This window comes from Eulemur rufifrons, chromosome 2, assembly GCF_041146395.1.
Source record: "Eulemur rufifrons isolate Redbay chromosome 2, OSU_ERuf_1, whole genome shotgun sequence".
NCBI lineage: Eukaryota > Metazoa > Chordata > Mammalia > Primates > Lemuridae > Eulemur > Eulemur rufifrons.
Genome location: NC_090984.1, coordinates 46,977,680 through 47,095,113, shown reverse-complemented (window position 1 = coordinate 47,095,113; position 117,434 = coordinate 46,977,680). Strand labels below are relative to the sequence as shown.

The following is a 117,434-nucleotide window of genomic DNA, read 5'->3' as shown; positions in this document are numbered from 1 at the left end:
AGAAAGACATTATATGGACAACTAAAAAAATCTATATAGAAAAAATTAGCCGGGCATAGTGGCGCATGCCTGTAGTCCCAGCTACTCGGGAGGCTGAGGCAGTAGGATCGCTTAAGCCGAGGAGTCTGAGGTTGCTGTGAGCTAAGCTGACGCCACGGCACTCACTCTAGCCTGGGCAACAAAGTGAGACTCTGTCTCAACAACAACAAAAAAAAATTGAACTTGACAGCAGTCACCACAATAACACATCAACTTTGGATTTTTCTGTGATGGCCTCCAATCCTTGTACATGTATAATTATTACTATAATTATATATAATATAATCTCTACTTGTAGGCTTGGTGCAGTAGCTCACACCTATCATCTCAGCACTTTGCGGAGCCAAGATGGGAGGATCACCTGAGACCAGGAGTTCGAGACCAGCCTGGGCAACATAGCAAAAAACAGAAAAATTAGGCTGGCATGATGGCAAATGCCTGTAGTCCCAGCTACTCAGGAGTCTGAGGCAGGAGTTTCACTTGAGCCCAGGAGTTCAAGACCAGCCTGGGCAACATAGGGAGACACCATCTCTACAAAAAAAAAAAAAAAATTAACCAGGTGTGGTGGCAAGAGCCTGTAGTCCTGTAGTCTCAGCTACTCAGGAAGCTGGGGGAGGCAGGAGGACCACTTGAGTCCATGAGTTTGAGGCTGCAGTGAGCTATGATGATGCCTGGCACCGTACTAGGCAGCAGAGAAATGGATCCCGTATGATCTGTGTTCACAGCGGTTGTTCAATAAATACCATCAGAACAATCAACAATGGGAAATAAATTATAAAAATGCCTGATTGCTTCTTATTCTCCTTCCTTTTTTATACCTTCATGGGCATCAGAATGGAAAGAGCAGGGACTCAGAGATACCATAAGACCTGAGTTCAAACCCTGATTTTGCCTGTTACTAGCTGGTTGCCTGTGAGCCATTCACTCTCAGTCTCATGTGCCTCCTCTATAAAATGGAGGAAATATCTGCTCCAAAGGGTTGTGAGGATTAAACAAGGCAATTTATGTAAATGCGTTGTAGGACCTAATACGAAGGAAACCTGTAAGTGTTAGTTCCCTTTCCCCAGACCATTTAACCTTGGATAAAAGGTCAAGGAAACTGTTTTCCAAATATAGGACTTCCACCCATTTGAGATAATGAGTGCAGAAGGGAACTGTGAGATTTCAGGTCTGGAAGGGGTATTAGCCCAGAAAACTCTGGTGACTTTCCTCAGGACACACAGTGATTTTATTAGTAGGGCTGGAAACAGAACCCAAGTGCCCTGATTCCAGCATCCAGTGCATTTTTGGGCAGCTGTTCCAAGAACCTCACTCCCGGACTTTCACTCTCAAAAAGGGAGGACCCTCATGTTACAGTTCATCTGCGGTCACTGTCCAGGGAAGACAGGATTCTTGTGAAGTCAACTGGAGAGATTCCCAAGCCCTTTCCAGCTTCCTTTAGACTAGATGGGGAGTTGGTCAGCTCATCTTATCACAGCCCATTCCAGGCAAGGCTGGGATGGGTTGACTTCCAGAAGACTGTGGTGGTTGGGGGCGGGGGTTTCTCTGGGGGGTAGGGCAGGCCTCATCCCTGAGAAGATTGTGGTGAGGAGTCAGACAGGGGACAGGCCTGGACTAGTAACAAGTCACTTACTATCTGTCAAGCCCTACATACCCCAAACTCCTCAGAATATGGAGCTCTGCCTTCATAGCCTCAACTTCTCTTACTAACAGTAACACTAATAACAATATTACTAGGTGCCAGGTGCGGTTTAAGGCTCTCCATACGTTAACTTTGCCTGAACCCTTGCAACTTGCTTTTGAGAGCAGGATAAAATGGTAGTTAAGGGCATGGTCTCTGGTTAAACTTTCTGCATTCAAATCTAGTCTCACTTAAAATCTAGGTAACTTTGAGCATGTTGTTTAAGCTCTTTGTGCTTCAGTTTCCTTATCTGTAAAAAGGGGATAGTGGTTATTCTCAGGATTAGGTGAGTTAATACATTTTGAACGCAAGAGCACTGGGTACACAGCAAGTTCTGTGTGTGTTAGTTGTTATAATCTTGTTGTCATCTTCTTAGGGGCCTTCCCTTAATCATCGTATCTAAAAAGTTCCCTTTAGTCACTCACTATTATTTTATTGTTCATTATCTTCAAAACACTTACGATCTGAGGCCTCCCTCTCCTCCTCCTCCTCTTTTTCCTTCTAACTTGTTGATTGTCTGTTTGCTTCCACTAACATGCAGTTTCCATAGAAACTGTGCCTGTGCCTGGGACATAATAGATGCTCAGCACATAGTTGTTGAATTGAATTGAATTACATCACTGGATCTTCCCAAACCCTATGAAGCATCCTCACCCCTCTCCCTATGCAGCAGGGCTTGTGTTGGGCTTTGTCCCAAGGCCTAAGACCAACATCCCTGTGACCCAGAGTAGAGAAGGTTTGCTTTCTTTTACACTGTTCACATAAAAATTTTCATGAATTTTCTCTGAGTCATCTTCCCCCAGTCTTCTTTCTCTGGAATGTTTTTGTAGCCTCCCTTGTTTACATGTTTTGCAGAGTCTAATCTGTCACCAGCACAGACTTATGCACTTGATGATCTCACTTTCTCAACCCAAGGGCATATTGCTCGATGGCTGCATGATCCTGCCTTCCAGCCCACTTTTCCCTGAGAGGGTTGGTCACAAGGCCACAGGAAGGGTGGGACCAGTATAGGGTCCTGGCAAATGCCCATGTTAAAAACAATTTTGCCCTCTCTGCAAGTCCTTGACTTTTATCCCACTCATTCAGTGGCTTTCTGGTAATCTGTACAGGGTTGAACAAAGCAACCAGATCACATGAATACGTGCCTAGGGCTGACACCTTGAGCCTGGCTGGGGTGTGGAGTCAGGGCTGAGGCCAGGCAGACTGAGTGCTACCTGAGGCTACTCAAGATCATGATGGCATGTTCCTCTGTCCAGCGTGGCATTGCCTGGGGTCCGGGCAAGAGTTAGCTGGAGATAGATCTTCAGTGATCACACGGTCTTCAGGAGACCCTCACTTGGGCCCTACTGGGGCAGAGAGATCAGGGTTGAGGAGGGAGTGCCATGGATAATCATGACAGCAATGTGAATGCCATTCTCCAGTCTAGCAAGGATAGGTAGATTATGATGGGACAGATAAATATTTTGAGCAGTTTTTAGAAAGGAATAGGAAGGCACTGATGGGTCAGATTTGGGAATAAACCTAAGGCTAAGACTGAAGGGGGCTGGAATTCAGGATTAATCACTGGTTGTGTACTTGGTGAGGGGCAGGAGGGCTGGAAGCCTGGAGGCCTGATGCTATTGGTAAATAAGTGGACTAATACTCACTGCACACTGCAATTGTATAATGCATTCTCATACCTTTTTTCTTTATTTTTTTTTTACTAAGCATTTCAAGCAAACTTTATTGCTCCCTCAGCAAACAAAGATTACAATTGTTCAGTTCTTAAGGTGCTCCTCCAAGTCCCCTGAACAGAAAGTGGGTTGCTAATGCTGTAGAAACCCCACTGGAAGAAGTCTTCCGACCATCCTTAAGCATGGTGGCAGTCAAAGGACAAGGGAGAGCCTCCCAGCAGAAAGGCTCTGGAGCATCCAGATAGGCTGACTAAGGAACCTATTCCACAGCAAGAGAAGGGAGCCAACAGAGGTCTCACTGTTCCTGTTTATCAGCCTAGAGGATGATGCTTTCTCCTCCATAACCCATTTCTTTTATGTATTTATTTATTTATTTCAGCATATTATGGGAGTAAAAATGTTAGGTTACATATATTTCCCTTGCCCCACCCGAGTCAGAGCTTCAAGCATGTCCATACCCCAGACTGTGCACACTGCACCCATTAGGTGTGAATATACCCATCCCCTCTCCCCCATCCTCCCGACACCTGATGAATGTTATTACTATATGTGCAGTTAAGTGTTGTTGATCAGTTAATACCAATTTGATGGTGAGTACATGTGGTGCTTGTTTTTCCATTCTTGGGATACTTCACTTAGTAGGATGGGCTCCAGCTCTACCCAGGATAATACAAGGGGTGCTAGATCACCACTGTTTTTTGTGGCTGAGTAGAACTCCATTCTCATACCTTTTTTCATCTGTACAATTGTCTAGGCCCATATCACTATCTCACTTCTCAATACCTTCACAGACATTTGAATAAGGCTCAGAGAAGTTAAGGGATTTTCCTCTGTGGCTATTTACGGTAAAATTGTCACTAGAATCCAGGTCTCTTAGCTCCTGATTTGGTGCTCTTCCAACTTTGTCAGAGAGATACCTTCCACATAGAGGGTTGGGACCCAGAGGCATTTGGCCTGCTGAAGAGGTAGGGTAGAGCCAATGTGGAGAGGAGCCTGGTGCAGGGATATGGAGATGGCCTGAAACTCTCCCTCCACAGGTTCTAACAGCGAAAGAACTCTATGACCTAGCACAGCGGTCCCCAACCTTTTTGGCACCAGAGACAGGTTTCATGGAAGACAATTTTTCCACAGATTGGGGGGGGGGTGGTTTGGGATGATTCAAGCGCATTACATTTAATGTGCACTTTATTCTATTATTCTGTTATCACTTGCCACTCACTGATAGGGTTTTGATATGAGTCTGCAAGCAATTGATTAATTATGGTCTCTGTGCAGTCAAACCTCTCTGCTAATGATAATCTATATCTGCAGCCGCTCCCCAGCACTGGCATCACCACCTCAGCTCCACCTCAGATCATCAGGTGCTAGATTCTCATAAGCAGTGCGCAACCTAGATCACTCACATAGGCAATTTACAGTAGGGTTTGTGTTCCTATGAGAATCTAATGCCACCGCTGATTTGACAGGAGGTGGAGCTCAGGCAGTGATGTGAGCAATGGGGAGTGGCTGTAAATACAGATGAAGCTTTGCTCACTTGCCCACTGCTCACCTCCTATTGTACCCCAGGGTACTGGTCCACGGCCTAGGGCTTGGGGACTGCAGACCTAGCGATTCCACTCTTAGATAAATGCCCAAGAGAAATGAGTGCATTATGGCCATCAAAAGATAGGCACAAGAATGTTCATAGTATTTTTATTCATATTCACCCCAAATTAGAAACACCCCAAATGTCCATCAACGGAAGAAATGATACACTATGGTACATCCCTACAGTGAATACTACTCAGCAGTAACAAGGAACTACTGCCACACACAGCAGCATGGATGAATCACAAAGGCATTATGGTGAATGAAAAAGGCCAGTCTCAAAAGAGCACATTCAGTGTGACCAAAACAGGACAGACAGACATCACATCAGTGGTTGCTTCTAGGAGTTGGGGAAGACTGGCTGGAAAGGGGTACAAGGGAAGTCTTTGGGGTGATGGAAATGTTAAAATGTTCTATATCTCGACCTGGGTGGTGGTAAAACATATACATGGTGACAGCCCAGCTTGGCTCCTGTGTAAGGTGACCAGTTGTCCTGATCTGCCTGGAACTGAGGGGTTTCCTGGGACCAGAGCCTTCAGTGCCAAAACTGGGAGAGTGCTGGCCAAACAGGGGCAGCTGGTCGGTCACCCATCCCCTGAGGAAGTGGGGAACTGAGAGGGAGCTTTGACTGTTTGGCAGAGGGGCTGGACTGCCTTAGCCCCAGAGCCCGGGAACTGCTCCAGTGGGGTCAGACAGGGGCCTGCCAAGGGGTCAGGGCATTGCTGACCTCAGGAACATCAGGTCCCTGGTGCCCTCCTCAAGGTTCCTGACCCTCTAGGGACAGGAAGGGGTAGGAGTGGTGCTGCTCCTCCTTGGAGCTGGAGGGAAGAGGCCCAGAGACTCAGTTGAGGCAGTTGGGACATTGAGGTTCTAAGCGTCACAGCTTCCGTGCTGGGCTCTGAGGACATTCTCACTCAGAGGTATCCCCACCCCCTCCTTCCTCAAATGCCTGATCCAAGAAAATACCAAAGTAATACATGGATTTTGTGGAAGTCAAACAGAGACATGAGGACCTACTGAGGACAAACATTAGTGTATCTCTCCACCCTTACAGTGGTCACAAGCAGGCACTGTCCCCTCCCCACTGTGCTTGCCACAGCTGCCATGGCTTGAGGGGGTGGGGGATGGCCCTCTCTATCTTCTCAGAGCAGGGACAGATGGGGCAACGAGGGAGGGGCTCTCCAGCCCTCTAGCTAAGGCCCTAGGGGGATTCCCCTAGGTGGACAGGGAAATTGCCAGCAGGGCGACTCAGGGTCACGGGGGACAAGGCAGGAGGCTGCAAGCAGGAGCCAAGCAGGGCAGGCTCAGAAGTTCTCGTAGTGGTGTATGAAGTGGGCTTGGTCCTGCTTGTTGATGAGCTGACAGGCCTTCTCTACATTCTTGGTCATTCCTGGAGGGCCGCAGCTGAACACCCCGATCTTGCGTACCTGTCAGGGGATTGGAGTGAGGAGAGGACTGCCGCCTTGGGATGCTCACTCCCTGGGTGAAAGCTGCTTCTGGAGCCTGGCTGGAATGACCAGGGCTTCGAGCCCAGGCCCTGAGAAGGAGGCTTGAGCTGAGATGGGGGATGTTGATGTCCACCTCCAGTACTTGACCCCAACCTGGGCCAGTGTGGGGGTGGGGGCTCTCTGCCCAGGGTGCAGGGTGCTTGTGGGCTAGGATGTCCTGGTGGGGGAAGGCGAGAGTCCCGGGGTGGCAGGGGCGGGACTGACCTGTGGGTGGACCTCCCGCAGGGAGTTGAAGAAGGGCTCGAAGGGGGGGCGGCCAAAGTGGGTGACAGAGCGCAGGCCCGTGAACAGACTCCGGTTCAGCACCTTCTGGAAGTGCCGCTCGCAGATATACTGAGGGCACAGGACAGGTCAGGACCAGGACCACCAGGAGCAGTGCCCAGCCCGAGCCAGCCCAACCGCAGCCCAGGAGACAGAGACTAGGAGGGGCTTGGAGCTGGAGGCTGAGTGTCGGGGCCACCAGCTCTGTGCCTCCTGCCACTGAGCCTAGCTGTCCACCCACCTGTCCTGGCCATCTGGCCTTACCCTGTCAACCCACCTACATGCCAACCTGCCCTGCCTGGCCAGCCCTGACATACCAGCATGGTGGTCCTGAGGTCGAACTTCTCGGCCAGCTGGGTGATGTAGATGTGCACAGACACCAGGTCCTGGCAGTCATTCTCCTCCACCTCCCGGATGATGTCGGCCAGCCACTCGAACTGCCGCTGAGTCCGAGTCACCCAGATGAAGTAGATCTGGGGACACACAGCTGGAGCTCAAGACCCAGCTCAGCTCACGCTCCCTACATCCCAGGTGCCTGCACCTGAGAGGCTGGGAAGCCCCAGACCACCCATAGACACCAAAGCTCTGGCAGGACCCACCAGCCTGATCCCAGGCTGCCAACTGGCAGGTCCCAAAGCAGAGGCTCTTATGGCTACACCTCCAACCTTCCCTCAAAGTTTGGCCTCTCAACCACTGCATATGAATGGCCCCTTCAGACCCAGGCCTGGAGCCAGGAGCTTCCTCTCATCCTCCTCTGCTGTGATGTGGGAACACAGCCAGCCTGCCTGTCCCCCATTTGAAGAATAGAGGAGGGACACTCACCTTTTTACAGAGCATTTGGCTGCCTAAGGATGACTTGAAGACCAGGTCTTTGAGGATAGAGGCAAAGGGGGTGACCCCAATGCCCCCTCCCACCAGCACTGACACTTCAAACTTATGCCACTCCTGGTGGCCCTCTCCAAATGGTCCATCGAGGTACAGCTGCCAAGAGAGCAGGAGATGAGATGAGCCCAACCCTGCCCCAGCTCTGAGGCCAGAAATGGGGGGACAGACAGAGGGAGGATACAGAGCAGTTTAGCCTCTTCTGAGCACCCCGACCCTTTCCCAGCCTGCCCTGGGGTGCCTGGAGCTTCTAGTCTCAGGATGGAGGAAGGCTGGGACCCTCTGCCAATGTCAGAGGCCCCAAAGTGGGCTCCCAACGATGGGCACCTTTGGGTACGTGGCACAGCCGTTGCCCTGCGGGTTTGAGTAGATCTCCCTGAGGCGAATGGTCCAGGGCCCCACTGCCCGGATGTGCAGGCTGAGCGTGTCCTCGTGGGGCGCGGAGGTCAGCGTGAAGGGGTGGTACTCCGTGGTCCCCAGAGCCAGGCAGGCGATCCGCACCCACTGCCCCGACTTGTATTCAAAGCCCTGGGGCCGCTGGAACTGCAAGTGGGTCACTCCTGGGGGTCACAGGCAGGGAACCGCACAGATCAGAAGGCCTGCTCCTGGGACCTGAGGACTCTCCACACTCCTGAGGCCCAGGAATGGTCACATGGTCTGACCAAGTGGGGCTCCTGGGGCTGGGAGTAGGAGGGTCCCTTTCCCTGTTTCCCGGGTAACGCAGGAGCTGGGCTTCTCTGCTCCCCTGTTCCAGCCCCTTTCCTCATCTCTCCTTCCTCTTCCCACCAAAGGTCCAGGCTTCATTCCACTGCCCTGAATACCAACCACCTGGATGAAGGGGCCTTGGGCTCCCCAGGGACCATCTCAGGGCTCACCAACCGCCACCGCTTGAGGGTTACGCTTGTGATGGGTCCTACCTGCACACCTCCTGCACTATCACTTAATCTCACGTTTTTCTCTAAATTGACTTACTCTTTAAATTCAATTTATCTTGACAGAAGGCTTTATCACTAAAGTAGGTAGAAATCCAGTTTTCATGTGCTCTAAGTGGAAAGCAACATGTTTTGTCACCAGATTCTAGCTGGATCCTGTTTATTGCCTGGCCACAGCTTGGCCTCAGACCTGCTTTCTTTTTGTTGAAAAAGATTAGCAAATGCTGGAGCGTAGAAAGGCATCCTAACACCACTCTGAGGCCTTGTTCTTAAGTAATCTTGACTGAAATAAAACTGACATGAGATGAGTTTTCTTACAATGTGAGTCATGTGATACCTCAAATCATCTTTGCCACCCTCCACGGTGACACCAATCCCCATTTTGGCCACCACTGTCTCTCAACCACAGACTGGCAGTGTAGGCCATTTGCCTGTCCTGAGAGAAGGGATGGGAGAGGGATACGTGGCCTCCTGCCCTGCACTTCCCCTGCCCCCAGGCCACACATGTGGGGGTCTTTCTCATCCTCAACCCCTCCGCATGCACTTTCAGCTGCATCTTCTTAGTGTCTGCAAGTCTCCTGGCAGCCAAGCACAACCCTTCCTGGGTCTGCATTTCCATCAGGAAAGCTCCGGGAGTCCCCGAGGGGGTGTCAGAGGCAGTGAGGGGCTCAGGAGGCCTGGTGAGCTATCTCCCCCATCTGAGGGGTCCACCTCTGGTGCTCCCCACCTGGGTCAGGCTGGTACCTGACGGCAGCAGCTCCGCCTTCACCACACTGATCTCCACCTTCTTCCGGCTCAGGCTCACCAGCTTGTCCCCTCCATAGATGAGTGCCGGGATCAGGAAGTAGATGTGGAAACGTGGCAGCTGGATCAGGGCGTAGCTGCCATGGATGATGAGCTAGAGACGTGGTCAGTTGGTACCGCTCAGGCCCAGCCAGGCCTCCACCCTGCACCCCATTAGGCCTGGCCGGGGCGGATTTGGCTGGCATAGGCTCCAGGATCTGGGTATCAGATCTCAGGGTCTTAGTCTGAGTTCTTGGGTCCAATTGTCCCTGCTCCTTCCTTCACCGCCCCCACCCCTGCCCCCATCCTGAGTGCCCTGCTCCACAGGCTGGCCCGGCCCAGAGAAGCCCTCACCAGGACGTAGAGCAGGATGTAGAGGTGGTGGGTCAGCCAGAAGCCCCGGAAGCTGCGGCGGCGGAAGTGGTGGGAGGCGAAGACGTACATGATGGCCAGGACCAGGAGCAGCAGCACCCCTGTCATACCTGGGGGCAGGAGGACAGGGCCAGCGAGTAGTCTCAGGACTTCAGCCCAGGCTGAAACTATAACAGAGCATCCCCCTATTCTGTCCACCTTTCTCTCTCATCCCTCTGGGGCTCCCAGAACAGCTTTCCTAGAACTATGGCTTGTCCTGCAGGCAGAAAGGAACCCCATGGCCACTATAGACAATCGTGTACTCATGGGGAGATGGAGAGAAAAGCAGAAGTCCTCAGACAGAACCCCCAGATCCCGCACACAGCCCCACTCCCTACCTGGGACGGTCTGGAAGAACCACACATAGAACTTCCAGGGAAGCTTAGACCTGTGAGGCAAAGGCACACTGAGCCTCTGGCTGCAGCAGGAGGGGCTCCGCCTCTGTCTTCCACAGTATGGCACCATTCCTGCTGGCCCTGAGTGCTGAGGTTACCGGGCCTCCACCCAGCTGGCCAGAAACCCTTCCCAGGAACACAGCACACAGCCTCCCGCAGTTCCACCCCCTGCACTCTCAGCAATTTTTCCTCCTGTGTTACCCTGAACTCTGTCTCTACAGTTGGCCCTTGCTTCCCTGAGTGCTCGGCTCCTTATTCTGTAAGCTCCATGAGGACAGGGATTTTGTTTTGTTCACTGTTCTGCCCTAGGATTAGAACAATACCAGGCGCATAGTAAAGGCTCAGTAAGCAGTTGTTCAATGACTGCATGTATCTCGGCATCTCCACTCTCTGGCGTCTGGATGGACACATGGGACATGCTCCGTAAGTGCCCCGTGAATGGATGAAAGGTGGAGACGGCCAGCTGTTTAAAGGAGTCTCTGACTTCATTTCCCAAACACCTGTTCTGGCAAATCACAGCCAGCTTCCTTCCTAAGGGCAAGGAGGTCACCTTTCAGCTTCCCCGAGGGGACTAGCTTTGCGCCTTCAATCGGTGAGGAGCTGAATGTCTGTGGCCGTCTATTTCTTTCCTATTATACCCTTAGGCCCACCCTAGGAGTCCCAGGAGAGACCTTCCCCAGAACTAACCCATCATTCACAAAGACGTTGGGGAATAAGCAGGCCAGCAGGCTGAGCGGGCTGATGGAGAAGATGTAGACATTGACTGCGTGACCAGCACTGTGCAAAACTGCAAGAGACAGACCTTGTTGGAGATGCCAACCAGAGGCCACTCTACCTCCAGCCCAAGGGAAAGAGGAGGCATGGGGAGGTGAGATGGAAGTGTGAGGAAGCGTAAGAGCCTAAGGAGCTAGACCCAGGGGAGGATGCCCAGGAGCCACGTACTGGCCAGGACAACAGCAGCCATGGCGATCCAGCGGTGGAAGTCCACGGCGGCGTCGAAGGGTATGTAGTGGTTGAGGAAGGTCTCTCGCAGGAAGGTGATGAGGTTGCGACACATGGTGAGCAGGATGTAGGAGAACATGAAGGAGACGCTGGCCGCCGTGCCCCGAGACAGGATGATGCCCACATAGGTGGTCTCTGCAATGCCCGTGGGTGGCGAGGCAAAGGCGTAGTCTGGGGCCGGAGTGGGGATCGATCAGCATGGCACAACAGGCTGGGGTGCTGAGCCCATGTCATGTGCCAAGGACGGGAAGAGCAATCAGAGGGCTCTCCACTCCTCCCTGAGGGTCGGGGCCTGCTCCCTGCCTGCTGCCCGCGACCTGGAACTCTTACAGTAAGCACGCTCTGCAAACAGGCCAACACAGATGGCTGAGAACACGGCCACACACACGATATGCCTCCGGTAGTTCTCCACGAAGCGCTTGAACTGCTGTAGCTTACGGGCCAGGAGGCCTCCCTGCATCTTCTCCCGCAGCGCCTCCGTGTACAGCCGGGAAGGGGGCCCCACCGCCCTGCAGCAAGGGAAGGGCTTCCCTAAATGCCAGCCCCTGAAAGGCAACCTGGTGATCTGGGGTGAGGTGGGGCCAGGATAGGCCATAACTGACGAAAGAAAAAAAAGCATTTTGGGGGGCCTTGCATCCCTTCAACCCTTCACCTCCATCTTTACTTGCTCTGCCCATCTCCTCCTCTCTCTCCCACTACTCCACCTCCTCCTGGTTGTTCCGTCCTTCCCTCTTTTTGCTCCCTGCACAGACAGGCCTCACTGCTGTGGCCAAAGCAGCAGGAGCCAGGGGACCCCTTACTACCATCCTGATGTTGCTTCTGAGCCAGGTCCCTTGCTTGGAGAATGGGATGCAGAGGTTGGGAGAGGATGAAAATCATTCGCTATTATAGTCCCCTACTCTGCTGAAGGACAAATAGAATGATGGTTCTTTATAAGACGGTTCCTTATACGTCAAGGAGGTATGGGCGGGGCCTAGAGACCCTGAGGCTTCTCTCCATGTCTCCTTGGGCCCAGGGACCTGGGAAACACTCACTTTTTGCCAAACCTCTTCTTCAGTGCAGGGGCTTCTGAGGCAGAGAACCCCAGTGCCTCAGGACAGGAGCTGAGAAGAAGAAAATGGGGCCTGTTCTCCCCCTTGTCTTTGGAGCCAGGAGAACTGCCAGGTCAGAACTTAGGGTAGGGGTAGGGGGTGGGGGCTTGCAACCAGGCAGGGGGCAAGGCAGAATGAATGAATATGATCTGGTCATCTGTTTTGCAGAATGATTCTGTCCTGGAGTGGCAGGGAGACAGCCAGGCTCTGGAGTAGCATGGGCTGAAATTTGGGGTAGGACTGAACACGGGCTAAGAGTTCATTTCAGAGGGCAAATATCTTCCTTCATTTCTCTGCAGGGGACCTAGCAAAGGAGACCTCACAATTCCCCATTCCTGTCTGCTCACCGTTCCCCAGGAGTCCGAGTGATGAATGAGACTCGACAGCTGATGTTTTGTTTAAAGATGTCTCCAGCACCTGCAGAGGAGAACAAACGGCTGCACTGGCGTTCCCACTAGGGCAGTGGGGTGGGGTGGGAGGCTGCCCCCTCCCTGACCTGTGGGAAGGCTGCAGGGCACTTGGCAGTGACTTGGTCGTGTCCAGATTTTTGGTTCCAGCCTTATTCCCCACCCTCCCCACGCTAAGCACCCACTGTACACAGGGCAGACAATGTGGCAACTTTGTGCAATTAGAAAAGGGGGGCCCTCTGGGTAGATTCAACCCTGCAGGTCCTTTGTGTAAAGAAAATAGTGCCTCTTCCTCTGGCCAGATACAACCCAGACCAATGCCTATGGCTCTGAGCAGTGGGGAGGCTGAATTTCAGCCTGCTCCTTAACCTCAGTGGTCATCTTTGTGCAGTACACAACTTGCATACCTGTACGTGCTGCCCCGATTACACATGCCTGGCTCTGTACTCAGCACCAAGGACTCAGAAGAATAAGACCTGGGTCTTGTCCACTAGGAACTCTCATTTTGAAGACACACCCCTCCCTGACTCCAACCTTCCTTACACACTCACGCACCTCCACGTCCACTTTTGACATGCAGCTGTGTGCTTCGGAGCTCGCTGTCGTGGTCCCGCAGCATGAAGTGGAAGTCCTCCCACGTCAGCTCCTCTTTGTCCTGGAAGCCCGACTCCCGGAACAGGGACTCCACCACCTCAGCCAGCTGGGCCTTGGACAGGCAGTTGTTGGAGATCTCGATGAAGGACCTGGGAGAGGACCAGAGGCAAAGCAGCCTGTCACCCAGTGAGGTCAGGCTCGGGCAGATGCAGGGTGGGGCAGGCCCCAGATTATCTAATGTGGTTACCAGTGACCTGGAAAATGTCACTGAGAAGGCATTCATTCAGCCTGCAGCTGACACTAAGCTGGGTGGGGTGGCCATAGGCTCAAAAGGCAGAACACAACTGAAAGTGACCTTGACAATTAGAGAAAGCAGCCCTCAAACGGGGCATCTACAACTGGGACGAATGTCTACTGAGTGCAGGGATACGTCCTCGGTATGCCATGGCTCTCTCTTGTGTCAGGCTCTCTGCCTACTCTCTTGTGTTGATGCCTGCCAGATCACCCCTCGGGTCCCACTTGCAGTCTGGTGGGGGCACCAGACAGCAGGGCGGTGGGGAGGGGGTGTAGCTGCACTGCTGTTGCTTCCTTGTGCCAACACCCTGGGGCATGGGCAGGAGTGTCTCCACGCCCAATCTGATGGCACCCACAGTGGCGGCTACAGTGGCCAAACTCTTTTCTTAGGCTGTGCTTTGGGACAAACACAAACAGACCATGCAAATCTTTGTGAGGCCAGCAGAAAAAAACCTGGGCTCACACGGCACATCAAGCATAGCCATCACATTAAAAACATCTCCCACCAAGACTAAGCAAGATCCACAGAGATATAGGATGGGAAGGAGGGAGCTCAACCCTCGGTGGCATGGACCCTCTCCTAGATCCCATACAGCACCCCCAGGGCTGGGCCTGCAGTGACACCCTCAGTCAGGTACAGACTGCAATCCGCTTTGCCCATTTAGAAGCCCATGTCCAGTTGGGGTATCTGGACTATAAGAGGGATGTGGCAGTTAAGGGGCACACTTAATGCAATGGAAAGGCTTACAGGGACAGATAAGTTAAAACAATCTGGGCTGTTTTATTCACTCTGTGTATTCATTTGCTCGTTTATTTCATTTTGTCTTATTCAGTTAGCTATGTATTGAATGCCCACCATGTGCCAATCACAGTGCAGAGGAGGTAGATTCAACAGGGAACAAAGAGAGACATGAGCCCTGCCTTATGGCATGAAAGGGGGCTGTGTTAGCATCGTCTTCAGGAATGAGAAGTCTGTGATGCTCAAAGCTGGTCTTTATTGGCACACCAAAACCAGTAGTGGCTTAGGAAGCGAGATAATAGAAGGATTGGAATATAGAGAAACTTTCCATGTTTCTCCTCCTGACTGTCATGGTGATTAATATTGAAAGAGCAACCAAGGTCCTCCATCCCTTGTTTCTTTGTGGAAGCACAGTGTTAGGCTACGCGCTGTGAGAAAGTTTATAAAGGTCTAGAGGCATCCAAAAAGGGTTAGTGGACTTTTCTGTCAGTCACATTGGTGTTGGGGTTTCTCTGTTTATTTATTATATATATATATATATATATATATTTTTTTTTTTTTTTTAACTTGGGAGACTTTTCTGGCTGGTGCTGACAGTGCAGATATAGACCTTCCTTGAGGCCGGGGCCTGGGCAGGTAAACTTTTGAAACTGGATGCTCTAAGGTCTACGATTCAGTGTCTAGCCCTTCTCTCAACACAGATGGCCACACCAACCCTCCTCTGACCTGACCTTTTTCTTGTTTAAAACATCAGGACATCTCAGGATTGGAAGGGCCCACCCCATACCGCATCATGGTGAAGAATTCATCCTTGGAGAGGAAGCCATTTTCATCCAGGTCATACATGGTAAACATTAGGCGGGACTTATCCTCTGAGGAGCCTGGGAATAGGAAAGGGATGCAGATCACCTTCCCGTTGAAAGACCCCTGGCTCCTTGATGGCCCACCACTTTCCAGCCTCCTACCTTTCATGAAGACCACCAGGATGTCCAGGAACTCCCGGAAGGACAGGTAGCCATTGCCATCCTTGTCAGCCAGAGAGAACATGGACTCCACAAACATGTCCTGGGGCTTGAGGCCCAGGGACTCAGCAAACTCAGCTCTGCTCAGCTCGCACGTCAGGGCCTCCCGCACCTTTTGGGACGAGTCCAGGGCCAGGGTCCCTGCATCTGCCTGGTTGATGTCCAGCACCTGCACTTGGGCAGCAGCAGAGGGAGACAAGGAAGTGAGGCCTGGGATAGAACCAGTTCAGTGACCGTTCATACCCCCCCAAAATCCAAATTGGAAAGGTTGAGGCCTGGTGGCTACTTCTGATCCTTAGATACATTGATGGGGGCCTGTGCTCTCCTATAGAGGAGGTGAATGGAGTCTCTAGCAGCTGGTCCATTTCTCCCTGGACCCAAAGAACCAAGAGTTTTATGCATAGGAATGGTGCTGGGATGGGGAAGAGGAGAGCAAGGAGAGGGGCAAAGCTGGGAAGTGCAAAGTGAGAGAACTTATACTGGGGACAGATGTAGTAGACACAGTGGACAGGCAGGAAGGGGCTAGGGCTATGCTCTCTTGCCAATTCAGATAGGGTTGCCATGAGCCTATGATTTGGTCTCTGCCCTTTGTGCAAAGAGTTTAAAAGTCACATGGAACTACCATTTGTTAAATGCCTACGATGTACTGAGCACTTGGGCCAATCACTGTACATAAAACAGTATTTTTCAAATGTTAGAGTGCATCAGAATCAGGGCTTGTTAGAACACAGACGGCTGGGCCCCAGCCCCAGAGTTCCTGATTTAGTCTGTCTGGGGAGGCTCCTAGAATTTATATTTCTAGCCTGGGCACGGTGGCTCATGCCTGTAATCCTAGTACTCTGGGAGGCCAAGGTGGGAGGGATCGCTTGAGGTCAGGAGTTTGAGACCAGCCTGAGCAAGAGCGAGACCCCATCTCTACTAAAAATAGAAAAATTAGCTGGGTGTTGTGGTGTGCACCTGTAGTCCTAGCTACTTGAGAGGCTGAGGCAGGAGGATCGATTGAGCCCAGGAGTTTGAGGTTGGTGTGAGCTAGGCTGATGCCACAGCACTCTAGCCCAGGCGACAGAGAGAGACTCCATCTCAAAAAAGAAAAAGAAGAATTTATATTTCTAACAAGTTCCCAGGTGAGGCCAATGCTCTGGGTCCAGGGGCCAACCTTTGAGAACCACCCATGTAGACTATCTCACTGAACACCCAGGACAATGCAATGGGATGGGTACAATTTTAATCACTGTTTTATAGATGAGGAAATGGAGATACAAAGCAGAGATGATGTGACTTGCATAAGTGCACACAGCTAAGTAAGTGGCAAAGCCAGGATTCAAACAAGGCTGTGTGTCTCCAGGCCACAGAGTGGAAGCTTAAGTTCACCAACATGGCGTTCTATCCAGCCCAGGTTTCCTCTATCCCCCAGGCCGGGCCCATCTCCAAAAGGCGCAGGTTATGGCACCTGAGCAAAAAGGTGTCTGAAGAAGATCTCCAGGATGCGTCCCCGCTGCTGCTTGGTCACAGCCTTCCTGAATAGCTCCTTCTCACCCATCTCAGCCACATGGAGGCCTGGAGCCCAGCCCTTCAGTTGCTGCACAAAGGTGCCTCGCTCCTCTTCAGAGTTAAACAGCAGCACCTGGGTGGGAGGAAGGCTGCTGTTCAGCCTCCCCTCAAAGGGCCTTGGGTTGAGGGAAGGAGAAAAGATCTCCCCCCACCTCTGTCCATCCTGGCTGGGGCCAGTGGGTGGCCTGAGGGGTTCAGGGTGAGTCTGGGGGCCTCTGAAAGGAGTTCCTTCCCCCAGCAGCAGCCTTCACAGGTAAGCTATGCAGCTGAGGGCAGGGTGGCTTGAAAGCGCTCACTTGTGAGAGGGGAGGTGCAATGGGGCAGCCCAGGCAGGGGGGGCAGGATGAACCGCACCAGGTCATACTCCTTGGGGATCTTGAGCAGCAGCGTGCGGCAGCCTCGGTTGCTGGACAGGATGAGGCTGACCTGCTGCGAGGGCCGCAGCTGGACCACGCGGAGCACAGTGAGACGCCTGTCCAGGACCTGCATCCTGTCTGGGAGCAGCTGGATGGTGACAGGGTAATTCCTCTCCTTGGGGCCTGGCCACTCCATCGCTGGGGAAGAAAAGATTGGGCACAGTGGTTCAGCAGAAGTCCCCAGACCCTCGCCCTCCGGCCAGTTCCACTCAGTCTGAGCAGGCTCCCTGAAGCCTGGCTTTCTCCCAGAGTCCCCATCATCCCTCTCCTCCCACCAGCCCCATCTCACCTGGCACTCCATCTTTGGCTGCTTCCTTCTTCATACTCTCTTTGCCTTTCTTTTGTAGTTTCTTGCGCTCTTGCCCCCGGAGATGGGCCACCACCCCAGAGAAAAGCAGACTCACTGAAGGGGATCAGAAGGGGCTGGTGGGCAGGAAGCCCCTCACCTGCAGCTTCCCTGAGGCCTGGGCTGCCACCCCTTCCCTGCACAAGGCTCCATGCACCTAGCCTCAAACTGCACTGGGGAGCTAGCCCTGCAGGCCAGCAGGTAACACCAGGCAGGGCCAGTCTGTGGGAGACTGAAGAGAGATGGGGGGGGGGAAGAGCTCACCTAACGGAAGGCAGCAGAGGGCCACGATGGTGATGCCAAAGCCAGGACCGCTGCCCTCAAAGAAGTCGAGCACAGTAAGGGGCACACAGTGAGGCAAGCCTTCAGTTGTGAGCTGCTGGGGCTGGGGGCAGGGTGCACCTGCAGGAGAGCACACAGAAGACCTCAGAGTCTGAAGATCCCACTCCTTGGCCAGGCCTCCTTCCTCTCTGTCCTGTAAAGGACCAAGGTGTCCTCCATCCTTCCCAGGCCCACTTCCCTGGAACTTGTTCCCCTCGAAAAGTCTCCTTCCATATCCCATCTCTTAGCATCCCCTGGCTTGACCAGAGGGTGCAGCCTGTGTGCCAGTTCAGTTCCTGTTGTGGGAGCCAGCCTAACGCGGGTCTCCCTGCCTGACACAGAAGGTGCCTGGCTCCCTGGACAGCACCAAGTTATTCCCTCCCAACCCTCAGCCTTGGTCCTTCTCTGGCCACTGTCACTTATGTTCTTCCAGACCACTCACCTTCATGCCAAACAAAGACATTGGGCTGCAGGACACTGGGGTCGATGTCGGTGACAGCTACCAGCACATCCCGCAGGGTGGTATTTCTGATTTCTGCAATCTCCTCCTTGGAGAACAGCCTAAGATGGGGAAAGGTAGGAGGTGCTGGGATGGGAAGGGGATGCAGGCCTCCAGCAATCCTAGGCCCAGGGACCCAGATGAGAAAAGAGACCCAGAGGGGTCGGAAAGAGTAGTGAAGATGGGGAGAGAATCAAGAGCCTGGGGTCTGTCTAAGGCCAGGCTGAGGGTCTGGGCCCAGCCTAAGGTGGACTCTGAAGCAGGGGCCCAGGCAGGCCTCACCTATTCCTGGTGTTCTCAAACCAGTAACGGTCACCATCCCGTAGCCGCACAAACTGATCGAGGACAATCGTGCTGAACAGGGGTCCAGGGTCCCCATGGCTCTCCAGGAGCCCCCCCAGGAGCAGCTCTAGCTGAGACAGGTCCTGGTTATACAAGGCGGCTGTGGCCTCCAGCACCTGGGGCGCCACAGGAAGTAAGGAGTGACTCTGTGTGTGTGTGTGTATTGGCATTAGCGAAGGCAGCCCCTGTTGCCCCATCCCTCAGTCACAGGACGCCAGCAGCTATTGCTCCAGCCTGGTCTCTTCTTCCTAGGCAGCCCCCCTCAGGGAGTGACAAATCTGGTGGAAGGACCACTGTGTCCCTACCCATGGTGAGACCACTGTCAAGTACCTGAGGACTATATCCTGTGACCATCGCTACCCAGACTGCCTGGCTTCAATGACTAGCAGCTTCAGGGGTACCCAACCCGTGGGGTGGGACCCTGCAGGAATAGGACAGTGGCACCCAACCCAGGGGCCACCCTGCAGGAATGGTACAATGTAGTGGTTAGGAACATACTCTGGAGTCAGATGGCTGAATTTAAATCCTGCCTCTACAATTTACCAACTGTGTCATCAGTAAAATGGGGACAATTATAGTATCTACCTTATAACATTATGCAGATTAAGTCAACATATGTAAAGGATTTGGAACAGTATTACCTAAGAAAAGCTTTAGCTGCTATTATTATCATTACTTTTCCTGACCTGGGGGTCCACATTAGGGTTGAGGTCACTCCAGTTCTTTGGGGTCTCTAGCCCCAATGCCAGCAGGGCCTGGCTGTAGCTGGGCAGCCCCATATCTCGGCCACGTTGGATGCTGCTGGCTATGTAGTCTGTGCGGGAGAACTTGCCAGGACCAGGCCAGTAATCTGAGGAGGAGAGAAGACCAGACTATGGGCTCCGTCCTCCCAGCCCTGTTTGCCCTGCAGCCTTGCATCCAGCTGTTGGCACTGTAGCCCTTCCCTATTCTGGCCCCCAGCACTCTTCTACATGAGACCTGCACCTATATTGACCTTGTCTTGGTGTGGGGCCAATGTCACTCTGTGTGATCAGGGACAGTGTTTTTGATAAGATACTTCTTCTAAGACTCACAGTTGTTCTAGTCACGAAGCAGTAAATTCCTGTCATGCCTCCCTAACTTCAAGTCAGGGCTGGACAAGAACCTATAGAGATCTAACAAAGCACCAAAGAGATTGTGGTGCCATCCCCTGCCCCAAAACACACACCATACTCAGACATAGTTAATTTAAAATAAAAGTAGCACAAAACTGTAAATTAAGCAAAAAGAAAAAAAATCATTTTCTTCTAATGGCTACTTTAAATCTGTGTGTGTATCTGTGTTCCTGCATCTTGAGTACCCCAGGTCTGCCTGTTAATTAACCTGGAAGGATCCCTGGGTTCCCTGGCCTCTGGCCCCCAGGACTTCTGGCTCTGAACTCACCCCTCAGATCTTCAACCACTATCCTGTCTTCCAGCTCCGAAATCTGGGAGGCCATTCCCAGTAGCAGCTGATTCACCTCCTGGGTGCTGTTCAGATTTGGGTTCTAGAAGTAAACAATACACTCAGTATAGGTTTTAGGGCCCCCACCTAGAAGTCAGTCCCTTTCAGCCTGGACCACTGCAGCACCTCAGGACAGAGGGCCCTTGGCCAGGGCCAGACTCTCTTCAGCTATTGTCCCCAGATAATTTTCTCAATGCTTCATCTCCCACCAACCTGGAGCAGCAAAACCCCCAAACCAGAATGGTTGCTTTTCCCAGTCTGTGTGAAGAGCCTGACCTTGCCTATCATCCCCTGATGCTGACCCCAGTCTGACCTCCCGAATCCAGTAGCTGTTGCAGACCCTGAGAGCTGGGGAGCTGCCAAAACTCCTGTTCAGGACCTTCCGGAAATGACAGCTGGCATTTCTGAAATGAGGAATCAGGGATGTGATAAGGGAATTCAGGGAAGAAGCTAAGACAAGGTTGAGTACAGTAAAGGACTCAGTGGGGGATGCCTAGCATTAGTCTACATAGGGTGGGGAAGGAAGGAGGGAGAAGGATGACCCAACTGCTGGACAAATCCTGCACTCAGCAACCAAAGTTCAGCTATTAGGAAAGAGGGAGAGATTTCCCTACTAAGACCACACCTCTTACCCCAGGGTCACAGTTTCAAGCAAATTCTGCTTCCCTTCCCCAGTGAAACTGTGGAGGTGTGTAAAAGGCCCCAGGCCCCCAATGGGGCTCACTCTGCACTTCTGCCAGTGTGCTGTGCCCCTCCCACCATCAGCCCCTCCCGCACCTCATGTAGACGCCAGGGGGCACCATGGTGGAGAGGAACTGCTCAGAGGCCACCACGAACTCCGGGGAGATGCTGGGGTCCAGAAATGGCCGGTATCCTGGGGGAAGGGGAGAAGACAGGACAGAATTTAGCCTTTAAACCACCCAACCTACTCCCCACTGCATCCCCCAAAAACCCTCCCGCAAGCCCTCCGGTCCTCCCTGCGCATCCCCGCACCTGCGTACGCCGGGGGCGTTTTCGTTTTCGGCAGGAAGCTGGGCAGCCACTCATACAAAGCGATGTTCTGAGGGTCAGAGACAGGGGATGGGGAGGCGCACGTTGGAGCCCGCGGGGCCTCCATGGATCTGAGCCCAAGGAAGACGCAGGGGCAGAGATGAGGACCAGGCGAGGGCGGGGGGCGGGTCACCGGAGAAGCACCTTAAACAGGTGCGGGAAGGCCTGTCCCCACTAGGAACCAGGGGATTTCGGGGGGCGGGGGAGGGAAGCTAAATAATAATCACAAGCGAAATCTCCCGTGGAAACAGCGCTTGCCTCCTTACCCTTTACAGGGGCTTTTCCTAGACCTTAGCTCTCTGGGGAGGAGTTTCTGGGTGGAGGTTGTCCGAGGAGGGGGAGCTCTGCGGGGCGACCGAGTCTCCTGTGGAGCTGCAGGTGTGTGTGTGTGGGGGGGGGACATGGGTGCGGGGGCTGGCTGACCTGGTAGGTGGCGATGACCCTCTTGCGCGCGTGCTGGAACAGCTCCTCGTCCCCCCAGTCAGGGTGCTCGCGGGCCAGCCTCTGAGCGCACAGGTTGTGGTAGCGGAACCAGAGCAGGCCCAGCGCCTGCAGGAAGGGCTCCCGGTTCCCCCTCTCGGCCCCGAACGCTGCACCGGCGTGGGGACACAGGGTAGGAGATGAGCGGCGGCGTGACCAAGGGAAGCCTAATGTCGCAGAGCCCCAGCCACCAAAGTCGTAGAGCCTTAGCCAGTCCCCCGCGCCCCCGCCCCGTCTCGGTGGCCTCACCGTACAGCCCCTGGGGCCCGCGCTGCCCGGTGGCGGGGTCAGGCGCGGCCCACATGAGCAGGGGGTTCTGCGAGTGTTGAGGGAAGGCGGGGTCGGGCCCCGACGCCAGCTGTCCCCCGGAGAAGCTCCGCAGCGCGTCGCTCCACGAGTGTGAGGAGCCATAGATGGAGCTGCCGTCCAGCCAGCCCGTCACCTCGTTGGTCTGTGGGGACACGCGGCGGGTGAGGCGGGGGTCAGGGGGAGCGGAGGCAGGTAAGTGAAGGCCGGGGCCAGGCGGGTGTCTGCGGGTGGGGAGTGGGCGCTGCCAGGCGGGGAGCCCAGGGCCGCACCCGCCTCGGGTCCCGCCCCCTTGCCGCCGCCTGCCCCGCCTCACCAGGTCCCGCGGGTTGCTGGGGCTGCGTCCGGTCTCGGGGTGCCAGCGGCTCCTCTGGAAGGGCAGCACCACGTCCCCGCGCTGGTCGGGGTCGAACACGGGGTCTCCGGGCGGGATGCGGATGTTGAGGAACTCGGCAGGGCAGCCGGGCGTTTCCACGCTCACCAGGTCCGAGAGCACGTGGTAGCCTGCGGGCGTAGGGCACAAAAAAGGTGAGCAAACTGTCCGCAACGCGCCCTCGTCACAGTCAGGGTAGCCTGCAAGTGTTCTCAGGAACCAAAAGATAGATTGCATTGCAAGCTCAGCCACTAGCTCTGCGGCTTAGCCTCAGTAAGCCTCAATTTTCTAATCTGCAAAGTGAGAATGTAGTACCTTTCCCATCCAATTCAAAATGTTGGTGTGAGAATAAAAATAATATAATTAATGTAAGGGCTCCCCAAGCCAGTGCTCCTCCCTCTGCAGCGGAGGATGGTTATAATCATATGGTGAGAGCGTGGCTGGGGGCAGTCAGTGTCCAAGAGCTATAATAGAAATCCAATGGTACTCCTGGGTTTGGAGTGAGGTGTAAGAGGTGTAAGAGAAAGATTAGGGGAGCAAATATCCCTGTATAGACACCCCAAATCCCTCCGAGATGAAAGCAGTCTTGAAGAGCTGCTTAGAGGGGAGGAAGTGGTCGAGAGTCTCGGAAAGATCTCCTGTGGACTTGCAGGGGGGGCCTCAGGGTCCCTCTCTCCAGGCGCTGAGCCTAGCGCCAGGTCAACCCCACTCGTCTCCCCTTTTGCCCTCACCGAAGAAGACCCCCAGCACAGTGCGGTTGCGGAGCGATGCCAGCCCGGCTACACCCTGCGTGGCGGCGTTGCTGAGACGGCGCGGGTTGGGGAGCAGCGGCTCCTCCAGAGCCTCATACACTCCGTCGGCATAGTTGGCTGGAACAAGGCGCTGCAGCCGGCAGCCTGCAGGAGGCAGGAAGCCCGGCTCTGTTGGAACACTACATCTCCAAGATGTCCCCAAACCTCGCCTTGCACCTCCCTCAAACCTCCCACCTGTGTCCCCACCCCGACAGAACCCTTTCTCCCGAGGGTCTCTTGGCCCCAGGAGTGTGTAAGATTTTGCTGCTTAGGCGGCCGGCCTGCTGACTTCGGTTCTCAGCCCCAGCTCCCTTCGCGAGCCGCCGCCTCCTCCCGCCCGGGCCCCAGAACGCACCAGCAGCGCCACGCTCGTGGTGCCTCAGGTTGTTGAACCAGCCGTCATAGCGCTGCACTTCCCAGGGCAGTGAGAGTGCGTCCTGACCACCTGTGGGCACAGAGAACCACCCCAATCAGCACTAGCCTCCCAGCGACCCTCCCGCACGGGACGGCCACGGCAGGCCCTTTGCCAGCTCGCCCCATCGGACCCAAGGGGTGATACCTGCGCCAAGTGGAGGCGGCGCAGGGAAGTTTCCCAATCCACTGAGCTGCGCGGTGATCTGATAGGATCTTCCAACCTCTGGGAGCCGCTTGCCTACACCTCTCCCTTCCCCGACTCCCTGGAATATTGGGTGACACCCCGCAGCTGGGGGAACCTGATACTTACGTGCTGGATCCAGGGATCCAGTCAGCAGAGCTCCCAGGAGCACCAGTGCCTCTGGTCTTGCGCCGAACATGCCGACCCTACAGCCTGGGCAGCGGTAGGTGGCATGTGAGGGACACAGAACGTAAGTCCCCTTCCCCATATACATCCTTACAGCAGGCACTAGAGGAAGAGCGCCAACTATTTCCACTTCTGGAGCGGAGCTGTTAGAAGCACCACCGAGGATCCGCATCGCACGCCATTCTTTCCCGGACTAGTGGCAGCTCTGGAGGCATTGACACTGTTCCCAATCCTCCACCCCATCGGAGAGCTTACCCCGACCACAGGAACCCAATGAGCACGAATCCTCTGGGGCATGTCAGTTCCTAGCAGGACCGGTCCAGCCTCCCAGAGCTAGCCGAATGCCTCAAATCCCTCACCCCCCTCCCAAATCCCTCAGGCACTGCTTCTCCTAGAGGAGGTAGGGAAGGGAAAGAGGCTACTGAGCTGGGAGCCTGGGGCCCTCAGGCCTCCCCTGAAAACCCCCCACCTCCTTCCCCCGTAATGAACGCCCATGCCTGATGGGCGAGGACTAGGAAGGTCAGGCCCCAAACTCCGGTCCAACCCTCTGGTTTAGGGCTCCCGTCGGGCTCAGACGTATTCTTTCCTCTTGCTTCTCTGCTCTGCTTCCTGCTTCCTCCTCACTGCCCACCCCCCCCCCGCCCCGCTCCACCGGTCCTCAGTCTCCCCGGCTGCACTCTCACCTCTCACCCTCCTCTCTGGGTTCTCTGTCTCGCCGCTGCGCGGGTGTCCGCTCTGCAGACTCGTGTCTGGTGTGAGCATCTGGACCCGGTGCTCACCCTCCTGCTGTGAAGGCTGGGCTTCATTTGCATAACATCCTCCGCCCCTCATTTGCATGATCTCTTGCAGCTCCTACCCCGCTGCTGGGCTGGGACACCAGCTCCGCGAACTGCCTACACTCCTATAAAAGCGGTCTGCGTCCCGCGCAACTTCCAAACGCAGCACGAACCCGCAGAACTGAGAAACTGGCCACAGCCAGTGAGAAATAATTCCGCTTGCTGGCTAACTCAACTCTGTCCGGCCCAACCCGCTACGCTTCCTTAGCGGGGAGCCGCGGGGCTCAGACTTGACCAGCCCACTCGGTCCTAGTCTCGACCCGAAAAGACTCCAAAGACGCTCTCTCTCGTCTCCAGGCAGCCCCAGCTTACCTGCTCGCCCACCTGCGTGCTGCGCTCGGCGGGCTTGCGGCATGACCCTGTGGAACGGCGTGCTGCCTTTTTACCCCCAGCCCCGGCATGCCGCGGGCTTCTGCGTCCCGCTGCTTATCGTCATTCTGGTGTTCTTGGCCTTGGCCGCCAGCTTTCTGCTCATCTTGCCTGGGATCCGTGGCCACTCGGTAAGGAGGTCCTAGTAGCTGGGTTGGGGGATGAGAGTCACATGGGCAGTTTCTCAGGCGACCAGGACAGGTAAGACTGCTCAAGGGTCTCCATGAATAGTCAAACTGAGGCTCAGGTAGAGCAAATTCAGGAGTATGGTGCAGCAAGCACCCCTTCCCAAGGACAGGGAGAGCTCCCCGTCCAAGACATCCTGGAGAGAGGCCTTAGCTGGGTCATTTGGAAGGCTGCTGCAGAGAGTGGATGCCCAGTCTAGTAATCCTAGGACTGATTCTAAGCTTCAGGTGTTGCCAGGGCCTCCCACCTCTCCCAGTACCACAGCTGCACTCTCATCCTGTTACCTGAGTGATGACCTTCAGGCCAAGAGGACAGATGTCAGAAGATGAGACTGCTGTGTTTCCCTTTTGTGCTGAGTGAGACACATGTGTATGGTGTCCCATCCTAAGGACTCAGAGAATCTCACACAGGATTTGAAGTTGTAGCAGACTGGGTGCAGTTCCTTAGACTTTCTCCCTCTCCCAGAATCTGTGTTGTGCATTTTTCAAGTCTGGGAGGACCCAGCCTTTCCACCTCTTGATCTGTGTTGGTTTCCCTGGTAACTGGTGCACCTAGAAGTATCTGCATTCCCACCTCCTCTACTTGGAGACCAGGGCCTGGGGCCTCCCTCTTCTGAGGGAGGTGATCCCTGCCTGCCTAGCACTTCTGGACTCACTGAGCCTCACCAAGCAGTGACTGGACCAGGAGGTGGGACCAGAACCAGGCGTCAGACAACTAGGGGAGTGAAGGTGGCTGGAGAGTGCCAGGCAGAGGCACCACGGGCCGTAGGGTGGACAGGGAAATAGGGCTGGGGAGACGGAATCACATGGCCAGAAAACATCAGAAATGCCAGTAGCCCAGAAGGACTGCAAGAGAGGCATCTCTGACAACAACCTCAAAGGTCAGGAATGTAACTAAAGGTCAAGGTGGAGTGGTGTCAAGGAAGGTGTTGGGGACGCTGGTTGGGCAGTGCCCAGGCCTGACCCAGGTGCCTGTTTCTGCAGCGCTGGTTCTGGTTGGTGAGAGTTCTTCTCAGTCTGTTCATAGGCGCAGAAATTGTGGGTGAGTGTGGTGTGCAGCCTATGGGGAGAGGACCTGGGGTGAGAAAGGAGGTGGGTAGAGGGCACCTGGGAAAATGGGGAACTGGGGTTGATTTCCTCTTCCCACTCTCCAGCTCTTTCTAGTGTCCATTCTTTGGCCCTTACCATGCAACCACATTGGACCTCTAGATCCCCATGTCTCTGCAAAGTGTCCTACCGCCCCCATCACTAATCTCCTAATTCCATCTTTCCACCCCCACTGTGCTCCTTTCCCACAGCGGTGCACTTCAGCGCAGAATGGTTCGTGGGTACAGTGAGCACCAGCACATCCTACAAAGCCTTCAGTGCTGAGCGCATTAGAGCCCGTGTGGGTCTGCAAGTGGGCCTGGTGGGCGTTAATATTACACTCACAGGTGAGGGGGCTAGGGTGAAGTGAGTTTCTGGGTTAAGGGAGTGTGGCAAGGGTAGCTGGAGGACCTCTCACACCCTACAGGCCCAAATAGCTTTTGGTCCTCACGGATTTGCGTTTTCCCCAACCACCACCAAACCCATTTCTCCGGCCGTGGGCGCCGCACCCCCTTTTTTATCTGAATCCGCTTACTTTTGAGGTCCCTGGCCAGATGCAGCCCCATGACCCAGCTGCTTTCCGCAGGGACCCCAGTGCATCAGCTCAACGAGACCATTGATTACAATGAGCAGTTCACCTGGCGCCTGGACGAGGACTACGCCGCGGAGTACGCGGACGCACTGGAGAAGGGGTTGCCGGACCCAGTGCTCTACCTGGCGGAAAAGTTCACACCGAGCAGCCCTTGCGGGCTGTACCACCAGTACCACCTGGCGGGACACTATGCCTCGGCCACGCTGTGGTAAGCGCTGGAGGGAAGGCTGTGTGTGTGTGTGTGTGTGTGTGTGCGCGCGCGCGCGCGCGCCAGGGGTGTGGAAAAGGGAGGATGGAGTCCTCCGAGGTGATCTGCAACTACAGCGCGATCCGCTCGGGTGGGAATTACAGCCTCGCGGGGCAGAAGGTCACGAGATCTGCACAGACAGTCGGAATCCGGAGACACCCAGCAACCGCCCTCCCCTTCTCCCTCGGAGGAGTCCCCGGTGCCTCCGCCATCCCAGCTTTCGCGCTGGGGTAGGGACTTAGGGGATCGAGGCTCTGGGAACCCCGACGGACTGGGAGAATACAGCTCACTACCGGCGGGTCCCCCTCCCACGCCCGCAGGGTGGCGTTCTGCTTCTGGCTCCTCTCCAACGTGCTGCTCTCCATGCCAGCCCCGCTGTACGGAGGCTTGGCGCTCCTGACCACCGGCGCCTTCGCGCTCTTCGCTGTCTTTGCCTTCGCCTCCATCTCCAGCGTGCCGCTCTGCCCGCTCCGCCTCGGCGCCTCTGCGCTCACCGCTCATTACGGCGCCGCTTTTTGGGTCACGCTGGCAACCGGTGAGGACCGAGGGGATGGGCCCGGGGCGGCTGGGAGTGGGGCAGGATTTGTAACGGGTGTGCGCTTTCCAGTTTACAAAATGAATTCATATCTATTATCTAATTTGCCCCTCTCAAGAGTTCGTAGAGGCAGACAGGCGTTGTTATGCCCATTTTAGAGATGAGAAGAGGGGGGTTAGAAGCGTTTGGTATCTTGCTCTAGTTAGCACGGGAACCTGTGTATCATGTACTCTAGATTAGAGGTCTTTCCGCGAGGGGTGTGTGTCTGGGGAGCAGACGCGAGGGGCAGGCATAAAAAGACGGAGGAGGGCAGGCGGGGTCCTGGCCTGGCGCCCTGACTCCCTCCTCCCTTGCTTCTTTCCGTCCGCGCTGCCACAGGCATCTTGTGCCTCCTCCTCGGAGGGGCCGTGATGAGTCTCCACTACGCTCGGCCCAGCGCTCTTCGAGCCTTTCTGGACCACAGCCTGAAGGACAGCAGTAGCCAGGGCAGAGAGGGCTCGCTTCTCGTCCTGAAGAACCCGCTGCACAAGCAGTCCGGGCTCCCCGACTTGGACATCACCACTAATCTGTGATGAAGACCCAACTCCGGACTCCTTCCCCGCCTGGCCTGCTCTGGGAGGGCACTGTGCTGCTGACCGGGAAAGAAAGGTGCGGCGGCCTCTGACCTGCAGTAGGCACCAGGGAAAGTCTCCTGGGGCGAGATGCAAATAAAGTTTTTTTTCTTTTTTTAAAATTTTCATGGCTTCTCTGAGCTCTTGGGGATACACGGCCTCAAGAGAGGCTTCCTAGGGCTGGAGACAGCCTAGAACACTGTATCCTGCTGCCAAACCGGATTTTCTCAGTTTGGAGAAACCAGAGTAACCCAGGAAAGGTTCCGGGAGAGGGACGCCCTCTAGTGAGGCCTGAGGGAAACCGACCGAGCCAGCATCTTCCTGAGCCGCCCCAGGTGGATGGTTTGTCGCAGTGACCTGGCAGGTCACCCTCCCACCCAGATCCCAATCTACTGGCCCCGCTGAGTGAGCTGGCAAGGAACAGCGTTTTGGACCAAGGAATTGATTCACTAATTTCTCCCACCTGGCTTCTTTTGGGGTGGTGTCCGAGTGCCAAGGTAGATGTCAGTAAGATGTAAAAATATAAATCCTGAGATTCTTTTCTTAGGTCCTTGGCAAGTCCTACAATCTTATTTAGTAAATTTGGGAACAGAAGCCCAAAGAGAATGTGGAATATCTGTTTAATATTTGACCGGGGATGAGAAGTTTGATCTCTTCTCCCTTCCAGTTTTGTCTTTCATTGTCCCAATAGGTCACAAAAGCTGGGGAAGTAAAGGAAGAACGAAAGGGACCCAGGAAAAAGGAAAGCAAGAGCTCCTGAGGGATGAGAGGGACCTTATGAGAATCACACTGTAGTCCCTCCCCGCCACATCCGTTTTGTGGGTGAGGTTGGGTTTCAGTGAATGGCACACTGAAGAGGCCAAGCACCAAGAAGAGGCAGGGTTGCTGTGCAGAAATAGGACAGCCCTGCTTGGTCTTACCATGGCAGCAGGCTTTATGGGCAGGTGCAACATCTCTTTAGCACCATAGGGCTTTCTGTTTTGTTTTGTTTTTTAACATCAGTAGGTAGAGCCTCTTTTTTCTACTCCTCCCCTACTGATTGGTGCTGGGGATCTGACACAACCCACCCTGAGGGCAGTTCTGATGGTTTTATGGGGCTCCAATGAGGTCTGGAGCCAGACTGGAAGTGCAGGTGGCTGCTGGAGAGGAACGTTATAGAGCACAGTCAGGTTCTCCGGGATGCTCCTCCTTACAGCATGGCTGGGAGGAGGCGGCCTCTGATAGAGGAATGTCCTTGGGCTCGGGACTCTCAGCCATGGACCGGTAGCGGGGGCTTGGGAGTCCCTCTTCCTCAGGACTCCACTCCAGCGTGTGGTCCTCCTCCACATTCTGGTTGAAGAAAGCCTTCACCCTGTGGGGCTGCATCCTGTGGGCCACTACCATAGCCAGGCCCAGCAGCACACACATCAGTCCTGGGGACAAGGGCAACAGATGTCCCGCGTTAGTGCTAGTAACACCCTCCCAAGGACGTCTTTGCTCAGGAGCATCGGAACAATGCTAAGGGAGGCCTGGACTCCCTGCTTCAGGGCAACTTGGGCTCAGAGAAGTGGCTGGCTTAGAGTCATACGGCTGGTGTGGCTCTGCTGCCCTGAGTTTCCAGACTCCAAGCTCAGTGCTCTTTCAGTTATAGCTCAAAAGAGAGAGAGAGAGAACACACACTCTGAAACTGGAGAAAAGAGAAGCCCTGGGTGGAGGGCAAGGCACAGAGGAGAAGGCATGAGAGGCAGGCACAGTGGGATAGGAGAGGAGAATAAAACCGCAGGATAATTTAAGGCTGTGTGAGGCAGGGACAGGGAAGGAGTCTAGGATTGGGGACACAGAGAAGGGTGCTCGGGGGAAGTGGAAGGAGGGGACAGGGGCATGGAAGATTTAGGAAGGAGCTGGGTGAAGAGAGTTAGGGGAAGAGGGAACATGTCAGTGACCAAGAAAAGATGCAGGGCAGTGGGCATCTATGAAGAGGGAGGGGAAGTGGCACTGAAAGAGTCAGTGCCAGGAGATAAGGGATACAAGAGGGATGGGGCTTTAAAGAGGGCAAAGGCCTTTTGACCCCCAGAAGCAGACTCTCGACCCCACCAACACGATGGCCCCTGGCCCACCCTCCCTGGCCCTGAGGCTTCTCTGGTGTCTGTCTTTGGGGCTGGGTCTCACCTATGATCAGTGTGGTCCAGAAGGCAGGCCCATGGTGAGTATGCAGCACAGCAGTGCCCAGACGCAGGGGACAGGGTGGGGTGAGCGATGTGCCCACAGAGTAGAAGAGCAGTGCCAACAGTTGGAAGATGCCCGTGGCCAGCAGCATGTGGCCACCGTAGACCAGTACAGGCATGCAGAACATCACGTTGGCCAGCAGCCAGCAGAGGAATGCCACCCTGAAGAGCCAGGACCCAGTGAGGACTGGCCCAGGCACCTCTTCCCAACCCAGCACTGTGATGATTGGTGCCAGCCATCCCACCCCAGGATATCCACATGAGTGGAGGAGAGATGAATAGAAACCCTGTTCCTGAGTCTAAGTCACCAGGGCCTCCCTGCATCCCCTTCCCCCCCTCACCACAACGTAGCTGAGGCATAGTGTCCTGCCAGACGGTACTGGCGGTGCAGGCTGCATGGGCTTCTCGGGGTGAACTTCTCAGCCAGGTAGAGCACAGGGTCTGGAAGCCCCTTCTCCAGTGCCTTGGCATACTCCGCAGCATAGTTCTTGCCCAGGCGCCAGGTGAACTCCTCATTGTAATTGATGGTCTCATTTAGCTGCTTCACGGGGGTCCCTGGGGAACAGGGCATCTGCACTCAGCAGGCCAGAGTGGAGTATTTGCTTGGGTAGAAACTCAGTCACTCACACTGGGCAGAGGGACCAGAGCTGGTCTCAGTTGTGAGAAGGCAGCTTCCAAGGCCCTTAACCTCCCCTCCTACCATCCCTCCAACACCTACACATCCTCCTAGCCCCAGCGCCAGGCATCCCGTAGCTCCTTGGATCACACCAAATATATATCCTAAAGACAGCAGAGCCTTCCCCTCCCTCCCAGGTAAGAGCCCTCCCTCACCTGTGATCGTGATGTTGACTCCTCCCAGTCCAACCTGCAACCCAATATCAGCGCTGATCCACGCAGAACTGAAGGCCTTGTATGATGTGTTGGTGCTGACTTGGCCCACAGACCACTCAGAACTGAAATTCACAGCTAGGGTTGGGGTGTTGGACATATGGGAACTTAGAGAGGTCTGGGCATTAGTGGGTCAGAGTCAGAAAGAGAACTACGAGGGATCCATGCCTGTTCTGGTTATAATTGTGTACTCATAACTAGCCCAGGGTCTGGCTCATGGGAAGTCCGCCAACCACATGTGTAGGATGAGTAGATGGGTTAGAGTCCAGGATTTCCCGTGGTCACACTCTATTTACCCTTCTCTCCCTTTCTCCTCATTTTAGGGTGAGTCACTCAGCGACTTGGGGGAGAAAGCATTAACATAAACCATGATGGGCAAACGCAGATAGCTCTACACAGAGACCTTCTCTCTCTCCTGTTTGCCTAATCACCCAAGCAAAGCAAGCAGCCCTCCCCCATTCTCTCTGCTTCTCTCTCCAGAGGACTTCTGTCCACAGACATTCATTTTGACCTGCTTTCCCCTGAATAATGTTAGGAAGGTTGAGGAGATGTTTCCTGAGGCCACACCCCTCTGGGCAAATAAGAGTGAGGGGCTAAGGCCACAGTATGGGGGCTAAGGTGGTCTTGAAGCCACCTGAAGCTGAGGGGTGGGAAACAAGAAGAGGAGAGGTAGGTTGCTAAGGGGAGTTGATGGGATAGAGGCAGCTGCCCAAGCCAGCCACACTTCACACTCACCCAGGATCACAGCCCCGATGAACAAGCTGGTCACCACCCGCAGCAGCCAGAACAGCCTCTGAGTCATAGGGTGGGTGGGTTCAGTAAGGAGCACCCTCCTTCCAAGTCCACCCTTCCTCTTTCCAGACTTAGGGGAGGGACAGGGACTCTAAAACTGAGATCACTTGAGTGTCTGGCACATAATACATGCTCAATACTATCTGTTGAATCAGAGAGCAGGGAGCTCTCTGCCTGCCGTGGTGGTGATGCTTTCTCAGCACCAGAGTCTCTTTTCTGAATCTGGACCCCTCATGCTGAGGCTGAGGTCTCTCTGGGGCTGGGGTCTCCAAGGCTGGATTTGTTTCTCACCATCTTGCCCCGAATGCCAGGCAGGATGATGATGAAGGTGACCAGTGCAGTCAAAAAGATGACGATGATGACGGCCAAGGTGGTGTCCATTGGGAAGGTTGTCTTGGGGCCAGCATAGAAGGGGAACGTGTGTTCGAAAGCAGCCATTTTGGTGGGAGGGTGCCGGGGGAGGCAATGCTGTACAAGAACAATAGATATTGAGTGCCCTCTAAGTACCTGGCACTGTACTTGGTGCTAGAGAAATGACAAAGGATAAACCACACCAGGCCCCTCTTCTCTGGACCTCACATTTTGTGCCTCTCCAGACTCCACTGTTGCTGCCATCCCAGAGCCCCTCAGCCGTCCCTCTCCACACCTGCCGGCTGTGGCAGAGGAGGGTCTTGGCAACAGTCTCTGTTGCCCCATGCTCCCTTCCTAACCCCAGGTTCCCTAAATCAGTGCCACCACCCTTGATGCTTCTCTGTTTCTTCTGGGACTGGCTCAATAAATATGATTCTCTTTTATCTCCTTCAGGCCTCTATCTGCACAAGCAGATAGATGACAGAACATAAGAAGAGCTATATTTACTGTCAAGTGAAGGCATAAGGGTGAAAGATGGTACAGATTATTAAAAAAACTGGTTTTCTTCCTCTGTCCCCAAAGGAACTAAGGCCAGACAGCTCTGCTAAATGTATAATTCAACTACCTCATCAGGGGACTGGTTTCCAGGCCTGGCAGTGTCCACATTGGTCTGTCCAGCTTTCTCAAGCACTCTGGCTCCTGTTCTGCAACTGCAGAACAGTGGAGCTTAAGTGAGTTCACCTGAATGAAAAAGCACTGAAGGGGCCCTGCCCTCTGCCAGGCCCAGTGCTGGGGGCAGATGTCTTGCTATTCCACACATCATCAACATTGGCCCTTCTCTTTGTTTCAAATTCCCAGGCCACATTTCAGCTCAAATCCTGGCTGTGGTCTTTTCTGCCCATCCCCTGATCTTAGAGCTTGTTTGACTCTAGTTTGTCTCTTTGTCAATATCCTCTAATTAGGATATTGGGAAAATGGTATCTGAATTCATTGCGTTTAGCTATATCTCAGACAGAATGGGGTGCAAGACACACTATTATTTTTGGTACCACAAAGAAAGAAAAATAAAGGTACTGCCAATTAACTGGTAAGACATACCCATTGCTGGTAAGACACACCCAATATCAGAAATATCAAAATGTGAAAAAGAAAATGCATCTTAGGATCAATGATCCAGTCTTGCTTATTTCCCTAAGAATGATCTGCACTGGGGTATTGGTTTGTCCAGGAGGCTCCATGATTTAGCCTGATCACGCATTGTCTTATTAAGCAATACAGTGAAAGAGTAAGCATTGGAGTCAAGGAACTCCAAAGGGTTTTAATTTTGTCTCTGCCTCTTGCAAGTGACTTGAGCTCTACAGAGACCTGGTTTTATTGGAAAATGGAGATAATAACATCTACCTTATAGCGTCATTGAGAGGATGAAATGAGATTGTGTATATACAGTGCTAAGAACAGTGCTGGGAACAAATAAGCTACCAGGTTGGGAAGGAGGGGACATTCATTACTCCATCTATCTCTTCTCCAGTCTTTCTTGGAGAGAACCTGGGCTGGAATCAATTCTAGATCTAGCTTCAGTTCTTCCCTTTATAACATTGGACAGGTAAGTGATAATCTCAGTGGCCCTTGGTTTCCTCATCTGTAACTGGATATGATGATCAGGTCCCTTCTAGTTCTAATGCTGGGATTCTCCTATTACATCCTAGCTCCCAGCCTTCTCCCCTGCATCTAAGCTGACCACCTCCTTTTGCTGTTTCTGGAGTAGCATGGTGTCAGGCAAAGAAACAGAGAGACAGACAGTTTTAACTTTTAATCCTTTCCTTTGGGCAGGTCACATAATCTCTGAGTGTCAGTTTTAAGACGAATTTTTTGCCTTTTTCTAACTTTTCAACTCTCCCATCCCAGAGGAATAGGTGTCTCTCTTCTCTCCAATTCTGCAAATTCATCCTCCTGGCTCTATCTCAGTCCTACCTGCCTTCTTCACCACTTTGTCATTGTTGTTTTTGAGGCAGAGTCTTGCTCTGTCACACTTGCTAGAGAGTAGTGGCATCATCATAGCTCACTGCAACCTCAGACTCCTGGGCTCAAGCAATCTGCCTTAGCCTCCAAAGTAGCTGGGACTATATAGGCTTGTGCCACCATGCCCAGCTAATTTTTCTATTTTTTGTAGAGATGGGTCTCACTCTTGCTCAGGCTGGTCTCGAACTCCTGACCTTAAGCAATCCTCCTGGCTTGGCCTCCCAGAGTGCTAGGATTACAGGCATGAGCCACCAGGCCCACCTTCTTCACCACTTTTATCATCAGTTGTCCCTTTCCCCTTCATAGCTTTTCAGCTTCTCTTTCTCTGCCGGCTCCTTCTCCCAAGAATATGCTTAAATTTCTCCCATCCTAAAAACACAGTGAAAAGGAACCTTCCCCCTTGATCTTTTGGGTCCTCTCCAGCTACCATCCTGTCCTAATGTCTCCCCTTCCCAGCCAGGCTCTTTGAAAGAATAGCCTATATTGGCATTTCCACTGCCTATCTCTTCGTCCTATTGCAATCTGACTTTTCCTCATGCCTGCTTTCTTCATTAGGTCACTAAAAGTTAAATCCAAAGAGAAGTTTTCACTTTTCACCCATCTTGACCTTCCTGTGGTATCGATACTGTGGACCATGCCCTCTTTCTTCAAACTTTTTCTCCTTGGACTTCCAAAACACCATGTTCTCCTGGGTCTCTTGCCTTTGGCCATCCCTTGCTGGCTCCTCTGCTAGTTATTTTCCTCTCTGTTAAATGGTTATGCTCCTCAGGAGTCTGTCTTGGCTTTCTCCCTTTAGCACTATTCAAGATTTCTCGGCAATCTCATCCATTCCCATGGCTAATGGTTCTCAAATGTCTCCAGGTAGACCTTCCATAGGCTCCAAAGGGCCTCAAGAGGGCCAACCACCGCATGGATATTTTCACTTGGATGTTCCCTTCATGCCTCAAATTTAACAGGCTCCAAACAGAATTCACTGTTTCTGCCCTGTTTTTTATTCTGTTGTCTTTGTCTCTTTGACAGCATCACCACTTGGTCAATCAAATAAGCCAGAGACCTGGACCATCTTACCTCCTAAATCTTTCTTGAAACTATCCATGCATTTCCTCCCCTACTCCCATCACCACTTGGTCAATCAAATAAGCCAGAGACCTGGACCATCTTACCTCCTAAATCTTTCTTGAAACTATCCATGCATTTCCTCCCCTACTGCCTCTGCCCTAACTCAGCCTCATCCTCTCTTGCCTGGTTCCAGAATAATTTTTCTAATAAGCAAATATAACCATTTCACTTCTCTGCTCTGGGTAAAATCTAATCTTCTTACTATCACATATAAAGTGCCCACTTATCTCTGCATCTCCATCCTTTGCCCAACCTAATCTATAGCCATACTGAGCTACTCACCTCTGCCTGAATTTGACGTGCTCTTTCAAGCCGTCATGCCTTTGTGTATGATATTTCCTCTGACTGGAATGCTCTCACACCCTTGGCAAACGTCTTTCCACTCTTCAAGTCTCAGCTCGTGTTACCTCCTCTGTGAAGTTTCCTCTGACACCACGGGTGCCAATATTCCCACCTTAAACATTCTGATTGCATGTTAAACATACCTCCACGATCACAATAATTACACTGTATTCTAATTGTCTGACCGTCTGTCTCCCCATTAGACACTAATCTCCTTGAGGGCAGGGACTTTATATTTCCATCCCCTGCATGTGGAATATACTAATGAGGTTCTGGATCAAATGAATGAATATGAATGAGTTTCTCTCCCTACAGGTGGCTTCTTCTGATTTCGCACACAAGAGGGAGCTCTGCTCCCTCATTGCCCTGTGCTATGCTTATAATTCAACATTAACCCAGTATCACCAACAGAGGGCTAAGGACTGGGCAAGAAGGGATTTGATGATCCCTGTCAATTTTTCGTGATTTCACAAAATTTTCAGAAATCCTTTTCCAATAGTTGGACTCTCTAAAACTGCAAAGACCTAAGCATGGATGTTCATGTTTAGTTGAAACATACATTTCAATCCAAGCTGAACACAAGTAACTAAGAATTTTTGGATTAAATTATTTTGTAAACTATGTGATAGAGATATTTATTTTATTTTATTTTATTTATTTATTTATTTTTTTGAGACAGACTGTCGCTTTGTTGCCCAGGCTAGAGTGAGTGCCGTGGCGTCAGCCTAGCTCACAGCAACCTCAAACGCCTGGGCTTAAGCAATCCTACTGCCTCAGCCTCCCGAGTAGCTGGGACTACAGGCATGTGCCACCATGCCCAGCTGATTTTTTTTTTTTCTATATATATTTTAGTTGGCCAGATAATTTCTTTCTATTTTTAGTAGAGACGAGGTCTCGCTCATTGCTCAGGCTGGTCTCGAACTCCTGACCTTGAGCGATCCACCCGCCTCGGCCTCCCAGAGTGCTAGGATTACAGGCGTGAGCCACCGCGCCCGGCCGTGATATTTATTTTAAAGTAGATGTTTATTGATCTAAGAGTTTTTTATTTATGATACCTAGACTGAAGCCATTATATTTTTTATGGAAGGCTGTAAGAGCAAGGGCTTTAAAATGTAAAATATCTTGGCTAACAAGCTAGGAAAATAAAGCGAAGTTGTTAATAGCAAGAACACATGTTATATGCTGGAATTTCAAAAACAAATATTTCTAACATATGCAAATAATAAATAATGTAATATGTTTTGGTCAGGGTCACGTATTAGTATTTCTGCATTTATTTTAAAGGACGTTTATAAAAAATTTTATAAGAATGGCTCATTTCTATTAAAATGTACTTCAAAGAAACACTAACAAAGGGTTCTCTGTATCTTAAGTACAAAAGAGCAATGTTAACTTATTTCCAATGCTCCAAAATATTTATTTAAGATGACTAAAACAAAAGTTGGTGCAAAAATTTGCTTTGCTTAATTTTTTCTTGTTCAGTTTCATGACTTAAATTTTCCTTAATCTACATTGCCTGATTTAAAGTTAATTTTTAGGCTGGGCGCGGTGGCTCATGCCTGTAATCCTAGCACTCTGGGAGGCTGAGGCAGATGGATCCTTTGAGCTCAGGAGTTTGAGAGCAGCCTGAGCAAGAGCAAGACCCCGTCTCTACTAAAAATAGAAAGAAATTATTTGGGCAGCTAAAAATAAATATAGAAAAAATTATCCAGGCATGGTGGCACATGCCTGCAGTCCTAGCTACTTGGGAGGCTGAAGCAGTAGGATTGCTTGAGCCCAGGAGTTTGAGGTTGTTGTGAGCTAGTCTGATGCCGCGGCACTCTAGCCCAGGCAACAGAATGAGACTGTCTCAAAAAAATAAAATAAAATAAAGTTAATTTTTCATGATCCTGATCCTAATATGGTTTTCAGTATTAAGCTAACAGGGCTCCTGCATGAAGAGGTGGGACTGAAGTTAAAAGTCCCCACATTCAGCAATCCTGCTTTTCCTACACAGCCTTGTGTTTCCCTCAGGAACACCTTTCTCCCTGGCTTGACAAGCAGCATCTGACAGTAGAACTCGTTCTCATATGAGAAAATCTCATATCAATATTAACTTGACTCACTTCTCTCTGAGCTCACCACCATGACTGGTATATAATATACATATGTATATTGATATAAATAAGCAGACACAAGATACAGTCAAACATACACCTACAAACTTATATAACCAGAGACACAGACACAAGAAGGATGCACCCAGACTGTCATTCTCAGTAATACAGATACCTATATTATTCCATCAGAGGCCTCTGAGACAAAATTAGGGACTTTCTCTAATTTAGGGTCTTCCTTTCTCACCTGATCTGGGGAAGAGGGACCACCCTCTCCCTTTCTGGACTCCCTTTAAGTCTGAAGGCTTTCCTCATGCTCAGTTGTACTACAGACACAGTTATCCAGTCCTTATCTGCCACAGGGTGTTTCTGTGTGTGTATGAGGGGTGGGTAAAATATATAAAGTTACAATGTTTAAGAAAACTTAGCCTTGTACAAGCTCCAGCCTTCACCATTCAGTTATGTGCTTTGTTAGTGCTCTGTGGCCTCTCTCATGGCTTGACAGGACTTTCTTCCTGAAGTTTGCCCTTGCTCACCTCCCCCATCTGCTGAAACCCATAGGGTAAGGACTACTAATATTCTACAAAGGGGGAGTGAGTGACATGCCTGGAGTTGCCAAGAGCTCTGATTGGTGATACATTGCTGCGGGAAAGTGACAGTTTATTTCTCTGGTTGAGATAGACCCCATTAAAAGTTTACAGCTGTAGCGGGCTAAGGGGACCCTGTCATGAGCTCCTGTCCTAGACTTAACCTCTCTCAGGAAGGGGTCTGTGTGTGTGTGTGTGTGTGTGTGTATTTCTGGGTGTGTTTGTATGTGAATGTATATGTGTATTGTTGCACAAAAGTAGTAAGTGGAGAAATAGAACAAGATTTGTAAAGTGGGATTGGGGCAGGATTCCCCAGTAAGGGCTGATGTGGGTAAGGAACTCAGGGGTGCAGAATCATGCAAACTATCCAGACTCCAGTTCAATATCTGCAAACATTTTGGCGTTTATGGGCTTATGAGGTTTTCCTTGCCTCCTTAGTTTCTTATCAAACTTTCTCTTTGAAGAACTCCCACTTGATCTGAACTTGGTCTGGGTGGAAGCAGGAAGTGCGCCCCTAGGGGCCGAGGCGGGAGCAACACTCCCAACCCACCTAGACCGCACAGACCCCAGCAGCCCCATCCCCCACTACCCACACCCGGACTACCGTTCCCTACCTTCGTCTCTCGCAAACTGTGCGCGTAGCAGCCTGCGCAGCTCACCACCTCCTATGGAACCTCTCTCGCAACGATCCCCGGGCCGGGAGTGGGGAGGGAACAAGATTCCGACGTTCTGTCAACAAAAGTGCGCGCCCTTTCTCTTGACGAGACTCCCTTCCCACCCCTACTCTTCTCCTAACTCGCTAAAGGACCAGGTTGTGACCGGACAAACCAGGTCTTGGGTGTTTCCCCGCCACCCACTTCGAGCCATCCTCCACCTTCTCAGACTGCATCCGAGGCTCTGCGGCGCTGCCTCCCTTTCCCTGCCGCGGACAGAGGAGAGTCAGGTGCGCTAGGACCCTACTACCCTGTGCCTGCCCCCTCAGCAGCCATCCCTCCAATCATTGCTTTTCTACCCACCCCTCCCCAAACCCCGCCCCAGGCCCAGCACCCCGGGCAGCTCCCGCGCAAACCTAACGATTCTGTTCCGGGTCTGACCGGGAGCGGGAGCGGCTCGCAGGGCGGTGAGACCCCCGAGATCTCACGGGGATTCCCGAAGGGAGGAATTACCGCAGAATCTTAGAGGGTTTTAGGATGGATGACTTGCTTTGACGCCTGACCTGATCTGTGGGCGGGCGTTGGCCGATGGTCTTGGTCTTAGAGCCCAAACCCGACGGTGGAGAGGATCTGGGGAGAGTCCCCCCTCCTCACACCCTCTCCGTCTCCCACCCTATCCCCAGCCCCACCAGACTTCTGGAAGCAGACTTGCCCTTTTATCTGCCCACATGGCCACACTAGCAGAGCCCTCGCTACGGACGGGACATCTCCACCTGAGCCCTGCGAGCCCACGCCGTCTCACCTTGCGCACTCGCGCTCGGGTCCCAGGGAAGCACCTCGGCGGGTCCCCGAGCGCCAACTTCTATCCCGCCCCACTCCGCCCTGCCCCGCCTTAAAGCCAGACGCACCATCCCCTCCTCACCCCCCAGCCCCGCCCGCCCTGGCGCAGAGCTGGAGAGACAGCCTGACCCGAGCAGGTTTCGCGCGCCCAGCTGGGGAGCCAGGCCGGAGCCAAGCCGCAGTCCGGGCTCTAGGGACGCCGCAGACGCAGGTCAGATCTGGGAGGGCTTCTTCCTGCTCGCGGGCCTGGGCGCTCCGGAGAGGGAGCTCCAAGTGCAGGGCCAGGTCAGAGGAGCCCCAGCTCCGCCACGGTTTTGAGAGAAGGGAAATTCCAATCATCATGCACCTCTGATCTTATCCTAAGGCTAAAATAGGCCCTGTTAGGGTCTGTCCTTTGCGCTACCAAGGTTTTGGGTAACTGGGTTCTTGGAGACCTGGGAATGTTGAGTGGCCTAGTTTGCTTGGGCCCAGGGAATCTCCTTCTGGCACCAGCACAACATGCCTAGGAGGGAACTTTGGGCTTTTAGGATCCAGGCTTTCACCCTCAGTCCTCTCTTGGGACCAGGTTGGACTCTATGGCTTTGCCTCATTCTTCTCCCACCCTAGGTCCACCAGAGTAACCACTTTGGGAGTTGATGCTGGAAAAGTGGCCATTTGGGGTAAGAACCAGGGAGGCCTGTGTTCTCTCCCTGGTTCTGCCACTGCCTGGGGCTTCACTGCCCTGTCCTGGGGTTATGTCTTTCCTTCAGGGTTGTTGGAAAGTTACTGCTCCTTGTTGCTGTGTAAGTCGTTAAGGGGTTACCCACCCACAAGGAGAGGTTATTAAGCATGCCCACCTTCCTCTTCAGGTTATTTCCACAGACTGGCCGTGAAAGCCCACCACATGCCCTTAGAGGCTGTACATTAAGTATTTGGAGCCCAGGATCCTGAAGACACAGTGGTAGGCGGGAAAGGATTAGGGAAGGACCACTACAGCTGCTTCAGCATGTCCAGCCTTGCAGCCTTAACTATCCAGAGCCCAGCTCTTCATACACTATCAAAGGCCAGCATCTAGACAGACTTTGTAGGATGGAGTGGGTAGAACACTGAGCTTTTGAGTTACAGCAAGGCCTACGTTTTCTCATTTGTTTCATGGGAGATGGAGAGTGGGGATGAAATCATTTTCTGGGTTCTCTCGTCTGTGACTAGACAACTGATCCAGGGGCCCTGAGGTTTGGCCGGAGATGAGGCTTTCCCTGAGCCTCCTACTACCTCTACCTCACTCCTGATCTCCAGGTTGCCTTTAGGAGGTGCTCATTAGCCTTAGGTACTCCTTGTGCCGCTCAGGAATCCCAGCCTGAGTCCCCTGCTGCCTCCGTTTCCCTTTTGTCCCTGGGTGGTTTGTTGGCCTAGGGAGATAACACGGGAAGCCAGCACTAAAACACTTGAGCACCTGGCACTGTATCCCTTCTGAATCCATCCAGAGGAGCCAAGCTCCAGCCTAACCTCTCTATATCACATTTGCAAAACACCTGTCACTTTTCTTGCTTTGAATTCAACCAGAGTCTCACATCTGATTCCGGCAACCACTCTGGGAAGTAAACAGTTCAGGCCTATTTACTCTCATAGGCAGAAGAGGAAACCAAGGATCAGATCAGCTAAGATCCCACAGTGGACTGGCAGCAGCAGTGAGACCTCAGCCCCATCTCCTGATCCCCAAGCAAGACTCTGTCCAAGGAATACACTCTGCGGGAAGCTGGGCCAAAACAAGATTTTCCAACTAATCTTAGAAAGTAGAGTTCATTAAGGCAGGGATTTGTTTGTTTTGTTCATTACTTAATCTACAGTGCCTAGGTCGGTGCCTGGTACATAGTGGGTGCTCATCAAGTATCTGTTGGGTGAATGAAAAAAATCTTGGGATAGAGTGAGTCCCTTGCACTTTGCTACCCACTATGGCCTTGGCCCAGCCCCAGGCTTTGATTCATAGGGGCCTGCAGAGGCCTTGGCCTGATTCTTCTGCACAGCTGGGACTCATTCTCTGTCCTGTTTTTTTCTAGAGTCTTCAGTTTGAGGTATTTGAACATCCAAGTCCCTATTATCGTTTTCATCATGGGCTTCTGCCTGGCTCTGGCATGGACACTCCTGGTTGGTCCATGGACCCCCATGGGTGAGTACAGATTGGAGGAGAAGCATGACTAAGAGCAGAGGACCCAGCGTCCTCTGGGCTCCCCCAAGGATAGGACCTGTGTCATATTTATCTCTGTATTCTTAGTCCCTGGCTAACACAGTGCCTGGACATGTTAGGTGCTCATTTCTAGATTTTGAATAAATGAATGAATATTGCAATGAAAATTATCCCCAAATGCACAAAATTAGGGAGTCTTCAACTACTGTGTCAGCACTTCCTATCTCATTCCTTACAGTTTGGAGGCCCTTTCTCTCTCCTCTACCTTCTCTCTTTTTCTATAAAGTAAGGGCCCCTGACTCAAAATAGAAAAAGATTGATTAGACGCACAAGACAACAAGGGATCTTAGGGTCAGATTGGACCCAGTATTTTAATTTTTCACCAATGTTTTAAAATGATATGATCAAAACCAAAAATAATATGATCCACAAGAGTTTCATCTTACTATCTTCAGCTTTGGATGGTTTCTCACTAGAATCTGAGGCTGCTGTCTGTAGTCTGGGTCTCTGGGAAAGGAAGTGGGCTTAAAGTGCCACAAGTTAGGTTAAAAAGAGCAAGTCCTGGGTCATTAGGGATGGGAAATAACAAAAGCAGGAAGCAGAGAAAACTTCTGGAATGATCTGTCTTGGCTGGAGATGACAGGATGGTGGCACAGCCCCTGTAGCTTCTCCCTTGCCAGAGCTGCTCACATTCACAGGTCTCTTCTTTCCTTGGCCTTTGGTTTCCTTTTCTCCCCCAGCTTTTCCCTCTTATCCTCAAGAAGCACTCTCCCTGTACCCACCCCAAAGGCTCCCTCCTTGTTGTGCCACCAGTTCATCTTATTTTAGAGATCGCCTGTGTGTGGCTGTCCTAGTCTCTGCCCCAAGTCCTGGACCCTTAGCTGGGTTCTTTGCTCAAACATTAGGATGAGTCATTTTCCCTCTCTGACACCCCCCCTCCCCCCCGTGAATGTGTGTGTGTGTCTATGTGAATGCATGTGGGGCAAGAGTAGCTCATACATCCTGTTCTTGGTCTGGGTGGGGAGACAATCAGAGGACTGACTAGGTCTCCCTCTGGCTGGCAAGAGTCCTTTTCTTTCCTCTGTTCTCTGAGGTGAACAGAGAGGAGCCTCAGCCCTGTAGCCTCCTAGTCTGGAGAAAAGAATCTGGCTGGTCATTTGACCTACTGACCAGAAAAATCTGTTCCACCTCTGATTCTGGGCCCTTCCCTCTGTTCCCCCAGTTCCTTAGCTCTTCCCCCAGCAGCTGAGTGCTTCCTCCTGGACACCAGTTTTGGGGAAGTATAGTAAAGAGGAGGAATTATATGGGGGACAAGATGCCCCAAAGGGGGAAGGGACAAAGTCATTCACATGACCAGTCCAGTCCCTAGTCCTATCCAAGAAACTAGAAAAAAACTAGAGTAGCCACGCCACATCCCTGGCTTGGGCTCTGCGCAGCCAGAGAGGGCTAAGCCCCTCTCCACACTGCCCCTGCCCAGGATGGATCACAGAATGACATGTCCTTCCCAGGTATGGGGTGTGGCTGGCTCTTGCTCTGTGTGGTGTCTCAGGGCTGGGGATGGTTCCTGTTCTGCTGTGTCCTCTTAGGGAGCTGAGGTGTGAGGGGAGTAGAAGGCTCCTGCATCCCTGTCCACAGCACCGCTGTTCTCTTTTTTCCTCCAATCCCTGCTTTCTCTTTGATGCCATTTCTCACACACACTGCACCCTGCTACACTACTTTAATACTCCCTGCAACGTCTCCCCCACTGAGCAGCTTAAAGATTGGGCTTGAGTTTGGACATTACTTTGTCCAGGTTTCTTCCTCTGCACCCTGCCACCCATACCTGTGCTGAGTGTCCACTTTCTGCCACTCTATGTGCCAGGCTCAAAGGACCCATACCCTGCAAGCCCACCTGTCCTCTCACTTGCTGACTTGTCTAGCTGTCCCCTTCCCTCTGTTCTCACACAGGAGCTCAGAACCCCATTTCATGGGAGGTGCAGCGATTTGACGGGTGGTACAACAACCTCGTGGAACATAGATGGGGCAGCAAAGGTAGGTGAGAGCCAAGTGGAGACAGTCCCAAGCCAGGATGGTACCCACCGCTGGGGGGCAAGAGCTGGCAGTTACCAGGAAAGGCCATCCATTTCCAAGATTGTAGGATCTGTGATGTGGAGGTAACCCTGGGAGTGAGGAGGTCAAGAATGTCCCGTGAAGATTCCTCCTTGTCCTTTTACCTCCTACCCCAGGCTCTCGGCTGCAGCGTCTGGTTCCAGCCAGCTATGCGGATGGTGTGTACCAGCCCTTGGGAGAACCCTACTTGCCCAACCCTAGAGACCTTAGCAACATCGCTGCGAGGGGCCCTGCAGGGCAGGCCTCCCTGCAAAATCGCACAGTGTTGGGGGTCTTCTTTGGTGAGGACCTCAACTCTGGGCGGGGGGCAGGGAAGTCAGTGGGTCAGCTGGATGCTGCTATGTCAAAGTGGGGTCAAAGAATGAGGAGAGAAGTGATGGAGGGTCTGAGACAGGAGGGTGAGAGTTGGAGGAGGAGGCAATAGGGTAGGGTGGGGTAGAAGCAGCAGGAGGGAGGATCCATACTGAGGTGAAGTCTGGTAGGGGGAGGCAGAAAGATGAGGGGTGGAGTTAGGGAAAGGGGGTATTCCTTTTTGGGCTGTTTGGTAGGGGTGAGAGTAGAGGCAGGAGCATGAAAATAATCTAGTAGGGACTCTCTGTGGGACCTGTTCTCACGCTTTGCCCCCATGCCTCCTAGAGCAGCCTGAGCGGTGGTCAAAATGGGGGTGCTAGGGTGTCCTGACCCCAGTGACTACAGATTGGTGGCTAGCCCATCAGGAATGCCTGGCTCCTGCTGGCCACCCAGGAGGCCCATGCTTGTTCCCCAGTGTCCCATTTCCCTCTGAGGCTGGCAGGCCCTCCAGGCAGGCTTCCAGCTGCATGTTGGAGCTGGTGCTGCAGGCCTGTTTGCCTAGGTACACTCACTGGGCACCTCCCAGTTACCAAGGAGAAAGCCAAACTGTCAGTAACAACAGCTTGGACCAGGTATAGGCACAGACCGTCCAAAAGAGACAAAGGGTTGAGAGGGAGTGCCTGAGGTCAAGGCTTGGACTTGCCTATAATGGCTGTTGAATCTTTTGAAACTTCAAGGGAGGGAGGGAGACTAGATACCTAGGGTAGGAAAGAGAGTGGCCTTGGGCCCTAGCATCCTTGTCATTACGGGCAGGCTACCATGTGCTCTCGGACCTGGTGAGCGTGGAAACGCCCGGCTGCCCTGCCGAGTTCCTCAACATCCGCATCCCGCCCGGAGACCCCGTGTTCGACCCCGACCAGCGCGGGGACGTGGTGCTGCCCTTCCAGAGGAGCCGCTGGCACCCCGAGACCGGACGCAGCCCCAGCAACCCGCGGGACCTGGTGAGGCCGGGCAGGCGGCGGCAAGGGGGCGGGACCCGAGGCGGGTGCGGCCCTGGGCTCCCCGCCTGGCAGCGCCCACTCCCCACCCGCAGACACCCGCCTGGCCCCGGCCTTCACTTACCTGCCTCCGCTCCCCCTGACCCCCGCCTCACCCGCCGCGTGTCCCCACAGACCAACGAGGTGACGGGCTGGCTGGACGGCAGCTCCATCTATGGCTCCTCACACTCGTGGAGCGACGCGCTGCGGAGCTTCTCCGGGGGACAGCTGGCGTCGGGGCCCGACCCCGCCTTTCCTCAACACTCGCAGAACCCCCTGCTCATGTGGGCCGCGCCTGACCCCGCAACCGGGCAGCGCGGGCCCCAGGGGCTGTACGGTGAGGCCACCGAGACGGGGCGGGGGCGCGGGGGACTGGCTAAGGCTCTACGACTTTGGTGGCTGGGGCTCTGCGACTTTAGGCTTCCCTTGGTCACGCCGCCACTCATCTCCTACCCTGTGTCCCCACGCCGGTGCAGCGTTCGGGGCAGAGAGGGGGAACCGGGAGCCCTTCCTGCAGGCGCTGGGCCTGCTCTGGTTCCGCTACCACAACCTGTGCGCTCAGAGGCTGGCCCGCGAGCACCCTGACTGGGGGGACGAGGAGCTGTTCCAGCACGCGCGCAAGAGGGTCATCGCCACCTACCAGGTCAGCCAGCCCCCGCACCCATGTCCCCCCCCCACACACACACACCTGCAGCTCCACAGGAGACTCGGTCGCCCCGCAGAGCTCCCCCTCCTCGGACAACCTCCACCCAGAAACTCCTCCCCAGAGAGCTAAGGTCTAGGAAAAGCCCCTGTAAAGGGTAAGGAGGCAAGCGCTGTTTCCACGGGAGATTTCGCTTGTGATTATTATTTAGCTTCCCTCCCCCGCCCCCCGAAATCCCCTGGTTCCTAGTGGGGACAGGCCTTCCCGCACCTGTTTAAGGTGCTTCTCCGGTGACCCGCCCCCCGCCCTCGCCTGGTCCTCATCTCTGCCCCTGCGTCTTCCTTGGGCTCAGATCCATGGAGGCCCCGCGGGCTCCAACGTGCGCCTCCCCATCCCCTGTCTCTGACCCTCAGAACATCGCTTTGTATGAGTGGCTGCCCAGCTTCCTGCCGAAAACGAAAACGCCCCCGGCGTACGCAGGTGCGGGGATGCGCAGGGAGGACCAGAGGGCTTGCGGGAGGGTTTTTGGGGGATGCAGTGGGGAGTAGGTTGGGTGGTTTAAAGGCTAAATTCTGTCCTGTCTTCTCCCCTTCCCCCAGGATACCGGCCATTTCTGGACCCCAGCATCTCCCCGGAGTTCGTGGTGGCCTCTGAGCAGTTCCTCTCCACCATGGTGCCCCCTGGCGTCTACATGAGGTGCGGGAGGGGCTCAAATGTGTGCGTGTTGGGAGGGATGCGGTTGTATACTGAGAAAAATCGGCCCTCAGGAGCCCTCGGGACTGAATTATCACTCAAGAGTGTCCCTGTTCCCCCGGGGAACTGTGAATACAGAAGAGAAGAAAAACAATAATTGTTTTAAAATATACAGTATTTTGGTTTTTAAGCACTTTTACATCCATTCTCCTGCAGATGGTGGTGATATTATCCCTCAATTAAAGTTCGAGTAATTAAGGTTCAAAGGGTGTCATAAAGCTCACAGGTCTAAAGTTCAGATCTTGACACTACATTGGGGGCATTTTTAGCCATAAACACAAGGCCTGGGGCTTACAAGCTTTTGGGAAGGGTTCTAAAAATGTATGCAATCTGAAAAAAAAATATTGGCTCCAAAGTAATTTTTAAAAGTTGCTTTATGGCCGGGCGCGGTGGCTCACGCCTGTAATCCTAGCACTCTGGGAGGCCGAGGCAGGTGGATTGCTCAAGGTCAGGAGTTCGAGACCAGCCTGAGCGAGACCCCGTCTCTACTAAAAAAATAGAAAGACATTATATGGACACCTAAAAATCTATATAGAAAAAATTAGCCGGGCATAGTGGCGCATGCCTGTAGTCCCAGCTACTCGGGAGGCTGAGGCAGTAGGATCGCTTAAGCCCAGGAGTTTGAGGTTGCTGTGAGCTAAGCTGACGCCACGGCACTCACTCTAGCCTGGGCAACAAAGTGAGACTCTGTCTCAACAAAAAAAAAAAAAAAAAGTTGCTTTATAATTTAAAACTACTCATAGATTAGTTTTTCTTACTCTGGAATAATCTCTAGGTATGCCTGTTGATGGCCAAAAAATCATAGAGAATTGAGTCATCCATACACAAGTACTTTCAAAAAAAAGTATTAATTTAAAGTATTAATATTTAAATCCTTTAAAATTTATATATATATATAGAGAGAGAGAGAGAGAGCTCACACACAAGAGAGTGCACTAGCTATGGAAAGTCAGATTATCTAGGACCTACCAAGGTCAGGTGACCTGACCACACACCACCTCAGAGAGGTGATGGCCTGGGGCCCCTGGCTACAGCCTTGGGGACCAGAGCTGATGCCTGACGTTAGGACCCCATGGCCTCAGTCACCACTCCCCTGCTCCTTGCATTTCAGAAATGCCAGCTGCCATTTCCAGGAGATCATCAATCAGAACTCAAGCATCTCCAGAGCTCTCCGAGTCTGCAATAGCTACTGGAGCCGAGAGGTCAGGGCTGGGGACACGTGTGTGTGTGTGTGTGTGTGTGTGTGTGTCCGAGAGTGTGTGGTAAAGGCGGGCAGCTGGGATTGGGGGCTGGAGTGAAGGGGGCAGCTTGGGGCACTGCAGGCATGTCTCTTACAAATGTCTGAGATGACCAGCTAGCTGTACATGGTCGAAAGTCCATCTACCACCCCCACCTCAGGGCTGTGAGAGAGACAGTAGGGCCTGTGCAGGTGTAGTTCTGTATTCATTGCTCCCTCCTAGGTTTTTCCTCTCTCTTGACAGCTCTGGGTCAGCTGTAGGCCTTGGAGTATCCCAGCCATCCCCCACTCCCAAGGAAACTTCCCAATTAGACACATTCAGGAGGGCAGCATGTAAATGTGTAAGGGGGGGAAGGGAGGAGAAAGAGGGATTCTGAGAGATTATCAGGAGTTGTCTGTCCATCCAAACCAGGCCAGCACAGGTGAAGAGTATTGACCATTAATTTAAATCAAAATCAGATACTTTGTGTAGAGTGTTTACAAAAGGGGGAGGAAGGGAGGAGGAAGAGAAAGAGGAAGGCATAGAATAACAGTCAGGGAGCTGAGGTGAAAGGAGCCTCAGGGTCCTTCTAATCTGAGTCCCTTGTTATTAAGGGAAGAAAACTGAGTTCAGAAGAGGTCCTGTGACTTGCCCAAGGTCACACAGCTGGTCAGTAACAGAGCAAGGACCAAGATCTAGATCTTCTAGTGCCTTTGTCAAGCACATTGTCAAGTCTCCTAAGGTAGAAGCAAAATTTTAAGGTCTCTTGTGCTTGTAGAGACCTGTCTCAGGCAGCATGGACTTTGGATGGGGACGTCACTCACCTTGTGTGGGGAATCGACCTGCAGAGGAGGAATGGCCCATCAGTTTGGGAGCAAATAGCAGGCCTGGGTGGGCTCAGGGACATGGACAATGCGGTGGAGGGAGTCTGGCTGTCCAACTTCTGGCCCCATTGGCCACACTGCTCCCCACTCTCCACCCCCAAAGCACCCAAACCTACAGAGCGCTGAAGATGTGGATGCACTGCTGCTGGGCATGGCCTCCCAGATTGCCGAGCGAGAGGACCATGTGGTGGTTGAGGATGTGCAAGGTGAGGCTGTGGCTGTCCCTGCAGGTTGTGGATCCCTGGCCCCCAGGAGGAGGTTCAATAGGACATCCACAGCCAGGCATGGAGGGGTGCCCAGGGCTGGGAGCCTGCACTGTGCTCCCTGCCGAGAGAGCTTCTGACCCACTGACCATGGCTCCCTCTGTCTTGCTCAAGTCCCCTGAGGCTGGGTAGAGCCTGGGGCCTAGGTTGGAGACTGCTATGGTGGCCCTGAGCTCTCTCAGACTCTCTGGTATCTCATCCCCAGATTTCTGGCCTGGACCACTGAAGTTTTCCCGCACAGACCACCTGGCCAGCTGCCTGCAGCGAGGCCGTGATCTGGGCCTGCCCTCTTACACCAAGGCCAGGGCAGCGCTGGGCCTGCCTCCCATTACCCGCTGGCAGGACATCAACCCTGCACTCTCCTGGAGCGATGACACTGTGAGGAGGGGTCAGGACCTAAGGGCAGGGTGGGAAGACCAGGGCACATAGTCCTGAGACATGTGAGAGGGGCAGAGCTCACCTGGGCTGCTTTTCTCAAATTACACACCAGGATGGAGATTACCAGACCAGCAGGATTTGGCTTTGGACTCTGATCTTTCAGCTCCAGCAACATTTATTGAGCATCTGTTGCATGCCAGGCACTTAGTAAACTATCTCATTTACTCTTCCCAACACCCCCGAGAGGGTACTGAAGGTCCTCGACTTAGAAAGAAGTTGTGCTATTCTGCACTGATATTTAAGCTGCCTTTCAGGAATCGGCTGTTACATCCTGAGGCATCACCTGGGCAGGTGGCATTGCCTGCTAGCCAACAGACCAGTTTGGGCTGCCTCACCATCTTGGCACAGCAGTGTTTCTACAATGGTGTGCCTATTTTATTGCCTTTCGCCTTTACTATTTTATAAAATTATTGGAAAGTGGAGAATTGGAAGGCCAATAAAGAAGTGATATGTGCAAGGGGCTTGTAAACTTTATAAAGTCAATATAAAGATAGGAATCACCAGGCATACCAAAAGTAGCAAATCTTTAGCTTTAACTGGGCCTCCCTGGAATTAACCTGGTCAAGTGCTTATTTACATTGTGGAGAAAAGAACTAAAGTAAAGGTCAGGTGGAAAATTGTTGAAGGTTGTCTCTAAATGGCAATGTATCGTTAGGGATTTGAATTTTTAAAACATTTTTTAGCTCTAAAGAATAGAAACCTTTTATAACATACCACTCCACATTCAACTTTTGCACATTCTGATTTTGTCCCTTCAACTTCATACCTTTTCAAGAACAAGTTACAAAGAGGATTGGCTGTTTTACTCCAACCCTATAAAATAGGCAGCTGAATCTGCGAGAGGGTTCCTGTAAATGAGTTAACACATGTAAAGTGCTCAGAGCAGTGCCTGGGGCATAATAAGCACTATATAGGAGTGAGTTATTGTTACTGTCACTTATTTTTATTATCCCTGGGGCTAATCCCTGGGAGCCACCTCTTTGCCCAAGGGTGGGTGCCTGGTCCTCTCACTCACTCCTGCCCCTTCTTGGTTCCAGGTGCTGAAAGCCACAGCTGCCCTGTACAATCAGGACCTGTCTCGGCTAGAGCTGCTCCCAGGGGGCCTCCTGGAGAGCCATGGGGACCCTGGACCCCTGTTCAGCACCATTGTCCTTGACCAGTTTGTGCGGCTGCGAGATGGTGACCGTTACTGGTTTGAGAACACCAGGAATGGGTGAGGCCTGCCTGGGCCCCTGCCCCCACCTCAGACTCCACCTCAGCCTGGGCCCAGACCTTCTTCCTGGCCTTAGACCCCAGGGGCTCATAATTCTCTCCCCAACCTCTCTGGGTCTCTTTCTTCATCTGGGCCCCTGGGTCTGGTGGCCTGCATCTCTCTCCCACCACAACTGTTCCCCACCTCTCCCACCCCCAGGCTGTTCTCTGAGCAGGAGATCGCAGAGATCAGAAACACTTCCCTATGGGACATTCTAGTGGCTGTTACCAACACGAACCCCAGTGCACTGCAGCCCAATGTCTTTTTCTGGCTTGCAGGTGAGTGACCAAGGGGTGGCTGGAAGGGTGCTGGGTCAGGAGCTGCATCCCTCCTCAGCCATGGGCTTGGCTCAGTGTGGCTGGATGGCAGCCTCCAAGTGGGGAGCGAGCTATGGTTCTGCCCTTGGGAACTTTGGTTCTGGGTGCCAGGGCTGCCACTTATAACTGTGTAGATCCCCCTCTACACAACTCCAGGAGGTGCCCAAGTGAGGGCAGGGCCAAGACTCAGAGAGACCTGGTGAGGGGCTCGAATTCGGCTGGGATGGCATTGGGTCTGAGTGTAGGAGGGCCAAGTGCAGTGAGCTGTCTCAGCCGCATAGCGGTGATGAGGGAAGTGCTCTGTGTGGTGTGCACATGTGCGTGAGAGGGAGAGACAGAGGTTGAGGCTCATTTATGACCCTGCTTGTTACCCAAGGAAACCTCTTTCCCTCTGTTACCAGAGCACCCGAGCCCCTTTCTGCCACCCTAACCTCCTCAGTGATCCTGTGCCAGAGCCTGTGGCCCAGCACCCAGGACTCTGGCTTCCTCTGCCTCCCCAGGAGACCCCTGCCCACAGCCAAGACAGCTCAGCACTGAGGGCCTGCCAACCTGTGCTCCCCCTGTCATCCGGGACTATTTTGAGGGCAGTGAATTTGGCTTCGGGGTTACCATCATGATCCTCTGCTGCTTCCCTTTGGGTAAAAGTGACGGGCAGAGTGGGGCTGGGTGAGCGGTGTGCAAGCTAGGGTTTGGGGTGGTCCCATTTATGACAACAAACCACAGAGTACTACTGTCCCTCTGGGCAGATGAAAGGAATGTTAATAAAGAAGGGACAAGAGAAATGTCTGACCTGCAGAGAAGTCAGCCCCAGGGAGAATTGCCTCTCTGTTCTCCTGGGTGCCCCAGGACCCAGGTTGGACAAGAACCATGGAGAGTCCACAATCCACAGCTGTTTGCAGGAGCCTGGGCCAGAGATTTGTCAGAGGCAAATCCCCGCTTGAGAACCAGGGCTGGGGCAGATGTAGTCACTGGGGCAAGGGCTTGGTTGGTCTTTGGCAAGGTTGTATGTGGGTTGACCGGCAGCCTGGCAGGGTGAGTCTAGTCTCTGGCACAAGGACTCTGGACTTAGTTTTTGGCTGGGAAGGGACCTGAGTGGTAGAAGCAGGGGAGGCAGGGCAGGCATCTTAGATGCTACCCAAAGCTCCCCAGGGGATGCAAAGCAGTCCCCCAGGCACCTTCAGAATTTGAAACAATTGAGCAGTCAGACTTAGGAGGTAGGGAAAACAGGGGGTCTTTCCAAGGAAAGGAGCTGCTTCCATCCCCTCAGACTCCCACTTTCCCCTGAGTATCCTCCTGCCTCTGCCCTTCCCAGTGAGCCTGCTCAGTGCCTGGATTGTTGCCCGGCTCCGGATGAGGAATTTCAAGAGGCTCCAGAGCCAGGATCGCCAGAGCATCATGTGCGAGAAGCTGGCGGAGGGTGTGGAAGGTGGGCCTGGGGCTGGCCGGGGTGGTGGTGGGGAGGACTTGGCTCAGGATTGCAGCCACCACCTCCATCCCAGCAGCCTTTTCCAGAGCTGTAGGCAAGGCCAGGGCAGGTGGGAAGAGCCACAGCAGCTTTAGATAGAAGTCGAACCTGCAGTGCTCCAACCCCCATAGCTCCTCATGAGGAGTCATGAGACCCTGCCTGGATTTCATAGAGTTGCTTGGACTAGAGAATCTCTGAGAACTGCTGATTTGTGGCATCTCACGCTGGAATTCCAGGCAACAGAGAGGTGGTTAAAGAAGGTCCAAAGTTAAACTGGGATTGGAATCTTGGTTCTACCACTATGGACTACTGGGCCTTAGGCAGATTTTTTAATTTCTTTAAACCTATTTCTTTTTATCTGCATAGTAGGAATAATAATCGCACCTACCTCCTAGGTTTATGATTAAATGAAATAGTTCATGCAGAGCACTTGGTGTATGGTGTTGAACACATAGTAAACATTCAGGAAATGATAGTTACTCTTCCTCTCGTGGGCTAGAGGCACAGCAGGACTGTCTGGGAGGGGAAGACCCTCAGTACTCCAGAAGAGGACAATGAGTGGTGGAGGTCTTGATCTAACTTCAGCCCTGAGCTGGCCCTCTTCCTCCCAATGTGCCTGTGACGGGCCCCAGTTGACCCAGCCCCATCTCTCTCTCCCCAGCTTTGGAATGGCAGGGCCACAAGGAGCCCTGCCGGCCCGTGCTTGTGCACCTGCAGCCTGGGCAGATCCAAGTGGTAGACGGCAGGCTCACTGTGCTCCGCACCATCCAGCTACGGCCACCACAGCGGGTCAACCTCATCCTGTCCAACAACCGTGGACGCCGCACCCTGCTGCTCAGAATCCCCAAAGAGTATGACCTGGTATGGCCCAGCTGGCCCCTAGCTTCTTGTCCACAGCCATTGCCAGGGAGGCAGCCAGGTGGAGGGGAAGGAGCACTGGGCCAGGAGACAGGGTTTCTGGCTTCTCGTCCCTGGCTGCTGGAGCACCTGATAGAGAGAGAGGCTCGGACACATCTGTCCCACTCTGGGCCTGCAGGATGCCATGCCCTCCAGTCCCTCCTTACTCTGCAGACACTGCCTCTCTGTCTCCTCCTTTTCTAAGGACACCGGGCAGGTCCTAGCTGGGCATCCTTAGGAAAAGCTAGGCTCTCTTCCCTGTCCCCTTATTTCAGGATCTAGTGAATTTTTAGAGATTCTGGAAGCAAGCTAAATCAGAGGCTGATCTTGGGCCCTGACTCTACCTGGCTCACAGTTCCCTCCATCTTTTGGCCTCCCTGCCTTCTCTTCCTTTTTCCAGTATGGAATCAAGGGAAGAATGGCTTTGCACACACACACCTTTGAATTCTAACTCTGCACCGATAAGCAAGCCACAACCCCAATGAGCCCCTTTCCTCTTCTGTAAAAGGAGATACAATGTCTTCTGCAAGGCCACTTGAGCAGCCCCTCTGACATAATCCATGTAAAGTGCCCGGCCTTGGGAGGCCTTAGCAAACGGTTGCTCTTGCTCCCACTGCCTTGGCAGGTGCTGCTGTTTAACCTGGAGGCAGAGCGGCAGGCGCTGGTGGAAAACCTCCGGAGTGCGCTGAAGGAGAGTGAGCTGGGCTTTCAGGAGTGGGAGCTGTGTGAGCAGGAGCTGAAGAGGGCAGCTGTGACACGGGAGCAGCGGAGCCACCTCCTGGAGACCTTTTTCAGGCACCTTTTCTCCCAGGTGTGTACAGGGGACCAGATCTGCCCTTGTGCTGTGGTGTCCTTACTTGCATGAGGCCATGGGGTGACTCCAGGGGACGGCAGAAGCCCAGTGTTCTCAACAAATAATCAACTCAATCGCAATTTGGGGCAAGTCACCAGACTCTACTGTGAGGAGATGCCCCTGCCCCCATCCCAATCCCGGCCCTGGCTGTGAGACTTCAGGGTGGCGATGCCCAGGAACGGGTTTGTCTGTGTGTGCCACTACTTGTTCTCCTCAGGGCTGCCCAGGCTTTCTGCCTTCACTCTTCTCAACCTCCTCAAAAGGCTGCAGAGACCCAAGGCGAGACGGGCAGTGCCCGCTGTGAGAGTCATTGTTCACCCTTCCCTGGGGGAGTGCAGCTGCCAGAGGCCTCCATGGGACATTGATGTCTACCTTGCAGACTTCTGAGAGCTATTGGCAGATGTGGGGAAACAAGATAGGAAGAAAAATGCAGGCACTTGAGTCCACATTTGGCATGAAAATAAAGGTGGCCTGGGAGCAGAGCAGTAGAGTGGAGAAACACAGTAGACAAAAGATAAATACACGGTGACTCAGGAGGCCCAGGCAGGAGGATCACTTGAGCCTAGGAGTTAAAAGCTGCAGCAAGCTATGATCACACCACTGCACTCCAGCCTGGGCAGCAGAGCAAGACCTCGTCTCTAAAAAAAAAAGGAAAGAAAGAAAGAAAGAAAGATAAAGTATGGTCCCCTCACGGGGAAGACAGTGGGACATACAGAAAAAGGAAGATAACTGGCGAGGAATGAGAGCTACAAAAGTGACCCAGGATATAAGTGGTCTAGGAGCTCTGAAAAGATTCTGAGCCTTCACCCTGGTGTAAGACTGTGATGGAGGTGAGATTTGGCAAGGACTCAAAGTTGGAAAAGTTCTGGCTCAGAAGAAAGGAACAGGAAGGGCAAAAAATATTTGAGGAGAAGAAGCAGAGTTGGCTGGCTGGAGGGAGGATTCATGAGGGAAGCTACTATGTCCATTGACATTTACCCTGTGCCAGGCACTTCATTTTAAGGTCAATTAATCCTCTTACAAGTTGAACTTGAGGATATACAAGAAGAGAGGAACTCTCAGCTGGGTTGACTCCTTGCCCCTGGCCCAGGCAGGACTGGGCACCTCCACTCAGTTCAGGATCCATCAAGATTAAGGAACTCCCTGTTCTGGGAGGTGAAGGGGCTGCTATACCCTGAGGTGGCTGTCAGTCCTTCATATTTGCACAGTTGCATTCAGCCTCCAGAATATTTTCCATACAGCCTCTCTTGTTGATCTCACAATAACCCTGTGAGGTAAGTAGGGCAGGTGAGGAAATGAATCCCAGACAACTGAAGAGACTTGCCTGAGGTCATGCAGCAAGCAGGTGGCAGAGTTGGGACATGAACCCGGTTCTCTTGCCTCCAGCCCCAGGCTCTTTCCGATAAAGTATCTTGTTTGAAGCTGCAAGGTTTACCTCATGACACCATCACCAGGCTTGGACTAGGCACCCCAGTTGACAGGCAGGAAAGACAAGTACTGTGGCTTGTGGCCTGCCTGCTTCCTGGAGGTCTCTTCTCTTAGGCTGGGGCAGCCCCTCAGTTGGCTGGAGATGGCTCTAAAGAGAACTCCCAGCAGGGCGTGGTGGCTCATGCCTATAATCCTAGCACACTGGGAGGCTGAGGCGGGAGGATCGTTTGAGCTCAGGAGTTGAGACCCCATCTCTACTAAAAATAGAAAGAAATTAGCTGGACAACTAAAAATATATAGAAAAAATTAGCCAGGCATGGTGGTGCATGCCTGTAGTCCCAGCTACTTGGAAAGCTGAGGCAGAAGGATCGCTTAAGCCCAGGAGTTTGAGGTTGCTGTGAGCTAGGCTGATGCCATGGCACTCTAGCTAGGATGACAGAGTGAGACTCTGTCTCAAAAAATAAATAAATAAATAAATAAATAAAAGTAAAGAGAACTCCCCTTTCCCAAACTCAACTTTTCCTCAGCCCATCTGAAGCTTTGTCTTAGTTACAGCCCTTTCAGATGTAAGTAAGAGGAACCTGCTTAAGCTAGCATTAACAAAGTTTCAACTGACAATGAGGATACAGTGATATTTTAGGAATTCCTAAGGGAGGACTTCAGCTTGGCCCAGAAGGGACTGGGAAAGGGAAAGCTGTCAGCAAGCAAGAACACTCCTCTCTTAGGCTACCTCTGTTTTCCCTGTGCCTCTGCCTTACTCCATCTCTGTATCTCTGAGCACTTGGAGGAAGAGAGTGGTCCACACCTTCTGAGTTTTCATGAGCTCAGGTCAAGACAAACCCAGGACCTCTTAGTTTCAAGTGTGCTCCCTATCCAGTCAGCTAAGGCACAGGGCCAGGGCTCTGTAGAACAAACATGGCCCCAGGGACCACCACAGGGCTGCCTAGAGGAGGGGGTTCTTGGGCAGACACCTCAAAAGATGGCTCCTACAAGGCTCAACTGGCCTTCAAGTCAAGGAAGCCTTGTCTCCTCTTTCTCCCTCTGCTGCTGCCCAAGTGCAGGTGCTGGACATCAACCAGGCAGATGCAGGGATCCTGCCCCTGGACTCGTCCCGGAAGGTAGAGGAGGCCCTGACATGCGAGCTGAGCAGAGCTGAGTTTGCTGAGTCCCTGGGCCTCAAGCCCCAGGACATGTTTGTGGAGTCCATGTTCTCTCTGGCTGATAAGGATGGCAATGGCTACCTGTCCTTCCGGGAGTTCCTGGACATCCTAGTGGTCTTCATGAAAGGTGAGGGAGGAGGGAATGATCATCCAGATAGGAGAGGCTGGACAGGGGCTGGGGACTGAGGCTTGGAGTATGGCTAACCTGCCAGAGGTGGGGAAGCACTGGGGCCAGGTCTCCAGCCTTGGCAGACATCCGGGAGTGCCCAGGCAGGGGTCAGGAAGCAGAGTGACCTCTTGCTGTGTCTAGCAGTGGGTCATCACATGGGTGTGAGGCCCTTTCTGGCTAGCCTGAGGGCTTGGGCAGGCAGGCTGGGGCTCTCCTCACGGAGTCATCCTTCTCCTAGGCTCCCCCGAGGAGAAGTCTCGCCTTATGTTCCGCATGTATGACTTCGATGGGAACGGTCTCATTTCCAAGGATGAGTTCATCAGGATGCTGAGGTTGGTCTCTGGGACATCCAGGAGAGTGGGCGAGGCCAGGGACTGCCAGGGGAAAGAGGGGGTTGTGAAGGAGCGAGCAGAAGGGTAAAGGTAAGCAGGGGCCCCCTCCTTACCCACATACCAAGAGACTGTTATAATTAGCAGGGAGCTTGGGGTTTTGCCAGCTGGGGCCCTTCCATGTAGGCGCTCAAGGCCTGGTGGGATGGTCAGTGGGCCCTGTGTCAGGGCCTGATGGCACCCCTGCCCCAATCCCAGGTCCTTCATCGAGATCTCTAACAACTGCCTGCCCAAGGCCCAGCTGGCTGAGGTGGTGGAATCCCTGTTCCGGGAGTCGGGCTTCCAGGACAAGGAGGAGCTGACATGGGAGGACTTCCACTTCATGCTGCGGGACCATGACAGCGAGCTCCGCTTCACACAACTCTGCGTCAAAGGTGGGGCAGCCTGGCAGGCAGGGTTGACTCATGCATTAGGCACAGTTGGCACAATGCCCACATACTTTTAGGTGTCCACAGAAAGGTTAATCAGAAGAAAAAAGGAATAGCATAATAATGAATATGTAAGAATGCATCCAACCTGAATTATATTCTTCATATCAATAATTATAAAATATAATTTTTAAATTATTTTTTATTTTTATAAAGGAAGGGACCCAAGAAGGTGAAAATGCCTAGGGCCTAGGAAAGTCATAATGCAGCCCTGCTGGTGGGGCAGGTAGGGTCAGGATGGAATAAGGGATGGTGGCTGGAACTCTGCTGCCCTTGGCTCCCTGCCAAAACCACCTGTGCCTGGTGCCCAGGGCAGGGGGGAGACAGTGTCTCCTAGACCATATGTCCCTCAACTGGGGCATCTCGTTGTGAGGGTGGGGTGATAGCTCTTGTGTTATGTTGCCACTCTTGCTGGCTGAGTGCTCAGTAAATGTTTGCTGAGTACTTGAAGACCCAGTACTGTTGTCCTTTCCCCTACTTCCTGCCTGGCCCATGGCTGACTCCAGTGGGTGGGGGCTGGCATCAGAGTGAAAAAGGGGCAGGGGGGCAGGCAGGGAGTCTGTCTGTGGCCTGCTCTCAGCTGGTATGGTGTATTCTCGGCTTAGGATTCTTCCTGGGGCATGTTGAGACCAAACCCAGCCTCTCCCAGGATTATAAGCAGGAGTGGGCTGAGCAGCCTCAATGGCAAGAGGGGCAAGTTAGACGAGATGTAGGTGAGCCTCTGGTCAGAGCTTCCCCTGGGGATAAGGAGAGCTGGTGGAGAGGAGACCCAGTACTCTTCATTTTTCCCAGGCAGCCAGGGCAGCAGGCACTTGGGTCTGAGGGCAGGGCCAAGGGAGGTGCCTGGAAGTGAACCCAGGACACAGAGTCCCAGGGACATCCAGCACCTGGGGGTGGAGGGTAGGACCAGGCTTGGGGATTAAGGATTAAGTGAAGAGTTAGCATGGAGAATTGTTTTATTTTGCTTTTAAATGTTGTACTTTATTGTTTCCTCCAGATTTTATTTTAAAAGATTTTAAATCTGCAGAAAAGGAACAAGAATAGTACAAAGAAACATTCCTTCATCTTTCACATAGATTTGCTGTTTGTTCCCACTTTGCCACATTTGTTTGCTGAACCATGTGAGAGTACAGAAGTCTATACTTTTGTTTTAAACACTGTGATTTCATTCAGTTCAGTTTGCTTACTTTCGGCCTTGGCTATAGACCAGGGTCGTCTTCAGGCTTGGTTTGGCACTTGGAAGTAACCTGGAGATTCCCAGGCCTCCTGTACGAACCTGGATGTACATACAGCTCAGTCCTGCTCTGCCCTCCGTGCTCAGCCCAGACAGGAACAACAGGGTGGCTCCTGGGAGGATCCCCCGCTCCACAATATTTTCTTATGAACATTTTCAAACACAGAAAAGTAAAAAGAATTTTGGTGTGATCTCCCATATATCTACCCCCTAGATTCTACATTTAATTCTTGGAGGTTTTAAGCCGAAGGATCTTAAGCAGAGTTTTTGTGGCAGAACTGCCTTAGCAGGCAGGAAACATACAAGTTCCTGAACTCTAAGCCTGATACAAGTCTAGGAGTGGGACTGAAGGTAGACGCATTCTTAGGGAAGCCTGTCTGGCCAATTTTGTTTCAAGCCTTCTCCCAGCCCACCTGTGGCTGGCTCCAGCTTTCACTGGGGATAAGGGCACACAGAGGCAGAGCCTCTACTGGACTGGGACCCTCTACAGTGTCTGAACATGGGAAGGTGGGGGTCTTGTGCATCTGAGCCCTGAGCTGCTCCCTAGCCCACCTCTGCGTTGCAGGGGTAGAAGTGCCTGAAGTCATCAAGGACCTCTGCCGGCGAGCCTCCTATATCAGCCAGGAGAAGATCTGGTAATCCTGTCTGGGGATATTGGGAGGAGTGGATGGGGAGTTGCCATTTCTCTCCCCGGAATGGCTGGGATCAGGGCCACCACTAACCCATGGAAAGCCTTCATACAAATTAGAAAAAGGCACCCTTTACTCTAGGCAGACAAAGCCCTGCACCAGGGCAAGCAGAGAGCCTGCTGGATTTCAGCACTCACTCACTGCCTGGGCCAGATGCCCTGGTGAAGGGCACAGGCATATTTAGTGGCCTTGGCTGCCCCCCCCCCCGCCCCCCGGATCTGGCTCACTCTCTCACTGGGTCTCTGTGGGAATCCTGCCATCACCTTGCTGAGAGCTCTGATCCTTCCTTGGAAGAGTGGGTTTGGAGGCAGACCAGGGGCAGCCGGGGACCAAGTGGCTGGGATGGCCAGGGTGCTATTTCTTGCCATTGCTGTTCTAGTCCCTCTCCCAGAGTGAGTGCCCGCTGTTCCCACAACACCGCTGAGACTGCGTGGACACCACAGAGACTGCAGTGCCCCATGGATACAGACCCTCCCCAGGAGGTTCGACGGAGGTTTGGCAAGAAGTACGCCTGCCCTTTCCCTTAAGCCCTTTCATCCAACCCTTCAGCGACACACATCCGTCACTTGGAACTATGCTAAGCACTGGAGGTGCAGGCAGGATGAAGAGTTCCTGCCTAAGAACATCACAGTCTGATGAGATAGTCTGGCACACTGATAATTACAGTGTCTGCCTGATGAATGTTATAATAGTGGTTAAGAGCAGTGGGCTTCCAAACTCAAGGAACTGTCACCTGTGCCTGGGAGATCACAGAAGCCTTCATGGAGGAGGTGTCCCTTGAGTTTCCAGTAAAGGCTGAATATGGGGGCCCAGTGAGAGCTGAGAGCTACAGACTGGGAGGGGAGGGGCTACCTGAGTGTGAATGGACACCGGGGTAGATGGAATGCATTCCCTGGGATGAAATGACGACTCAGCAGGTCGTCCCTCCGTTGACAGTCCCCTTATGGAGTGCAGTATAGCCTTTGGGGTCTGAACCTGCTTTAGTGTGAGTCATTTGGTGCCCCTTCCTTGGAAGCAGTGCCCTTAGCAGGGCCCCACTAGCTTTGGGGCCGATGGAAGCCCAGGGCTAAGGCTTCCTGTCTCCCAGGGTGACATCTTTCCAGCCCCTGCTGTTCACTGAGGCGCACCGCGAGAAGTTTCAACGCAGCCGTCGCCACCAGACGGTTCAGCAGTTCAAGCGTTTCGTCGAGAACTACCGGCGCCATATCGGCTGCGTGGCCGTGTTCTACGTCATCGCCGGGGGGTTGTTCCTGGAGAGGGCCTACTGTGAGTGACATCGCTTATCGCAAGCCCAGGGATAAGCGATAGTCCCGGTGGCGGGGCCTACTGTGAGTGAAGGACAGCCACGGGGCGGGGCCTGTGATGAGTGACAGCCCTGGGGCGGGGCCTGCGGGGGCTCCGGCGACCAGGTGAGTGGAGCCTGCTTGAGTGAAGACTGTGCCAGGGAGGCCTGTTGTGAGTGGCGGCCGGCCAGGGCCTGCGGTCGGTCTCCGGTCTCTGCACTGATCCGCCCTCGCCTGCCTGGGCTCCCTCCACAGACTACGCCTTTGCGGCACACCACAGGGGCATCACGGACACCACCCGCGTGGGCATCATCCTGTCGCGGGGCACGGCGGCCAGCATCTCCTTCATGTTCTCCTACATCCTGCTCACCATGTGCCGCAACCTCATCACCTTCCTGCGAGAGACCTTCCTCAACCGCTACATACCCTTCGACGCCGCCGTGGACTTCCACCGCCTCATTGCCGCCACTGCCATCGTCCTCACAGGCAGGGCCTGGGTGTCCCCGGGATTCTCTCCATGTCCTCCCACCCCCTGCTGCCTTCCCCTCCTCTGAGAGCCCCTCCTCTCCGAGGCCTGCATTAGCTTTAATGTGAGTCTGGATGTCCTTATAAGGATGGAGCTGGCCAGGCAAGTGGTATGAAGTGAGCCTAGGAGCCCCTCACGGCCCCACAGGTGCCTCTTCCCACACTGGCCAGGGCACCTCACCGGCCTACAGGTGACAAGTTACTAGCACCTCAGACGGAGTGCACATAATGTGTTATCTTTCCCAGTGTTTATGTTTTAAAATATGGCTCTGTGAGAGAAACCAAAGGAATGAACTTCTAATGGTGTGATTTCAGACTCATATGCTTGTATTATGGATGGTGTTTAAATGGAGTGGGAAAGACCAAGAAGTTGATTAGAGGTCAGAAGTCCAATCCCCTAGGGTCCTTCTTCAGGCCCCCAATCCTATCTGGCCAGGGTCCTCCACCTTGGGCCACATGGGTTGAGCACCCCACTGGGCTGTCCCCAGCTCACCACCCCATCTGCTCTTCTTTAGTCTTGCACAGTGCGGGCCATGTGGTGAATGTGTTCCTGTTTTCCATCAGCCCACTCAGCGTCCTCTCCTGCCTCTTCCCTGGCCTCTTCCATGATGATGGGTGAGCGTGAGTGTGAGCATGAGCATGTGTGTGTTGTGGGTGGAAAGAAACAAACTCTTTTGGCCCAGAGGAGAGTGTCACCTTCCAGGTTATGGTGCAGAGAGTGTGTAGCCTGGGCCCCCAACCCCAAATCAGCAGAAGGGGAGTCTGGTGGCTAGGTTGGGGCACCTCCCCTGGAGGGTCTTCCTTGGAAGTCCCAGAGATCTCCTCTCAGGATCCTTCCTTGCTGTCTCTTCCACACAGATCTGAGTTCCCCCAGAAGTATTACTGGTGGTTCTTCCAGACCATACCAGGTGAGAGCCCTCCCTGCTCTGTGAATCTCTGGGTCTGACTCTGAGCTCAAGGCTCTGGGTTCTGTCTGCCATGCAGCAGCCCAGACACACACTTAGCTCTCACAGTGAGCCAGGCTCTGCCCTCTGGCCCTGGACACCCCTGGACAGTAGGAAATTTAGGTTATGCTGCATTCCAATCCTCCTCTCAGGAGCTTAGCTGGTTTCTGGCCTACTCTGGACTAGTCCAGTGGAATGCGAACCCTCCATTCTACCCTCACCCCAACACACACACACACACCCCTACCATGACAGTAGCTTTGAGAAACATTGTGCCCCAGCTGCATGGGGGAGGGACCAGGTTCTTAGTCAAGCCAGATAGAAGCCTCTGCTCCTTGTAGCATGTCTTGACAAGGGCTGTTTAGGGGCATATTCCTAACTCCCTATAATCACCCATTTTAGAGCTATTAGCTGTGAATCTATTCAAACTCTTCTTGAACTTATTTATATTTTCAGTCTGTTCCCTCCTTGGGGTAACACAATTTTCATACTAGCTCCTCTCTGTGAAACACTACATAGGTTTTTTATTTTTTTTAATCCTAAAACGATCTGCTTTGAACTTCATGGTGCTTGCTAATTCCTGCACACTGGGATTTAGTGGATAAGGCTGTGTTTATGCTCTCCTCTCCGTTCAGGACTTTACAGGCTTTGGTTAGATCCCTTCTTAACCTTTGCGTTTTCATACTGCTGGGCTCTAATCTTCCTAATTTCTGCCTCTCTCCTCCTTGATCACCTGAGGGACCATTCTCTGTCCTCCCACTCTGCCCTGGCTCCAGTATTATCCTTCTATATATCCGCAGCCTGGGGTCCCCTGTGAGAAGAGGAGCCTCCCACCAACTCTGGGTTGTACCCCGGGGCTCTGGTGATAGCAGGGACAGTGTGGTTCCACCAACTCACTGCCAGTGCCAATGCTCATGCTGTGTGCTGTGGCAGCAAGTGGAGCAGTGCAGGGACCAAGCCTTGACTCCATGAGGGCAGGGCCTGCAATTCCCAGTGTCTGGCCCATTCATTCATTCAGCACACATTTATGTAAGGGCCCTGGTATGCCAGGTCCCTGCATTAGGCACTGGGATTCAGTGGTGAACTAACCTAGCCCTGTCCCTGTTCTTGTGGACCTGAGAGTCAGGAAAGTGACAGACACAAAACAAATGATGACAGGGGTAAAAATGACCATGGTGACAAGGGCTATAAAGGATGAGTAGGGTCTGTTGAAATCAAGGTACCTGCAATAGCGGTGTGAGGGGAAAGGAACAGAGGAGGATGCTGGGACTTTCTTGCCCCCACTTTGGGCAGTGCAATGGAGAGCGGGCCCTGACCCTGGAAGCCTCACAATAGGCCTCTCTACAAGGCACTGCTCCTCTGCCCCTCCCCTTCCATGTTCACTCTGCAGGCCTCACGGGGGTGCTGCTGCTCCTGGTCCTGGCCATCATGTACGTCTTCGCCTCCCACCACTTCCGCCGCTGCAGCTTCCGGGGCTTCTGGCTGACCCACCACCTCTATATTCTGCTCTACGTCCTGGTGAGGGCTTCTGGCCGTGAGCCAGGCCAGCAGGGTATGGGCAAGACATTCCCAGGGAGGCAAGGGCCATTGAGACATTCATTCTCCATCCCCTTAGTTATTTCAAATATCCTCTTCACCTCTTGACATCCCTCTTTGAAGATGGAGATTATGGTAGGGGGCTCTCCATAGGCTAACCCAAACACGCCGTCCTCGGGAGACTGCCTTCCTGGTGTGGGTTTTGCAGTAGCAACACTGCCAGGCTGATCTGCATCCTCACAGACACCCCCATATCACTTCTGCCTAACCAGTCTTTGCCAACTTTGGATGGCTGGTTTTGGCTCCTGAGTGGACTGCCTGCACCCAGGGGAGCATCACTCTTTTTAGAGAAACTTATCTTAAATGGGTTCCACTTTTTTTCTAATCTTGTTTTGGGGGGCATTAGCCACACCACCCAGCTAAGTGCTACCTATACAGTAAAAGAGCTTGTCTAAAATGTCTTCAATTGGATTGCTGATGAATGGCTTTTTAAAACTTTACCTACCCTCTTCTGCTTAACATTGGGTCCTACCTTCCCTTCCTTCCCATTCCCTCCTTGCTCCTGTTCCCTTCACCCTCCCCTGGGTTTCTCATCCTGAGCTGACTCTGATTGTCCCTGTGTTGTGGCTCTGCTTGCCTGCCTTCCTCACCAACACAGCCTCCCAAAGGGCACTCTGAGGGCCTTGCTGGGAAGCTAAACTATGTCCCAAGGCCCCAGCTGCCCCTACCAGTTGATGGCTTGGCTGCCAGCATTCAAGGAGCCCAGAGCCCATATGGCTGCCCTCTTGATTTCCAGGCTCCAGGCAGAACTGCACACAGGCGTCTCCTTTGTCCTGAGACAAAGAAAGAGTACACCTTTGCCTTAGTCAGGCTGGCTCCTGTTGTCTGACCTGACTCCTCTCAGGTGCAGTTCTGTTCTTACTGAGAAGTAAGGTGTGTTTCATCTTGCCTGTGGCTCAATATTTCATGTTTCTAAAGATGACTACTCAGCTTTGGCTTAGGATGTTTTCTAGAACTGATGATGTTTGTTTCCAAAGAAATCTCTCCCTTCTTTGGAAGCTGTGGCTAATTTACCCCTCCCTCCTCATCTTCCCAGTCATGGGTGGAGCCCTAGCATCCTGGGCTACTGCTTCTGTTCAGGGTGGAGATGATGTTCTTCTTTCTGGTGTGATAAAGCAGCTTCTTTGAACCAGATGGGACACCCAGAAGACTCGCCAGCCTGGCTCCCTGAGATCAAGAGCCCTTTCCGACTTAGCTCTGGGTTGTGGGCATCACTGGGATTCCAAGCTACCCTTCCTGCCAGCAGGAAAGTCAGGGGCTCAGGGAGGCACAAGCCTCTCTGCTGGGCAGTCCTAGCCTAGCAGCTTAGGGGCATCTGCCCTCAGGAGAGACCAGGGCAAAAACATCCTCTTCCTTCCCACTTATCCCAGGTGTGGCTATTGACTTTGGGCAGAAAGAGAAGTTGCAAGGACCCCAGTGTAGAGCAGACCCTGGGAAAGGATGTCCAGGGCCCTGATCCAGGCTGCAGAGGGCAGGGCTAGCATATCAGAGGCTGAGCTGGCTGGCTGCCCCCACCACCCTGGCCCCTCAGCCAACCAGGAACCTGCAGCAGCTTTGTGGTTTAAAAGTAAAGCCAACACAAAATGGGGTTTATAAGCAGAGAAGTGTGAGGTCACCCTGACATTGTACTCAGCCTGGTTGGATGCTCAGAAAGCCTTGGGGGTGGGTGTGTACTCCACAATGAAAGAGGAGCTTGGGGAAAGCAGAGCCAGTTCAGAGAAGAGCTCAGAGAGGTTTAGAGGTTTAGGTTAGTCTCATGGGGAAAGTTTCAAGAATTTGGGAATACTCAGCTGGGAGAAGGCATTCCTGAATGAGGGACCAGAGTTCAGTTTAACACGTATCTGGTAGGGTCTACTCTATACTAGCCCTGTGTGAGGCCCAGCAGCAAAAGGGAAGACTCTAACCCCTACCTTAGGAACTTAGGATTTGCTGCAGACATAAGTGCCAAACGCATGAAATGATCAAAATGAACACACAATATAGGATTAATTGCTGAGTGAGATGTTCCAAACAGTAAGTTATAGGAGCTTATCGAAGGGAGTTTCACTTGGGCTAAACTGGTTAGGGTAGACTTCGGGGAGAAGAAGGGACTGGGGCCAAGACTTTCGGAGGGATAAGCTAAGCTTTGACAGGGAAGAGTGAAAACTGAAGAGCAATCCAGGTAGAAGGAAGGGTGCGGGCACTGGTGCAGGGGTGGGAATGGTGATACAATACTTGGGGCAGAGGGGACAGTCCTGGCTATGGATGGCCACAGGGCATCAGGTGGTGGAAGGACATGCTGAGGAGCTGTGGCTCAGTGAAGAGGCCACAGCACATGGCAGAGCATAGAAAGAAGAGCAGGCTTGGGCAACACTCATGACTGGGAGTGGCAGAAGGAATGGAGCAAGTGGAAGAGGTGGAAAGCAAGTGGTTCAAGAGACAAAGAGGGAGAACAAGTAGAGCACTGTTGAAGAAGTAGCCCAGTTGGTGCGGTCATTAGTGCTGCAGGCTGCCAAGAGTGAGAGGGAACATGGTCTGAAAGGAGACCTTGGGGTTTGGCCATTTGTGGGGCTGGGGTGACCCCTCAGTGGGCTGGTCCTAAGGAGAGGTGGAGGCGGAAGCGAGACTGACCCAGACTCAGGAGCAATCAAGTAGGAAGAAGGGGCCAAGTAGTGTCTGACCACATTAGACAAGCTTATTAGGGAAAGGATCAGAGCTGGAGGATACCTGTCAGTTATTTCATGGAAAGGGGGGACTAGTTAGGTGTTCTTAGCCTCCCAAAAGGAGAGATCAACTGGGAAAACTCCTTTCCCCAGCAGTTACTGAGTGCCTACCATGTGTCAGGTGGAAATTGCCAGCAGCTGGGAGTATAGTGGCAAACAGTCCCTACCTCTTCAGGCCAGTGGGGGAGACAACAGTAAACATGTAAATAAATAATTTACATTGTATTTATTATGTATAAATAAATAATTACAATTATTACCAGCAAATAATTGTGGATGATAACAAGTGTTCTGAGGGAGTTAACAGGCAGATGTGACGGAAAGGACTGCGGGAAGGCCTGCGGAGGTGGTGTTTCTGCTGAGACCTGAAGAACGAGCTGGAACAACCAGGGGAGCCATGGGAGCAACCAGGGGAAGGGCAGGGGGAACAGCAAGGGCAGAGGTCCCGGAGCAGAAAGGACTTGCCATGCTTGAGGAACAGGGACAGGGAGACAGCTGGTAGGCAGAGGTCAGAGTGCTGCACTGTAGTGCAGTGGGAAGGCCACTTAACCCTTTTAAGCTGGGGATGACATGATAAAATGAACTTTAAAAAGCCACACTGGAGACAGGATTACAGCAGAGCAAGGCCAGTGGAAGTAGGTCTTCCTGCATGAGTCCAGATGAGAGGCAACACGGCTTGGTCTAGGGTGGTGTCAGGAGCTGGCAAATAGTCTCATTCCTCGTGGAATGCTTTGGAGGGTGGAGCTGGGAGTGGCGAGGTCTGGGGACCTGGGAGAAGCATGGTCCTTAATGAGGTGGGGTTGGCTATACCAGAAGGGAAGGATGCGGGGTCTAAGGCCTGAGCTGGCCTCATACCCTGTTGTGGGTGCCACTGGGTCTGAGCTGAACTCTTTTCTCTATCCAGCTCATCATCCACGGCAGCTATGCCCTGATCCAGCTGCCACGTTTCCACATCTTCTTCCTGGTCCCGGCACTCATCTATGGGGGGGACAAGCTGGTGAGCCTGAGCCGGAAGAAGGTGGAGATCAGTGTGGTGAAGGCGGAGCTGCTGCCATCAGGTACCAGCCTGGAGGCTGAGGGAGCTGACAGGGCAGGGGCAGAGCCTGACCCACAGTCTCCTGGCCTGGCCCAGTGAGATGGCTGGGCCTGAGGCGGTGGGGACGAGGAAGCTGGTAATAAGAGCTCTTTGCCAGGGTCTTGAGCCTCTCATCACAGAAGGTGGGGAAGCCCAGGCCAGGCTGCCCCTTGCCCTGCTAACCACCAGCCCCAAGGCTGCCCAGCCCTCCTCAGGGTGAGCTTCTGATGTGGGGAGCCTTCCCTTGTCATAGTCCAGAGCAGAGCTGAGGCTGTGGGTGGGGGAACTCTCTGGAGAGTTGTGGGAACAACCCACATTGTTGCTGGGTTCAGGGCAGCAGCCTCCCACCCACCATCCCTCCCCAGGAGTGACCCATCTGCGGTTCCAGCGGCCCCAGGGATTTGAGTACAAGTCAGGGCAGTGGGTGCGGATCGCCTGTCTGGCTCTGGGGACCACGGAGTACCACCCCTTCACGCTGACCTCCGCGCCCCACGAGGACACGCTCAGCCTGCACATCCGGGTGGCGGGGCCCTGGACCACTCGCCTCAGGGAGATCTACTCACCCCCAAGGGGTGACAGATGTGCCAGATACCCGAAGGTGCCCAGAACCAGGCCAGATGTGCCACGTGCTCCCACAGCCCCTTAGCAGGCTTTGGCCCTGCAGCACCACACTCCCCACGGTGTTCCTCCCCTCCCCCCATCTGGAGACTGGTTGTTCCAGATAATGCCACAGCCCCCCTTTCCCCTCACTCCATAAAGCTGTCTGCCTTTCCCTGCCTCTCATTTCTGACTTCACAACTATGGTGGTGGCCAAGCTTAACTCAAACCCACTGCCCTCCCTATAGCTGTACCTCGACGGACCATTTGGAGAGGGCCACCAGGAGTGGCATAAGTTTGAAGTGTCCGTACTGGTGGGAGGGGGCATTGGGGTCACCCCCTTTGCCTCCATCCTCAAAGACCTGGTCTTCAAGTCATCAGTCAGCTGCCACGTGTTCTGTAAGAAGGTGAGTACCCCCGTTCCCCCAGTCCGTGGCCCCTTCCTCCTGATCACGGTGCCATCTGTGCCCTTCTCTCCTGCCTCTGTTCCTGGCCTCCCGGATCTGGGCAAGGGCAAGTTGGCCTGAAAACTAGGTGGGTGGCAGGTGGGGAGGTGTCAGGATATCCCCAGACCCTGAAGGACAGAATTGGTTTGCTGATGCTTTACAAAGACACTTCCCTCAGTTATGGGGTGCTCCATGTAGGATTTGCTTCTGGGAGTCCCTGCAGGCAGGGTTGGAGGGGGATGAAGAAACCCATTCCCGCTTACAGAGCAGGCCAGCATGTGGAACATATTGGGCTGGGAGAGAGGGAAGGGCATGCTTGGGGTGGGGCACAGGTGAAACTGGCTCACCCTCTAAGTGGAAGAGGAGGGGAGGTGACAAGGCAGGGCCAGTGGGCCGGGTTGGCCCCAGGAACACAGCCCAAGCCCGCAGGCCCCTCCACACTGGGTCCCTTCACCCCAGCCTGGACCTGGTGGCAGGCCCCTGCTCGTCTCCTTGGGCCTTGGTAGGTGAGTCAGGGGTGCCGGAATGCAGCAGGCAGAGGCCCAGCCCATAGGGTGTCAGCACTCAGAGGGTGACAGCTCCCTTCCTCTCCTCTGTCCACACCAGCTCTGCCTCTGCTTCTTAACCCACACAGCCCTGCTTCTCTCCCTCAGAAGTTGGAGAGGGCTCCCCCGGAGGGCAGCTTCCACCCCCAGTCTCTCTTGAGCCCATTCCCATCTGCCCCAGGCAGCTGGCTGGGTCTCCCCTGAGGCTGCTCTGTGAAATGCCCCTCAGCCTCTAGGTCCTCACAGCCTGAGCAGGGCACACTGCAGTGGTAGAACAGGCTCAGCAAGGGCAAGCTGCTTCCCACCTGAGGGAACCTCAGCTCTTTCCTTTTGCATCGCTTTGGGCTGTCACTTCCACCTCTCAGTGCCTGGGCAACTCCATCTCTGGCCTCAGAGCCTGGCCCTGTGGCCCACACACTCCATTTCTCTGGGCTCTCTGGGGAGGGGCATGAGCTGGTTGAGGTCAAAAGAGTTCTGTTGGTATGGGGACTCCTGGGACCTAGGAAGACTGAGTTGAATGAGTCTTGAGCTCCAGCTGTGTGTCCCCAGATCTACTTCATCTGGGTGACTCGGACCCAGCGGCAGTTCGAGTGGCTGGCTGACATCATCCGGGAGGTGGAGGAGAATGACTGCCAGGACCTGGTGTCTGTGCACATCTACATCACCCAGCTGGCCGAGAAGTTCGACCTCAGGACCACCATGCTGGTACGTCAGGGCTGGCCAGGCAGGGGAAGGGGGCCACCGTCTGAGCTAGGAGTTGACCCTGGCTGTTCCTGGCTGGACTATCTTCTACTGCCTTTCCCTAGTACATCTGCGAGCGGCACTTCCAGAAGGTGCTGAACCGGAGTCTGTTCACGGGCCTGCGCTCTGTCACCCACTTTGGCCGCCCCCCCTTCGAGGCCTTCTTCAACTCCCTGCAGGAGGTCCACCCACTGGTCAGTCCCGCTCTAATCAAAGTTCTGTTCACCTTTATCACCTGGGGTCTGAGCAAAGCTCCCAAACCTGCTCCATCAGGGAAGTAATCGGCTACTGATGAGAACCCATCCTCTGGGAGATGGTGAGGTGATGGAATGGAGGATAGGTTGGGGTCACCCAGAGGTGCTAAGGGAGGAGGCAGGCAATAGGAACTTGCCACCTCTGGAGCCATGATGCATTGTCCAGAAGGAAGAACTCAATAATTGAGCTAGTCCTCGCCATAAACTCAGCTACCCTCACCATTAATCCTGAGCCAGCCCTCCCCTAGACACTGCGCTAACCTTCACCAGGACTGGGCTAGCCACTGGTCTCATAAAGACTGTGCTAGCCCTCAATGAGACACTGAGCTATCCCTCAACTTGAACATTGATTAACCCAGCCCCTATTAGAAGATACTGATCTAGCACTTTACCAAACTGAGCTAGACTTATAAACACTGAACCAGACCTCACCAAGCATAGCACAAAGCAACCTTCCTCAGGAGCACTGAAGGAGCCCTCACCATGGGCTCTTGCTGGTCTTTAACATAAACACTGAGCTAGCTCTGCCTCTGAACAACAAGCTAGCCTTCATGTCTTCCTCCTGCAACAGGTTCGGAAGATCGGAGTATTTAGCTGCGGCCCCCCTGGCATGACCAAGAATGTGGAAAAGGCCTGTCAGGTCATCAACAAGCAGGACCGAACTCATTTCTCCCACCATTATGAGAACTTCTAGGCCCCCTGTCCAGGGGCTCTGCCCACTGCTCCGCTGAGCAAAGGTTTGGGCCCATACCTCACCTCTGTGCTTCCTGTTTCTGGCTGCATCAGCCTTCTGCCCCTTCCCACCTCCCAAACTTGGTCCAGGTGGCCATGTTTAGTCACCATGTGTGGGCTCAGGGTCCAGGCCCAGAATGTGTCTCAGCCTGGAGAAGTGGGGCGGGGGGCACTGTCTAGGGACTAGAGGTTAGGAAGTGAGGAAGCTATTGGTTTGGGGCAATTGCAGCCTCTTCTTCCAGACTAAAAAGAAAAACCTCAAAAGACAAGCTGCCAAGAGGTGTGCACACGAACGTTTGTGTATGTGTGTGTGTGTGTGTGTGTGTGTGTAGGGGGCTACGAGCCTAAGGATGAAGTGGGAACACAGATGCTGGCATCTTGCAACCCTCTCTATCCACAGACCCCCCTCCCCACTTTCAGAAGGGCTGGCAAATGCCTTGAGGAGGTAGAGGCTGGACCTATGGCAAGCAATTTACAGATCCCCCCTCAGCACCCCAGTCTAACAGCACAATTGATCTTCTCTCCCGAGTTTTTAGACATGCACTGTAGTCAGACCCTGGCCTGGGACCTATCTCTGCAGTGCTCCTCAAACCTCTGCTCCAGTAGTCTCCTTTACAAATAAATCACTTTTCTGCCTTTGGGGTTTCTTTATTCAGCCCCAGGACAGGGTGGGGAACCATCAGAGGAAACCACTCACCCAGCTGGCTCACCAGGCTGGTCCAGATGCCTCGCTGAGCTTGCCAGTATCCACTGAATAAAGGAACCAGCCCAAGGCCAGGTGCCACAGCTGGAGACACCTTCTCTGGCCCAGGGGTGCTCTTCCTGACTTCGGGCCTCTCTGTGAGGACCCTAGTGTGAGGCCTCCGAAGCCTGTATGGGAGGGACAGAGAGAGGGTATGGGGGGTTCTGGAGGAGGTGGGCTGGGCAAAGAGAAGAGAGGAGGGGGCGGAGCACAGCCGGAGCTTGTAGGGAGCCAGAGCAGCCTGGATGGCTCCAGGACCGCCGTGACTCCCAGCCCTTCTCTGAGCAATGGGACAGGGGGGCACTTATGCCTACATGGATCTTCCAAGCAGCGAGGAGATAGATGAGTACATCACCTAACCTCTTGGAGCCTGTTTTCTCATCTGCAAAACGGCTGGATTGTTCCCCAAGTCAACTCAAACATAGGGCAACCCCCTAGGAGGGAATTTCTGAAAGAGCACCCGATTTCAAGTGAGCCTTTCTATTGTCCCCACAGAATGTCTACATGTGTCAGATCACATACCCTCAATTTCGGGAAAATAGCCACTGGATTAGAAACTCCCAAGTCCTGTGATTCACACCACACTTGGGAGTTGCACCTTTAGGTCCTGGAAAAGGCCCTCAGACTGCACTCCCAGGGCAGCCGTCCCCCGAGGGGGTTCAGATCCGGGGGCCCGGGAGGGCAGGAGGGCGAGCCGGAGCGGCCTGACAGCAGCTCTGCCAGGCGGCCCAGTGGGTCTTCCGGGGCTGAGCCCACAGGCACGGCGGGCTCCAGCTGTGGGCGCCAGCAGGGGCGTTGCCAGGGGCCGCAGGCGGGTGTGGCCCCGCGCACCGGGCCTGTGGTTAGAGGCGCGGCCCCCAGGGGGCGCGCACGGCCAGCCCCGGCCGCAGATCTCCAAGGGACTGACGCTTGCGTTAGGGCCCGAGCGGGGCGCGGCCGGCCCCGCTTCCTCCGCTGAGGAAACGAGCGAGGACCCCCGCAGTCCGCCTCGCCAGCCTTCCCGCCCTCGCGGACGCGCGGCTTCCGCGTGGCACTGCCGCCCCGCTCCCTCCCGCCTGGCGCGCTGCCTCTTTGTGTCTCCGCGTCTCCCCTCCTCCCAGACAAATGGCTGTTGGCAGGAAATTGGACGCCTTCTTGGGAGCTGCGCTCGGCGGCGGCGGCGGCGACGGGGAGGGGGCGCCGCAGCGGCCGGCGGGCCTCGGGTGCCCCCAGCCCGGCCTGGAGCGGCGGGGGATGTTTTGACATCTCATCAAAGAAAGGAACTTGATGCTTCGAAAGTGCTTTTCACAGGCGGCCTGTATCTGCTCCGGAGCTGATTTATAAACAGAATCTGTGCTCGCTTCGCCGCTCCCTCCCCCGTCAGTCGGGGGGCGGCGCCCGAGGCGCGGACGCTGCAGTGCCCGGCAGGATTGGGTTTATTTATTGCCTCTGGCCCGGAGCCGGGCGGCCTGGGGACTGCACAGTTCCCTCGGGCCCGAGCCTTCCCCACTCTCCCCACCCACCCAGACACCCATCCAGGGGTCTGCCAGACTGGGCGGAGCCCTCCGGTGGTTTGGGGGTGGAGGGCGGGGATGGAGGCAGAGATGGTCAGGGCGTCCCGCAGGGCCGCGTCCTGCCCCGCACCGCACTGACCCAGTAGGGAGAGGGTGGTGAAGGAGGTCGTTGCCTCCGCCTTAGGGCTGGAAAGAGGCTGGAGCTGCCAATCTTAAACTCCCCAGGGGCTCTCCTTTCTCTCCAGGGTAACTCCAAGGCCCCCGTAGCCCTTCCCCTTTAGAATAAATTAAGGAATCTCCAGCTTCTGTTCGATCCCAGGGAAAGGGGAAGAAAGGATTGAGAGAAAGGGCAAGAAAGGTTTGTCCCTGCGAAGAACCACAACCCTCAGCTAGGTAACCGGCACAGGGCTGGGTCCAGGTCTATCAGAGTGCCCTGGTTTCACATCTAAAGAGTCCTGATGGCCACGGGGTAGAGCAGGGACATGTGTTCGGCCCCCTTAATGGGCAGCTTGCGGCTGGCATAGTGGTGCACAATTTCTGGGACACTGCTGAAGGGCGGGCTGTTCTGGCCCAGCACGTATTTGTGTTCCTTGGTCCGGGACAGCTTCATGTGCATGAAGCCCTGACTGCTCCTGGGAAGAGGAGAGGAAACCCTGGTGAGTGAGGGCTGTCCTCAGTCCCCAATTCACACATCCAGTAACCCTCCCCACCCCCACAGCAAGTGTGGTGGTTCCAAGCCAGTTGGGAATAGGTGGTGAACAGGGAAGGTGGAAGTCAGTCCAGAATGCAGGGTGGTGGCAGTGGCCGTGGTATGAGTAGGTAGCATTAGGCAGTGGCTTTGTGGTAAGGGCACTAGGTGTGCCAAGAATGTGTGTACAGTGAATGTACAGGGTGTGTGCAGGTGGAAAATGGAGCAACCAACAGGCCCCAACCCTGGGATCTAGGCACCCCTGCCCTCCAGCCTGTGTGGCCAGGGCCAGTTTGACCTCACCCTTCCTAGCTGTGGAAGGACACCTGTGAGGGGCTGCTGGTGACTCATATGGAGCCACAGATGCCCTTGGCAGGAAGGAGGTGGGGGGGACAGATGTAACAACCAAACTAGTCTTGGTTAGGGCTCTCCCTTTACAAAGACTAGGGGAAGAGACAAGCTAATCTGGAAGTTCCCCCCAAATCTGGAAATGCTCAGCTGCCTCCTCCTGATGACATCCCTTCACCCTCCTGCTGTCTGGGCCTGAGGCCAAGCCCCCAGCTCATGTACCCGGCCCTTCCGCCTAGAATGACATCATTCCCTTCCTGAGAGAGGACTTGCTCATGCTCCACAGCCTCTTGGAACGCCCTGCCACACCCAGGATATCAGCATTAGTGCCTGGCCCTGCCCTCAAGACAAGGACCCCACTGCTCAGAGCTCTGCCAGCTCTTAAATGTCCAGGACCCTCAGCCTTAGAGAGGGGCACTGGGGTGAGGCCCCCAGCAAGAACATTTGCCCAAACTACCACAAGCTTAGTCTGCCAGGCCCCAGTCTGGGACTTACCCACAGGCAAGAGGTAAGGAATATTTGGTGGGTCCCTGAAGCCTGAGTCTGCTGCTGGCCAGAGCCCACTTGGGGACAAGGATAGGACTCAGAGGATGGTGTGGGAAGCAGGACTGGGGGGGGGGGTGCTGCCTCCATCCTGGGGCCCCCACCCCTGGGAAGTGAGGCTGGCAAACCTCATCATCTGCCTCCCCTGCCTGGGTACACAGAAGGCTCTGCCTGGACCCATGTCACAAGGCCCACAAGTGAGAAAGCGGAGAATGGAGAGGCTGAAGGGAAGAGAGGGATGGGAGGAAAAGACAGGCCCCTAACTCTAGCCCTCTGCCTCTCCTCAGGGCATGGTGTCCTGAAGCCTTAGTCAGGAGCCCAGAGGCCTTCTGGGAAAAGGCCTGACGACCCCATGGCTGTGTGTGCCAGGGTGTGGGGCCATCTGTAGGTCTGAGATAACTGGGGCTGACAGTGACCATGGGCATGGGAGGGTGAAGCCAAGGGCCCCAGGCAATTGTACAGCCCCTGTGGGCAGTGCAGAGAGGAGGGAGTGAGCCCAGGCCCAAGGCTGTGGGGGCAGCGTGGGCCCCGCTTTCCCTCACCTTTTGCCAGTTTGGGGATGACCCCTCCCCATAGTCCACTTGGGGGATAGCCTCTCCTGAAAGCTGTATGTTATATCTTCTCAGGGGACAGATCTGGCCAAGAAGGGCAACAAGTGGCCAGAGAGGCCAGCCTCCATCTGTATAACCAACCTCGAGGGGAGGAGGATGGCTGTGCTTTCCGACCTCCTGGGACAAAGTCCCAAGGGCTCATTAAGACACAGCAAAGCCCTTGCTAGAGCCTCAGACCCTCAGGGGGCTGGGGTGGGACTAGCTGGGCTGCAGGGCCAGGCCAGCAAGGCTTTTTGAGGAAGTTGTTTAATTACCAGTGAAAGCCCTTCCATTAGGGAGAAAAGAGAAACCATAATTGTATTTCAGAGAAACCATTTATATGCAAACGAGGCTCTGGCAGACGGAAGCTGGCGGGCTAGATCAGCCAGGGCTGGAACAGACATCCAGGCCTGCCTCCCCACTGGGCTCCACTCCCCGGAGCCAGACCCCTAGCATCTCCCCTGGCCTCTGCCACAAGCAAACGCTATGGTACTTCCTGAGGGGTGGAGCCCTGGAATGGAACAGCTGGTTTGTGGAGTCAGCCTGAGCTGGGTTCAAATCCTGACTCTGGGACTTTATTAGCTGGTGGCCTTGATCAAGTCACAAACCTCTTTCAATCTATTTTCTGTCTATAAAAAGAGATCTAACATGCAGATTGATAGTTGGTTTAGAGATGGTATATATACTGTTTGGTATGTCCCAGGAATTTTAACTGTAATTTTTAAAGCAGTACACATTCCTGAAGTTATATAAATTAATTTTTTGACAAATGAATTTTTTTTTTTTTTTTTTTTTTTTTGTTGAGACAGCGTCTCACTTTGTTGCCAAGGCTAGAGTGAGTGCCGTGGCGTCAGCTTAGCTCACAGCAACCTCAGACTCCTCGGCTTAAGCGATCCTACTGCCTCAGCCTCCCGAGTAGCTGGGACTACAGGCATGCGCCACTATGCCCGGCTAATTTTTTCTATATAGATTTTTAGTTGTCCATATAATGTCTTTCTATTTTTAGTAGAGACGGGGTCTCGCTCAGGCTGGTCTCGAACTCCTGACCTTGAGCAATCCACCCGCCTCGGCCTCCCAGAGTGCTAGGATTACAGGCGTGAGCCACCGCGCCCGGCCGACAAATGAATTTTTCTGAAATGCTCTTTTGATTTTATAATTTGTGGACTCCTAGAGTGTGACAGCTGAAGGAATCTAAGTGATATCTGTCAACTCACTTTGCAAAGGGAAGAACTGAGGCCCAGAGAGATTAAGTGATTTGCCTAGTTTTATCAAACCCCCAAATAGAACTCAGGTTACCTGACTGCAGTCTGGTGCTTTTTCTATAATCTTTTAGTGAAGTTGAATAATTATCCCCCAAATGTACCTGGTTTAGTAACCCTGTATTTCCATAGATTGGATTTGTTTGAAGTGAGGGGTATACCTGTACTTGAATGCCCCTAGAGAACGTGGCATGATGTGGTACAGATGCCTCAGTAGTGAGGGGGGTGGGTAAATGGACACACCACGCCAACTGGCTGCCTTCGTGGGGTGCAGGCTCTACCAGGCAGAACTCCTGGTTGCCAAAGGGAGGGAGGGGAGCCAGGAAGGCTGATGGGAAGGGAGGCCCTGCCTCCCCCACCTCTTCTAGGACCCTTCAGAGCTCAGACCACCTCTCGCCCCCTCCACTTCTCTGAGTAAACAGGAATAGCTTGTGTCCACTGCCCTGCCCCCTCCCAGGACCCAGCCTGGCATCTCACCCAGTAGACTCCCTTAGGCAAAGCTCCTATCTCCTTGCTTGTGCTTCTAGAACATCTTGGACTTCCATTCATAATGATTGTGATAATTTATTGAGCACTCAGCACCATGCTAAGTGCTTCCGGTACGTTATTTTATTCAATCCTTCCCTGTGTTATTATTCCGCCATTCTATTAGTAAGGAAACTGAGGCCTAGAGCGCTTAGGGGGGCCCCAGACCACACAGCTAGTAGAACAGAACCCTTCTGAGCTGGATGCCCTAGCTCAACTCTTATTCCCCCCAGTGGACTCTGAGCTCCTTGAGAGCAGGGGCTGAGTCTCAGGTATCTCAGGATCTAGTGCCTGGAGAGTGTTCACAGGGGATGGGGACCTCCCAGCTTGGCTGGGCATGAGGGGAACACTGGAGGGGACTCCTGTCCTGCTGGTTGTGCCCCCACCCACAGCCCTCTGCACTCACTTGAGAGAGAGGGAGAAGTCATTCTTGCTGGTCTCGCTGTTGCGCACCAGGTAGCTGGCCTCTTTGCACAGCCGAAGCAGGTTCTCGGCGTCTGTTCGGCTGATGGCCCCGTGATACCAGCTGAGGATGAGAGAGAGGAAGAGGGGCATCTCTGCTGAGTCCCTCGCTGTCTAGGCCCACCCTTTCTGAGTGTCCCTTGGAGGGGAGCAGAGGGAAGGGAGTCCCCAGGTGGACACAGACACTCACACCTGGTTTTCCAGAGGCAGTGCTGGATCAGTCCACTCCCCCAGGGGGCTGCTGGGCTCCACGCTTAGGGGCTTGGCTGACTTAGGGTTCCCTGTGGAGAGTCTGGGAGGTAGCCGCTCCTTCTCCTCCCGGCCAGGTGACAGGCAGCTCTTCTCGGATCCTTCAAACTGGGCTGTGGAGAACATACCAATCATGGACTCTGAGGACCCTAAAGGTACAGCTCTATTGAACAGCTGGTGCCCCACCCAGATCTCCTCCAGCCCCCAAAAGGGTCAAACGAATGTTCTTCGGGGGCAGCCCATGGGCATGGGCCTGACTGGCTCTGGGGACATAACCCTGGGTCCGTTCCCTGGTGGGGTTGGGGCTCAGCCTCCTGTGTCACACAGGCCTCCCAGTCCCCACCCTGAGGGAGGAGAGGAGAGAGGAACAACATGAGAAACCACTTAAGCTTCTCCCTCTAGAGCAGCTGACTGCCTTCCCCTATTCCATCCCCCTCAGGGTGGCTTCAGCGCTGATAATATTGTTTCTTTCTCCTCCTCAGAGTTCATTACTGTTCTCCAAATCACCCTGCCAAGCCATTCTGTAGAAATGACTTATCGATCTGAGAACAATTATCTGATTCCCCTTGGTGCCATCCTGACAGGCTAATCCCGCCAGCCGCCAGCCAGCCCGCCCCTCCCCCTGCACCCAAGGTCTCTGCCCACTGGCTCCCCTCCCCCAGCCCCAAAAGCCCAGCAGAGGCCAGGGCAGCCTGACAGCTGACTCCTACCCACGGGAGGACTGAACCTCAGTGGGTCACATGGCCACAGGCACACATGCACAGGTGACAAACACTCTCCTTCCTTCTGTATTTACAAAATACCCACAACACTCAGGCACAAATGTACAAACAGGTGCTCACACCTGTGCACCCACACCCTTGGGTGCCCATTCTGGGCAAAACTGAATGTAGGGAAAGAATTCAGTGCTTTCCTTCTCCCCATTTGGGCTCTTTTTTTTTCCTTGTAGCACTTTCATGCCCTTATTGTTTTTCAGTCACCAGATGCAAGATCAGAAGATCAGATCCGCTCCTTTACCCCAAGTTACACAGTTAACACTTCCTGCGCTAGTGTCACCCCTACAGGAGTATTCTTACTGAAGGATACAGCCAGGCAAAGCTTTTCCCAAAGAAGTGAATTTAAAACAGTGGATCTTTCCTTCCCTTACTTTTAAAACAGAAAAAAAATTGAAACATATTAGGTAGCAGCCTCTCTTAGCAGACGCCGTCCCCACAGTTTTGGGGAAGGGAGGAATGTGCATTTTGTTTCTTCCTTCTTCTTATAGGATGAGAGGGATTCTTCCTGGGATCTCCAAACCCTGCCCCACCTCTCAACTCCTCCAACCCAAGCCCACATGGCCTGGGGGTGAGAGGACATGTCACCCTGGCCAGAAGCCCCCACAGGACCCACCGCTGCTGTCCTCCAGGCTGGGCTCAGGGAGGGGTGAGGCTGGACCGGAGATGTCCCTGTCCCCGTCAGGCAGGGAGGGGCTGCTGTCCAGCTGTCCCACGGGTGGAGGCCAAGGTAGGTCTTTGATGACCTTAATGTCAACTGGAGCCAGTAGCAGAAAGAGAGAGACAGACAGTGACAGAGACAGAAAGAGGCAAAGGTTGAGACACCAAAACCCAGAGCCAGGACACAGGACAGCCTAGAAAGGAGGGGGCAGAGGCAAGGGAGGGAGCAAGACTCTCAGAGGGCTGGGGAGAGCCAACACGGACCACACCAGGCTGGCCTGGTCAAAGGGTGGGGGGCTCGGCTGGCAAGCAGCAGGATGCAGGGTCTTGCTCTGCCAGCCCCGTGGGTCCCCTTCATGTGACCTCTCACAAGCCTCAAGGGCCCAAAGCCACCAGGAACAGAGGAAAAGCGGGACTAGGAGCTTCCCACGCCTCCCCGCACCACACCCAGCTTCCCACAGCTTCCTGGCACCCCCAGCCTTTGCCTCCCTTTCTCCTCTTCCCCACAGCCTGGGAACTGGCCGGTAGCATGAGTGAGACAGCCTAGCCTCAGGTTGTCAGGAATATGCAGACTTGGGGGCAGATGTTTTATTGAAATTTAGCTGCCCCCCATCCTGAGAAGAGTGATGCCACCAGTGGCTGCCGGACTGCTAACAAGGTTTCCTAATGACGAGCATAGATTTTCCCATTAAGCAATCCAAACAGTATTGATTCTCCAAGGAGACTTCTGGAGATAAACGGCCCATCCTCAGCGGTGAGTGCTTTACAGGAAGCGAACCAGAAACCCGAGCCTTCGCAGTCTGGCTGCCAGGGTGGGGAGGATTGGCTCCAGCTGCAGGATGAGCCCCTTGCCCAAGGAGGGGTGAGGGGCCGCTGGGAGCAGGAATGAAGTCAAATGGTGTTTAAGCCCTTTATGTTCTTACTGAATCCAGGATCCAGGAGGGAAAGCTCCCTCCCCATTGTAGGCTCTTGCTCCACCCACCTCAGACCACCAACATGCACTTTTCCATGGTGGACTTGGGCTTGGGATGGACAATGGTGTGGTTGGAACAGGAGAAACCTGATCCTCATTCAGCAACCAGGGGGTTTCTCACAGCCTCTCTCTGCTCCTCAGAAATCCCCGTGAGGCAAGACACCCCTGGTCTGGCAGGGTCCACCACTGGGAGACACAGCCCGAGAATTCAGGTTATACACACAGCTGTTTTCATTGTTTCAAGCATTAATGTAAGTGTTTAACATATGCCACGAGTTTTATAATTTTGTTTTGGAATTCTTTATTTTTAAACATACCCAGCCCTCCAAAAGATGGAAGTAGCCCAAGCCTCTTGGCCTCCGAGAGGTGGTCGATGCAGGGAATCGCCTTCATCCTTCTCCTGTGCCCATTCCCTGACTCTGCACACAGCGCTGTGTCCGCACTGCCCACCTCCCCACTGTCAGTGCTACAGAACTCAACTACACTTCGCCGCTGGGCCTCCTTGGGTTCCTGGGGTCTACTCCTTCCCTTCTCCTGAGCCTGGAAGGCGGCTCAGAGGCCCCAGTGGACCTGCCCTCTCCACAAGGACTCACCCGCAAAGGCTTTGGAAATGCGCTCCTTCTTCCACTCCCAGGGCTGGTCATACTCCTCAGGGGGCCTCTCATCATCTTCTGGCAGGCGGGACTCCCGGGGCCAGGGGGCCCCCTCGCCCTCTGGGGTGGCCCCCTCCTCCTCTGGCTCATAGGGTGTGTCATACAGAGGCAAGGGCTGGGCTGCTGTCTCTTTGGAGCCCCGGATCTCTGACAGGGCAAGAGGAAGGGGACAGGTATGAGCACAGCCCTGGCCGTCTGGCTCCTCTCCTCCAGCAACACTCAGCAATGAGCCGGGCTCCCCTCAAAGGCGATGCCCTGGCTCCGCAGAGAACTCAGCAGCCACACATCCTGGGTCCCTCACCCTCCAAACTCTTCTAGGTCTCCAAAAGCACAGGAGCCAATGGAGGCAGAGGAGTGAAAGACAGGAAAAGGATCCCACAATGGCCAGCAAGGGACAGGTAGCCAAAGTTTACGTGTTTAGGAAACAGAGGCTTGGTCTTCCCCTGTCCATCTCCTCCTTGTTGCCAAACTCCATTATTTCCGTGTCTCAGGTGGTACCATTTCACAATCATAAAATTCTTCTTTGCCACTCAAACACTGCTGACCACCCCTTTTGACAGTCATTTTCATGGACTGTCCTCTCTGATCCCTGATTTGGTCTCTTTTCCTGGATCCTCTCTTGGTCTCTGTTCCCCAAGGCCAGGTCTTATTCATCTCTCCCTACCCTAACTCTTTGAACTACTTTCCCAGCCTCATGGTACCCATTACATCTGTATTTCCATTACCATAAAGATCTTTCACTTTGACAGCCCATTGTTTCAAACTAACCACCTTCTCCAAAGCTAGTGATCTTCTCTTTGGCATCATTGACCCCAGTGAAAATCTGATAAAAGCTATAGCGCTGCTCCCCAGGAAAACGTGCACTTAAACTTTCACATGCAATTCCAGGACATTCATGGACTTCCTGAGGGTCCACGCCCCCTGACCTAAAAACAGTAGTCAGCCTCTCACTTTCTCCACTTTTGTCTACTACACTGTTTTCCTTGAACCTGGCCCTCCTTCATTCTGCAAATCCCATCTATTCACTGCCAAGACCTGATGATTTTCACCACATCTGTCCATATCTAGATTACTGCTGGGATGAACCTCCATTCCACAGGCTCACGTTTCCATGGGCTCCATGGAATAATACTCCTGGGATAACACCCTGACCACTCTCTGCCTCCCTTGCCACCTCTCCCAAGAGGAAGAATGGCTTATTTGATTGGCCAGTGAATGCTCACTCTCCTTCTCAGATCTGCCTTCTTGCAGAGACAGAACATTCTGGCTCTTTCTCCTGCATGCAGTCGAGTGGCCTGCCACTGTGCAGCAGCCTACAGCTGTCCTGCATTGCCCAAGCCTGAGTGGGCAAGTTTAATTCTGTGATGAAGTATTAAAAAGCCCATTGTGGTGACATTGCTAAGTAATGTTCTCCAATCAACTTTATCAGTAATAAAGCTGACATTTTAATCTCCATCAGTCTGTTTCCTTAATCTTATTTCTCAATTATTTCCAAGCTTGGGAGAGGAAGAAAGAGGGGTTAATTACTGGCCCCTTAAAACCCCAATAATTTTTACAACAGCCTGCTAACTTTCTGATGCCCAGTTCTTCCAGTCCATTCTGCACACCAGAGCCTCAGTGATCCTCTTAAAATGCCATACTCGTCCTATTCCTTTATTGCTCAAGAATTCATAATGGCTTCACTCCCCTTTTTGGAACAAGTCCAAACACCTCATTCCAGCCTTCAAAGCACTTCACTGCCCCTCTTAGTCTCTCTCATCTTAGCTCCCATGTACACCCAGCACTAACATTATTTGCCCCTGAACAAACTTCCTCTAGTCCTGCCTTTGGGGTCTTGGCTTAGACTGACCCACCCTGTCCTCCTCTTTGATCACGACTTGGTCTTATTCCCTGGTCCTTCTCTTGGCCTCTGTTCCCCAAGGCCAGGTCTATTCATCTCTCCCTACCTAACTCCTTGAACTACTTGCTCAGCCTCATGGCACCCGCTACATCTATATTTTTAATCATGCTTTTCCAATTGCCATAGAGATGTTTCACTTTGACATCCTGTTATTTCAAACTCATCACCTTCCCCAAAGCAAGTGATTCTCTTTTGGGGATCCTTGACCCCCAACCCTCACTATCTTGCCCTTCCTATCTCAGATGCTTCTATCTGACCTTTGGTCACATGGCTTCCAGTACCACAGGGTTCATAAGTCACACCTTCTCCAAAATGACTATCTTGAAGACAGTCACCATCCTCCCCAAGGACCTGGCAAAGACTTTCTCTATATTTTCTAGGGACCAAGGAATCAGTTCTCAGACTTGTGGGTCCCCAGGCCTGTTCTGTGGAGCCCAGAAGCCCCTGCCCTCACTCACCAGCCATCATCTTTTGAGCCTCATAGGGCTCCATGTAGCCGTCATTTTCAGAGATCTTCTCTGGGACTCCTGAAGCTCCTGCTGAGCCTTCACCAGACTCCTGAACATCAAATGGGTCCGCATAGTCTTCTAGGATTGCCAACTGTGGGAGCGAAGAAAGTGGGCTTCAGACAGCTGAGAGGCAGCTCTGCTTCTCCCCAGATGCTCTGCCCATGGGAGCAAGAGTCCTGGGTAGGCTGCCTCAGACCAGAGCCCAGATACCCAAGGGCAGGCTCTGAGCTTGGATGGGGACAAGCCCTGGCTCTCCCTTTGCAGGGTTCTCCTACTGGGCCACCAACCAAGTGGTATCTCTTTCTTTTCTGCTAATTTGGTGCCTCTGGGCCATCTCCTAGGCCAAATGGCCAGAATGAGACTACTGGGCCTTAGTGCCTGCCTCAGTCAAGGTCCAGGCAGGATAAGAGCCTACGCCAGGTGGTTCAAGAGAGGAAATTAATCCAAAGAACTGGTTACAAAGGTGTTGGAAGAGTTCAAAGAACAAGCAGGGAATAGGGAGGCAACTCAGAGATTAGCATGGTCTGTGCCTACCAGGGCACTTCCAAATGCTGAATAAATAAATAGTTGCTCACCATCAAGGAGGGAAAGGCTGAGTACTCACTTTTTCACAGTTCGCTGACTGATCCTCACAACATCCCTGTCATGTGGGCATTATTATTCCCATTTTAAGGAATGGGAGGCTCAGTGCAGTTACGGAACAACACGCCCAAGACCATTCTGCATAAGTGGAGGAATCAGGATTGGAACCCATGCCCTTTGTGCAAAAGGCTGCCAACTTGCCACCAGAGGGCATCCTGGCTGTCCTGAGAGAGACAATGCTGGAGTCAGGCTTTGGGGGCAGCCTCGAGGCTCTGCTGAAATCCACTGGCTGCTGGAGGACAGGGACAGGAAGGGCCTCACCTTGGTCCTCCACTCCCCATGCTGCCCCTTCCTCCCACACAGTGGCTCACAGCCACTCCTCTGTCCCTGCTCCCACCCTATGCAGAGCAAACTGCAAACCACACACCCTGCAGAGGCACCCAAGGTGCTCAGGGTGGGGCGCAGCTGAGGATAATAGAGCCTTTCTCCAAGCTGGGCACAGGCTTCTCCTGGGGGGGCTAGGTGAGGCAGAGACAGAGCCCAGCCCACCCAGGACTGCCAGCACCCTGGGGGCACTGCATGACTGTGTTGACAGGTGATGACAGGAGTGGCTTTGGGGCCTGAGGCATGGGGAGAGGCCACCCTCACTTTTCTCCAAATCTCAGGCCAGGCTTCCATTTGAGCCAGGCTGTGGGAGTCAGCTGGGCTGGGAGGCTGGGGGCTGGGGGACCGCCCTGCCCTGGGTTAGAGGATCTGGGAATGGGGACCGCTAGGAAGGCAGACATGGAGAAAGGAACCTCCCCACCTCAGAGACCCCTTCTGCATGTTCTTCGACCCCAGCCAGGCCCTCTGGGGGCCTCTGAGCCATGTCCCAATGGCTCCTTCCATCTCGCTCTCAGGTCTTCAGGGTCCCCCTTGTCCCAGGCAAGCCTCAGTTCCTTCAGCTCCCTTGCACCTCTGCCTGCTGGTGGGATGACCACCTCAGAACATCCCATCACCACCGCCAGGCACCCACTAGCCTGGAGCTCTGTGTCATTTTTGTCTCTCCAGCTCCAATAAGCACCTGGCATACAGTAGGCACTAGAAAAATGTCTCTCTCCACTACATCATCCCCTATGACCCCTGAGAGCCCTTCACCCCAGTCCTCCTTCCACCAGGAAGCAGAGAAAAGAAATCCACTCACTCCTACCCTACTCAAGCTGCTTCCTCCCAGCCAACTGGCACCCATGGCCCCACTCTTGACCAAGGGGGCTCTGGAGCCAGCCCACTGCTGGTGATTCTGACAGTCAGCGCCCAGCCTCACACCCATATGTGGCAGCTACTTGACAGTGTCTGAATCAATGGACACATTATCCTTAAACCTTACAATGACTCTCCAGTGTTTTAAGAAAAAGTCTGAAATTAAAGAGATCTAAAAGATTCCACTTTTTCTCTGGTTTCTCCCTACCCACCTTGGATCCCTTTGTTACCTGAAAGCTCTATGCTCTTTATTACCTCAAAGGCTCTCCTGTTCCTCCTGGACTGGTTACCTCTCATTGATCACTGTATTTCTTTAGAAAGCTTTTCCATACTCCCCCTGGGCCTGTTAGGTGCCTCTATGCTAGGCTATCATTACACTGTACGGTAAATATTTGTTTTATTCTATGTCTTCCTGCAGACTGTGAGCTTCCTGAGGGCAGGAACTATGTTTACTGATAAATTCCTGAAAGCTCTCAGTAAATATTTGTTAAATCCATTCATATAAAACAGGAAGAATGGACAAAGGAAACACGTTTTCCTGTTCATTCAGAAGAGAGAGGAAGCATGAATCTGGGTTGGGTGGGGTAATACAGGGGAACTGAGTCTTTCCAAGTGAAGCTGTGTCCCCAGAAGCTGCTTGGTGAGCAGAGGTGTCCCCAATGCCCCTCCCACCCCGCTCCAGGCCCTCCCTCACCAAGCCTGGTCAGAACTGCACACAGTACCCTTCCCACCAGAGTCCTGGGCTCATGCCCAGAGCCACGACCCCTCCCAGGCTGGCGTGGGCTTCCGAGTCCCAGCCTGCAATGCCCGTGGGCGCCCAGGTGGCAACTCTGCGGGCAGCTCAATGGCTCCTCTGTTCCATTCCTGGCTCCACACCCTGTTCCAGGAAGCCTAGGCCCAGCGCCCTGGGCTGGAGTGCCCAGATGAGCCGCCCACAGAACTGGGAGTCGGAAGCAGCAGCTGGGAAGGCTGGCAGGACGGGTGTCCACCTTGGGCACAGAGGATCTCAGGCAGAGTCCAGGCCTGCTTTCCCAGTGGCTTCTAGGTCCTGTGAAGAAAAACTACTCAGCAGGGGAAGCTGCCCTTCTAGGCTACCACGATTTGTTATTGTGCTTATGGTCCCTTTGCCCCACTCTGATGTGCTCACTGCAATATCCTGCACCGGTCACAGAGCCTGGCACACAGTAGGTGCTCTCTGCACATTTACTGGATGCTCCAAAGGCCTCCTCCCCAGACTCTATCCTCTGGAGTGACACCAACTTTTAGATCCCCATTCATCCTGACCTCTGACTGACCACTAGTGGCTGCAGGATCAGGCTCTCAGGAGACTCTACATTTGAATAGGGATCACGGAATTGTCCACAAAAGGCCTTTGGAGAAAGTACCTAAAACCAAGGTTGATATTTAGGCATACAGCCAGAATGCTGTTGAAATGCTGAAATATTTCCAAACTAGTAAAGTGCCTGCTACCCAGAGGGTCCTCCATTCCCTTCCCTCCTGACATCCAACAGGGTGCCTCCAGGATGCTGCAATTGTGTCTGTTCCAATTGGGCAGTGCCCCTCCCAGAGCAGCTGTCATACTTTGAATCTCTTTCCTGCCCAAGCCTCTCCGGAGGTAGCTAGCAGGCCCACCATCTGGGTCGTGTTCCACTCTGCAGCTGGGCCATGCAACACGTTCCTCACCCCAGTGTGGGCTCCAAGGGGTGCAAGTCTGAGAGGAGCAAGGGGGCACACGTTACAGGATGCTGGCTCTGCAAGGGCCCCACACCTACTACGCCCCCTCTCCTCTGCTTCTTTAGTTTACATTTAATGTCTGGAAGCCTCAGTCTTTTTTATCTGCAGAATGAGGATGGTAATAGTACCTATTTCATACGATTGGGAGGAGGAAAATGAATTTGTAAGAGTTTTTAGCCCAGAGGCTGGCATGAAGTCAGTGCTCAATAAATGTTAGCTCTGAGGATAATCTTTTACGTTCAGGTAAAGAGGCCCCAGAGTTTAGGTGCTTGTCCAGGGCAAGCAGCTTGTTAGCAACAGAGATGAGACTGGGATCCAGCTCTCCTGACTTTCAGTGCCTTATCAGATTCTCCGAAAATTCAGAAAATGTGGCATCTTCTCTCCTCCACTTGTAGATTTAAGATATACTTTAAATCTGAAAAGTCCTGTGGCAAAGAAATCTAATTTTGTTTAATTCAGTAATTCCCCAAAATATTTAATCATGGAAGCCCTTTTGTCACTGAAAACCTATTAACCTGTCACTGTTTGGGAAATGGTACACTACTTACCTTCCCCAAGAGCAAGTTTTTGTACCCACTGTTCCTGCTTATCGGAATGCCCTTCTCCTATTTTATCTGCCTGGGAAAATCCTTGCCAAGAAATATATTTATTTTCCTTTTCTGATTACAAGAGCAACTTATATGTTTTTATAATTTTGGGGGGTTTTTATGTTTTTTTATGTTTTTATAAAAACATTATATGTTTTATGTGTTTATAAATGTTTTTATAAAAAGCAAATTGTTTATAAACAGTCAAACATCACAGACATGCAACTGATCCTACCAACCCTCAAAAGACCCTTGAGTATGTCTGGGGCCACCTCAGGATTGGGTGGCAAATGGTGGTCCCCAGCATTCAGGAAGTAGTGAACTCAGCACAGAACATGCCCCTCATTCCTTCTCTAAGAGTCGCCCTCCTCTTTGTTCCTTGGCAAATGCTTAGTGTACACCTCCTCTCTGTCAGGCACCTGGTAGGTGCTGAGGTCCTCAGCATGATGCACACCAGCAGCAAGTCTAGAGTCAGGTGCCTGGCTGTGAACCTCAACTCCACTACCTGCTAGCTGAGGAACCATGCAAGCATGACTCAACATTCCTATGCCTCCGTTTCCCCATTTATAACCTGGGGATGGTAACAGAATCTTCCTCATAGAGTTGATGTAAGGATTAACTGTTCTAATACATGTCAGCTGCTTAAAAGTGGCACCAGGCACAAGGTAGGTCCTCAGTAAATGTCAGCTACTATATTATTAAAGACCAAAAAAACCCATATTTCTGGGTCCTCCAAGAGCTCACGGGGACAGATACAAAATAAGTTCCAAGAGAGTGAAGCACCTTGTGGTGCTGTGAAGCCCCAGGGTTAGAGCACCAGGCTCTGGGGGCACCATGGGTTCACTGCATGCAGGGTTTGGGCCCCACCTTTGCTCTCACATACTAATCATACTGGTTTGTGGTGAGGGCAACTGGAGTGGGCAGCAGCCTCCCCTGCAGTCTCGGGCCCCAGCCAGGGCTTGCTCAGCTTAGCCAGTTCCTCTCTCCATGGTCCTCAAGGTCCCAGCTGTTCCTGGCTGCCCACAGGCAGAGTGCCAGAGCTGAGGTGTCATTGAGTCACTCACTGGCCAAGCCAACAAGCACAGATGCCTTCCAGAGTGAGTGCCACAGTGTGTGGCAATGGCACTGGGTAGTGTGGACGGGCCTGCCACACCTCGGAGCCACGGGCCTCAGCCATCCTCCAGCGCCAATGGTGGCAGAGATGGCCAGCTTGGGCCAGAGAGTTAAGAGTTCTAACCAGCCCACAAAGGCCCCTTCACCTACACCCCTCCCCGCTTCTGCAGGACTTTCCTCCTCCCTCTATCTCGGTCAGGGAACACATGCAAGACAAGCAGATCACATCCCAGACTCTGTGGAAGTCATAAGGAGGAACATTAATGTAAACAAGTAAACAAACTAAAAAAGGCAAGGATTAGGTCTTCCAGGTGCCAGGACCCTTTCAGTGCCTAGGCCGTGTCACCTAATGACACAAAAACACTCAGTGAACACTGGCTAGGGGATTGTCTTACATTGGCAGCCCCTACGCACCCTCCTAACCTCAGGGCAGGAATGTCTTATTCAACCTCAAACACCCTATCTGTTCGCTCCTTTCCAAATCTGGGCCTGGAGGATGTAAGTCCATGTGGATATCATCTGTGAGGTACATCTACTTTTTTTTTTTTTTAGAGATGGGGTCTCGTTCTGTTGCCCAGGCTGGAGTGCAGTGGTATGACCATAGCTCACCGGTCTCAAACTCCAGGGCTCAGGTGATCCTCCCGCCTCAGCCTCCCAAGTAGCTGGGACTACAGGTGTGTGCCATCGTGCCCAGCAGAGGTACATCTACTTTGAAAAGTTCTTAATATTTGGGGGCCTGTGAACCCTTATGAGAATCTGAGAGCTGCGGGCTTTTCCCCAGAAAAATGGGAAATCTCTGCACACAATTTCTAGAGGTTCATGAACCCCAGGAACCCCTCCACAAGCTAAGAAGAAGAGCTCTGGTTTCAACACAGGGTACCTGCCCATCTTATTGTCCATGTCACACACCTCTCTCTCTCTCTCTCTCACACACACACACGCACACACATATATATCTTGGCATGACAGAGGCAAAGGACACACTGTGCAGATGGTCACAAGCAGCTCAGAGCTTCCCTGTTCCTATATCCATCCCCTTCCCGAATTAGACCAAGTTTTTCCTGTTGAAGGTCTGAGAAAAGGGAGCAAAGCGAGGGAAGGCCCAGTTCTCTAGCCCCTCTGCCAGAGTGTGGCCTGGAGGCCAGACAAGGGTGAAGCACCACAAGGGAGCTTTTCCTGAGGCCAGATGGCAAGGCCTCTGCCTGCCCATTGCAGGGCACGACTCCTGCTGCTCCCACACCTGCCCTGCCAGGCCTGCCCAGATGGCCACCCTTGCACCCCTGCCAACTGTGGCAGTGGGTCTGACGGTGGCTGGAAGCCAGAACGCTGCATGGGGAAAAGGCTAATGGTCCTGAGCCTGCTGGGTCTCTCAGGGTCCTGTCCAGGTCCCCATTCTCTCCTGCTCCATACTCACTGGGTTTCTCCCCAGTCCCATTTCATCAAATCTCATCTCCACCCATTTCATCAAATCTCATAACCCAGCCCTTTGCAGAGGGTTCTGACCACCCTGCCCCAGCACCAGCCACTGGGCTCCAGGAAAGAGAGAAGTTAGGCCAGTCCAAGGGACATCCCTGTCACCAATCCTGATCTCACCTGAGGAGACCTCAAAGCAACAAGCCAAGGGGCTCTGCAGAACTGAGAGAAGCAGGAACAGAGAACAGGGAGAAAGCAGCCACGCAGTACAGAAACACCAGCTCAGCAGGGCCACAGGGGCAGGGCCAGCTCAACAACCAGGGGCAGCATCTCCCTATGAGCTTAGGTTTACAATAAGGGGCTCAGGCACCTTGTTTGGGCTCTTCCTAGGGGAAGACTGACTCCAAACCTGGGGTGGGGAGCTGCTCTCTCTGAATTGTGGGAGGCCCCAGGTTAGGGCCCACAGAGACGGTGTCCCTGCCCCTGGGCCAGCTCAGATGGCATCCAGGGTCCTTCTCATCACACCCATTAAAGAAACCACAGATTGTGTGACTCCTGGGAGAGCCTGCTCTATTTCATTCCCATCCTTGTAGCTGACAAAGGAGTCACAGATCTCTTGGCCCCCCCAAGTCTGAACAGCACACAGATCACAGAGCTGACCCAAGCTGAGGCATGGATGCCCTCGGCAAGAAGAGGCTGTGAGTGGCTGCATGGCTCTGTGAGTGGAGCCCCTTCCCTGGGGGGGTCTCTGGGGAAATGTGCAAGGGGAGCTGTGGCTAGGCAAGTTCCTGATCCTCAGGGCCCACCCCGGTAGTGGACAGTTACCACTGAGGACATATTTATGCACCCTTCTATATGTCAAGCATTGTGTCAGGCACTTGGGAGACACAGACAGGAGGAGGACACGGTCCTTGTCCTGGAGCAGCCGACAGCTTGGTGGAAAGCCTTTGAGGTCACTCAAGCCACTGCAAAGAGAAGGGCCAAAGACAGCTCAGGCTCATATTGCCTGTGCCAAACAGGCAGTGGTCAGAGAGGAGGAGACTAACTGGTCAGTGGTGAGAACCAGGCCTAGCATTCCCCTCGGCCTCACTGCCACCACCTCCATCATATCACACAATAGCAGGGGACAATTAGGAAGCAGAAGAGCACAATCTAGGAGAGGTGCCCTTGAACCTTCCTCTGCAGACTAAGGATCCTGGCCCAGGACGGGCAGCCATGCCCTATGGCAGGAAGTAGGGAAAAATAATTCACATTCCTGAGGCTTCTGCTCTGACCCTGACACATCTCTCTCATCCAGGAAATCAGGCAAAACGGCATGCTCTCTCAGCTAAAAGCCTCGATCCTGCAGACAACAGATTCGGACGGCAACTTTGCTCTCCAATCAAATAAAAATGTTCTCTGCTGAGGAGAGGGGAGTAAGCCCTAAAGCTGAGCTCCCAGGGGTCAGTGAAGAAGGACAACAACAGAGTCAGAGTGGCCCACGGAATCATCATCATAGAATTTAGGGCTATGGGGGCCTAGGGATGGCTTTCAGCTGTCATTCTGCCAGAGAGGGATAAGGCTGACTGGAGGCAGGGGTGCTGAGGCAGGGAGGATGTCCTGTACACCGTCAGTGCCCTGCTCGCCTCCCTATCCCAGTGTCTGCAGACCCAGGAGAGGCTCTAGCTGCCCTCAGAATGGACCTGGGGAGGAGGAGGCCAAGAGGAGAGGTGGAATGGGCTGCCGCTTAGCCCCATCTGGGCAACAGGTCCTGAGCACTGACTGTCCTCACACCTGGGGAACAAGGGAAGCAGTGAGGAATAGGCCTGGACCCTAGTGGTCAGCATCCTCAGCAAGAGCTGCCAGCTGCCTGTCTGGGCCTCCTGAGAACAACAGCCCATCCTGCTCCAGCCCCCCCTGGGTAGGGCAAAGGCCAGCTCTTGCTGTGTTCACAGGGAGAAACCCTAGCCTTCATCTCCTTTCTGGGGCTTTAGCACCTGAAAGGATGCTTGGGCTCCCAGAGAAGGAAGAGGAGGAGGAGAAGGAGAAAGAGGAAGGGGAGGAGAAGAGCAGCAGCAGCAGGGAGAGCTTTGTCCTGGCTCTGGCCTGGGGGAAGGGTCAGAGATCAAAGGGCAGTGAGCCGCAGCTCCCAGAAGGGCAGAAAGGCCATAAACCAATGGGGTGGGGGAGGACTCGGGGACGCCACAATTCCCATTAGAAAAAGGCTCTCGAATCTGGCTTCGGGGCCAAGAAGTGGAGAGCGGAACCTGGGAGAGGGAGGGTCATCAGTCCTGAGGCCACAACAGGGGATGGGGCAGAGTTTGGGGCTCCTGTCCCAGATTGGTCGAGAATCTGAACAAAGGTGGGTGAAGACTCGCAGCCCTGGGGTCAGGGGCTCGTGTCCGCCTGTAGCCGTGACACCAAGGCCAGGCCACCTTTGTCCCTCTCACAACCTCCAGACCCCTGATCACCTCCCCGCCTGGCCACCCCCGCCCGGCGCGGCACTCACCCTGTCGCTACTGGCCTGGGGTCCGGAGATCCGCTCGTCGGCAGGGGGCGCCGGGGGCCCAGGGGTCTCGACCCGAATAAGGCGGTGGGGGGGCGAGCCGTGGCGCGGGGGCGGCGTGGGGCCGGGGGCGGCAGGGGTGGCGAGGGCTGAGGAGCTAGACGACCCTCCGGAGTAGGGGTCTTCGAAGTCGCGCTCCCGCTGCAGCCTGTAGGCGGCCAGGATATCGGGGGGCGGCGCGGGGGGCGCTGCCGGGGAGGGTGCAGGGGCGCGGTAGTCGGGCTCCGGGGGCGTCGGCTTGCTGCCCCCTCCGCCGCCGCCCCCCCCGCGGAAGCCCAGGTGCTCCCGGAGCCACTTGGCTACTCCACCGCTGCCTCCTCCTCCTGGGCCGGCTCCCGCACCCCCGGTGCCCCGGCGGGACCCCCCCGGGCCGCCCCCGGCACTCCCCTGCGCCCGCGGCCCGGGGCGGGAGCCAGCCGGAGGAGCTCCGCTCAGTAACATGGGGCCCGCCAGACTGAGCTAGGGGAGCGCAGTGGCCCGGTGGGGGGCGGGGGCGGGGAGCGGGGCGGGGGCGGATCTCCGCCGGGCGGCGGGAGGGGGCGGGGCTCGTCAGTAACAAGGGAGGGGCGGGGCTCCGCTCCCTAACAGGGTCTTCCTCCCCTCCCCGCCCGGGAGGAGAAGAAGGGGCGAGGGCTTCCAGCCCATGTGGACGCGCGCGAAGTGAAGTGGGCGACCCCGGGGCAGGGAATGCGACTCCTGGACTGAGGGTGAATCCTCCACGTGTCGCCACGCGTGCCCCTATGGGGCGCACACCAGTCCCCATCTGTTCCTGTTCCCTATCTCTCGGCTCGTGCGAGGCGCGGAGAGGGTAGCTCCTAGACTCCTGGGTCTGGGGCTCCTTCCGCCTCTCCTCTCCCCTCCTCCAAGGCCTCAAAACCGGGAAACAATATTTTAGGAGAAAAATCTAGGGAGGGCAAGAGAAGGAGCTGTTCTATAAGACGATGTGCCTGTAACAGCCCACCCCATCCCGGTGTTACCCCATCTACCTCCTCCCCTCCAACTGTACACCGCACATACCCGAACCTACATTGCTTCCCAATCCGTGCAAACACATCTCACATCACACACAAACAACTCCCTGGAGACACCCACTTCTCCCGTGGCGTTTTCACACACGCTGTCCTCATACGCAAATGCTGTCGCGCAAACACCCCCCACCCACGGGCGCACCCGGCCCTGACGGCAGCACGCACACACGCAGAAATCCCTTCAAGTCACATCCCGGGTTTCATTGTCAATCAGATCAGTGACAGAATGGAAACAGACAAGTCAATAAATCAAGTCTAGAAACAGCTCCAATGTTGTCTATCACAAACTCCTTATCCTCCCGAGGCTCGGAGGCTCAAGTGCTAGGCATTTTTGTCTAAGAAATAAAGCCAATCCCTCACCAGAAATGTTGTAGCCCTGAAGCCAAGGCCAACGTTTACTTTTGGCTCTGCTGGGAAGGCAGCAGCTTCACCTCACCACCGCCCCTCCCCCACTGCTTTAGTGCCTCCCCACTCCCAGGCTCATACCTGCCTTTTGAGGGAGCAAAGAGCGGAATGAGGACCCAAAGAGAAGGGAGTTCAAAGCTGGAGGAGTAGAGGAGGATGTGATGGCCAAACTGTGAATTTCCTAGGATTCCCAGGGCCCCAGGTCTCAAAATATATGTTGAGTTCCTGCTTGGCACAAATGTTAGTGAGTGTTATATATCAGACAGTGCTTCTCAAACTTTAATGTGAACAAGAATCTCCTGGGGATCTTGTTAAATCGCAGGTTCTGATTCTGTAGGCCTAGCTGGGGTGGGGTCCCAGACTCTCTAGTTCTTTTTAGTTTTTTACTTTTTTCAGGCCCTGTTCCCTAGCGGTTAGACCCAGACAGGCTCTCAGGGGTGATAGGGGCTGCTGGCCCTCCACCATACTTTGGGTAGCAGGACTGTAGGAGATACTGAAAAATCTGATATTGTGCCTGGTTTTGTGAAGTATAATAGAGAACAGAACACGTGCACATTTTTTAAAATGTGTAGTTTTAAAAATTGACTAACAATGCAAAGCTGGACATAGAGGTGATAAATAGGAGAAGAACAATCCAGTTAATCCATATGGGACGGTCTCCGGAAGATCACTGGCTAGGAGCCCAATCGTTGTGGGCTCTAGCCAGATATTTGGGGAAGGTACTCTAATGCCACTGATCCTTGCTTTCCTTATCTCTGGAAAGGGCATGATGATCATTGTGTGAGGATTAAGGGAGATGATGAATATGAACAAGTTTTGAAACCTGTAAAATGCTTACAGTGAAAGGTGTCACATGAGAGGCCACATGGTCAAAAAGTATGGAGTGAAGCTGCTGACAGCTCAGAGGAATGAAAGCAATCAAGTGTGCACCCTTCATGCAGGCAGTAGATCTGAGCTAGGTAGGGTTTGGACAGATGAAGCAAGTCATTCCAAGCCAGGAGGTCAGCATGAGCTGGACAAAGGCACAGAGATGGGAACTAGCACACCATAAAGAAAGGGAATATTCATGGTGGGGAAAAGTAGGAATAAAGTTAGGTGGGAAAAAGGGAGGATGTCATCAAAGTAAGGTGTGTTTTTTTTTTTTTTGAGACAGAGTCTTGCTTTGTTGCCCTGGCTAGAGTGAGTGCCGTGGCGTCAGCCTAGCTCACAGCAACCTCAAACTCCTGGGCTTAAGCGATCCTACTGCCTCAGCCTCCCGAGTAGCTGGGACTACAGGCATGCACCACCATGCCCGGCTAATTTTTTTCTATATATATTTTAGTTGTCCATATAATTTCTTTCTATTTTTAGTAGAGACGGGGTCTCGCTCTTGCTCAGGCTGGTCTGGAACTCCTGACCTTGAGCGATCCACCCGCCTCGGCCTCCCAGAGTGCTAGGATTACAGGCGTGAGCCACCGCGCCCCGCCCAAAGTAAGGTTTAAATGATAATTTAAAAATTACAATTCCTGGGCCAGGCATGGTGGCTCACGCCTGTAATCCCAGCACTCTGGCAGGCTGAAGTGGGAGGATAGACCCTATGTCTATTAAAAAAAAAAAGACAAAAAATTATAATTCCTTGTGCACACTATGCATTTACTCTTGTTTTAAATGATCTGTTAATGTACTTTCCTCCCTCACCAGAGTGTGAGCTGCTCCTGGAAGCAGGCAGTGTTAAGCACCTCAAGGGGGCCAGGCAGCTTGACGAGAACCAAGGCTACAGAAGTGAGGTCATCACAGCAAGGCTCCTCTGAGAATTGGATGTAGTTTTCTAGATCCAAATTCTTGCAAGTTAATCATTTCACCATAGAATCTGGATTCTGTAGGGAAGTAGGGGTGTTCCCATCATCTACTGCAGAGCCTGTCACCAAACAACAGCTTAAAAAATGTTGAAATGAATAATTTCCTCTTATTCCTTAGTTTGTATAGCTATAATTGTGGTCTACAAACAATTTTACAACCTTATATTTTTTACTTAACATTATATGATAATTTCCCCATTGTTGTTACATAGGCTTTATTTTTTTCCAACTTTTTTGGGAAAAAATTCAAACCTACAGAAAGTTCAAAGAAAGTATAGTAGAAACCTGTATACCCTTCACCTAGATTCACTGCTTTTTAACATTTTGCCATATTTGCTCTATCCCTTCCCTTCCTCCCTTTCTTTCAGTGAAAATTGCAAATATCATGACATTTCAGCTGTAATTACTTCAGCAGGCATTTTCTAACAATAAGGAATTCTTCTGTAGGGCCATAAGATCATTATCATACTTAGGAAATTTAACATTTATTTAATAATATTGTCTATTATACAGTTCTCATTAGACTTTTCCATTTTTCCTAAAAATGTCTTTTATAGTCTTTTTTCCTGATTCTATATTCAGTCATTGCATTTGTTTATTAAGTTTCTTTAGTCTATTTTAATTTTGAACAGTCCCCCCCACTCCTGTTGCTAGTTTGTTTTTCATGACATTTATCATTTGGAAGTGTCCAGGACAATTGTATAGAATGTCCTGCATTCTGGATTCTTCCATAGTTTCTTCATGATTAGATTCAGGTTAAACATTTCTAAAAAGAACACTAACTAGGAGACATTATGGGCTTTATAGTGTGTCACATCAGCAGGTTCATAAAGCCTAATTGTCCCTTTATTGGTGATGCTAGGCTTGAGAACTTGGTTAAGTTGGAGTCCACCAGATCTCTCCATTTTACAATTTAATGTAAGCTGTGGGGTGATGTTCTGAGACCTTTTTAGCTATCTGCTTCCAGCAGCAGTTTTACCCATTGGTTTTAGCCTCCATTGATCATCTATGCTTACACTGGGAATTGCAAAATAGAAACTCTCCAATTTTATTATTCCTTCTGCATTTATTAGCTGGTATTCTTCTGTAAAAAAGAACTTTCTCACTCTCCTTCCCTCCCCACCCCACACCTCACATCACCATGGAGGGAAAAATTCTTTTCTTTTTTTATTCAACATGATATAATCCATTAACATTATTATATTATTATTGCTTTTGATGCTCAAATTGTCCCAGATTTGGCCAATAGGAGCCTTTTCAAGAGGCTCCTGTGTCCTTGTGACTTGGTCCCATCAATTTATAAGCATTTACTTTCTCACACAAGATGTTCCAGACTCACCTTGTACTTTCCCTGCTGCAGACCTAGAATCAGTCATTTCTTTAAGGGAATCATACTCCTTTTAGTTGGAAATGGTATTTAAAAATTTGACTTTTTGGCCGGGCGCGGTGGCTCACGCCTGTAATCCTAGCACTCTGGGAGGCCGAGGCAGGTGGATCGCTCGAGGTCAGGAGTTCAAGACCAGCCTGAGCAAGAGTGAGACCCCCGTCTCTACTAAAAATAGAAAGAAATTATATGGACAACTGAAATATATATATATACAAAAAATTAGCCGGGTATGGTGGCGCATGCCTGTAGTCCCAGCTACTCGGGAGGCTGAGGCAGGAGGATCACTTAAGTCCAGGAGTTTGAGGTTGCTGTGAGCTAGACTGATGCCACGGCAACAAAGCAAGACTCTGTCTCAAAAAAATAAAAAAAAATAAAAATTTGACTTTTTATTTTAAAAATGCTTATTTAGGCCAGGCGCAGTGGCTCACGCCTCTAATCCTAGCACTCTGGGAGGCCGAGGTGGGTGGATCCTTTGAGCTCAGGAGTTTGAGACCAGCCTGAGCAAGAGCGAGACCCCGTCTATACTAAAAATAGAAAGGAATTATATGGACAACTAAATATATATATAGAAAAAATTAGCCGGGCATGGTGGCACATGCCTGTAGTCCCAGCTACTCAGGAGGCTGAGGCAGGAGGGTTGCTTGAGCCCAGGAGTTTGAGGTTGCTGTGAGCTAGGCTGATGCCATGGCACTCTAGCTGGGGCAACAGAGTGAGACTCTGTCTCGAAAAAATAAAAATAAAAATGCTTATTTAATATATCACCAAATGGACATATAGTTTTAGTTCAACATTGTCTTATTTGTTGAGCACTTAGGCTATTTCCAATCTCCCTCTTTCAAAATAATTATAATGAGCATCTTTATGCAGATAACTTTTCCTAGTTCAGGATTTTTCCTTTGGTGAGATTCTGGAAAGTAGAATTATTGGGGCAAAGTATAAATGGAAGGTTTTAAAAGTCAACAATGACTTCTAAGTGTCAAATCTACGAATTTTGTCTTTTTTAGATGGATGGAAATTCCAGCATGAGGAAGTAACTGCTTAAGCTAATGCCGACCCTAATTTTGTCTTTTTTTTCCCCTTCACTTCTTTTGTAGCACCTGAGTTTGCTGACTTCCCCAGCTAACCTCCCCAAAACTTTCATTTAAATGACAATCTCCTGGTTCTCTCCTTCCTTTTAGGCCACATTCCTCCCTTAACCTCCTAAAGTCATGCATGTCCCAAGGCCTAGTCCTTAACCCTCACTTTTCTCAGTCGGTACTGAATGTAGTGTCCTATATCCTGTTTGTCTGACTTTGGGTGCCCACTTCTGTCCTGAACTTTGATCCCTTTTGCCTTCTTTTTCTTCTTTTCTTTTCTTTTTTCTTGCTCTGTGCCCAGGCTGGAGTGCAGTGGCCTGATTACAGCTCACTGCAACCTCAAACTCCTGGCCTCAAGCGATCCTCCTGACTTGGCCTCCCAAAATCCTGGGATTACAGAAGTTCTGGGATTACAGATGTGAGCCACCATGCCCAGCCAGTTTTGCCTTCTTCTAAATCTGCTCCTTGCATTTTGTCTGCACCCTTGTCTTGGGGTCATGTATGTCCATAACCTTGACAGGACAACCACATCCTGATACTCTTACATATGCACTTTAGTCTTTGGGATTCTGGATATTGAAATCGAGCTTCATTAGCGCCAAGTTTTGTTTGGTCTATATAGTTTTTGTCAACTCAGTGTTTAAAAAAATAATTGAATTCGTTACCAATATTTAAAAATTTGCAAGCTCTCATGCAAAATTCCTGACTGCTGGCTTCTCCTGAAACATCAGAAGATCTGGTTCATTGGGCTCATATCCTCATCAAGCACAACTGGTGGAAGATGAATAGTCTGGGTGCCCTTAGATAAGGCCACATCTCCAAAGACCATCTGAGGCCCAGGATTTCACTGAAGCCTCAAGTCAGTTGCTTTTACCACCAACTTTCACGTTTTTTTTTTCTTATTGTGGAGTTAAGAGGAAAGTGCAATATATCTCCAGGTTATGTCTTTGTCAAGGATAAGAAAGAAAAAAGAAAGAAAGACCTAAAAGGGCTATAAGTTACTAGAAAAATGGTTGGGAGAACACATTTTTCTTTTTAGTGGAAGCACATGCTATTTCCATTTGATATGAAAATAACATGGTTCTTGTTGAAAGAACACCACTTAAGATGCAACCACAAAGCAAAAACCTGGCCACTTCACTTTTATGGATTCTATAGAAAACCTCTGTTCAAATATTAATGCAGAGCCTGTGTGCTCGGAACACAAACATGTGTAAAACTCGGTCCTACCTTCAACAAACTTGAATTTTCTAACTTTAATGGTTTGTGATTTTTAAGTTGAATCCTGACAATAAGAGAAGGGAAAGATGGGAGTGGAGAGTCTCCAAATGGATTGCCAACTCAAATCCCTCTACCTTACTCCAAATTCAAGATGCTTTCCTGCCCTTCCAATGTGAAACCAAAATAGAGCTGGTCTCCCGCCCAGGGAGTAAAGAATCCCTTTCCTCTTTCTTACCAAGGCAAACTCTTCCCTCACATTCCTAGCCTGGAGTCAGGACCTGGGGAGAAAAATGACAGGACTGGAGATGGGTGGAGATTGCTTTGGAGTATGAATTCTTCCCCATAAAGAGAGTTTGTGCAAATCTCCCTTTATGCAAATCTATTGCCTCACGTTCTGTTTACATCCCATCACTTGGGCGGGAGTTTCGGGGGGCGGGGGGGGGGGGGGTTAGGGGGACAAGGAAGGGAATATTTGAGTTTTATGAAAGAAGCAAGGAGGAATATATTTACGTACATATATACCGACACAAGTATTTGTTCCTACAAGGACTATCATGGAAAGATATGACTGGAAACTGTCAATAATTGTGGATAGGGTGAAGAATGAGGAGACACTTTTCACTAGACTTCTGTGCATGTATTCTCGATTTAAAAATAAACGTCCTAATTTTAAAAAAATAGATGAAAAGGGGAAAAATATCACAAGGTCATGGGCACGCTGTTTTGCTGGTGTGGTATGATTTACACACTGATATTCGAGAGGAAAGGAATTTCGACTGTTTCATCTGAAGCTGAATTTGGAGCATTAGATGAGAATTACGGGAGGCACCGATCCTTGGGGTGGCTCGATTTGCAAGGGAGAGAAAAGGGGTTCGTTTCATACAAAATGTTACTGATGGGGAGGAGAAAACATAAGGCGTACCCCTTGCCGTGCCATTGTTCCCACAATGCCGTGACTCGGATTCGAACCGAGGTTGCTGCGGCCACAACGCAGAGTACTAACCACTATACGATCACGGCGAGCTACCGGGGACCTGTAAGGCTGGCCTTCTGATTGTCTTCTTCAGCAGTCATAGGCCCTCCCAGTCTGTACGTCATTAAATGGCCCACCTATGGGGCGGGGTTCCGGCCTGGCGCTGAGTCTGAGAACGCGCAGGCGCATTGCACTCTCGCCAGTGGTTTGGGTTCTGTCTTGTGTTTTGGACTTTTAGCCTTGGGCGGTGGTGATGATGAAGTGGGTCCCTTGTGAGCGCAGTGGGAGTTTGGGGGAGACCGCTTGGGCATCCAGGAACAGGGCTGACTGGAGTTCAGACTGTCCTTGGAGTCGCCCAGGTCCTGTGCCCTGGAGACCCCTGCAGTGAACCCTCCAGGGTTCCCGCGCCTGCAGGGGGCGCTCCTCATGTGGTTCTCCTCCCTGCTGGATCTTCCAGCAGTGACCCTTCGCTGCTTTTGCGGACGGCGTAGACGCCCCCAGAACCGGGTTGCCATATAGAAGAAACTCAACGCATCTGTCCCTCCTGTTCCCCGTCTTCCCAACACCCACTTCCTTCCAGGCTCTCATACTCCCGCAACAGCCCTGACTCCTTCCGCTATGCCCCCACTGGACCAGGCGCCCACCTCTGTTGTGTCCCTGCTCGGCAGCCAGAACTGGCTCCGGTTTTTCTTCTAGTCCATCTGTGCTCCCGCCTCCACGGCGCCTAGAACCGGGCCGAGTACACAGTAAGCAATGGCTATTTGCTAAATTGAGGACGTGCCATTGGTATCTAACAAGTAAATCCGTAGTGACCAGTTTCGCCAGTGTCTCCCACTCCAAGCGACCCTCTGCAGAGCCGCCAGAGGGATCCTGCTAAACACTAATTGAATCCTTTCACTCCTGCATCGCTCACCCTCACCCCCAGACTGCAGGAAATCCGTCTGCCTTTTCCTGCTCATCTCTGGGCCCTCCCTCGTGTCGTTCCCCATTCCCTAATTACTTACACTCGTTCAGTCAACAGGTCCTTGAGAAGTGCCTACTGTCAGGGCAGAGCCTTTGGGCGTTGTGGTGGTGGGGACTTGTAAAGAAGACTGAAGGCTTCTAAAGAGGAATTACAGTCTTTTTCAAGTCTTCCTTCAAGCCTTTGCACACGAAATTACCCTGGCTGCTTGACGAATTCCCATTCTGCTTTTAAGAGCTACCCCAAAGGTCATTTACTCTGCGAAGCCTTCTCTTCCCATGGTTAGTAGTCCGCTGCCAGGACTTCTGTGGAAGTCGGCACCTAAGTCTATGACAGCACATTTTAGCCTGGCGAGCGCTCTGTGCTTTGTCCCCAACAACTCCCCCGGGGCCCGGAGAAACCTGAGGGGTCTATCTTTCGGAAGTCCAATTTAGCCAGAGTTGACATAAATGTTCTTCCTAACCCCATCCATTTCCGAGAATGTTACAAACTCAGGATAAAAATGGGAGAGTGCGACAAAATACAGCTCCCCTGCCGTGCCATTGTCTTCACAATGCCGTGACTCGGATTCGAACCGAGGTTGCTGCGGCCACAACGCAGAGTACTAACCACTATACGATCACGGCGAGCTACTGGGGACCCGGGATTTGACTTCCTCGCCTGAACTCTTCTCTGTTGAAAGCCCCGCCCCTTTGCAATGTCATTGATTTGTCATTGTTTGTTCCCGCCTATCTTCCACCTAGCCGTGTTCCGCGTCCACGCAGGCGCAATGGTCTCCTCTGCGTTCTCGACTTTTGTTTCTCTCTTGACTGCGGGCCAGACACCCCGGTTTCTCCACGATGAAGGCTGCGCTTGGGGCTCCCGTTACCCTGCTTCTCAAGGAAGTTGTGAGGGTGAGGAAACTTGAGTTTCCTTCTTGTAGAATTTAAGAGACAGCTCCAGTCCCAACCAGGGTCCGTTCAGATAGCGTGACTGCCAGCGTAGGGAGAGCGTTAGAGAGACTTCGGGCCACCATTCGGGAGACCCTGGGGCTTCACTTCAGTACGGGCCTCACAGGAATCCTTTAGCCTGCAAAGCACTTGCATCTCCCCTGAGGTCCGTGCAGACCGCCAAGCGGAAACCCGGCTGGGGAGTCCACGCGCCCGCGTTCTTTTCCTGGGCAAGCATGAATGACAGAGGGGAAGTTCGGGAAGGCTGGAACCCGGGCCATCTAGGCAAGAAGGACGACACTCGGTCACACATTTCATGTGGTGTCCCGGTAGCTCGCCGTGATCGTATAGTGGTTAGTACTCTGCGTTGTGGCCGCAGCAACCTCGGTTCGAATCCGAGTCACGGCATTGTGGGAACAATGGCACGGCAAGGGCCACCTTTTAGACTTGGAAAGCCGGGTTCTTCTCCGTGGCCGTGAGAGCTGCTACATATTATTAGGTCAGGGCCGAAATTATAACAGAGCAATTACGTGTGCACAAAAAATTCTGTGTACACTCTGTAACCTTCCTTTCTGTTTTTAATTCTTAATCTGCCAATGAATCAGCCACCCACCCCCATCTTCCCCAGTGTGTGATTATTTTATTTTTGTGTGTATTCTGTGTGGTACTCTTTCTGTTTCCTTATTTGGCCCTTATCAATGGTCAAATCATATATTGGTTCTTCTAAAAAGTCTCACACTAGCTAAAACTTCAATACTTTGGGGGCATAGGGGTTTATAGGAACAGTGTGCAAACATTGATTAAGGGTTAGAAGAATGCAGATTAGACAATACACTGAACCATTCTTGGTTTGGATCCTGTGACAAGTGAAAAATATGACCGTATTAGGGGGGCTAGTTCCTGTAGCCACTGTGAGGCGGCTAATGAGGGGTTTGTGACCTCCATCTCCACAGCCTCCCAAGTGAGAGGATGTTTTCTCCTGAGAGTTTTTTTTTCCTAATCTACCTCAAGTTTAAAGCAAATTTTGCTAAGTTTGTTTTTTGTGCACCTAAAAAACCCAAACTCAACACATTCAGGCCTGTCCTTTGGCATTAGGCAAAATGGAAGTGAGTTTTGGATTTGGCTTTCAGGTGGCTGTGTTACTGTCATGGAGGGAATGAGAGAGGACTGAGTGAGGAATGAGTCTCTCCAGCTCCTCCCAGGGGACCTGGGGTGGCAAAGCATGTCTGGGAGCATTCCTGGGAGAGATGGACATTGCAATGGGGTGGCGTCCTTTACCCATAATCCGTAACAAAACTGACCCAACAAGCTTAAAAGTCGGATACTGCTGTGGGCTGTAATTTCCCTGGGGTATCCTGGCTTCCAGTTCCCTAAATTTGGCCAGTTTAAAGCCACATGACAGGATGGCTTAGACGGCAAAAGTGTTCTGACCAGAACAGAATGGGGGAAGGTGAGCCTGAGAAATGACCATGACTGATTTAAGAGTTATATATATAGAAAATCAACATCACCACCAAAAAAAAAAAAAAGAACCTGCCTATGGGAGTATGATGACTTCTATTCCTCAGGCTGCTCACCAAATATCTACACTGAAAGTTCTTAAGTCTGTGGACTGGGATAAGGTATCAAAGTGGGAACAAAGGAAAAGCTCTGGCTTTTCCCCTGATGGCCCTGGCTGCATTGCCCCACCTGCTCCTGCAGGTGCTTCTGTGGGCAATGAGCTGCTCCCACATCCTGGAGAGAAAGTTAGGAGTGGTCACTCTCTTAGAGTATTACAAGGAAAAAAGAGTCAACCCAGAAAACAAAACCCACAAATTCCACCATCTGAGATAACCCCTATCTTACCTGTCTGAGGCCAGGAATGCTAAAGAAAGCTGAGCTGAATGTGTTGTATTGTGATCTGGTTGCAGGAAGAGTGACAGGAAGGGAGGATGCTCTCTTGCACTTTCAACTGCTGGCCTTCTTGGCAGTTATGCAGTCATCCAGACTGCATAGAGATGGGCATATCCAGCTATCAACATTGCATGAAATCCTCTTCTGAGGTCACTCAGTCAATTCCCCTTACTCTGATTTCAGACTCACAAAACAGACTGATAGTGGTTTGACTGTCCATTGGACTTTCCTGCAGGAAAAAGCATTGCTTTGAATAAGCTTCTGATTTGTTGGCATTTGTTTTCCTGACTGTGGGTATTTTGGTTCAGACTCTTAAGAGTCTGGTTGGTGTAATTCATTTCCCTTGAGCCTACTTATCTCTAGGTGCACTGACAAAATGGAGTTTCTAGGCTGGCAGAGCTGAGAGCTGGAGAACCTAGCCTGGGATGACCTCACCAAGGTCCTGCTGCCCTGGGACACCCTCTCTGAGCAATCAGTCAACACCCCCTTCTCCTTGGCCTCTTGCTTATAAAACTGTTTTATGATTTCTGATTCTGGGAATGTGATCTTTCCCTCCACCCTTTCCAGCCTGAGGTCTGAACTCTTCTCTAGGTCTCAGTGCTAGTAAGAGAGGCAAACAATGTAAGACCTCTCTGCTCACATTCCAGCTCCAGCTGTTCCCATCTTGGCTGGATTTGTTACTTTCTGCAGGTTTCTGGCCTCTATTCTAAGTTACTTGAAATTTTTTTTTTCCTTCTGTCTGATAGATTCTGAGGTACGGTAGCTGATACCCTTCCTCTAGGTTAGTCCTAACTCTAATTAAGGGGGTAGCATAGCTTAGTAATGAAGCCTCTGGCACCTGGAAGTAGGCTGCCAAGGGTTTGAATCCCAACTCATCAATTTACTAGCTGGATGGCCTTGGGCAAGCAACATGTCTCTGTGCCTCAATTTTCTCATTTGTCAAATGGAGTGGGGAGGGGGAAGCAGGCTTGTTATGAAGCTGAAAAGAGTTAATGTTTGCAAAGCAACAGTGCCTGGCACTTACTAAGCCCTATTGAAGTTTTACTTAAATAAAATAGTAGGTGGGAATATGACATAATGAAACCAACTCCTTAAAAATGAACACAGCAAAACTTAAGCATTGAAATGAGTGTTGTGTTTCAAAGTAGGCATTCCACTTTCTCCAATCAGCTGCCAAAAAATATTTTTGGAATTCTTGTTTGGGGATTATCTTCAGGGCTCAATTATGAGCCATATGAATAAATCCACCTCAATATTTATAATCACATTCTACTCTGAAATATTTTTGACTGCTTTTAAAACCACTTACTACTGAGTCTTTTAAGGTACAAAAAGTTTCAGTGACAGTTCCAAAAACGTTTTAAGCAACATTCCAGCAAAATTTTTTTTTTTTTTTTTGGTATAAGTGTGTAAACTTCAAGGGGCAAACCTTGAAGGGGAAAACAGTAATTTATAAGATTCAGATACTTTGCCTAAACAATCAATCCCATGGCTTCCTGATTACACCTAGCTTATCTGAGAGCTGCTGCTGCTGCAGCTGCCAGCGCCCACAGGGGTGCAGTATCAAGCAGCTACAGTAGCAGCTGGTTGCTACTAGACCAGCCGCCTCCATATCACCTGGAATCTTGCTTAAAATTCAGAATCTTGGTCCACAACCTAGAATTACTGAATCAAAATCTTCATTTTACCCAGATCTCTCCCACGTGATTCATTTGTACCTGAAAGTTAGAGAAGTGCTGCTCTAGTCTGGAACTCTATTGGAGCCCTTCATTGTTCACGTTGTGAGTGTTTGGTTACTAGAGGGATCTGCCCTAATCTACTGAGCCTTATCAATGGGGGTGATATCGACGTTTTGACAGTGAGAAGATGGTGATCTGGCAGAGAGAGTCACACCAAAGGGCCTGTGTTTGGGGGTGGCTAGGGAGGAGGCAGCACACTTAGATTTCCATTAGGAGGCGCTGCACCCCAGGAAGTAAGTGTGAAAAGCTGAGGCTGGAAAAGAATCCTTTAATTTGTAGGAAACCACTTCTGAGCTAAGTGAGCCAATTCCACAGGGTTTCTCTGGAATCCTCAGGACTCAAGTTCCATCCATCCATCCACTCAATCATTCATTCATTCATTCTGTAAACTGGCATCTTTTAGCTCTTATATCATGAGGAGCTGCAAAGCTGTGTAAGATACTTCCTGCCCAAAGTATTTTATTTTCTAGCTGAGTTTGTCAACTGAGATTTGCACCTAATACACATGGCAAGTGACTAGCACAGACTGCTCGATATGCATTAGTTGGTCTCTTGTTTTTAGGTACTTCTTTCCACACCCACAAAAGAAACCATGGGACTGTAGGACTTTATTCTGGTCATGAGACCTGAAACTCATTTCTGAGTCAGGAAGAATGCAGGAGCTGCTTCTCAGAAGCAAAGGGTCCAAATCAGTTTGTGGTTTCCAAACATTCTAGAGCTGATCAACTAGAATGAAATTTTCATCACGGAATGAAAAAGTAAGGTCAATGTGGTAAGCTTTTCAAAATGCTAAATGCATTTAATTCAAAGGATTCCTCTAGGCTGAAACCATGTCCTTTCTACTTTTGAGGTGTTGAAATGAGTTTTCTTTTATAAAATGATGAAAAAAAGTAGGTATTAGTTTCTAATTTTTAAAAACATCTTTACTTGGAAAAACTTTAAATTGGCAATTCTATGTTGGTCTCCAAAATTATTTTTGTAATTTTACGGGTCAGTGAAATCTGCAAGTACAAAGCTCACTACAGAACTCAGAGAGCAAAGCATCAGGCTGAGTGGATATGGTCCTACGTGCATGGGGGTCCCCAGAGACATGCTCAGAGGGAGATGTGTCCCCACTCTGTCAGGCAGTGGTTCAGGCTGACACTCATCTACCTATCCAACAACCAGTAGCCCCTAGTATGATCTGTGCTAGGTCTTGGAGATATAAATTCAAATAAGACCTGCTCTTACTCTGAGTTCATCTCAGTCCACGGTTAATAAGATGAATGAAGAAATAATTACACTACCCTAGAAGTATATACAAAGTGTATGGAGTATGTATAAGGTGTATTCATTCCACTAGGATACAACATTTGAGCTGGATTCTAAGGCATGCATAGTCATTTTTCTGGCAGAAAAGGGGAAAGGCAAGGGTATCCTAGGCAGAGAGAAAGGCAGAAGGAAAGGCAAGAAAGCACGAATGTACCGATAGCATAGGGAAAGACAAGTTGGAGCTATGACATAAGATACGGAGGGGAGAGTGGATGGAGAGAGAGGGCAGAGCCAAATTGTGATGAATCTCTTGCCCTCCTTGAATCAGCCCTTTTTCCTGGAGTCTAGTGGTTCTTCACATTTTGTAGTATCTTATTGCTCTGAGGATCCATCGAAAGCCATAGGCTTATTCTCCAAATTAATATACCTATGATAAAATGTCAGGAATTCACAGATTTCCTGAAGGCTATCCATAGGCTTTGTTATAGGCACTGGCGGGGAGGAAGGCATTTAAGTTTCCATTTTTAAGCAGAAGAGGGACATAGTCACATATTTTAGAAAAGTGAGGTGTAAATGGATAAATACATTTTGATAACAGTCTTCATTGAAAAGAGAGGCAGAAGAGAATTTCAGCCCCCTGGTTTAGTTGTTGAAGTTGGGGATTGGGAACTAATCTGGGGGTGGAGGAGGGACTCTTCCCTCAAATCACACCCGTTGGTGTTTCCTTTTTAGCTCAGAGGTGGAGGGATGAACATGTTGGAAGAAAGAAATGCATATGAGGCTTGAGAGGAAGCTCTAATATCAAGAGTGAAATATTTCCAAGAGCCAAAACTGCATGAAAATAGATGTATCCATGTTACACTGATATCAGTGTTAGTATTGAGAATCTGACATGATGGCAGAATATGCTAATTTCAAACATAATTTTAAGTTAAAAGAGAGATACATGCTCAAAAATTGTAACAAACTTGATTTTTTTTATGTTTCCAAACTTTCTTCTAAATTTCAGAGTCAAACTATGCCTGTGTCATCACTACTCTGGTTAACTGGCTTTATCCTGCTAGATAACTTTTTTTTTTTTTTTTTCCAAGGCGGGGTCTAGCTCACTGCAACCTCAAACTCCTGGGCTCAAGGGATCCTCCTGCCTCAGTCTCCTGAGTAGCTGGGACTATAGGTGCACACCACCACTCCCGGCTAATTTTTCTATTTTTTTTTTTGTTTGTTTTTTTAGAAATGGGAGGTGGGGGTCCTGCTATGTTGCTCAGGCTGGTCTTAAACATCTAGTCTCAAGCTGCCCTGCTTCAGCCTCCAAAAGTGCTAGGATTACAGGCATGAGCTACCTACCACGCCCAGCTGATATCTTCTTTTTTTACTATATACTATAATTAATGCTGCTAAGAAGTCCTTTCTCCTTTAATTTTCTTCAGATCAAATGCTCCAAGAGAACTTGTACTGATTCACAAGTTCATATGTTCACAAATTCTCTGATACTCCCCACTTCAAGAAGTAGAGCTGTCGTGGCCCCTTGCAGTCCAGCTACTGGAGAGACTGAGGTAGGAGGGATTGCTTGAGGCTGTGAGTTCAAGGCTGTAATGCACTATGTTCACACCTGTGAGTAGCCACTGCACTCCAGCCTGGGCAACACAGCAAGACTCGGTCTCTTAAAAAAAAAAAAAAGTAAGTAGAGCTTAATTTCCCTTACTGAAATGAGGCTGTACTTAGTGACTTCTTTGAATGAAAAGAATAATGTAGAAGTATTATAATGGTGTGTCACCTCTGAGAGGAAATCCTAAATGGCATTGCAGCTTCTTCTTTGCTCTCTCTCTTGGATCACTAGCTCTGGGGGAAGCCAGCTGCCATTGTACAAAGAGACTCAAGCAACCCCGTAGGGTTGAGACCCGTGTGCTGAGAAACAGGCCTCCTGCCAAAAATCGTCAAGGAAATGAGGTCTTTGGCTGATAGCTGTGTGAGTGAGCCATCTTGGAAGCAGACCATTTAGCCTTACGTCAGACCTTCAGATGATTTGTGGCCTTGGTCAACATCTTGGCAGCAACCTTATGAAAGACCCTGAACCAGAACTGCTCAGCTAAGTCACTTCCCAATCCCTGAGTTAAGAAACTGAAATAATCAGTGTCTGTTGTTTTAAGCTGCTACATTTTCAGGTAATTTGTCACACTGTGATAGGTAGCTAATACAGATTTTGTTACCTAGAAGTGGGGCACTACCATAATAAAAACCTAAAATGTCCAAGTGGCAGCCTTGGAGGAAAGTGCTAATAAAAGTCTGAATACCTTGAAGAAGCTTCATGGCCTTTGAGGAGACTGTGAGAGCTTCAGGGAGGAAAGTGAGGAAAATCTTACTGTCACCTGGAGGAAAAGGAGTCATTATTACACAGTGGCAAAAAGTATAGCAACACTGTCCCCTGAGGTAATGTGGAAAGTAAATAATGTACCAAATGAACTGCATGATCTAGCAAAAATCTCCAGGCAAAGCATTGAAAGTACTTCCTGGTTTCTTCTTTCTGTTCATAGTAAATTGCAAGAGGAGAGAGATCAACTGAGGAAGAACTGTTAAATATGAAGGAGTCAGAATATGAGGGCTTTAAAAGTTCTCAGCCTCTCTAGCTGGCAAATGATGCTAAAATCAAGAAATGGATTCTGAGCAAAGATCAAATCTAGGGCACTGCCAGGGAAATATGGTCTAAAGACAAAGTCTCTTTCTTTAAGAGACAGGGTCTCGCTCTGTCACCTGGGCTAGAGTGCAGTGGTGTGTTCATAGCTCACTGCAACCTCAAACACCACCACACTTGGCTAATTTTAAATTTTTTTGTAGAGACAGGTCCAAATATGTTATCCAGGCTGGTCTTGAACTCCTGGCCTCAAGCAATTCTCCCACCTCTGCCTCCCAAAGTGCTGGGATTACAGGCATGAGCCACTGTACCCAGCCTAGAAATATGATTAATTTTTTTTGTATTGTTCATATGTCTTGCAACCTTGCTAAACTCACATATAGCTAATAGGCTTTTTTGTTGATTCTTCAGGATTTTCACAGATGATTACATCATCCATGAACAAAGATAGTTTTGTCTCTTCTTTTGAAATCTGGATCCTATGTATTGCTTTTTCTTGTCCGTGGCTCTGGCTAGAACCTCCAGTACAATATTGGGCAGACAGCATTGCCTTATTTATAATCTTAAAGACAAAGCATTCAGTCTTTCCCTGTTAAGTATAATAATAGCTATAGGTTTGTCACAGAAACCCTTTATCAGGCTGAGGAAGTTCTCTTAGTTTGCTGAGAATTTTAATTATAAATAGATGTCACATTTCATTATATGCTTTTTCTACGTTTCTTAAGATAATCATGTGGTATTTCTTTCTCAGTCTCTTCATTTTCAAATGTTGAACCAACTTTGCATTTCTGGGATAAATACCACTTGGTAATGATGTAGTATCTATATTAATATTCTTGGATTCAATTTGCTGACATTTTGTTAAGAATTTTTGTGTCTGTGTTTGCAAGGGATATTGTTCTATAGTTTTCTTTTCATGTAATGTCTTTGGTTTTGGTATCAGGAGAATGTTGGCCTCCAGGAATGAGTTGAGAAGTCTTTCCTGTTTTAATTTCTGGAAGAATTTGTGTAAAACAGGTATTATTTCTTTTTTAAATATATGGTAGTGTTCACCAGTGAGGCTACATAGGCGTCAAGTTTTCTTTGTGGGAAATTTTTAAATTAAAAATTTAGTGTCCTTACTATATATGGGCCTATTCAAATTATCTTTTCCTTCTTGCTTTCGCAGTCTGTGCCTTTCAAATTTGTCTATTTCATTTAAATTGTCAAATATATTAGCAAAAAAATGTTTATCATATTCCCCCTGTAAAGTCTCTACGAGTCATAGTAATAGTCCCTCCTTCATTCCTGAAATTGAGAATTTGTATCTTCTTTCTCTTTTATCAGTCTGGCTACAGTTTTATTAATTTTATTGATCTTCTCAAGAAAACAGCTTTTGGTTTCATTGATTTGTTCCATATCTTTATTATTGCCTTTATTCTGATTACTTTTAATTTTATTTGCTCTTGTTTTTCAAATTTGCTAGGTCATTGATGTTATACCTTTTTTCTTTTGTACTGTAAGGATTTAATGCTATGAATTTCCCTCAATGCCCTGCTTGTCTGCATTTCTCAAACTTTTATATGTTGCACTTTCATTTTCTTTTAGTTCCAAGTATTTTCTAACTTACCTTGTGGTTTCTTCTTTGACTCATAGATTATTTAGTTGAAGCATGTTTTCTTATCTTCCAAATATTTAGAGAATTTCCAGATATCTTTCTGTTATTGATTTCTAAATTAATTCTGTTGGTATTAGAGAACATTGTATAATTTTAATCCTTTTAAATTTATACAGACTTGTTTTATGATTCAGAAGATAAGTATTCTTAGTAAATATTTTGAGGGTACTTGAAGAGCGTATGTATTCTGCTGTTGTTGGATGAAATGTCTGTTAATGTCAATTAGGTCAAGTTGTTCTATAGAGTTATTCAAGTTTTCTAAATCTTTATTGATCTATCTATTTGATCTATCAGTGACTGAGAAGAGGTGTTGAAAAATCTAATTGTAGTTTTGTCTGTCTCTCAATTCTATCAGTTTTTGCTTCATGCATTTTGAAGCTCTAATGTGTGATGCATAAAATTTTAAATTGTCATGTCATCGAATGAACTGACCTCTTTAGTATTAAGATGTTATGATTTTTATCCCTGGTATTATTCCTGGCCCTGAAATCTACTTTGCCTGATATTCCTAATAGTTATATCAGCTTTCTTTTGATTAGTGTCATTATGACATATCTTTTCCCATCCTTTTCCTTTTAATCTATCTGTATCTTTACATTTAAAGTGTGTTTCTTATAGACAGAAACTCATTAACTTTTGCTTTTTTATTTTATCTGCTTTTAATTTGGGTAATCTAGACTATTTCCATTTAATGTGATTATTGATGTAGTTAGGTTTAAATGCCATATTGCTAGTTTTTCTATTTGCCCCTTCCATTTGTTTCTCCTGTCTCATTTTTCTGCCTTCCTTTTTAAAAAAATTTTATCTTCCTTGAATTGACTGCAACTGTCTTCTTTTTGACTGACCATTTCTTAAATTACTTCAGTTTATCTCTTTTTTTGACCTATTAGCTATTCTTCTTTCTTTTATTTTTTAAATATTTCTATTGGGCTTACTGTACACATATAATATACCACTTAATCTATTATATTATAAATAAATAACAATATGCTTCCATTTCCCTTCTCCCAGCCTTTTTTGCTATTGTTGTCATACATTTTACTTTTATATATGTTATAAACCCTATAATACTTTATTATTTTGCCTCATTAAAAGGTAATCAGTCAACTACCTATTAAATAAAATTTTAAAATAAGACAATGTCTTTTATGGTTACTCACATATTTATCATTATGATGTTCTTGACTCCTTTGTATAGAATCAGTTTTTTCTGGTGTCATTTTTCTTCTGTTGAAGGACTTCCTTTAACATTTTTTGTACTGTTGGTTTACTGCTGATAAATTCCCTCATGTGTTGTATGTCTGAAAATGTCTTTATTTTGCCTTTGCTTTTGAAAAGTATTTTCCCGGCCGGGCGCGGTGGCTCACGCCTGTAATCCTAGCACTCTGGGAGGCCGAGGCGGGTGGATCGCTCAAGGTCAGGAGTTCGAGACCAGCCTGAGCAAGAGCGAGACCCCGTCTCTACTAAAAATAGAAAGAAATTATATGGACAACTAAAAATATATATATAGAAAAATTAGCCGGGCATAGTGGCGCATGCCTGTAGTCCCAGCTACTCGGGAGGCTGAGGCAGGAGGATCGCTTGAGCCCAGGAGTTTGAGGTTGCTGTGAGCTAGGCTGACGCCACGGCACGCACTCTAGCCTGGGCAACAAAGTGAGACTCTGTCTCAAAAAAAAAAAAAAAGAAAAGTATTTTCCTATATATAAAATTCCAAGTCAACAGCTTTTTCTTTCAATGCTTTAAATGATATTGCTCCACTGTCTTCTGCTTGCATTGGTTCTGATGAGAAATCTGCTGTAATTCTTATCTTTTTTCCTTTGTATGTAATATGTCTTTTTCCTCTGGCTGCTTTGAAAATTTTCTCTTTATCATTTGTTTCCTACAATTTGATTGTGATATGCCTTTGTGCATGTTTTCAGTATGTTTATTCTGCTGGGATTAGTTGAGATTCTTGTATCTTTTTTTTCCCCACTAAATTTGGGGAATTATATACTGTTATTTGTTGAAATATTTTTCTTGTCCAGCTTATCACTCCTTTTCTTCTGGGCTATACTACATGTATGTTACACTGCTTGATATTGTCCTGCAGGTTATTGAGGTTTAATTCATTTTTTCAAAGTCTTTTTTCTCTCTATGCTGCATTTTGGATAGCTTATATTGCTTTTATCTTCAAGTTCACTGATATTTTGTTCTGCAACTGGCTAATTTACTGTTAATCCCACCCAGTCCATTTATCATATCAGATATTATATTTTTAATCTCTAGAAGTTCCATTTGTACATTTTTATATTGTCTTTCTCTCTTTCTTATGTTCATGTTTTCTTTCACATTCTTGCGAATATTTGTATTTATATTAGCTCTCTTAAGATTCTTGTCTGTTAATTCCATTTTCCTATCGTTTTTAGATCTTCTACTGATTTTTTCCTTCTGGTTTTGGGTTATATTTTTCTACCTTTTTACATATCTGGTAACTTTTTATTGGATGCCAGACTCTGTAAATTTTATGTCATTAGGTGTTGATTTTGTTGTATTCCTTTACGGTGTTGATGTTATTCTGGCATGTGGTTAAATTACTTGGAGTTAGTTTGATACATTCAAGGCTTACTTTTCAGTTTCATTAAGTCAAGTCTAGAGCAGTCTTTAGGACTAATTTATCCATACTTCTAAAGCATCCTCTGGTTAATAGTAACACAAACTATTCACAGTCCTGTGTAGGATCCAGAAATTGCTTGGCTTACTACATTCTGGTGGTTCTTCACCTGTCCTCATGGTGTTTTACCCAATGCATGCACAGATTATTACGCAGCCAAAGACTCAAAATGATTCCTCTGCATATTTCTGGGGTTCTCTCTCCGTGTAAACTGGGGAGTCACAGGGCTCACCTCATTTGTTCTCTTTCTCTCAGGGACCATAGTTATATGTTGCCTATTGTCCAGTGTCTGAAAATCATTGTTCCATATATTTTTTTTCCAGGAAGACAATTATTATAACAGTTTATTTTTCACAGGTAGAAACAGAAGTATGTGGGAATATTTTTCATGATTTCTTTAATTTAATTAATGGTAAAAGGATTTTGGGAGCTTTCTGTTTCTTCTAGAGCCAGTTTTGGCAAATTATTAATGTATTTTCCTAGAAATTTGTCTTTTTATTCATGCTTTTAAATGATGTTGATATAATTTATCTTACTAACTTTTAAATCTCTGCTTTATCTATAGCTATTCCCCTATATTTATTCCTATCTGCTGAAGCCCATATATCTGCCTGCTGCTATCAGGGTGAAAAATGATACTCTGCCTCTCTTCCATTCTCTAAATTGTGTACAAATGCCTATCATTTATGGAATCTAACATGGAAAATGGCTAGCAAAGGATTCTAAAAAGTTCTCTTAGACTTCCTAACTCTTGGGGGGAACACAGAAGAGGGATCTTGAGTTGACAGTAGACAGTCTGATGCAGTTCATTGCTTTAGGTGCTTAGCATCTATACATACCATTTTGCCCACACTTATTTCCAAACAATAGTAGCAACAACATAATGCTTTTACTTAATGTTCTATGACCGTCTCTCAAACATATGAAGATGCCCTCACCATCTTCTCTTGGAAGGCAAGACCCAAAGTCCTATCAGTCATTTATCTTCTCTTTATGATAGGCATTCTTTTTCTTTTTCAGTTATCATATTCTTTTGGTATCCTGTAACCTAAAAACTAAATTAGGATTATCTACCATCAATTCACCCTCTGTGAAAGAGTAGAGGATAGAGAAGGAGAAATTAACTAAAAATATAGGTATATATATAATAAACCAAGGAAAAAATATGCCTATCTACTAAATTATTATTTCTTAATTGGTGATGAGGTAGTAGTTGGTCTTTATAATTTTCTTCTTCCCCTACCCATTTCACAATCTCTGTGCTCTCAGCCAGTACTTCAGCTCCTCGTGGTTCTTTACCTGATGACATGACTTAAACCCTCTCTCTTAAGCATGTGAACCATTGATGGTCCTGACTGAACTGTATCTCTGTAGTCTTCCCTTACCTTTTGACATGGAACATTGGTGCCAAGAGGCACCGTATCCAGAATAAGGGTTAAGTCCACTGAGGAGGTCCTGCCCCCTCCATGCTGGGGCAGTGTAATCAACCTGCCATCAGGTGACTGTTGGATGCTGCTGAGGAATGGTGCCATATTAGGGATTCATCACTGGTCTTTGCTACTGGTAGATTCAGCAATCACCAGTGGAACTAGCCAGATTAGCCTTGGTGAGAAGTTTCTATTGTAGAGCCCATGTATAACTTCCACCCCTGCCACCATGGCCACTTTATTTATGAATCCATTGAATAAACCCTGGGGTAGCTGGGGAAATAGGCTGAAAGACATCCAATCTCCTGCCAGTGCTTCCCATTGGCTAAACCCAACCAGAAGCCAAAGGGCAAGGCAGTCTTGAGATGCAGTCCACATGGGTCAGAGCAGGATGGAGAACAATGCAGAGGGGATTTGGGGGAGGAAACAAAGATACCCAGTGTACTCTCCATTGTAGTGCCTTAAGTAAGATCTCTGCTCACAGACCTAGACTTTTTTCAATTAAGACTTTTATAGGCACTCATTGTTGTAATTATAGGGAGACCATGAACAATTAGCCAATGACAAGGATGCCTTCAGCTGAAACCATTCTCATTTCTATAACCACGACTATGCTGTCTGGCATTTACATGCTGTCATTTAGCTTCTACCACTCAGAGATCCCATTATTCCCATTGAGATCAAGGAGCCCAGAAGAATGCCTGGCACATGGTATGTGCTCAATAAATACTTGCTGACTGCTTGAACACCTTGTGAGGTAGGTATTGTTATCTGTTTTCGGTGTATTTTGTAGAAATCAACTGGCTAATCTTTCCAGCTACATTTTATCTGTTTTTTCTTCCAGATCTTAGAATGATTTCCTAATGCTTAATACCACGG

The 117,434-nt window shown here is 51.3% G+C and overlaps 5 protein-coding genes and 3 non-coding genes across 13 annotated transcripts; 3 read left to right on the top strand and 5 right to left on the bottom strand.

Annotated features, from left to right (window-relative positions):
- Positions 1-6,278: 6,278 nt before the first annotated feature.
- DUOX2 (dual oxidase 2) lies at positions 6,279-24,758 on the bottom strand. The gene is given in 34 exon segments (XM_069460613.1): positions 6,279-6,407; positions 6,693-6,821; positions 7,067-7,222; positions 7,572-7,730; positions 7,959-8,191; positions 9,308-9,461; positions 9,701-9,828; positions 10,096-10,145; positions 10,840-10,939; positions 11,095-11,325; positions 11,485-11,663; positions 12,189-12,257; positions 12,593-12,662; positions 13,187-13,395; positions 15,067-15,160; positions 15,245-15,470; positions 16,752-16,925; positions 17,207-17,406; positions 17,558-17,671; positions 17,879-18,016; positions 18,378-18,496; positions 18,717-18,892; positions 19,463-19,626; positions 20,199-20,301; positions 20,572-20,662; positions 21,036-21,132; positions 21,252-21,318; positions 21,732-21,898; positions 22,038-22,239; positions 22,411-22,598; positions 23,199-23,363; positions 23,614-23,703; positions 23,983-24,066; positions 24,730-24,758. Coding segments are annotated over 33 exon segments (4,635 nt in total). The 5' UTR covers positions 24,053-24,066; positions 24,730-24,758; the 3' UTR covers positions 6,279-6,284.
- A 470-nt stretch (positions 24,759-25,228) lies between these two features.
- DUOXA2 (dual oxidase maturation factor 2) lies at positions 25,229-28,461 on the top strand. The gene is made up of 6 exons (XM_069460598.1): positions 25,229-25,375; positions 26,414-26,471; positions 26,728-26,862; positions 27,102-27,315; positions 27,675-27,889; positions 28,268-28,461. Exons 1-6 carry the CDS (start codon positions 25,229-25,231, stop codon positions 28,459-28,461), a joined length of 963 nt encoding a protein of 320 aa, XP_069316699.1.
- Positions 28,462-29,652: 1,191 nt separating this feature from the next.
- DUOXA1 (dual oxidase maturation factor 1) lies at positions 29,653-32,822 on the bottom strand. 2 transcript variants are annotated; one of them, XM_069460578.1, is made up of 6 exons: positions 32,676-32,822; positions 32,328-32,385; positions 31,536-31,670; positions 31,046-31,259; positions 30,649-30,866; positions 29,653-29,912 (listed from the first exon to the last, which is right to left on the bottom strand). In XM_069460578.1, the coding sequence occupies exons 1-6, from the start codon at positions 32,820-32,822 to the stop codon at positions 29,653-29,655; spliced, it is 1,032 nt and encodes a 343-aa protein (XP_069316679.1). The 2 variants fall into 2 exon arrangements, with proteins under 2 accessions (XP_069316679.1, XP_069316686.1); XM_069460585.1 differs by lacking the exon at positions 31,536-31,670.
- A 7,674-nt stretch (positions 32,823-40,496) lies between these two features.
- DUOX1 (dual oxidase 1) lies at positions 40,497-72,547 on the top strand. 2 transcript variants are annotated; one of them, XM_069460557.1, is made up of 35 exons: positions 40,497-40,602; positions 42,000-42,178; positions 42,428-42,537; positions 44,503-44,586; positions 44,781-44,945; positions 45,769-45,956; positions 46,128-46,329; positions 46,469-46,635; positions 47,049-47,115; positions 47,235-47,331; positions 48,500-48,590; positions 49,593-49,695; positions 49,958-50,130; positions 51,228-51,403; positions 51,602-51,720; positions 52,260-52,397; positions 53,072-53,185; positions 53,886-54,085; positions 54,747-54,932; positions 57,464-57,689; positions 57,970-58,063; positions 58,319-58,494; positions 60,348-60,417; positions 60,851-60,976; positions 61,559-61,737; positions 62,010-62,240; positions 62,795-62,894; positions 63,138-63,187; positions 64,614-64,741; positions 68,426-68,579; positions 68,962-69,194; positions 69,442-69,600; positions 70,734-70,889; positions 70,991-71,119; positions 71,751-72,547. In XM_069460557.1, the coding sequence occupies exons 3-35, from the start codon at positions 42,480-42,482 to the stop codon at positions 71,871-71,873; spliced, it is 4,662 nt and encodes a 1,553-aa protein (XP_069316658.1). In that variant the 5' UTR covers positions 40,497-40,602; positions 42,000-42,178; positions 42,428-42,479; the 3' UTR covers positions 71,874-72,547. The 2 variants fall into 2 exon arrangements, with proteins under 2 accessions (XP_069316658.1, XP_069316666.1); XM_069460565.1 differs by lacking the exon at positions 42,000-42,178.
- Positions 72,548-73,864: 1,317 nt separating this feature from the next.
- SHF (Src homology 2 domain containing F) lies at positions 73,865-93,947 on the bottom strand. 4 transcript variants are annotated; one of them, XM_069460516.1, is made up of 7 exons: positions 93,435-93,937; positions 84,228-84,369; positions 81,810-82,016; positions 80,200-80,340; positions 78,752-78,923; positions 78,506-78,625; positions 73,865-74,778 (listed from the first exon to the last, which is right to left on the bottom strand). In XM_069460516.1, exons 1-7 carry the CDS (start codon positions 93,930-93,932, stop codon positions 74,592-74,594), a joined length of 1,467 nt encoding a protein of 488 aa, XP_069316617.1. In that variant the 5' UTR covers positions 93,933-93,937; the 3' UTR covers positions 73,865-74,591. The 4 variants fall into 4 exon arrangements, with proteins under 4 accessions (XP_069316617.1, XP_069316626.1, XP_069316637.1 ...); XM_069460536.1 differs by lacking the exon at positions 80,200-80,340 and having other exon boundaries at positions 73,868-74,778; positions 93,435-93,679; positions 93,905-93,932; XM_069460525.1 differs by lacking the exon at positions 80,200-80,340 and having other exon boundaries at positions 73,866-74,778.
- A 7,447-nt stretch (positions 93,948-101,394) lies between these two features.
- TRNAH-GUG (transfer RNA histidin (anticodon GUG)) lies at positions 101,395-101,466 on the bottom strand. Its single transcript has one exon. It is a non-coding gene; the product is annotated as a tRNA-His (tRNA).
- A 1,468-nt stretch (positions 101,467-102,934) lies between these two features.
- Positions 102,935-103,006, bottom strand: TRNAH-GUG (transfer RNA histidin (anticodon GUG)). Its single transcript has one exon. It is a non-coding gene; the product is annotated as a tRNA-His (tRNA).
- A 639-nt stretch (positions 103,007-103,645) lies between these two features.
- TRNAH-GUG (transfer RNA histidin (anticodon GUG)) lies at positions 103,646-103,717 on the top strand. Its single transcript has one exon. It is a non-coding gene; the product is annotated as a tRNA-His (tRNA).
- Positions 103,718-117,434: the final 13,717 nt, after the last annotated feature.

Coding starts and splice junctions, on each gene's coding strand:
- DUOXA1 (XM_069460578.1), bottom strand. CDS start 32,822: ATGGCTGCTTTCGAACACACGTTCCCCTTCTATGCTGGCCCCAAGACA. Junction 32,386..32,675: donor CTGGCATTCGGGGCAAGATG/GTGAGAAACAAA, acceptor CCTATGACTCAG/AGGCTGTTCTGGCTGCTGCG. Junction 31,260..31,535: donor AGTCAACATCACGATCACAG/GTGAGGGAGGGC, acceptor CCTGTTCCCCAG/GGACCCCCGTGAAGCAGCTA.
- DUOXA2 (XM_069460598.1), top strand. CDS start 25,229: ATGACCCTGTGGAACGGCGTGCTGCCTTTTTACCCCCAGCCCCGGCAT. Junction 26,863..27,101: donor CGTTAATATTACACTCACAG/GTGAGGGGGCTA, acceptor TGCTTTCCGCAG/GGACCCCAGTGCATCAGCTC. Junction 27,316..27,674: donor TATGCCTCGGCCACGCTGTG/GTAAGCGCTGGA, acceptor CCACGCCCGCAG/GGTGGCGTTCTGCTTCTGGC.
- DUOX1 (XM_069460565.1), top strand. CDS start 42,480: ATGGGCTTCTGCCTGGCTCTGGCATGGACACTCCTGGTTGGTCCATGG. Junction 53,186..53,885: donor GCTGGCGGAGGGTGTGGAAG/GTGGGCCTGGGG, acceptor CTCTCTCCCCAG/CTTTGGAATGGCAGGGCCAC. Junction 63,188..64,613: donor GTTCTTCCAGACCATACCAG/GTGAGAGCCCTC, acceptor TTCACTCTGCAG/GCCTCACGGGGGTGCTGCTG.
- SHF (XM_069460516.1), bottom strand. CDS start 93,932: ATGTTACTGAGCGGAGCTCCTCCGGCTGGCTCCCGCCCCGGGCCGCGG. Junction 80,341..81,809: donor CATTTCCAAAGCCTTTGCGG/GTGAGTCCTTGT, acceptor TACTGGCTCCAG/TTGACATTAAGGTCATCAAA. Junction 78,626..78,751: donor CTGCCTCTGGAAAACCAGGT/GTGAGTGTCTGT, acceptor TCTCATCCTCAG/CTGGTATCACGGGGCCATCA.